General features: G+C 44.0%; 2 protein-coding genes and 1 pseudogene across 12 annotated transcripts; 2 read left to right on the plus strand and 1 right to left on the minus strand.

Annotated features, from left to right (window-relative positions):
• Positions 1-1,292, plus strand: part of LOC130858475 (serine/threonine-protein phosphatase 1 regulatory subunit 10-like) — a 3,329-nt pseudogene extending 2,037 nt beyond the window's left edge.
• A 22,068-nt stretch (positions 1,293-23,360) lies between these two features.
• On the plus strand, positions 23,361-55,752 carry RNF11 (ring finger protein 11). Its single transcript, XM_057710562.1, has 3 exons — positions 23,361-23,997; positions 54,171-54,340; positions 55,581-55,752. Exons 1-3 carry the CDS (start codon positions 23,875-23,877, stop codon positions 55,750-55,752), a joined length of 465 nt encoding a protein of 154 aa, XP_057566545.1. The 5' UTR covers positions 23,361-23,874.
• Positions 55,753-58,050: 2,298 nt separating this feature from the next.
• Positions 58,051-116,646, minus strand: TTC39A (tetratricopeptide repeat domain 39A). Of its 11 annotated transcripts, XM_057710554.1 has the most exons (20): positions 104,439-104,574; positions 103,894-104,047; positions 98,403-98,454; positions 97,263-97,367; positions 89,890-90,021; positions 88,924-89,000; positions 87,592-87,659; positions 85,690-85,754; positions 83,574-83,673; positions 82,175-82,240; positions 80,715-80,823; positions 80,225-80,292; positions 80,086-80,145; positions 79,010-79,171; positions 74,245-74,336; positions 72,145-72,265; positions 69,897-70,008; positions 69,363-69,477; positions 68,346-68,462; positions 58,051-67,817 (listed from the first exon to the last, which is right to left on the minus strand). In XM_057710554.1, coding segments are annotated over exons 3-20 (1,695 nt in total). In that variant the 5' UTR covers positions 98,405-98,454; positions 103,894-104,047; positions 104,439-104,574; the 3' UTR covers positions 58,051-67,693. The 11 variants fall into 11 exon arrangements, with proteins under 11 accessions (XP_057566537.1, XP_057566538.1, XP_057566534.1 ...); XM_057710555.1 differs by lacking the exon at positions 98,403-98,454; XM_057710551.1 differs by lacking the exons at positions 98,403-98,454; positions 103,894-104,047; positions 104,439-104,574 and adding an exon at positions 116,522-116,646.
• Between the last annotated feature and the right edge of the window lie 1,059 nt (positions 116,647-117,705).

Here is a 117,705-nt window from a genome sequence, read left to right on the forward strand (position 1 = left end):
AAGAAGAAGAAGAAGCCCAAGTCTCTCTGAACCTTGGCACGCAGTCATGCCACGTTCTGTTCCACTGGACTAGAGCTGGAGACCCCATCTTTGGTGTCTGTGAAGAAGAATGCCAGTGCAGTGGTGGTTTCTGACAAGTATAACCTTAAACCCATTCCCCCTCAAGCATCAGAGTTCCTCAGCTGCCCCAGGAGATGCTGCACCTGCTGTAGAAAAGAAATACAAGCCACTCAATACGACACCCAACATCACCAAAGAGATCAAAGTGAAGATTATCCTACCATAGCCTATGGAGAGCCTGGGCTTTCTAGATGCACTCAATTCAGTCCCTGTTCCAGGCATCAAAATTGAGAAGAAGAAGACGGCACTGTTGTCCACAGCTGCCAAGTCAAGCCTGTTTGAAAAGAAAATGAACACAGAACCAAGCACAGCCAAACCTTCTTCCCCAGAGCCAGCACCTCCTTCTGAGGCTATGGACACAGAACGTCCAGGGTCCCCAGTTCCCCTTGTTGAAGTCCCAGAGCTCATGGATACTGCCTCAAGGACTTTGGCGAGTCAGGTAAGTGAAAGATACTGTCAGACCAACAGGTGTTTGAGATAGCCCGGCATCTGAGCCGTGACAACCTGGAGCAGAAGGTGCCCTGGGTGTGCCCCCAGTTCCTGGTGCTGCTCTCACCTCTCATCACCTCTGGAAGCAACAGCCAGGATTGGTACATCCAGGCTTAGCAGGAGAAGGGGATCCTTCAGGAGCTCTTCTTGAACAAGGAAATTCCTCACGAGCCTCATCCTTCGCCAACAAAATTCATCCCCCTAGATGAGGAATGTTCCATGGATGAGTCCCCATATGTTGAGACCCTGGAGCCTAGGGGGGTCTGTGGTTCACCCAATGGGGCAAGTGGTTTCGAGTTGCCTCCTGTTCTGGCCAATCTTTTGGGAAGCATGGGTGCCAAGAAAAGCCCCCAGGGTCCTGGAGAAGGAGGCATCAATGTGCAGGAGATCCCCTCTCCATCATGGGTAGCCCTAACAGTCATCCCTCAGAGAAACTGCTGAAGCAACCAGACTACTCAGACAAGATCAAGCAGATGCTGATGCCACAGAGACTCTCAGGCCCTGGTCTGATAGCCAATGGTTTTCTACTGGGAGGCCCTGGGGGCCCCAAGGGCATGCAGCACCTCCCCCCTGGACCTAAGGGACCTATGCCAGGTCCTGATGGAGGCCCTGTGGGCCCTGGTGGGCCAGTGGGTCCACGTCTCCTGGGTCCCCCAACCCCTCCCAGGGGTGGGGGGGGGTGATACCTTCTGGGATGGCCCAAGTGACCCCATGCAGGGTGGCCTGATGCAGGGGGGACCAGGACCAAGTCCTGGACCATACCTAGAGGCCATGGTGGCCAAGGAGGAAATGAGCCTCTTTCTCTTCCTCCTCATTCTAAGGGGCCAAAGGAGGTCGCTCTGGAGGAGGACCCTCAAATGGATGAGGAGGCCCTGGTGGGGGCATGGTTGGAGGCGGTGGGTATCGTCTTCTTGAAGGCCCTAGTGGAGGAATGGGTGCTGGTGGTGGACATTGGCCCCATGAAGGCCCTGGATATGGGGTGCCCCATGGCCATGGCCTCATGATGTCCCTGGTCACTGAGGCCACGACCATTAAGGGCCACCCCCTCATGAGCACTGTGGCCATGATGGCCCTGGCCATGGAGGAGGGTGCCATTGAGGGCATGATGAAGGCCACAGCCATGGAGGAGACATGTGAAACCGCCCTGTTTGTTGGCATGTTATGATGAAGGGCAACTGCCACTATGAGAACAACTGTGCCTTCTACCACCCAAGTGTCAATAGGCCCCTCCTGTCCTAGGGACCACCTGCCCACCCCACCCACACACACCCCTGTGGACTGCAGCCTTGCTCCTTCCATTCTTTTATGGCTTCTCTGAGGCCCATTTTCCCCTTTCCCCAGCTGATGAGGAGCCGGCCCCCTCAGTGCCCACCTGCCTGGGATCCTGGGGGTTTTCTGATCACTGGTGCACATTGATGTACATATTTTCCTCCAGTCTGGGGAGGAGAGAGACAAGATGCATTTTGTACCCTGCACTGCTCAAGAGGAGACCCAGTTGGCTTCACTGTTTGAGGAGATTTGCCCTGTATCCCAAGCCCCTTTCTGGTCTTACCTTTTATGCCTGAGAACCTAAAACTGGTTATCCTGGAGAATACCTCTACTTTCCTATTCTGGGTCCTACACATGCACACAGAATTCTTATGCAGGATAAGCTGCACTTATGAAGTCATCTCAGCTAAGTTCATTCTTCCTCATGGGGTGGGGAGATGGTAAAAGGGGTATCGTGTATCCCACTGCACTGAGAGGTCTCAATCCAGCTGGATTTGAGTTCTGGAACACATATCATCCCAACCCCTCCCTTGACACAAGCTTTACATTCTGAGTCCTTTCTCAAGTAAGACTTTGCAATCTTCCATGAGCACCCAAGTTTGCATCATGGGTCTGCTGGGTTCAATGATGGCAAATTCACACCTGCATCCAGTGAAAGTTTTAGCTGGCATAGGTGAGGCCATTGGTGGTGGTCCACCCTTGCCTACAGCTCATTCTGGAAATTGTAAAACACTTCAGTGAGACCAGCTTTCCATCATCTGAAGCCCAGCATGCTGAGCCTGACAGTCACACTACTTGCACTGCCTCTAGGAGTTAGCATGCTCCTGGTCCCAACCAGGAACCTTGTCGGTGTGAGGCCTCCAGCTCTCTTGCCCTGTCAGCCACCTCTGAATCCCCACCAGGTGCTTTGTTGGGTGGATTCAATAAGATGACTCACCCTCCCCCGATCCTCTCCTTCACCTGTCTCAGCATCAGTTATTTTCTAGGAAAACAGTGCATTGGTTGGGTTTTGTGCAGGGTTTTGGGTTAGAGCCACGATGGATTTAAGGATGAGTATTTTCTTTTTCTTTTGATTTTGTATATTTTGTACATTAATAATAAACAGTGGAAAGAGAAACACCTTATTAAAAAAATAATAGGCTTTACAACAATAGTTGAAGACTTCAATAACCCACTCACAATAATGCATAGAACAACCAGGGAGAAGTAAGGAGATAAAGGACTTAACACAATAAGCCAACTAAATCTAACAGATATATAGAGAACACTCTACCCAACAACAACAGCATATACATTCTTCCTAAGTGCATGTTGGACATTTTTTCTAGGATAGACCATATGTTAAGCCACAAATTAAGTCTCAATAGATTTAAAAAAGACAAATATCATGCCAAGTATCTTCTCTGACCACAACAGGATGAAGTTAGAAAACAAAAAGAGAATGAAAACTGGGAAATTCACAAAATTGTGCATATTAAACAACACACTTTTAAATAATCAATAAATTAAATAAATCACAAGTGAAATTAGGAAATAGAGATGAATGGAAAAAACACAACATACCAAAACATATAGGGCTCAGTGAAATCAGTTTTAAGGGGAAAGTTTATAGCTATAAACACATTAAAAAACAATAAAGATCTCAAATCAACTGTACAACTTAAGGAACTAGAAAAAGAAGAACAAATTAAACCCAAAGCTAGTAGAAAAAAAGGAAATAATAATGATAGAGCAGAGATAAATGAAACAGAGAATATACAAACAATGGGGGAAAAAATCAATGAAACAAAAAGTTGCTTCTTCAGAAAAATCAACAAAATTGACAAACCTCTAGCTAGAGGAACCAAAAAAGAAGGGCAAAGACTCAAATTACTACAATCAGAAATGAAAGTGGGGACATAACTACAGATCTTATAGAAATAACAAGAATTATAAGAGATTACTATCAACAAGTATATAACAACAAATTGGATTACCAAGATGAAATGGGCAAATTACTAGCAAAATAATCCAAGACCAAATCACAAAGAAACAGAAAATCTGAATAGGCCTATAAATAGTAAAGAGATTGAATTCACAACCAGAAATCTCCTCGCAAGGAAAAGCCCCCTTCCTGATGACCTCACTGGTGAATTCTACCAAACATTTAAAAAAGAACAAATACCAATCCTTCCCAAACTTTTGCAAAAAACTGAAGTGGAGGCAACACTTCCTAATTCATTCTGTGAGGCCAGCATTATCCTGATACCAGACCCAGATAAAGACACTATTAGAAAACTAAAGATCAAGATCCCTTATGAACATTAATGATAAAATCGTCACTAGCAAAGCAAATTCAGCATCATATTAAAAGGATTATACACCATGACCAGGTGCAATTTATTCCCAGAATGTAAGGATGTTTCATTATATTAAAATCAATCAGTATAATACAACACATTAACAGAAAGAAGTGGGAGAAACCCACATAATCATCTCAACTGGCACAGAAAAAGCATTTGATAAATTCAACACTACTTCATTATAAAAAAAAAAAACACTCAAACATTATGAATATAAGGAAATGACCCCAAGGAAATGACCCCAATATAACAAAAGCTGTAAGGATGGAGGCCCACTTTCACTGCTTCTATTCAACACAGTGCTGGAAGTCACAGCCAGAGCAGTTAGGCAAGAAAAAGATACAGAAGCATCCAGATTGGAAAGAAGGAAGTAAAAGTATCTCTATTTGCAGATGGTATCATCTTATACATAGAAAATCCTAAAGATTCCACATAAAAAAGGCTGTTAGAACTAATTAATTAATTCAACAAAAAAGCAGAATACAAAGTCAACACAAAAAATTGCATTTCTATATACTAAAAACGAACAATTTGAAAAGGAAGTTACCAAAAAAACCATCTTACAATAGCATCAAAAGAGTAAAATACTTAGGAATTAACTTAACCAAAGAGGTTAGGTACTATGAAAACTATAAAGCGTTGCTGAAAGAAATTAAATGACATAAATAAATGGAAACACATCTCATAGTTATGGAATGGAAGATTTAATATTGTTAAAGTGTCAATATTGGGACTTCCATGGTGGTCCAGTGGTTAAGAATCCACCCCTAGTTGGGGAACTAAGATCCCATATGCCATGGGGCAACTAAGCTTGTATGCCAAAACTACTGAGTCCCAGCACCTCAACTAGAGAGCCCTTGAGCTGCAAACTACAGAGCCCATGTGCTCTGGTACCTGTGCACCATGACTAGAGGGAGCCCACGCACTGCAACTTCTGAGCCTGTGCGCTCTGGAGCCTGCGTGCTGCAATGAAGAGCCTGCATACCACAATGAAAGATCCTGAATGCTGCGACTAAGACCCAATGGAGCCAAAAATAAAATAAACAAAATAAATAAATAAATATTTTTTAAAAAAGTCAATATTACCCAAGGCAATCTACAGATTCAATGTAATCCCTACCAAAATACCAGCTACATTTTCTTTGCAAAAGTGGAAAAAATGCATACTAAAATTCACATGACATCTCAAGGGACACCAAATAGTCAAAACAACCTTGAAAAAGAAGAACAAAACTGGGGAACTCAAACTTCTTGATTTCAAAAATTACTACAAAGCTACAGTATTTAAAACAGTGTGGTACTGGCATAAATACAGATATATGGACCAATGGAATAGAAGAGAAAGCCCAGAAATAAGCTATCACATATATGGTCAAATTATTTTTGACAAGAGTCCTAGACAATTCAATGGGGAAAGAACAGTCTTTTCAACAAACGATTCTGGGAAAAATGGATATACCCATGCAAAATAATGAAGTTGAACCTTTAGCTAACATCATGTAAAAAAATTTCAGAGAGAAAAAGATGGTGGCGAAGTAGAGGGACGTGGAATGCATCCCTCTCCACAGATGCATTGGGAATGCACCAAAAGATGCAATAATTCCCACAGAGAACCAACTGAACACCAGCAGATGGCCTCAGCCATCAGAAAGGACTACAAGGATCCCGACATAACTGTTAGGGAGGCATCTATGATGGCACAAAGAGGGTGAAACTGTGGAGCTGTGGCAGACGGGAGGGAGTGAGAAACATATGGAGGGTCCGCACCACAGCTCAGCGCTCCCAGACTGAGATGTCGATTCACAGCTGAACATAGGGTCCGGGAGCGGGAGCATGGGAACCATAGAGCTGGTTCAAGGTGAGAAAAATTGTTGCCAGAAAGGTGACTGCCGAGACCAGCTCGGCGACTCGAGGTGAGTGACGGGTGCCGCAAGCTTGAAGAAGACAAAGACACAGACTGAAGAGAAAAGTGGGACCGGGGGGCTCAAGACCTCTCGGATCAAGAGCCCTTCTGACTCATCCCACGTTGCTTTTATTGAGTTCTTCGGCTAACATTCTCAGGTTACACCCATAAACAATCAAAGGCCTCACATGACTGGGGCAATTATCTTTGTTTGCTTCCTGGGTCTGAGTTGAGCAGGTGTGGATTTGAGCTGGGCGTGGAGAGCAAAACAGCCCTGGGGGCAGGAGACCTCTCTCAGATATTAGGGGTCTGTGCCCCACCCCTGTTGGCCCCTCTGCAACTGTGCCTGTCTTAGGTTGTTCCTCCCTTGAGGAATCTTACCCGTCTCTGGCTAACCAGTCATCCTCCAGGGCCAAACAGGGTGATATAAGGAAGGCTCTATGCACCACTCCTGTTGGCCCCTTTGTGGCTGTGCCTGTCTTAGGTTGTTCCTCCTCTGAGGACTCTTACCCGTCTTTGGCTAACCAGCCATCCTTCAGGGCCAAACAGGGTGATATTAGTCTCCACGCCCCGCACCCTCAGCTCCTCCACTGCTCAAGCAGGACATTCTGAATCCCATCGCTCGGCCCACATACTTTAACATTTTCAAGGTTTCAGAAAGGCTCCTGAATGTCTTCCCACAGGTGATGGACCAAGAGGACAGGAGGGAAGAGGTCCACGGTGAGGAGTGCCTGCCCCTGAGAGCTGCCCGGCCATGATGGTGGCTGGATGCTACAGGCTCACGGGCCAGGAGGAGGAGCCACAGGCATAGCCTCTCTCTCCCTTTCAGTGCCTACAGTGGGCAGTGGAGCCACCTAAGTCGCTCAGGGATAATAGGGACCCTCAGGCCCTCGGGCGGGGCTAGATTAAAACACCTTGGAACTCCAGCAGCAGGGAGGCTGCTGAGAAAAAAAAAAAAAAAACCCCGAGAGAGGCCCAATTCTGAGACTTTCTGTTTACACCTGAGCCACCAGTGTCCCTCTGCAACAGGCACCTCCAAGCCTGACTGAAACAACAGTGTGCCACTGCTCACTCACTCCCAGGGGAAGGAGTCACTATTGTACCCTCTTCCTCCCCACACACTAGAGCTTACAGACAAACAATAAAGGAAGCTCTGCTGGTCACAGAATAATACAAAAAACCCAAGGCGAGTAGAAGGACACTTACAGCTGAGACTCTAAGGAAACAGAAACATTAGTATCAATTCTATTGAACTGGTCCATTCAGGGATCAGTTCTGGATTTTTTTTTTTTTCCTCTATCAAATACTATCATAGTCCTAAGGGATCTACAAGTTTTATAACATATTTTTTAATTCTATTTTTTATTCTATTTTTATTTTTTTGGCTTTTTATATACTTCTATATCTAGCTAAGTTTTTGGTAGTACAGACAATATATCTCTCATACCTTCCTTTCATCCCTATCTTTTATACATTTCTATTCCTTTCTTTTTATTTGCATATTTCCAATTACACTATGCTCTTCTGTTCCTCTGTCTTCCAGCCATTTTTAGTCTATTTTATCTTAATATACTTATAAGCAACACTATCGATCTGCTCAGACTCCTTGCTCTATTCTCCAGATGACACACCGCCTTGGTATTTATTATTAGGTTTTTGTCTTTATCTTAGTTCTTAGTACAATTGTCTAATTTCATTCTGAGAATCTCCATTCTGTCTGAGGGTACTCTAGCTCTTTTTTATATTTGATCCTAGCTTACAAAATCTCCCTGGATTAGTATTTGTATGTGTAAGGTGTTATTTGTTTGTTTGTTTTTGCCTTTGTTCCTGTTTTGTTCTGTTTTGGTTGCCCATTTCTGTTGGGTTTCTTTTTGAATATCTGATAGCATAGTTCTTCTGTCAGGTCTTTCCAGAGCCTTATGTCCTAATGGATTCAGTAATTGTGTGTCTTATACATGTATGTGTTTCCTAGACTTAGTATTTGTTTAACCCAACACTCGGACATTAGTCTGAGGCTTGGACAGTCTTCTGTAAACACCTCTATCGCCAGGACAAGCAACCCCAAAAGTTTGGACAACCATGAGGAAACAAAGAAACACCATGCAGGCAAAGGAGCAGGAAAAAAACCCACAAGACCAAATAAATGAAGAGGAAATAGGAAAAATGCCTGAAAAAGAATTCAGAGTAATGATAGTAAAAATGATACAAAATCTCGATAACAAAATAGAGAAAGTACAAGAAACAGTTCCTAAGAACTCAGAAAAACAAACAGCAATGGATAACAAAATAACTGAAATTAAAAATACTCTAGATGGTATAACCAGCAGAATAACTGAGGCAGAAGAATGAATAAGTGAGCTGGAAGATAGAATGGGGGAAATAACTGCCACAGAGCAGGAAAAAGAAAAAAGAATACAAGGCAGTCTCAGAGACCTCAGTGCTAACATTAAGCATACCAACATTCAAATTATAGGCATCCCAGAAGAAGAAGAAAACAAGAAAGGGTCTGAGAAAATATTTGAAGAGGTTCTAGTGGAAAACTTCCCCAACATGGGAAAGGAAATAATTCACCAAGTCCAAGAAGCACAGAGCCCCATACAGAATAAACCCAAGGAGAAATACACCAAGGCACATATTAATCAAACTAACAACAATTAAACACAAAGAAAAAATATTAAAAGCAGCAAGAGAAAAGCAACAAATAACATATAAAGGAAAAGCCATAAGGATAACAGCTGACCTCTCTGCAGAAACTCTGCAGGCCAGAAGGGAATGGCAGGATATACTGAAAGTCCTGAAAGAGAGAAACCTACAGCCAAGAATACTCTACCAGCAAGAATCTCATTCAGATTTGATGGAGAAATCAAAAGCTTTCCAGACAAGCACAAGTTAAGAGAATTCAGCACCATCAAACCAGCCTTACAACAAGTGCTGAAGGAACTTCTCTAAGTAGGAAACACAAGAAAAGGAAAAATCCTACAAATACAAACCCAAAACAATTTAAAAAATGGTAATAGAAACACACATGTCTATAATCACCTTAAATGTAAATGGATTAAATGTTCCAACCAAAAGACACAGACTGGCTGAATGGATACAAAAACAAGACCCTTCTATATGCTGCCTACAAGAAACCCACTTCAGACCAAGGGATACATATAGACTGAAAGTAAAGGGATGGAAAAAGATATTCCATGCAAAAGGAAGTCAAAAGAAAGCTGGAGTAGCAATTCTCATATCAGACAAATTAGACTTTAAAGTAAAGATGATTACAAGAGATAAGGAAGGACACTACATAATGATCAAGGGATCCATCCAAGAAGAACATATCACAATGGTAAATATCTATGCTCCCAACATAGGAGCACCTCAATACATAAGGCAAATGCTAACAGCCATAAAAGGGAACATCGACAGTAACACAGTAATAGTGGGAGACTTGAACACCCCACTTACATCAATGGACAGATCATCCAAACAGAAAATAAATAAAGACACACAAGCTTTAAATGACACATTAGACCATCTCACTTAATTGATATTTATAGGACATTCCATCCAAAAATGACAGAATACACTTTCTTCTCAAGTGCACATGGAACATTTTCCAGGATAGATCACATCCTGGGTCACGAATCAAACCTCGGCAAATTCAAGAAAATTGAAATCATATCAAACATCTTCTCAGACCACAATGCATTGAGACTAGATATCAATTACAGGAAAAAAACTGCAAAAAATACAAACACATGGAAGCTAAACATTTCACTATTAAACTATCAAGAAATCATTAAAGAAATCAAAGAGGAAGTCAAAAAATATCTAGAAACAAATGACAATGAAAACACAATAACCCAAAACCTATGGGATGCAGCAAAAAGCAGTTCTAAGAGGGAAGTTTATAGCAATACAGTCCTACCTTAAGAAACAAGAAAAATATCGAACAAACAACCTAACCTTACACCTAAAACAATTAGAAAAAGAAGAACAAAGAAACCCCAAAGTGAGCAGAAGGAAAGAAATCATAAAGATCAGAGCAGAAATAACTGAAAAAGAAAGGAAGGAAGCAATAGCAAAAATTAATAAAACTAAAAGCTGGTTCTTTGAGAAGATTAACAAAATTGGTAAACCATTAGCCAGACTCATCAAGAAAAAAAGGGAGAAGATGCAAATCAACAGAATTAGAAATGAAAAAGGAGAAGTAACAACGGACACCACAGAAATACAAAAGATCATGAGAGAATAATACAAGCAACTATATGGCAATAAATTGGAAAACCTGGAAGAAATGGATGAATTCTTAGAAAGCTACAATCTTCCAAGACTGAACAAGGAAGAAATAGAAAGTATGAACAGACCAATCACAAGTACGGAAATTGAGGCAGTGATTTAAAATCTCCCAACAAACATAAGCCCAGGGCCAGATGGATTCATGGGCGAATTCTATCAAACACTTCGAGAAGAGCTAACACCTATCCTTCTCAAACTCTTCCAAAATATTGCAGAAGGAGGAACACTCCCAAACTCATTCTACGAGGCCACCATCACCCTGATACCAAAACCAGGCAAAGATGTCACAAAAAAAGAAAATTACAGACCAATATCACTGACGAATATAGATGCAAAAATCCTCAACAAAATACTAGCTAACAGAATCCAACAGCACATTAAAAAGATCATACATCATGATCAAGTGGGGTTTATCCCTGGGATGCAAGGATTCTTCAATATACGCAAATCAATCAATGTGATACATCATATCAACAAATTGAAAGATAAAAACCATGTGATCATCTCAATAGATGCAGAAAAAGCTTTTGACAAAATTCAACATCCATTTATGATAAAAGCTCTCCAGAAAATGGGCACAGAAGGAAATTACCTCAACATAATAAAAGCCATATATGACAAACCAACAGCCAACATCGTTCTCAATGGGGAAAAACTGGAAGAATTCCCTCTAAGAACAGGAACAAGACAAGGGTGTCCACTCTCACCATTATTATTCAACATAGTTTTGGAAGTTTTAGCCACAGCAATCAGAGAAGAAAAAGAAATAAAAGGAATCCAAACTGGAAAAGAAGAAGTAAAATTGTCACTCTTTGCAGGTGACATGATATTATATATAGAAAACCCTAAAGAGTGTACCAGAAAACTGCTAGCACTCATTGATGAGTTTAGTCAAGTAGCAGGATACAAAATTAATGCACAGAAATCTCTTGCATTCCTATACACTAATAATGGAAGAGCAGAAAGAGAAAGTAAGGAAACTCTCCCATTCACCATTGCAACAAAAAGAATAAAATACCTAGGAATAAACCTGCCTAAGGAGGCAAAAGATCTGTATGCAGAAAACTTTAAGACACTGATGAAAGAAATCAAAGACGACACAAACAGATAGAGGGACATACCATGTTCCTGGATTGAAAGAATCAACATCGTGAAAATGACTGTACTACCCAAAGCCATTTACAGATTCAATGTGATCCCGATCAAATTACCAATGGCATTTTTCACAGAACTAGAGCAAGAAATCTTACGATTTGTATGGAAACGCAAAAGACCCCGAATAGCCAAAGCCATCTTGAGAAGGAAAAATGGAGTTGGTGGAATCAGGCTTCCTGACTCCAAACTATACTACAAGGCCATAGCGATCAAGACAGTATGGTACTGGCACAAAAATAGAAAGGAAGATCAATGGAATAGAATAGAGAACTCAGAAGTGAGCCCAAACACATATGGGCACCTTATCTTTGACAAAGGAGGCACAAGTATACAATGGAAAAAAGACAGCCTCTTCAATAAGTGGTGCTGGGAACATTGGACAGCAACATGTAAAAGAATGAAATTAGAACACTTCCTAACACCATACACAAAAATAAACTCCAAATGGATTAAAGACCTACATGTAAGGCCAGACACTATAAAACTCCTAGAGGAAAACATAGGCAGAACACTCTATGACATCCATCAAAGCAAGATCCTTTTGGACCCACCTCCTAGAATCATGGAAATAAAATCAAGAATAAACAAATGGGACCTCATGAAACTTAAAAGCTTTTGCACAGTGAAAGAAACCATAAATAAGACTAAAAGGCAACCCTCAGAATGGGAAAAAATAATTGCCTATGAAACAATGGACAAAGATTTAACCTCCAAAATATACAAGCAGCTCATGCAGTTTAATACCAAAAAAGCAAATAACTCAATCCACAAATGGGCAGAAGACCTAAATAGACAATTCTCCAAAGAAGACATACAGATGGCCAACAAACACATGAAAAGATGCTCAACCTCACTAATCATCAGAGAAATGCAAGTCAAAGCCACAATGAGGTATCACCTCACACTGATCGGAATGGCCATCATCACAAAATCTGGAAAACACAAATGTTGGAGAGGGTGTGGAGAAAAGGGAACTCTCCTGCACTGTTGGTGGGAATGTAAGTTGGTACAGCCACTATGGAAAACAATTTGGAGGTTCCTTAAAAAACTACAAATAGAACTACCATATGATCCAGTAATCCCACTACTGGGCATATACCCAAAGAAAACCATAATCCCAAAAGAAACATGTAGCATAATGTTTATTGCAGCACTATTTACAATAGCCAGGACATGGAAGCAACCGAAATGCCCATCAACAAATGAATGGATAAAGAAGATGTGGCATATATACACAATGGAATATTACTCACCTATAAAAAGGGAGGGTGGGGGGGACTCGAGGCGGGGGGAGTCAAGGAAGGGAGGGAATACGGGGATATGTGTATAAAAACAGATGATTGAACTTGGTGTACCCCCTAAAAAATAATAAATTAAAAAAAAAAAGGCACTATAACAGAGTAAAAAGGAAAACAACAGAATGGGAGAAAATATTTTCAAGTCATTTATCTGATAAGGCATTAATATACAAAATATACAGAGAATTTCTAAAACTCAACAATAAAAAAGCAACCTGATTCAAAAATGGGCAAAGTACTTGAATAGACATTTCTCCAAAGAAGGTATACAAATAGCCAAAAAGTATATGAAAAGATGCTCAGCACCACTGATCGTAGGAAACTGTAAATTAAAACTATAATGTGAGGGCTTCCCTGGTGGCACAGTGGTTAAGAATCCGCCTGCCAATGCAAGGGACATGGGTTCAAGCCCTGGTCTGGGAAGATCCCACATGCCACAGAGCAACTAAGCCCGTGTGCCACAACTACTGAAGCCTGCATGCCTAGAGCCCATGCTTCACAATAAGAGAAGCCACCACACTGAGAAGCCTAGGCACCTCAATGGGGAGTAGTCCCTGCTTGCCACAACTAGAGAAAGCCCATATGCAGCAACGAAGACCCAACACAGCCAATAAAATAAATAAATAAAATTAAAAAAAATACTCTAATGTGATATGACCTCACACTAATTAGGATGGCTTCTATCAGGAAAACAGCAAGTGTTGACCAGGATGTGGAGAAATTAGAACCCTTGTGTACAGTGAACTGGAAAGTTATTTTTTAATAGGTATAGAGTTTCAGTTTTACAGGATGAAAAGAGGTATAGGAATTGATGGTGGTGATGGCTGTACAACAACGTGAAGTTATTTGAAACCACTGAACTGTATTCTTAGGAAATGGTTAAGGTGGTAAATTTTTATGTTACGCGTATTTTAGCAAAATTTTTAAAAATTGAAAAAGAGTGTTATCAAAAGTCTAGATATGTTCTGTTTACAGTTTCACAGTGTGTCATGACATTTCTCTCTACTATGCCTTCACCTAAGCTCTTTTTCCTGCCAGAGTCCTTTGTCTTCAGTCCTCCCCAGCTGCTCCTAGTCATCCTATAAAACTCAAGTGTCAAGATTTTTTAACATCCTAGACCAGTGTTTCTCAAACTTTAATCTGCATGTAAATCATCAAAGGATCATGGAACATTCTTATTTAAGCAGTCTTGTTTGGGGCCTGAGAATTTGCATTTCTTTTTCTTTTCTTTCTTTTTTTTCTTTTTTTGAGTTTGCATTTCTAACAAAGAGAGTGTCCATTTCTAACAAGCTTCCAGGTGATTCAGGTAGTGTGGATCCATGGAACACACTTTGAGTGGGAAAGATTTAGACCAGCAACTCTCAAACATTTTATCTTAGGACCACTACATGCTCTTTAAAATTATTAAGGACCTCATTGAGCTTTCGTTTATGTAAATTATATCTATCGAAATATATCATGTTAGAAAATAAAACTGAGGGGCTTCTCTGGTGGCACAGTGGTTAAGAATCCGCCTGCCAACGCAGGGGACACAGGTTTTCAAGCCCTCGTCCGGGAAGACCCCACATACCACGGAGCAACTAAGCCAGTGCACCACAACTACTGAGCCTGCCCTCTAGAGCCCACAAGCCACAACTACTGAGCAGACGTGCTGCAACTACTGAAGCCTGGGTGCCTAAAGCCTGTGTTCCACAACAAGAGACGTCACCACAATGAGAAGCCTGAGCACCGCAACAAAGAGTAGCTCACTGCAACTAGAGAAAGCCTGCACGCAGCAACAAAGACCCAACTCAGCCAATAAATTAATTAATTAATTAACTAATTAAAAAAAGAAAACTGAGGAATATAAACTATATATTTAATCCCTTTAAATTATAATACTATGTGCATCACATGTTAATATAAATAACATATTTTTATAAAAAATAACTATTTCCAAGAAAAATGTCCTATATTTTTGCAATATCTCTTTAATATTTGGCTCCATTTTGTCAGAAATGAACAAATCTAGCAGGCAGAAAATTTGTAAGCACATAGTTGAACTCAACAACACCATCAATCAGATGGATATATTGAATATCTATAGAATACTTTATCCAACAATAACAGAATTCACATTCTTTTCAAGCTCACATAAAATATTCACTAAGATAAACCACATTCTAAGCTAGAAAACATACTTCAACAAATTTAAAAGAAAGGAAATCATACAATTTCTGCTCTCAGACCAAAATAGAATTAAACTAGAAACCAATAACAGAAAGCTGGAAAATCCCTAAATACTTTTGATTAAACAACACACTCCTAAATAACACATAAGTCAAAGAAGAAATTTCAAGAGAAATTCAACAATATTTTTAACTAAATAAAAATGAAAACGGAACTTATCTAAATTTGTGAGATATAACAAAAGCAGTGTTTCAAGGGAAATTTAGAGCATTGAATGCATATATTAGGGAAGAAGAAAGATCTAAAATCAGTCACCTAAGATTCCACCTTAGGAAACTAGAAAAAAGAAGAGCAAATTAAATCCAAAGTAAATGAAGAAAAGAAATAATAAAAATAAGAGCAGAAATCAATGAAATTGAAAACAGAAAATCAGTAGAGAAAATCAATGAAACCAAAACTGGTTCTTTGAAAAGATCAATAAAATCAATAAACCTTTAAGCCAGGCTAACTAGGAAAAAAAGAGAGAACACAAATTATTGGACATCAGAAATAAAAGAAGGGACATCACTACAGATCTCATTGACATTAACAGTATAATAAAGGAATAATATGAATAATTCTATGCCCACATATTTAATAAACTGGACGAAATGGACCAATTCCTGAAAAAGCAATCTGCCAAAACTTACACAAAAAGAAACAGACAATATGAATAGGTCTATATCTATTAAAGAAATTGAGTCAATAATTAATAACCTTCCAAAACAGAAAGCACCAGGCTCAGATGGGTTTATTGATGAATTCTTCTAAACATTTAAGTAAGAACTATGCCACTCCTCTCAGTCTTTTCAGAAGATAGAGCAGCAGGAATAGTTCCTAACTCATCCTATGAGGCCAACATTACTCTAATTACCAAAACCAGAGAAAGACATTACAAGAAAAGAAAACTGACCAATATGTCTCATGAATGTAGGTGCAAAAATATCCTCAACAAAGTATTAGTAAATAGAATCTAACAATGTATAAAAAGAATTATATACCAAGTGACATTTATCCCAGGTATGAAAGGCTCATTCAACATTTGAAAATCAATTAATGTAATCCAATACATTATAACCTTGACAGTATAAAGAAGAAAAATCACATGATGGTATTAATAGATGCAGGAAAATCATTTGACAAAATCCAACACTCATACGTGATAAATACACCCAGTAAATAGGACTAGAGGGGAACTTCCTCAGTGGGATAAAGAATATCTACAACAAACTTACAGTAGCATTATACTGCATGGTGAGATTCCAACATTAGTGAGAAGATTTTCCACTGAGATAAGGAACAAGGAAAGGATGTATCCTCTCACCACTGCTTTTCAGCATCATTCTGGAAGCCCTGGTTAATGCAAGAAGACAAGAAGAGGAAATCATTGGGGGAGAATGGAATCATGTATATATATGGCTGAGTCCCTTTGTTGTGCACCCTAAACTATCACAACATTGTTAATTGGCTATATTGCAATGTAAAATAAAAAGTTTAAAAAAATAAAGGAAAGGAAATCAAAGTTATACAGATTGAGAAGGAGGAAATCAAACTGACTTTGTTAATAGAAGACATGATCATCTCTATAGAAAATTCAAAAGAATCAACAAAAAAATCCCCCCTGGAAGTAATAAGTGATTATAGTAAGATTGGAAGATACAGTGTTAACATACAAAAGTCAATTGCTTTCCTATATAACCAGCAGCAATGAACAAGTGGAGTTTGAAATTAAAAACACAATATCACTTACATTAGCACCCCCCAAAATGAAATACTTAGATACATACCTAACAAAAATATGTACAAGATCTATATGAGAAAAACTACAAAATTCTGATTAATGAAATCTAAGAACTAAGTAAATGGAGAGATAATCCACATTCATCAATAGGAAGACTCAATATTGTCAAGATGTCAGTTCTTCCCAACTTGATCTATAGATTCAATGCAATCCCAATAAAAATCCCAGCAAGTTATTTTGAGGATATCAGCAAACTGATTCTAACATTTATAGTGAGAGGCAAAATAGCCAACAGATTATTGGAAAAGAAGACCAAAGTTGGAGGACTGATGCTACCCAACTTCAAGACTTACTATAAAGTTGCAGTAATGAAGACAGCATGGTATTGGTGAAAGAATAGACAAATAGATTAATAGAACATAATAAGAGCCCAGATAGCCCAACACACATATAGTCAACTGATCTTTAACAGAGGAACAAAGGCAATACAATGGAGAAAAGATAGTCTTTTCAACAAATAGTAGTAGAATAACAGGATACCCACATATGAAAAAATGGATCTAGATACAGGCCTTATATCCTTTTCAAAAATTAACTCAAAATGGATTACATCTAAATGTAAAATAGAAATATACAAAACTCCTAGAAGATAACATAAGAGAAAATCTAGATTATTTTGGGTTTGGGGGTGAATTTTTTAGGTGCAATCCATGGCACAATCCATGAAAGAAAGAATTGATAAGCCGGACTTCATTAAAATTAAAAATTTCTGCTGGGCAAAAGATGCTCTCAAAAGAATGAAAAGACAAGCTTCCGACTGAGAAGAAATATTTGCAAAAGACATCTGATGATGGACTGTTCTCTAAAATATATAAAGAATTCTTATAAGTCAACAACAAGAAAATAAATAACCATTTTTAGCAGAAATAGAGGCACAGATGTAGAGAACAAACATATGGACACCAAGTGGGGAAATTGGGGAGGGTTGGGGGGGAATAAATTGGGAGATTGGGATTGCCACATATACATTACTGATAAGAAAAAAAATACCAAATTTTATATTCTAAATATATGCAGTTTATTGTCTGTTAACTGTATTTCAATAAAAGTTCTTAAAAAGAAAAAAAGAAAATAAGTAACCCTTTTAAAAAATGGGCCAAAACTTCACCAATTAAAATATACAGATGGCAAATAAGCATATGAAATGAAAATTTCAGGAAAATGGAAATTAAACAACAATGAAATACTACTGCATGCCTATTAGAATGGCCCAAACCCAAACACTGATAATACCAAAAGCTGGTGAGAATATGGAGCAGCAGGAACATTCATTCATTGCTGGTGGGGATGCAAAATGGTACAGCCACTTTGGAAGATAGTTGAGTAATTTCTTACAAAAGTAAACATACTTTTACCATACAGTCCAGCAACTGTGCCCCTTGGTGTTACCCAAATTAGCTGAAAACTTATGTTCACATAAAAACCTGCAAACAAACTGTTTGAGGAAATGTAAAATGGTACAGCTACTGTGGAAAAACAGTATGACTTCCTCAAAAAATTAAACATAGGATTACCACGTAATCCAGCAATTCCACTCATGGTGTATAATCAAAGAATTGAAATTAGGGTCTTGAAGAGATATTTGTATATCCATGTTCATAGCAGCATCATAATAGCTAAAATGTGGAAGCAACCCAAGTGTCCATCAATGAATGAATGGATAAGCAAAATGTGGTATATACATACAATGGAATATTACAGTATTTGGCCTTTAAAAGGGAGAAAATTTTGCAATAGGCTATACCGTGGATGAAACTTGAAGACATTATGCTAAGTGAAATAAGCCAGTCACAAAAAGACAAATACTGTATGATTATACTTATATAAGATAATTTGAGTGGTCACAATCAGAGAGACAGAAAGTAGAATGGTGGTTGCCAGGAACTGAGGGGAGGCGAGAAAAGAGAGTTATTGTTTAAGGGTAGTTTCGGCTTTATAAGATGAAGAGCGTTTTGGAGATGAATGGTGGTGATGGCTGAAAAATATTATGAATGCATTTAATACTGAACTGTACATTTTAAAATGGTTAAGATGGTAAATTTTATGTTAAGTGTATTTTACTACAATAAAAATGTTGGGGAAAAATCCCTATACACAGATGTTTATAGCAGCTTTATTCATAATTGCCAAAACTTGCAAGCAACAAAAATGTTGTTCAGTAGATAAATAAATAAATCAACTGTGGGACATCTAGAGAATGGAATATTATTCAGTGCTAAAAAGAAATCAGTTATCAAGCAATGGATAGAAACAGAGGAATGTTAGTTTTCATTTAAGTGAAAGAAGCCAATATGAAAAGACTACATGCTGTATGATTCTAAATATATGACATTTTGGAAAACGTAAAACTATGGAGACTGTTAAGAAATCAGTGGTTGGACTTCCTAGGTGGCGCAGTGGTAAAGAATCCGCCTGCCAATGCAGGGGACATGGGTTCGAGTCCTGCCCTGGGAAGATTCCACATGCCACGGAGCAACTAAGCCTGTGCGCCACAACTACTGAGCCTGTGCTCTAGAGCCCATGAGCCACAACTACTGAACCCATGTGCCACAACTACTGAAGCCCACGCACCTAGGGCCTGTGCTCCACAACAAGAGAAGCCACTACAATGAGGAACCTGCGCACCACAATGAAGAGTAGCCCCCATTCTCAGCAACTAGAGAAAGCCCATGTGCAGCAACCAAGACCCAGCACAGCCAATAAATATATAAAATAAATAAATAAATTTAGAAAAAAAAAGAAAGAAAGAAATCAGTGGTTGCCAGGGGTTAAGGGTATGGGTGGAATGAATAGGCTGAGCACAGAAGCTTTTAGGGCAGTGAAACTATTCTGTATGATGCTATAATGGTAGATACACATCATTATAAATTTGTCTAAACCCACAGAATGTACAACACCAAGAGTGAACCCTAATATAAGCAAGGATTTTGTGTGATAGCTTATCAATTTAGCAAAAGTACCACTCTGGTGCAGGATGTTGATAATGGGGGAGGCTATGCATGTTCAGGGTCAGGGGTATATGGTAAGTCTCTGTACCTTCTGCTCAATTTTGACATGTACATAAAATTGGTCTAAAAAAATAAAGTCTATTTTAAAAAATCTGGCTCAACAGAAGATACTAGATTTTCATATCTGCTTCTTCTGCATTAGATCTCCTCCTGTCAGAGAAAACCAGAACCAGACAAATTAAAGCAGTGAAGGCAAATTTTATTCAGGACCTATTGCAATAAGGGAAGAGAAAGCTCAGTATAGAACCAGACTTCACTCTGTATTATATAAAAAGGACAAGTAGGGGTTTAGGGGCAAGGAATATTCTGGGAGATAGTGGATGCAAAATTACAAAGAGGAAACATCAACGATAATAGGGAATTCTGACTAAACCCATTGATAGGATTTCTGCTGAAGGCAGGCCAAAGTGATCAGATACTGAGGGAAGGGGATTCTGACTAAATTAATTTAGTTAGATTCTTGCTAAAACTGGAATAAGTGGGCCAAGCACAGAGCCCAAGGTTTGGGCCTTGAGGGCTTAGAGGAGCCTGACTAGAGTTGGGTATAGGAGAGTCTTTGTCACTTCAATAGTCTTGGCTACTTTTTCGATTTAAAATTACATTTTGTGATTAGATCACATTCTCTGGTCTACAGCACACTTCCCAAGGCTTCCTTTCTAAATCTGGATTAGGAAGAAAGATCACTGAATAACTACTTCCTTACAAAGGTACATGTGGATGCTAAAGTCATTCAAGATGTCTTCCCCTATTCCCTTGTTTTTATACATTGAGAAAGGAATATCAAGATGAAAAAAAATTAGTTCCCTCCCACAACCTAATAAAGGCAACTGGTGTATAATTCAAATCCTGGTTTAGCCCTAAGTAGCCATGTGAAGCCATGTTTCTATTCCTATAAAACAGGAACATCAAAATCAACCTTTTGAGGCTCAGGTTAATAAATGGAAGTTATGATTTTATATAGCTAGATATGTATATATATGAATTATGTTAAAATATTCACATATGTTATATAGATATACACAATATAATACAATAATAGATCCTGTTTATTTTATATAGTTACATGTATTCCAACTAAGTGAAATAAAGGACAGCTACGTGAAGAAAGTAGTATTCAATGAGGGTCTTAAAAGATAGTTCGATTTCAACAGAAGGGAACAGCATGGCAAAAGATCAAAAGTGGAAAAGCATAGTGAAAAATGAGGGCATGGTAAGTAGTGTGATGTGGCTGGAATATAGGATGCATGGTTGGAGTCAGAGTCTCATGGGAGATCAAGATGGGATAAAATGGTTCAAGGCCTTAATGCCATGCCAAATTTCTGAACCACAAGTCTGTGAATGCTCTCTGATTACATTTTTTGTGGCAATACTATGGAGAATGGATTGATGGTGCAGAGGCAAGGGCTTCATTAAGAAGTTGTGGCGGGATTTCCCTGGTGGTGCAGTTGTTAAGAATCCGCCTGCCAATGAAGGGGACACAGGTTTGATCCCTGATCAGGGAAGATCCCACGTGCTGTGGAGCAGTTAAACCCATGTGCCACAACTACTGAATCTTCCACGCCTAGAGCCCGTATTCTGCAACAAGAGAAGCCGTCACAATGAGAAGCCCATGCACAACAACAAAGAGTAGCCCCTGCTTGCTACAACTGTAGAAAGCCAGTATGCAGCAACAAAGACCCAAAGAAGCCCAAAATTAAATTAAATAAAAAAAAAAGTTGTTGCAATTGTTCACAGGGGACAAGGAAAATGGCAGTAGGAGAAAAGAGGCAAATGCCTGAAAATTTCCTCCCAAGTGAGCCAATAATTTTATTTGTCCAAGCTAGAGAGTTAAGTAATGATTCTTGGGCATGTGTGAAAGATTCTGATAACAAACATGGCATTAGGGATACACCTATTTGGGTGGGAACCATTAATAGCAAGGAAGGCAAGCCTTGGAGAAGAGGGTAAATAGCAAAATGGTTATAGTTAATATGAGATATGAGTATATTTAAATAAAATGTGTGATATTATCGATTAGGGACTCCAAAGTTAGAGCACTTAGGCCCATGCCAGTTTAACAGAGTTCTGCTACCAAGAATCTTTTCTGATCCTCACCCAATGGTCTAATCACTCCCTCCTGTGCCCTCTAAAAACCTTTGGTGGGGGGGCGGCAGAAAAACTGATCTGTTTACTGGTCTTCCCAGCTGAATTCTGGGCCCCATCAGGAACCCACCAGATTTCCCTAGTGCCTAGCATAGGGTCTAGTGGGAAAAAAAAAAAAATCAGTAAATAATAAATGAAAGGGGGTCAAGACTCACTTTTAGTCTCTTGTGAATGAATGACTATTAGGAACATTCTCATCTTTCTTATTTCCTTCCTTTACATATACTGCTTCTTGAGTTGTTTGTTCATTCAACCACGAAGAAAGCTTACTCTGCCTTAGACAATGTGGCAGGCCTTGCACAGAGGAGGGCCAGATGATTCAGTTTGATCAGGCTGTGACAGAGAAACGCTCAGGGACTGAGAGCACAGAGGAGGCAACTAACCCAGACTGCAGGGTTAGGAGAGGCTTCCCTGTGGCACTAAAGTTGAGACCAGGAAGGACAAGTGGGGATAAAGGTTAGCTTGATGGAAGGTGTAAGGTCAGCAATGGGGAGAAGTGAGTTTCTGTCAGAGAAACAATATGGGTAAAGGCCTCAGCCAGAGGAAACAGTCTTCTAAATAACTGAAACTACTTTATTTAGACATCCTAGAGTTTAGACTATGCAGGGAACAATGCCGCTAATGAGATTGGGGAGGTAGCCAAATTTGTAAACCATTTAAGAATTAATACTTAGTCATAACAGCATTGGGAAGCCATTGAAGGTTTTAAAAGGCTTAAATTCCCCCTAGGGGTTGACATGATCGTATTTACACTTAAAAAAGATAACTCAACTGTACAAACAGTGGATGGAATGGAGGCAATGGTGAATATAGAGGAAAGAGTTCTAAGTATTACAGTAGAGAAATGATGGTAGTTTGTACTATGGTGGTGCAAATGGAAAGAAATAAAACAACTGGTAGAAGAATCTTTCTGGCTGCGATGTAGGAGGATTAGGAAGTGACTGGGGAGGTGGAGAAGGTTCATTCGTGAGTTTGGACTTTATTCTGAAGGGATAAATGGTAAACCTTTTAACATTTTAATCACGGGAGTGATCCATTCAGATATGGGTTTAAATATAGATGACTTGGCAGAAGGTGGTGAGTAGACTGTCAAAACATCGCACAGGTAAGAGCTGACATAAGCGAGGAGGGAGCAGTGGGTGTGTGGAGTCACGGGAGACCTGAGAGAGGTCTCGGAGTCACGTCTCAAGCTAATTGTCAGAGAAGCAGAAACTGACGCAGCCCAAGACAGCCGCTGCGTGCGGGGAAGGGCGATGGGGGCAGAGAAGGCGGGGCGCCGCCGGAGCCGCCCACGCCTCCCAGCGCCGGGGGCGGGACCAGAGCACGTACGGCGGCGTGACGCAGGGCAGCTGGCCTCGTTCTGGCCGCCGCCGCCGCCGCCGCCGCTGCTCTGGGGCGAAGTAGGATGAGGCCCGCGGCTGCGGCTCCGGCGTTGGCGGGGGCAGCAGCAGCTGAGGCAGCAGCTGAGGGAGTCGCGGCGGCCGCGCCCCCCCCTCCTGACCTGGATTAGGCCCAGCAGCTCCGTAGCCGCCGCCGCCCCGCGGGGGGGCGGGGTGGGGAAGTGCTTCGTCTCCCCGCCCCCCCGCCCCCCCCCCCGCCCCACCGCTGGCGCCTTGTAGGAGGCAACCGCCGCGACCCCAGGGAACCCGCGGCCCAGCCTTAAGCCCCCAACCCCGGGGGCTGGCATGAGCGGCCCTTCGGCGGCGCCGGGGGGCGGGGGAGCCGCCGCCGCCTGAGCCCCGGCCCGCCGCCGGACCCCACCTCGCTGACCGAGGCTGACCGCGGAGCGTGCGAACGACCCCGCCACTGCTTTCTTCCTCCCCTAGATCACACACCCCAGCCCCGGAAGATGGGGAACTGCCTCAAGTCCCCCACTTCGGATGACATCTCCTTGCTTCACGAGTCTCAGTCCGACAGGGCTAGCTTTGGCGAGGGGACGGAGCCGGATCAGGAGCCGCCGCCGCCATATCAGGTAGGGGAGGGTGTGTGTTGGGGAAGGGGGGTGCGAGGGGCAGAGGCAACTCCGGCCGAGATTGTGGGGTCTTCGGGGATGTCACTGCCCCTGGGCTCCGCAACACCTGGCCTGAGGGGCACTGACCCCTTTAGGGCTGGATATGAGGGTGATTGCTCCCCATTCTCAGGATAGGGGGAATCCTTCACCTCCCTTCAAGCACAGTGTGGGGATGGTATTCTGCCCTTGAGTTCTGGGATTCGAGTATGTGTTATATCCCGTTGGCCTGTGGCTGGTGGTTAGATTGTGGAGTTTGGAAGTGTTATTTTCCTGCCTTTATGTCTGAACTGTGAGATTCGGAGATGATTTCCTCATCGCATTGCCAGCTGGATTGGTTTTTACCAATGGGTTCTGGATAGGTGAATACCCCCCACCCCATTTATACTTTCAAGTGTGATCATTCTCTCCTCCCATCTGTCTGTATTCATTGGATCTGGTATGCGTTCATTTCTCCCTTTGCTTGGGAGATTTTCAAGAGTGATTTCGGTTCCAGCAACATCGAGTTACTTGTTTATATTAATTTTTTTTAATCCCTCCTCCTTTTGCTCCACCCCTATGACACACCTTTTAAACGCGCTGACTTAAGAGAACTTGATTATCTTGAACTTTGGAAACCTTTAAATCTTACTTGAGAAATACCTTCTGTTACTCATGGTTCTCTCTTTGTATCAAAGACTTGTCTCCTAAATAGCTTCATTGCTTTTTGTATAGCAGTCAGCAGCTCCAGATGTCTTTACACAATTAATAAAGAGCTAAAGACCTCTTTAGAAAATTCAAAATAGTTATCTAGGTGTTATAATCCGTCATATATATAAACCTTTCCTCTACTTTTTCAGTTTTAAATGATGTTGATTAAAAACTTTTTCCCCAGAAGAGATAGTTAACTGGCTTAATTTTTTTCCTGAATGGGGTTTAATTTTCAAACTGGGCAGTCTCCTTTGTTGTTTCATGTGGTGACATCATTATCTAGTGTTATTCTTTTCTCATTCCTATGTAAATCAGTGTCTCACCACACCAGAAAAACCTTGATCACATGTGCTGGCTTTCTGAATAAAACCCTTCAGGGGCCTTTCATATATGCCAGTAAAGTCCAGTCTTTTAACTGTGGCATACAGAAGCCTCCGTGATTCATCTCTCACATTCATATTCCAGGTCTGTCAAGTACAACAGCCTGTTCACACCTCTTCTTTAGCTGCAGTTGCTCCCGCTGTTTGGAGCCCTTCCCCCAAAGTCAGCAGGTGAACACGTAATCCTCTTTGAGGACTCAGCTGTATCTGAAGTCCCTACATTCCCCTCCCTCTCGCCCGGAATCCATCACTACCTTCTTTGTGTCCCCCCTGAAGGAAGTGTCCATACTTCCATAAGCAGCATATATAATACTTGAATGTTACCCTTGTTTAGTTAGATGTGTCTCATTCTTGAGGCATTTCCGTCCTTCTCCAGTGTAAGCTGCAAGCAGGTAGGGACCCTGTGTTTCCTGTTTGTTGTATCTGCAGCATCTGGCTCATAGTAGATGCTCAGTAACTGGAATAAGTGAAGACTATAAGTCCTTGAGAACAGGGACTGTGTTCCCAGTGCTTAGTGCAATTTCTGGCACATAGGCACTTAAATGGTGAGTGAATTAATGAATTTTAAAATCAGTATTGTTTTGTAAGTTTATACACCCATTTCTACCAAAGAATTGTCACGAGGGAAGTCTCTTAAAAAATCCGAGTTAAATCTAGATGTTTTTCCTGAGTGTTTGAAGCAAGTAAATTGTTTATATTTCACTCTTGGTTTCCTTCTTAAATGTTATAGGACAGTGTGCTTATTTCAGTTTCATAAGCAAATTTTTTTTAGAGGTATGAGTTTTTATTTCAGAATCTCCTTCCATGTTCCCTAGCCCCCTTCTAGGCAGGTCAAATATCTTTGACTTAGTACACTTTCTTTTATATCCTTATAATAATAATACAGTGTTAGTAATAACTTCTTTAGAACTTATGGGAATTGTATTTGCCTTTTCTAGGAGGGTAAGATGATAAGAGAGTTTTTAGAGTTTTTTTGGTATCATGGAGGAACTTATTTTTTGAAACATTTTATTTGCAACAGTGGGAGTTTTTTGTGGTTACCGTTTCCTGAAATGAAAGACCCACATACTGATATGCAAATTTGGCATCAATTTGAAGACAGTAATTTCCTTAAAGGTAGAATCATAAAAAGAGGAACTTTTGTAGAAATTTGTCTTAACCTGAAGGAATTGAGGTTTTCAGGAATGTAAATCAGATGGTCTGAGAAACACCACTTCGAAAGTAAATGATTTATATTTTCAATGGACAGAAGTAACTTATTTTTTCTTCAAAAATAATATATAGTTGACAGAGCTACAGAAATATTCGCTTATTTCTTTAAAGAATAGTTTCAGTTACAGTAGGACTTTTAAAAAACTCATAAAGGGAATAAGTGATTATAAAGGAACACATTTGGTATTTTCCTGTAAAAGATGTACAATGTACATATATGCCAAGAGCTCTATATAATAAACGTGTATAAGATCCAGTTACTTCCTATTAGCAGGATCTGAGATTTGTTTTATCTGTTTATGCTTAAAAGTAAGCACTGCACTACTGTGGTCAAAGTTTATGGTAAGTACATATTTATCTCCTGGGTTTCTTTTGTAGCCTCCTAACTGGTCTCCCTGCTTTCACCCTTACCCTGCCTTTAGTCTATACTTAACCCATCATCCAGAGTGATTCTAGTAAAACAGATCATGACACTCTACCCAACTTTCTGTGGATCCTCATTTTGTTCAAAGTAAAAGCCAAATTCCTTAGTGTCCCATAAACCCTGCATAATCTATACCCTCTGCCCCCATACATAGCTCTCTTGACACCTCCTACTACTCTACCCTTTGCTGGCTTACTTTTAGCCTCTCTGGCCTCCTTGTTCCTAGGATACTCCAGGACCTTTGCCCTTGTTGTTTCTGTGCCTTGAGTACTCGTCCCTCAGGTATCATCATAGCTGACTCCACCTTCAAGTTTTTACTCATAACACCTTCTTAAACTCTCTCTGACCACCCTATTTAAAATTGCACTTGCCTTAGCATCCTGGAATTCTCCCTTACTGTGTTCTGTTTTTTTTCCCATAGCATTTATCACTTTAACACATTATCTTTACTTATTATATTTATTGTTTATTATCTGTCTCCGGCTGGGTGGTAAACTCCCTGAGGAAAGGGGATTTTTAAAAAAAAATTGTTTCCCAAGTGCCTAGAATAGTGCCTGGCACACATTAGGTACTCAGTTATTGGTTGAATGACTGGATTTCTGGATTTCTTTTAATTAATATATTTATTTTGAGGCAAGTGCAGTTGAATGCCTTATAAGAATTATGCATATTCCTAGTGCCTTTTTCCTTTATTATGGATCATTTTTAAGGAATCCTAAAAATCAAATCCGAATAATACTAAATATGGGAATTGGTTTAAAATAAATTATTGATAAAATAGGTTTTTTTCACCCTTTTATATTCTATAACAGAATGTTTATTTTATGAGAAAGAACTTGAATCCTTGTCCTTAAAGAAATTGGAGGGAAGAGGTTGGAGCTTTTCTTGAATTAGAAGGTAAAAACAAGAAATTTGGCATGCCCTGTACTCTTTCCTTCCTGAATGTTTAAAAAGAATACAAAGGAAATCTGCCCATCAAGGGTAGTCTTAGAAGAGTTGTGAGAGGGAGGATAACTCATAAAAGGCTGAAGAATGAAAGTTGATAAGAGGAAAGGGCCAGGTAGGTAGCCCAGTCTTGAAAGGTGTAAGTGAACAGATTGAGAAACCACTAGTCACTCTAAGACCCTCATTTCTCATAGGCTAAATCAAGAGTGGCACTGTGTTAAAAAGTTAATATTCATTGACAACAAAAAAGCACTTTACAGCATTTTAATCTGAATATATATATATATAAAGTGGCATCTCAGTTTTGTAGTAGTTAACAGTTTGAGATTTACTAATCTCTTCCTTCTGCCCTGCACTTTGTGATTAGTACATTTGAAATTTTAAAATCAGAAGAAAAATTATTGGTGATACAGCACTGAGTGCAAATGTAGCTCTGGTTTTGAAGGCAGATGGGTCTGAGTTCATATCCTGGTTGTCACTTAAATGTAAAATACGGATGGTTTATTAGATTATGTTGTATCTTGAGGAACTTCTTTCACAAATAACAAAACAACATTTTGGATATTTCAAACTGAAAGTTGTTTTTTAAGGCTTGGTTTCTCATATAGAACTCATTAAAAGTAACCCCTCTCCTTTAAAAATCTAGAGTGTAAGAAAATACTTACTTTTAAGCATTCAAAGCTGTAATAATACCTTGTTTTTCTGATATCTTTGTGAAGTTAAGTTCAGGTAATTGATTTTTTTTATGTATTAGTGTTTTTTTTACCATTTGGTTGGAAATTACCTCAATGTATCTCACATATCTTGCTCTTATTAAAAAAACTCCCTTAGTGTGAAATTTTATCCCTCACCTCTTGAAATTCTACCTTTTCATTGAGGTGCAGATCAACTCCAACCTCTTTAATAAAGCCTCCACAGACCATTTTTTCCCCCTCTCCTGATTTCTTCAAGTACAGTACTTTGTAATATTTATCTGGAAATCATATATTACCTTATTAATTAGCTCTTGGTGCTTTAACAGTTATTATTTTTCCAGATTATAGTTTCCTTAAAAGTAGGAATGATGTGTTAAGATTTTAAGTTTCTCAGTGGAGTGGAATAGTACCTTACACATGTATACAGCTGATGTCTTAGAACTCTGCCTTCTCTCTCTTATGCTATCACTACTGTAATTGAGGTCTTCATGACCTCTCACAATTACCTATTTGATGTCTCCTTTTCTCCATTCATTTTATCCCTATTGTTCAATAAATTCTATCCAAATCAGATTCCCTTGCCTCTTAATCCTTAATGATTCTTCATGACTTATCCTTGAAGATCTCTCTTAGCATTCAGAGTTATGATCTGGCTTCTTTTATACTTTTCCAGCTTTTTGTAGTCTTGTAGAAAACCTATACTATGCCTTCTGCTTTCCAGCCTCTGCCTTTGCTCATTCTATTTCCATTTCCCAAAATACTCTTAATTGTTCCCACTGTAAGTTTTAGCTTTCAGTGTCCAGCTCAAATGAGTCCTTTTCTGTCTCCCCCAACATGAATAACTTCTTAATCTGAACTCATTTAGCACTTTGTTTACAATTCTTAGGACTCTTTACCCTTCCTATTTAATTTTAATTATTTATAACACTTATATCTACCCTACTAGAATCCAAGTCTGATGGTTCATGGTTGCATTGCTACAGCTATGCTTTTCTAGTAGCAGGCACTCAAATACTTGACTGAATGTGAAAATCAGTTGTGTTTTTCTGTGAATGTGAAGTTTTTTGGTTGTTTACTTCTATATAAATTGTTTCCAGAATCCTGTGCTTTAGTGTTTGGCTTTTGTACTTTAAAGGATCCTGCTATTTTTCTCTCCCACATTAACTACGTTCTGTGACTATATTCAGTTTTGTCCTATCACTTCCAGTTTATAAAGTGCTTAAGCTTCTGGAAAGTTAATCTCTTTACGTCATTTTCATTTTAGTTTGGTCTGTGTTCTGTGTAGTTCAGCTTGCCTCATTTTTTTTTTAAAGAAATAAGCAAATATCTTTGCTTATTTGTAACCATTGTTTCAGGGGTTTTGTTTGTTTATGCGTGGTCTCCCACTCTGGGTGTCCTTTAATTAAGGCTGATTCTTTGCCATTAAGAATGTATGAGCACCTTTCAGAGTAGGGCAGTCTGTGTGTCAGTTTAATTCTGGGGCTAATTATAGGGTAACTTGAGAAGATGGAGTAATGAGTACTTGGTACATAAGATCTGAGAACTTGACTTTCTTAAAATATTTTGTAGTTAGCACTTTCTAGTATATATTTTTATAAAATTTAGATCTTTTAAAAATCTTAATATAATACTTTAGGTAGAATGGGATTCTTTTTTTAAAAATATTAATTTTATTTGGTTCCTTCTACATAGAAAGATTGTCACAGAACGGCTAGTATAGGTTTTCCCTGACTTTTTTTCTTCAACTTGTACAACTTCTTCGTGTCTTTACTGTCTCAGCCAAGTTCAACATTTCTAGAAATGAGGGAGTGAAAAGAGGATGATGTAAATACAGTTGGAATTAGATGTTATATTTCTTTGTCATCTTGCCTCAAGCCATTTCTGAATATAATTATCTTTTATGTATTACCTTTCTTCAAGCAAAGAGTTAGGGATGATGTATTTCTGTCCTGTATCAATAGATTATTTTAAAATAGGCTGTAACAAATTTCCAGAAGTTGATTCCTTGTCAGTAACTTTAAATATTGAATTTAACAAATATTTATGATATTGTTAACCTGCTCAGTATTCAGGATTTTTGCAATTGTCATATAAATGAAATTTAGAGTGAGGTGGTAAAGATACTAAAGACTCAAGAGTGGAAATGTGAGTGAAAGATGTGAGGAAAAGCTAGTATGTAGATAGCCAAAGTGTGTGTGTTTTTAATGGCAGGAGAGATTGCTGCATGCAGTTGAAAAGTAAAGTGATAAGGGAGAACTAAATATATTTTCTACTGTTGGGGAATCTGCCTGACCTTTTGGTTTTGATATTCAATTTGACTTTATGGTGTGTTGTATTTCAAGTCTTAGAAGAGTTCCTTATTGTAACCAATTAAAAATACTTTTGAGTTCATTTTAATATGAATGCACATATACCTATCTTTTAATTAAATAGCCAACATGGAGTGTGCTCCCAGGGGCAGTTGAGTAATTATCTTGTTACTTAATCCAGAGAGCATACAGCAAGGTAAGTAAGGGATCAGAAAGTGTGGGAATGAAGAAAGCAATCCTCCAGATATATTAGTTCCTAAATTTATTAAAACTTTTTGAATTCTTATGAAGCTGAATGGCTTTAAGAAGAATGAGACTTTTGGGCTTCTTAGGTGGTGCAGTGGTTAAGAATCTGCCTGCCAATGGAGGGGACACAGGTTCGGTCCTTGCTCCAAGAAGATCCCGCATGCCACGGAGCAACTAAGCCGGTGAGCCACAACTATTAAGACTGCGCTTTAGAGCCCGTGAGCCACAACTATTGATCCTGAATGCCACAGCTGCTGAAGCCCATGCACCTAGAGCCTGTGCTCCACAACAAGAGAAGCCACAGCAATGAGGAGCCCATGCACCACAACGAGGAGTAGCAACTAAAGGAAGCCCGCGCACAGCAAAAAAGACCCAGCACAGCCAATTAAATAAATAAATAAATACATTTATTAAAAAAAAGAATGGGACTTTTATAATTGACCCAATTAGTTAAAATTACATGTAATTTTTTATATAACAATTTAATTCTTATATTTGTGGGGGGAAAAAGCATAAACTGAGTAGCAAGGCTTTAAGGATTAAAAACCAGGACACTTGATACCTCATTTCTTCTGTCAGTCAGTAGGTATGTGTTGGGCACCAAGGGGAAAGGAGAAGTGAAAGCTCCTTAAGGAGCTACCACTTTGAGACAAGATTAATGTATATACATGAAGCATTTATTCAGTGTGAAACAGTATAATCAAGTATTAAATTGTTTGAGACTTTTTAAGTTGGAGGATCAATTTATGATAGGGCAGTGAATCACAAAATAACTCTTCCACTTCTGAAGACATCAGGTGATTAACATCAATGTAAAAAATAAATAAAAGCAAAAGAACTGCCCTGATTAAACTATGAGTTGGGGAGCTTGGAGCCAGAAGAATAATCAGTGGGTGGTGAGCATGAATTTAGAGGGAGTTGTATAATCTTGTACAGTTAAAGTATAATGTGTGTGTGTGTAAAACCTTCTTATTGTTTATATACAATAAAGAGTATATCTTTAATAGTATAAATAAGTCTTAACTATATAACCCAGTGACCTTTTACATATCATAACCACCGTCATGATATAGCCAATATCCAACCCCCAAAAGGCTCTCTCATATCCCCTCTAACAGTACCCCTTCCCCAAAGGTAACCACTATTCTGACCTCTTATCACCTTATATTTGTTTTGCCCAGTTTTGAACTTATAATTTGTTCAGCATTGTTTGTGAAATACAGTTATGTTGTTCCATATTTGTGGCAGTAGCTCATATTATTTTTCATTGCTATGCAGGATTCAGTTGCATAAATATACTTTTAAAACCCATTTTACTGTTGATAAATATTTGGGTTGTATTAGTTTTTGGCTTTATGAATGTGCTATGAACATTTTTTTAAATATACATAAAATACTTAGTGGAAATGCTGGGTAATGGAACAGGCATATATTTAGTTTTTCCCACAATATTTTATTATGAAAATTTCAAAATCAAAGAGAAGTTGACAAAATTGTTTGAACACCCATATTCCTACCACTTAGACTGTAGTTAACATTTTACTGTATTTGTTTTAACACATCCAATTGCTTTATCAATCCATCCTGTTTTTGGATGCATTTTAAAATGTTACCAAAGTGGTTTCACCAATTTACACTCCTGTAAGCTATATATGAGAGTTCTATTTGCTCTGTATCCTTACCAGCACCTGATATTGTCAGTCTTTTATTTGAGACACTCTGATAAGTGTGTAGAAGTGTTTCATTGTGGTTTTAATTTGCACTTCCCCAAGGAGAAGTGCATGCCAATATGCATACTAATGTGTGGTCTTTTGTTACTGGTCTCTTAGTGTTTTCAAGATTCATCTATGTTGTAGGATGTATCAGAACTTCATTCCTTTTTATTGTAAAGTGTTTCATTGTATGAATCAACCACATTTTGTTTAGGCATTCATCATTTTTTGAAAATTTATTTGTTTTTTGGCTGCATTGGGTCTTCATTGCTGTGCATGGGCTTTCTCTAGTTGCAGCAAGTGGGGGCTATTCTTCCTGGTGGTGCACAGGCTTCTCATTGTGGTGGCTTCTCTTGTTGCAGAGCATGGGCTCTAGGCGTCAGTCTTCAATAGTTGTGGCACGCGGGCTCAGTAGTTGTGGTGCACGGGCTTAGTTGCTGTGAGGCATGTGGAATCTTCCCAGACCAGGGATTGAACCCGTGTCCCCTGCATTGGCAGGCAGATTTTTAACCACTGCATCACCAGAGAAGTCCCTAGCCATTCATCATTGATGAACATTTGGGCTTCCATTTTTTGGCTCTTATGAATGCTTTTATAAACATTTGTGTACAAGTTTTTATATAGATACATTTTCATATCTTTTGGTTATATACTTTAGTAGAATTGCTATGTCATGTAATTCCATTTAACCTTTTGAGGGACTGCCAAACTTTTTTCCAAAACACTTATAGTACGGTTTTACATTCCCACCAGCATTGCACAAGCGGTCATATTTCTGCACATCATCACCAAAACTTATCTGTTTGTTCTAAATTATAGCCATTCTAGTGGCTATGAGGTGGTATCTCTCTGTGGTTTTCTTTGCATTTCCATAAAGGCTAATGTTGAGTATCTTTTCATGTTCTTCTTGGCCATTTGTATATCTTTGGAGAAATGTCTATTCAGATCCTTTGCCCATTTATAATCAGGTTGTCTATTCCTTGTATATTCTGACCCCTTGTTGGATATGAGATGTGCAGGTTTTCTCCTGTTTTGTGGATTGTCTTTTCACTTTTTAAAAATAAGTTATGTATTTTATATATAGTATTGTGTATATGTCAATCCCAATCTGCTAATTTATCCCTCCCCCTCCTTCCTCCTTGGTAACCATGAGTTTACCTTCCTTTAAATCTCTATATCTCTGCCTCTTAGTTAATTACAGATAGTGAATTTATATGACATGCATAATCCTTCCATTGAAAGTGCTCAGTGAAAGGGTATGAAGTGGCATTTTTCAAATGAACATAATGTTACTGGCAGCAGACTGACAACAGTTTTGGTGATGAGAATTTCAGAATTTTGGATGAATAAGGACAGTGGTGATCATCTACTCAGAGACTGTTTTTAAGACTGTTAGAATCTTTGGAAGCAAATCCAAGCAAAAAGCCAGTAGATTTTGTAATTATAACTTATAAAGCTGTTTTCTACTTCTAGAGACCCTAATAAGCACACCCTGTTTAATTTCATGTTTTATTTGTACTTTTCCATCACATCTGCAAAAAACCTTCATATATCATTATTAGATCTTTGTGAGTGAGCTCTCCTGCCTGTTCCTACAGATAGACCATTTTTTGGAGGGGAGGGGGCTAAATTTTTTTTTTTAAGATTTATTTTCTTATTTATTTATTTATTTTTGGCTGCATTGGGTCTTCCATGCTGCACACGGGCTTCCTCTAGTTCAGGTGAGCAGGGGCTACTCTTCGTTGCGGTATGCAGATTTCTCATTGTGGCGACTTCGCTTGTTGAGGAGCGCAGGCTCTAGGCACGTGGGCTTCAGTAATTGCGGTGTGTGGGCTCAACAGTTGTGGCTCACGGGCTCTAGAGTGCAGATTCAGTAGTTGTGGCGCACGGTTTATGTGGGATCTTCCCAGCCCAGGGATCGAATCCATGTTCCCTGCATTGCAGGCAGATTCTTAACCACTGTGGCACCAGGGAAGCCCCTGGCGGGGGGCGGGGGGGGGGCGTTATAGTTGATTTACAATGTTGTGTTAGTTTTTGCTGTACAGCAAAGTGAATCAGTTCTACATATACTTGTATCCGCTCTTGTTGTAATTTTCTTCCCATATATGTCATTAGAGTATTCAGTAGAGTTCCCTGTGCTATACAGTAGGTCCTTATTAGTTATCTATTTTATATATATGTGTATATGTCAGTCCCAAATTATCCCTCCCCCTCTTCCCCCTGGTAACTATAAGTTTGATTTTTATGTCCGTGTCTCTATTTGTTTTGGGGTTTTGTTGTTGTTGTTTTGTTACTTTATTTTTTATTTTTATTTTTTAACATACAACAAACTGCATATATTTAGAGTGTACAATTTGGTATCCCAATCTCCCAATTTTGTAATCTCCCAGTTTTGTAAATAAGTTCATTTGTACCATTTTTTTTCTTTTAGATTCTACATATAAGCAATATCATATGATAGTTGTCTTTCTCTGTGTGACTTCATTCAGTATGACAATCGCTAGGTCCATCCACATTGCTGCAAATGGTATTATTTAATTCTTTTTTATGGCTGAGTAATACTCTGTTGTATATGTGTACCACATCTTCTCTATTCATTCCTCTGTCCATGGACATTTAGGTTGCTTCCATGTTCTGGCTGTTGTAAATAGTGCTGCAGTGAACATTAGGGTGCATGTATGTTTTTGAATTATGGTTTTCTCCAGATATATGCCCAGTAGTGGGATTGCTGGGTCATATGGTAACTCTATTTTTAGTTTTGCAAGGAAAGTCCATACTGTTCTCCATAGTGGCTGTATCAATTTACATTCCCACCAACAGTGCAAGAGCATTCCCTTTTCTTCACACCCTCTCCAGCATTTACTGTTTGTAGATTTCCTGATGATGCCCATTCTAACCAGTGTGAGGTGATACCTCATTGTAGTTTTGATTTGCATTTCTCTAATAATTAGTGATGTTGAACATCTTTTCATGTGCTTTTTTGCCATCTGTATGTCATCTTTGGAGAAATGTCTATTTAAATCTTCCACCCATTTTTTGATTGGGTTGTTCGTTTTTTTGATATTGAGCTGCATGAGCTGTTTGTATATTTTGGAGATTAATCCCTTGTCAGTTGCTTCGTTTTCAGATATTTTCTCTCCCATTCTGTGGGTTGTCTTTTCATTTTGTTTATAGTTTCCTTTGCTATGGGCTTTTTCTTAATGGTACTAGTTGAGCACAAAAATGGCTAATTCTGAAGTCCAGTTTATTTTTTCTTTTGTCACTTGAGCTTTTGGTGTTGTGTCTAAGTTTTGCCTAACCCAAGTTCACAAAGATTTACTCTTGTGTTTTCTACTAGAAGTTAATTTTTGTGTATAGTGTAAGGAAGGCCCAAATTTATTTTGCATGTGACTATCCTGTTAGAGCACCATTTGTTCAATAGAGTACTCTTTCCCCATTGTTGTTCCCCAAATCAGTTGTCCATAAATGTTAAGGGTTTATTTTTGGACTCTTCAGTTATGTTCCATTGACCTACATGTCTGTTCTTAATGCTAGTCCTACGAGTTTTGAAATAAGTTTTGAAGTCAGAAAGTATGAATCTTCAAACTTTGTTCTTATTACTCAACATTATTTTGGCTGTTCTTAATCCCTTATAATTCCACATGAATTTTAGGATCAATTGTCAGTTTCTTTCTTTCTCTCTCTCTCTCTCTCTCCCCCCTTCCTTCCTTCTTTCATTGGCTATGCCGGGTCTTCATTGCTGTGCACGGGCTTTGTGTAGTTGCAGAGAGCAGAGGCTTCTCTTTAGTGCACTGGGCAGGCTTCTTATTGCGGTGGCTTCTCTTGCTACAGAGCATGGGCTCTAGGTGCTTGGGCTTCAGTAGTTGTGGTACATGGGGTCAGTAGTTGTGGCTCACGGGCTGTAGAGTGCAGGTTCAGTAGTTGTGGCATGTGGGCTTAGTTACTCTGCAGCATGTGGGATCTTCCTGGACCAGGGCTCGAACCCATGTCGTCCCCTGCAATTGCAGATGGATTCTTAACCACTGCACAACCAGGGAAGCCCTCAATTGTCAATTTCTGAAAATAAACCAGCCGGGATTTTGATAGGGCCACATTTAATTTTTTTTATTGAATCTACACTAAAACATTATTATCCAAAATCTATAGTTTACATTAAGGTTCACTCTTGGTGTTGTACATTCTGTGAGTTTGGACAAGTGTACAATGACATGGATCCTCCATTATAGTATCACACAGAATATTTTGCCTACCAAAAAAAACCCTCTGTGCCTCCACCTATCATCCCTTCCTCCTAACCCCTGGAAACCACTGATCTTTTACTGTCTCCATAGTTTTTCTTTTCCAGGATGTCATATATTTAGAATCCAGCAGCATGTAGCCTTTTCACATTGGCTTCTTTCACTTAGTAATGTGCAGTTAAGGTTCTTCCATGTCTATCCATGGCTTGATAGCTCATCTCTTTTTAACATTGAATAGTATTTCATTGTCTTGATGTACTACAGTTTATCCATTTACCTACTAAAGCATATCTTGGTTGCTTTTATGATATGGCAATTATGATGGAAGTTGCTATTAAATACATCTATGTGCAAGTTTTTGGGTGGATGTAAGTTTTCAACTCCTTTAGGTAAATAGCAAGGAACACAATTACTGGATCATATATGGTAAGAGTATGTTTGGTTTTGTCAGAAACCACCAAGCTGTCTTTCAAAGTGGCTGTGCCATTTGCATTCCCACCAGCAATAAGGGAGAGTTCTGTCGTTGCTCCATCCATATCCTCACCAGCATTTGATATTGTCAAGTGTTTTGGATTTTCACCATTCTAATAGGTGTACAGTGGTTTTTGTTTGCTTGTTTTAATTTGCAATTAAAGTGCTTCTCAGTGTGCTGACCTCTACCCCCTTAGGTGAAGAATAGAATGCCCTGGCATATATCAGAATGGTTCCTTTCTGCCTCCTTCTCTTGGGAGCATGAGGGGATTTTTCTTTAATACTCACTATGAGGACCTGGTAAAAGCTCATGGAAATAAAACTTACAATTTTATTATTTATTTAAAAGTAAATGATTTTATTTATTTATTTGTGGCTGTGCTTGGTCTTCATTGCTGCACATGGGCTTTCTCTAGTTGTGGTGAGCAGGGGCTACTCTTCATTGTAGTGCGTAGGCTCCTCACTGTAGTGGCTTCTCTTGTTGTGGAGCATGGGCTCTAGGCTTGCGAGCTTCAGTAATTGCAGCACACAGGCTCAATAGTTGTGGCTCATGGGCTTAGTTGCTCTGCGGCATGTGGGATCTTCCTGGAGCAGGGATTGAACCCATGTCCCCTGCATTGGCAAGTGGATTCTTAACCACCACTGCACCACCTAGGAAGTCTAAAACTTACACATTTAGTGTGGTGGTCCCCCTGAAGTTTTTAACTCAGACTTGTTCACACTGAACCCCTAGCAATCATACAGTCCCCAGCAGAATTACAATTCAGGTTTTCCTACCCTAGCACTGGTTCTGCTCACACATTTCTGCTCTGGTAAGTTGTGATTTTCTTTATCCATCTGTCTGTCTCTCAAGTGTTTGCGTTAGCAGTTTGCTCTGTGACCTCACATCTGTGACAGTTCTAAGAAGAATTGTTGATTTTTTTGTTAGGGTAGTGTGGCGATTTCTAAGCTTACATGCTAGATTATAAACTGGAAGTTCTTAATTTTCATAATAATTATATGAAAGTGAATGTTATTCCCATCTTATAGATGAAGAAGCAGGCTTAGCAGTAGAACTAGTCAGCTATGAGAATTGAGTTTTAGATGGTAGAAGTCGGTAATTGCACAGTATGGCAGAGGAATAGAAGAGGAATCAAAATAGATATGATACGCTAGATTTGGCTCAAAGGCCGTCATGGGAACCTGGGAGTCCTTTTCCGGTAGAGTGAATCTGTCAGAAGAATGGGGTATTGGAACCAAGTGATTTTTATGGTGATAATTGAGGTAGTGAGACTCCTTTATAATGAAGGTGGGTCTTCTAAAAATATGTCATAAATCATACAAAAGTAGGTTTCATATCGCACAACATTGTTCTGCTGAATTGACAAAAACATCCCTATGTGTAATATCTATTTTGTCATTTGAAAATAAACAGCACTGCCACTCAGCAAAATGCTAAAGTTAGCAAAGCATGTTTTTGGTGTTCCGGTGTCCTCTTTTCTATCCTCAGTTGGTGATTCCCCTGTCACCTTTCTTTTCTCTCTTGGATGGTCAGGGCACCCTGTCTAACCTTTCTCTCCCAAATCAAAATAAGACATCTCTTATTTTGCCATTAATTGATATTAAGGCACCAATTCCTGATTAAGGCTAATTATAGTATAGCGTGAATGTGTTTTATTTAGCATTGTCTTCACTAGTCATTTGTATCCTAGTTTCTTGCCTTTTACTGTGATATATATATATATATATATATTTTGTGTGTGTGTGTGTATGGTGTAGAAGTAATAGAAGTAGATTTGAAGCTTAAGTGGGCCCTGAAGCCATAGGTACTGATAGGAGCAAAGAGACTTAAAAAACAGGACTAATAAAGATAGAGGATTGAAATCACAGGAGAATTGAATGGATCCAATTGTAGAAAGTACAACTGCAGTTAGATTTAAGTGAAATTTTCCAACTCAACAATTTATTTTGGGTAGATAAGTTTTGGATAGAAGTCTTCTAAAATATGTTTTACATTTTTAACATTTTTATTCCAATACACTGTCTTTGGTAATATTGTCTTACTAAGACTGATTCAAGTCACATTCCTCAGTGACTGGCCTCTCTTGGAATGGGGTAACAGCTGAAGCAGAGCAGAAAATGAGGATCAGAATCAGAGGGAAGAAATTATGTTTACTATTAGATATCATAAGTTTACCAAGGATAGGAACTGGAACAAATTTATCCTGCCACTTAGAATACTGCCACTTAGAATATCAAATGTTAAACTGAAGAGGTGATTGATTTCTTTTTTAAGAACTTTTATTGAGATACAGTTGAGATAATAAACAGCATATATTTAGAATGTACAATTTGGTATCCCAATCTCCGAATTCATTTCCCCCCAACCTTCCCCGCTTTCCCCCCATGGTGTCCATATGTTTGTTCTCTACATCTGTGTCTCTATTTCTGCCTTGCAAACTGGTGGATTTGTACCATTTTTCTATAGTCCGCATATATGTGTTAATATACGATATTTGCTTTTCTCTTTCTGACTCACTTCACTCTGAGAGTCTCTGGGTCCATCCATGTCTCTACAAATGTCTCAGTTTCATTGCTTTTTACAGCTGAGTAATATTCCACTGTATATATGTACCACATCTTTTTTATCCATTCATCTGTTGATGGGCATTTAGGTTGCTTCCATGTCCTGGCTATTGTAAATAGTGCTGCAATGAGCATTGGAGTGTATGTGTCTTTTTGAATTATGGTGTTCTCTGGGTATATGCCCAGCAGTGGGATTGCTGGGTCATATGGTAACTCTATTTTTAGTTTTGCAAGGAAAGTCCATACTGTTCTCCATAGTGGCTGTATCAATTTACATTCCCACCAACAGTGCAAGAGCGTTCCCTTTTCTTCACACCCTCTCTGGCATTTACTGTTTGTAGATTTCCTGATGATTCCCATTCTAACTGTGTGAGGTGATACCTCATTGTCGTTTTGATGTGCATTTCTCTAATAATTAGTGATGTTGAGCAGCTTTTCATGTGCCTCTTGGCCATCTGTATGTCTTCTTTGGAGAAATGTCTATTTAGGTCTTCTGCCCATTTTTTGATTGGCTTGTTTGTTTTTTTAATATTGAGCTGGATGAACTGTTTATATATTTTGGAGCTTAATCCTTTATTTCATTTGCAGATATTTTCTCCCATTCTGAGGGTTGTCTTTTCATCTTGCTTATCATTTCCTTTGCTGTGCAGAAGCTTTGAAGTTTCATTAGGTCCCACTTATTTATTTTTGTTTTTATTTCCATTATTCTAGGGGGTGGATCAAAAAAGATCTTGCTGTTATTTATGTCGAAGAGTGTTCTTCCTATGTTTTCCTCTAGGAGTTTTATAGTGACTGGCCTTACATTTAGGTCTTTAATCCATTTGGAGTTTATTTTTGTGTATGGTGTTGAGTGTTTTAATTTCATTCTTTTCCATGTAGCTGTCCAATTTTTCCAGCACCACTTATTGAAGAGGCTCCCTTTTCTCCATTGTATATCCTTGGCTCTTTTGTCATAGATTAGTTGACCATAGTTTATCTCTGGGCTTTCTATCCTGTTCCATTGGTCTATATTTCTGTTTGTGTGCCACTACCATACTGTCTTGATCACTGTAGCCTTGTAGTATAGCCTGAAGTCAGGAAGCCTGATTCCACCAACTCTGTCTTTCCTTCTCAAGATTGCTTTGGCTATTTGGGGTCTTTTGCATTTCCATACAAATCGTAAAATTTCTTGTTCTAGCTCTGTGAAAAATGCCTTTGGTAATTTGATGGGGATTGCATTGAATCTGTAAATTGCTTTGGGTAGTATAGTTATTTTCACAATGTTGATTCTTCCAATCCAGAAACATGCTATGTCCCTCCATCTGTTTGTGTTGTCTTTGATTTCCTTCATTAGTGTCTTATAGTTTTCTGAGTATAGGTCTTTTACCTCTTTGGTTAGGTTTTTTCCTAGGTATTTTATTCGTTTTGTTGCAGTGGTGAATGGGATTGTTTCCTTAATTTCTCTTTCTGATCTTTCATTGTTAGTGTATAGAAATGCAAGAGATTTCTGTGTGTTAGTTTTGTATCCTGCAGCTTTACCAAATTCATTGATTAGCTCAAGTAGTTTTCTGGTGGCATCTTTAGGATTTTCTATGTATAATATCATGTCATCTGTGAACAGGGACAGTTTTACTTCTTCTTTTCCAATTTGGATTGCTTTGATTTCTTTTTCTTCTCTGATTGCTGTGGCAAGGACTTCCAAAACTATGTTGAATAGTAGTGGCGAGAGTGGACATCCTTGTCTTGTTCCTGATCTTAGAGGGAATGCTTTCAGTTTTTCACCATTGAGAATGCTGTTTGCTGTGGGTTTGTTGTATATGGCCTTTATTATGTTGGTAGGTTCCCTCTGTGCCCACCTTCTGGAGAGTTTTTATCATAAATGGGTGTTGAATTTTGTCAACAGCTTTTTCTGCATCTATTGAGATGATCATGTGGTTTTTATCCTTCAATTTATTATTATGGTGTATCACATTGATTGATTTGCATATATTGAAGAATCCTTGCATTCCAGGGATAAACCCCACTTGCTCATGGTGTATGATCCTTTTAATGTGTTGTTAGATAAGATGTGATTTTTAAAAGATCAGGGACTTTCCTGGTGGAGCAGTGGTTAAGACTCCGAGCTCCCAATGCAGGGGGCCCAGGTTCGATCACTGGTCAAAGAACTAGATCCCACATGTGGTGAGTTCACATGCCACGACTAAGGAGTCCATGTGCCGCAGCTAAGACCGGGCACAGCCAGATTAATTAATTTAGAAAAAAAAAAAAAGGACTGATTTTCAGCTGGGTCTTTTCAAACTTCACAACCCTCCCTTTTCATTCTCACTCCTTCCCCTGTAAATCATTGAAATACTGACTTCTGAGCAGGTTTTCCTCTCATTTTACTGATCCAAAATTATTAGAAAGATTAGTTTATTATTCTCTGTAGGTAATAGAATCATGTCCCACAGTGTTGAATTATGTAGGAATATTTATGTTACTGAGTGAAATTTATTCTGTTTTTAGTTTTTGTACCTGCATTTTATAATTTCTTTTTCTCATCATCTTCCCAACAGTCTGATGATTCTTCATCTGCTGTTAATTCAACTCCCCTTGTAGTACCTCCTCTTCTAATATTCTGCATATTGGAAAATCAGATAATCAAGTTTGTCAAAATACTTCCTAGAAGCTGCCAATAGAAGAGAGCCCAAAGGTAGTAACTATGAGTAGAGCAGCATTTTTATTTGTGAATAAACTGTTTGGGGATTTGGATACATGGGCACCTTGTACTTTTTTTTTAGGTTCAAAAAGTTAGTTTTAGAGTTTCCTTTGCACAAATTTGCTTAAGTAAATTAAGTTGATTTTAGCAGTAAGTCCACATACACATAAGGGTAGAGAAACAAAAAGGAAAGAAACCTTCCTTAATATTGAGGTAAGCTTATCAGTATTTCATTTTTCACGTACACCTCCCATCACCCGCTGTGTTTCATTATCTGCAATTTTGTCCGTAGATATTGTTTCTCAAAATGTGCTTTAGTTACCTAGGACTCCTTATGTATAAATTCTTAAACTCAGTGTAATCTTTAGATTGATGAATACTTACCCTTAGGTCCACAGATCCCTATAGGGTCAAGCATAGAACTGCATTTCCGTGTAACTAATTTCCTTGGTAATCTTATGTAACCATTCAGAAGCACTGTCTGAGAAGGGACCCATGACTTTTCATCAGATTGGTAAAGGTTTTCATGCCACAGAGAAGGTTAAGAATCCCTGAGAGGCAGTCTCTGAGTTGCAGGTAATGAGCTCATATCTCTGCTGCTAGAAACCACAAAGCCTTTGGGGTTTGAGCCACAGAGTTCTGATAGGTGTGTGGTATAGGTATTTAGTTAACTTTTGCTGTTGCAACACTGTTAGGTAAATTGTCAGACTTCATTTAAGATTAGGTAGTGTGAAATAGAGCCATTTTAAAATGGCTGAGATTCTGAAATCTATTGAAAACTAACTTGAAGCACAACTTCTTAGTCATAAATGAAAAAAAATGTATCATAGGAAAACAGTAGCATCATAATTTCAAATTGCTTAGACTATGGAGTTCAGATTTTTTTGGCAACTCACAATAGAAAAAATATATTTTATACTATATTTTAGTTTATAAAAACAGAAACAAGTTTCATAAAACAGTATTGACCCTTACTATTGAATATTCTGTTTCACTTTCTAAAAAGTCCTAGCTTTGATCCTCTAAAACTGATTTCACAACCCACAGTGGTCATTACCTGCAGTCCAGAAAAAGACTCCAAGATATCACACCAAAAAGATAAGATTAGACATACATTTAAAATATTTTTTATATCTGGCATTTCAAGACAAAATCTCTTAAGGAATTCAAACTTGCCTCTCTAAAAAAGAGCATTTTAGAGAAGTGGGTACAGGGAAATACATTGTTTTGTAATAAGGTTAAATGGAGTATAATCTATAAAAATATTGAATGATTATGCTGTACACCTGAACCTAATATAATGTAAATCAACTATACTTCAACAACAGCAAAAACCTGTTAGAATACAAGAAATATACCTCCTACGTAAAGAGTTTTGCAAAATTCTTACAACTGAAGTTCACCAATTTTCACATAGAATTATTTTTGGGGGGTGATGTTAGCCCTGGTCCTTCAAAAAATAACTTTTGAAAAAGAGGGGGGGGAGGTATCCATTAGAGAACTTAGTGCAGTAAATGCAGTAACAGGCTTCCTGAGCTCCAAAGCCAACCCTTGGCTGCTACAAACATTCTTTTTGAAATTAACACTTTTTAAAGCTTTCATCTTTTAACTCTTTAAAGGCTGTGTATATTCTGACTCTGGTTTTGCAAAGAATTCTTGGCTTATTACTGTTAGCTTTCAGGTAGTTATATATTTGCATCTTCCATTTAAGGATGAAAGGTAATTATTGAAATGTATATTCTTATTCTTTGAACTGGTAATATTCAAAGATAGGATGTTTAAATGAGAAAAATTCCAGTATTTTTTGGCTGTAGCAAAAAACAGTAACTCATGCACTAAGTCACGGGAATAATCTGTTGGCCTACAACTACCCTGGAGATCTGCCCCACTGATAAGCAATTCTTTATAAGTGGGTACCATTTCCCCTATGGAAACCAGTTTGCTTGATGAGAAGGAAAAGGTGGTCTAATTTAGGTCTCATTTAGCAAAGAAAATAGTGGTGGTGCTTAGGAGACTCTTATCTAGACAAAGTTAACTCAGAGGAAAAGTGCTTTATTTTAGTGATATACACGTGGATTAGAATCAGAAAGCTGTCAAGGAACCAAGGCAGCCACTTTTTCCCATTTCTCTTACCCAGGGGCTTCAGAGTTTTTCATTTGTGGGCTTTCCTGTCTGTTCAGCATTTCTGTTCTGTCTTTAATACTATCAGTTTCCTCAAAACCTCAGTTTACACGTCTTTTATTTGCTGCCCAGTGACCTTTCAGGTCAGTTAATTCAGTTTTCCAATTCTAATTCTAAGAGAAGAAAGTCTTTTGATTCATCCTCTCTTCATCAGTCAGGAGGTTGCAAGTCATCAAATGTTAACTAGCCTGTGGATCCACTGGAATGTATGCCTGTCCCAGGAATTGCCAGGTCTTGGCAATTTAGGGATAGTAGAAGCCATGGGTAAGGTAATCATCTCTTGTTTGCTATCTCTGTATCCCCCTACTATGGGGGATTTAGGCTTTGTAAGGTCACCTTTGTAGGGTGACCTCATCTATCTTGGTCACCACTATATCTTCTTTGCCTAAAACAGTATCTGAAATGTGGTTGAATAATTCAAGAAATATTGTAATTTGTGCCTAGGCTCAAAATGTGACCTCGATTTCAGTTGTCTTGACCTTTAGATGGATTTATCTAATGACTTGCTAATGCTGAGTGCCTGTGGTGATAATGCCTACCAGCCCTCCACCAATTAGGATACTGTATATAACCCTGTATAACAAGTTCTCAGTGAACATTTATGTAATGAATGAAAAAAGGCAGCGTTTTCATTTCTTTAAAAAAATAAGCAAACGAATAAATGCCAAACTGCCTCCCTGGAAGCAGTGCTCTTTTTCCATGCAGATCACTTTGATTTGTGTACTTTCTCGTTAAATAAAACATATCGTTTGTCAGTATCATTGATGGGATGCTGGCATTTTTCCCCCTCTGTATATAATTGTGTTCCTTTTTGGTTCAGGAATTGCATTAATGCTAGTCTTTGGGGTTTTGTTTGGTTGGTTGGTTTGGGTTGTTTTGGTCAAGGTTCATTGAACATCATATATGCATTGATATCATTTATTCCAAATTCTCCATTTTATGGCCTTAAGTTTCTGTCTGGCAAAATGTAGAAACAGCATTCCCAGTAGGAGACTGCAGCTGGGGAGGGGGTGGTGCCAGCAGCAGCTTATAAGGCTGTAAGGAGAAAATCAGAAGAGCTGACTCTTCTGGAGGAAAGCATACAGCTTTTGGTGACAAGCTGCATTCTTTAGCAGTGACTTTATTTTTCCTTCATCACAAACCAGACTTGTACTGTTTCCAGCCTCAGCACATTATTTAGGCACTTCTCCACTGCATTGTTTTATTTAGTTTCTGAAATTATATCATATTCCCTAAGCTGGGTCCAGCTTTTAATGCAGTGCCTTTCAGATATACATGTTTATTTTACTCTTTGATCTGTTTCTGTCTTTCTTGACTTGTAAATTCCCTGAGATTGGGGCCCATTTTATTTTTCACAGCATCCATCATTTTACAGATGCTTCGTTATTTATTAACAAACAATTGGAACACTTCAGAGATTTTCCTCATCAGAAGGTCAGACCTTGCATTTTTGTATGACTGACCCTGTCTTTTCCCTTTACTCTGCCTTAGCACATTTTGTAATCCTTTGTTCCTTTTCTATTCTGTCCCTTTCCGTGATACTGCCTTTCTTTTTCTAATACATTTTAATTTAAATTATGCCCTTTCTTTAAGGCAAGTGCTTTGGCTTGGATTCTCTTGGGGTGTTGTTGTTGTTATTATGTGGGGTTTGTTTTTTGTGTGAGAAGACATGGAGAAGTAAAGCATTAAGGAAGAAAAAAATGTTTGTTTATTTGAAATATATTTGCTTCTCTTTGAATTCCCTCTTTCTCAAAATTTAAACTCACAGGGCAAGTACATGTATGTCTCCTATCAACACTGAGGAAATGGTAGTTAGATAAGATTAGAAGACATTTAAGTAGATGATGGGGGATAAAGGGAAGGGGGGAAGAAAGGTCTACCTTGGATGACTAATGATGTCATTATCGGAAGGCCCAGATATTTGAGCCCCTATAGTGGTTGGTACATTTTCTTAATTATTCCTTATAACACTCTTTTAAGATAATATTCTATTCATTTTTCTGATGGGGAACCTTAGGCTTAGAGGTATTAAGTAACTTGCCTATGATCACATCTGATAAGTGCCAGAGGCTGAAATTCTTTGATATGTCTGTGCTCCTTCCACTATACTTCTCTATTATTAGCCTAGATAGTGGGCATAGGAATTCTAAGTTTGAGAAGTTACTGTGGGATAGAAAAGTAGGTAGAAATTTCAAAGAAGCAACAAACCAGGTTATCATTTGGAGAAGGAATGTTGGTTGTAATTTATATCAGGTTTTCCTTTTTGGTTTTATTGTGTCATAATCCAAATCCTTAGCAAAATTTCCATACCATGTTTACAAAATCCTGATATGAATATATGACAGATTATGGGAGCATGAGTGTTTTGATTTAAATCATTCAGTTATCCAGTAATGTTTGAATCCCTACTATGTGAAAGATACTGTGCAAGGTAAATAGTATATATTGGTAAGCAGAGCAGATATAATCCCTGCCTTTATCAAGTTTATAGTTTAGTGGCAAAGGAATGCATTAATCAAATAATCATGCAGACAGTCACCCTTTTAGCCCAGGCACAAAATACTTCATGAATCATATTCATAGCCATAGAGGTGAGGGCAGCCAGTTGAATCACCCTTGAAGGTTGCCAGCATTTATATTAATTAGCAGTTTACTACATTGGTGATTTAGATTTTCATAAACCCATTCATTTTGTACTAAGTACCCTTGTACATTGTAATGATTAATTTGTAAACATTTTCCACAGGTTTTCAAAATCATATTTAGGGATCACTTTTTGTGGGGAGTAGTGGAGGTACTATTATTATTATCAGTCATTCTTCAAGAATATACTTAGCAAAGCAAAAACAACTTTGTAATCCCAGTGTTATAGCATGTATACTAACTTTAATAAGTATTTGACAGTTGGCTAGGGGTTGCTGGAAATGTAAAGAAACACTGAAATGAGAAGGAACACTGGAATAAGTTCATGGGTGAGTATTTTTAGCTATTAGTAGATAACATTTTTAGTAGGTCATTTATTCATCTATCTGTTCAATGAGGAGCAAAAACAAACACAGTTCTTATCATGGATCTTACATTCTGGTGGGAAAGACAACATTTAAATTACTATAAATATAAAATTACAAGTATGACAAGTGCTATGAAGACAAGTTACTTGGTGTATAAGAGCCTATAATAGAGGAGAATGGTTAGTTAGGAAAGATTTCCTAGGACTTCACATAAGAGAGATCATGCTTCTTTAAAGGATCTTAAAGAAGGCCACTGGGGCTAAAAAGCAGTGAGTGAGTTATTACATGAGGAAGGAGAGGGTGGGTGGTAGGTAGGTAGGTAACCAGACTATGCAGAGCTTTGGAGGTCTTATTAAGGACTTTGGACTCCATCCTAAGAACAATGGGGAGCTATTGAAGGAGTTTTCAGGTATGTTGAGGAGGGCATAGGGTTAGATTTGTTTTGGAAAGATTGCTCTAACTTCTGGATAGAGAACAAATTGAGATTTTCCTAGCTAATATTATACAGTAAGGAAGAAATGAGAATGTAGACTGGAGTATTGGCAGTTGACATGGAAAGAAATGAACAGATTCCATCAGCATTTTAATAGAAAATAAATTCGCTAGACCTTAGTGATGTATTAAATTTGGGAAGATAAGGAGGAGGGGCCAAGGATGTTTCTGTCATCCAGAACTAGAAAGGTGGTCATGTTACTTACTGAGATACGGAAGAGGACCAGGTTTTGGAGGGGAGTTCATTTTTGGACATCGAATTAGAACTGTCAGAGTAGAGCCTGGAGTTCAAAAGTGAGATCTAAACTGGAATATAAATTTGTGAAACATTTATGTCTAGGTGGTAGTTTTAGCTGTCAATATGGACATACTTGTTGGTGAAGAGTATAGGGCAGCAGAAGAGACCAGGACAAAAACAGTCACATTTGTGACTGCAGATACAGTCACATCATGAGGTTCTTGGGATTAGGATTTCAACATAAGGATTTTGGGGGATGCAGTTCAGCATGTAACACATCTGCGTCAAATGTGTTTTCTCTGTGCTAAATAATAAATGTTCAAAATAATAGTTCCTTCAGACTTGCTTTGAAAAAAGGAATAAAACACAAGTACTGTGTGGTTGCCATCGTCAAAACACACATTTTTCACAGAGGAGCAAAGGGTACGCGTGTCATGCAGAATCTTAGTTCCCCGACCAGGGATGGAGCCCATGCTTCCTGCAGTGGAAGCACAGAGTCTTAACCACTGGACCACCAGGGAAGTCCACAAAGGAACATTTCTAATAAACATCACCGGATAAACTACTTGAAAACAAAGGCGTCAATGCAGGCACTATCCATCACTGTTTTGGGGGTGGGTGGGGGGGGAGCTCCAGACTTGTGCCCCCTGCAGTGGAAGTGTGGAGCCCTAACCACTGGACTGCCAGGGAATTCCCTCCATCACTCTTAACATTATCTAGAATGATCTTCAATTCCATTGGAGGACTCGTAGTTCTTGGCATATAATTGTAATCACAGCTATGGTTTTTATTACTGCAAAAGAACACAAGTCACAGTTGGTAAAGGGAAAAGGTGCATAGGTCCATATGAAAGGCACAGGCTTCTAAGAGTTCTCCCTTAGTGGAGTCACACAGAATGTGTGCCAACGTGTGTGAGTTGTCACCTATCAGGGAAGCCCAAAGTACTGAGTAGGCAGCCTGCCTAGCATATACTAAAATTCTTGACTCCCAGAGGAAAAGCAGGTTTTCAGCATATATCATATTGTTCACACAAAGAGTTTAGGCTGAGTGAGCCATCAATTAGGGAATGTTGAGAACTGTCCCAGAATCCAGATCTTTTAAAAATTGCTGTTTTTATGTCCCTGGCCAGTCTTCCATCCAGTGTCTTATAGCTGACATGAGAAACAAGATTACATTTTGTCACCTAGAAAATACCATTGGATCTCTAGTTACTAAAACACTAACTCATACTTAAGGTCATTTTTAATAAATATGATGGGAATTAAACTAGGTGTGTGTGGTAAGAAAGGTGAGGCCATCTTTAAAATATCAGTTCTTAGTCATTTCCTTCCCTGTAGAGGGTTTCTGAAAAGTTGCATGTAAACTGAAATCAGAATGGTGAATCATTTAAAGTATCTAGAGGGTTTCTTTGACTTAACAAAAATACCAAAGAAGAAAATACATCCATAATGTAAGAGGGGTTTTGTTTTTGTATCTATTAATATGCTTCTTCATAAAATAGAGCTTTCCTTTTCTGTTCTGCTGTGTTCTCTATATCCATATGTGAACCACAAGACCAGAGAAATCTAGCCTCTTAAAAAGCACATGCTTAGAGACAGTTAAGGTGTTTTTGTTTGTAGTATAGGTCTTTTTGTTTGTAATAGGTATGTTCGAGGATTAAGGAGTCCCTTATTACCCACAGTCTTTACTAAATTGTTTCACTGACTTCCATATGAGTCATATCATGATGTAGATGGCAGCTCATCAAGAGTGGTCAGTTGGTCTGGGACTGAGAATAAGAAAGGTAGTCTAGACTGGAAATCATAATTCAAGAGTTGAAAATCTGAATTGGCAGGGGTTACAATAGAGACCAAAGAGTTTCTTGTATTTAGAGACAAGCCAGAAAGCTAGGACCAAAGCCAGGGGCAATAGCAGTTAGCTTGAAGTCTACAAACCAGAGTCATTTGATGCTGGAGAGAAAGCAAAGGGTTAGAATAACGTACTTGCTACAGGAATTATCAGAGACCTTTTAATTTTTCAGACTGAAAATCCCATATTCATAAATAGCAGTTTTAAAAATGGTGTTGATTCGTAGGATTCTGCAAAGGTACCCCAGGTAGGAGTGGGGGTGTGGGATTCTATTTTTCTATCAGCAATAGAATCTATTTTACGGGACAGTTTCAAAATGGAATTGATGTTCTTTGAAATTCTTAAATTCTGGAAGTTGTTGAAGTTATAAAACCTTTATTGCAGATGAAAAAATCTTTATAACTTTATTAGATATTCCTTACTTTGATGGCTTTCTTAAAATGTCATTTCAATGTAATATAAATGGACAAACTCCAAATCATTTAACTGGGAGAATCTCCTTGCTATCCAGCAACCAACCATGATATAGTGCAAATTACCAGCTTAAAAGGGAGACCAGAATGCTAATTCCAGCATTTTCAGTAACTATGTAACTGTAGATAAGCTTGGGCCTATAAAATGAGAGAGTTGTTCTTAAGTGAATTTCTAAGATTCTTTTTTGAAAAGTTTTACTTACCTCTGTCATAGTCTAGTCCATTTCTTCTTTTTTTAAAAAATTGTTCTATTTCATTTCCAGCTTTATTGAGGTATAACTGACATACAAAATTGAAAATTCAGTCCATTTCTTAAACATTGGAATGCTGTTCTATAGTCACATAATAGTAGAGACGCAATAATAGTAGCTAATATCTATTTAATGAGCTTTTGTGTACAGCAGTTGCAAGTCTCATTTAATTTTTACAGTAATCCTAGTACTTTACACATAGAGAAACTGAGGCTAATAGAGGTTTTAAGTAACTTGGTCAAGGTCTTATGACTAATAAGTAGCAGAGCAGGGAAAGTCTTTTTGCCTCCGAACTGTGAAACTTTTCTGCATCGAAAGGTAGCCTGCTAGGTATAAAACCTTAAAGAGGCGAGTATCTAAACCAGAGGTACAACAGCCATTTTTATGATCTTTAATAGCAGAAGGGTTGTGCAACTTTTATATACACTATAAAGCCTGATCAACAAAGTTATTTTTCTAGTGCATAAAAGATTCTCTGAGTTTGACCTACAAACTGAAAATTTTTGTATATATACAAATTTGTTTAAAAGGAAATATTTGTTTAAAAAAATAACTTTTTATAAAGCAGAAAATTTCCTGTAGTCACAGTGCTGTAGATACATAGGACTGAAAGAAAGCTTTCATGCTGCTCCAAAGAAATGCAGTCAGTTTTGTACTTCACTTTCTCTTTGAAAGCTAGAAGAATTGACAGTCTCTTCTCACCTGATGACTGCAGTTGTTAACTGAAATTTCACTGTATTCTGTATAAAATTCTCTTATAGGTCGACACCTATGCAATTAAGCTCAGGCTACAGGCAGAGTCTGTCAATATTAGGTGACGGAAAGGAGAATTGGGGAAAGCTTTATGTCAACAACCTGCTAGTCAAGGTAGAATTTGAACCAGTAGCCCTGCAGGGGAAAGTAGAGGGAACAGCAAGCACAAAGGCAGTAGAATGTACACGCATGAAACTTACAGGAAACAGCTAATTGGGCTGCAGTAATAGACACAGCTCTTCGAATGCAATATTAATAGTTTGAATAGCTACTATTTATTGAGTTCCTGCCATTCCAAGGTTCACCATCGTTCTCATTTAAGTCTTATAGCAACTGTATAAGGTAGGGTAACCCAGATAGATTAAGTCACTTCAACATGGTCGCTCTGTTAAGTGGCAGAGAAGTAACTTAAACCCAGGGTTATCTGGATCCAAGAATCATACTTAATAATAATACATCTTCTTTGCATGTAATATGAACTAAATAAATATTTGGGTGAAGAATATAGTTCTGATAAGCATTCACTTGCTTGGTTATTATTTCCTAAATGGTGAGCTTAGAAGTATGAAAGTAACCATTAATGATTTTATGTGGAAATTCATAAAACATGAAACTTTGAACTACTGGCATTTTACTGGAGATTGTAATCTTAATTATTTGATAAAGGATTTATTGTGTTCTGAGAACTTTAATTACAGATTTGTTCTGAATCTCAGAGAAAAGAAGTATTTAAAGTCTTAAGTTGAAGTGCCTTTGACAAGAAACTCAGTAATAACTACTGTCAGAAAAGGTGTTTATAAGAATAAGGCTAATTTAAAGGGACATAATGGTATCTTTAAGAGACATTGTGGTGAAGTGTCTTTTCCTTTAATTAAATATTTCAGTATTTGAGCCTACTTTATGTGTGTCTGTGACTTTCTCCTAGAATTTCTCTTTTGAGAAGGATATTTATATTTGAGCCCTTATAAAGTCTGTAATTATGGGTGCTCTTATTTTATTTTGAACCTCAGAAGCCATTGGCTCAAATCAGCCTCAATTGATGCTAGTTCTGAGTGCTTATGGAGGTTATTTCACAGATTTTCTTTAAAGTTTAACACAAATTTAGCAATTATTCCTGAAGGCATAATCTCATACTTGCAAATGTTGGCTGTCATTGTAAACGAGTGCTTAAATTGTAGAAATCAGGAGTGATCCTCAAGATGAATGAAAATAACATCTTCTAATGTAATTTGAATAGGTAGTTGTGATTTAATGTAGATTTTCTCATGAAAACATCATACATGGATTGAAAGTGTTATGTCTCAGTTTATTCAGTAGAGATGTCTGAAACACCACATTAGGTGGCTCAAAAATGGTTTTAGCCACAATGAAATTAGGTCAGAGATGCATTATTTTCCTCGTATTCATTGAGGTTTCTTCTCAAATGTCTCATCAGAGAGATTTTTTTTTTCTGAGTATCTTATCTAAAGTAGCATTCTCCATCAATCAAGGAACTTTATTTTGTTTACTCTTCACTCCCCATTACCTAGCACATAATAGATACTCAGGTATCTGTTGAAAGAATGTATAGAGTGTGAATAAAATTTTCTCATAATTGTGAGCAAAAAAAAAGCAGTACAGTTGACCCTTGAACAACACAGGTTTGAATTACATGGGGCCACTTATATATACACAGATTTTTTCAGCAGATAACGAATTACAGTAGTACATGATCCATGCAGTACTTGGGTGTGTGTTCCATTTGGAAGGAAGGCGGTCTCATTTGGCTCACTGGATTATCATATCCAAATATGTATCTAAAAGCCTGAAAGGAATTTTACAGAAGTTATTGCAATAATGTCCAGTCTTCCCAAGTAAATAATAAATTAATCTTAAGATTGTTGTCTGTATGGAATGAAATAAGTTTGCAAGTAAGAAGAATCTATAATGGCCAGTTCTAATGTAAATAATGATATACTGAGGCTACAAAACTCAATTGTGGCCTACGGAATATTGAATATAGTCTGGTTAATTAGTTACATTGGTTTATCTTTTTGTGTCAGGAATGAATATGTCTGTATTATATCGTTTTCCTGTAGAAATACTTCAGGTAACATTCCATGCCATTTTTTTTGGTAAAGCTTGTGTTTATATCCTTTAAAAGTAGGTCAGATATGCTAAAGTTAAGGCAGGGTTAAACAAAATCTCATGCTACTGCATGCTTGTCCAGTCTCCTACCCAAGGACCTCTCCCGCAGCCAAATAAAAAGGAAGAAACAAAAGGAAAACATCACCCCAGAAAACAAAGTTTTAAAAAATAATTCTTTTCTCCATTTTTAAAAATTTAGGAACAAGTTCCAGTTCCGGTCTATCATCCAACACCTAGCCAGACTCGCCTGGCAACTCAGCTGACTGAAGAGGAACAAATTAGGATAGCTCAAAGAATAGGCCTTATACAGCATCTGCCTAAAGGAGTTTATGACCCTGGAAGAGATGGATCAGAAAAAAAGATCCGGGAGTAAGTTTTAATTTATACATGTTTCAAAGGCCTATCTTCAGAGATTTGTTTTTTAAAAATACTCTCCTGCATTTTGGAAGTCAGGTATTTAATCAGTTCTTACAAGAAAATGTTTAGATATAGCAATTAAGAAGAATTTTCATATAAAAATATCTAAGAAAGATGCAAATTCTGACCATTTTATATGTTGCTTTTGTCCATTTGGATGACAGTTAAGGTCACTTAAAAATGATTTACCTGTGTAATAAGTGTGAACTAACACTAGCTTTGCTAGTGGCCTAATCAGTTGGGAAAGCCATTTGGCAGTATGCCAAGGACCTTTAGATCTAAACTTTTTGAGACAGTTGATTCTAGAGATCTATCCTAAAATAGGTATCGCACTTCAACCCCTAGAGTTTTATTCATAAAGATAGTCACCATATTTTTATTTAGTGAAAAACAACAGTAGAGGAATACTTTGGTAGGTTATATAGCCATTAAAATTGTTTGCTAAGGGTTTTAGTGATATGAGGGAAATGTTATCCATTTCTTAACTTGTAGAGTAATTATACTAAGCCTGATGAGTTAAATATAAAATTTTACTTCTAGGGAGATTTTGTCCTCAGAGCTCATTATTGTCTGAAAATCCCTAATGAGGACAGCCATTCTCCTTTTAGATTGAGAATGGTCTTTACCAACACAGACATCAAATAATTTACTGTGTTGTGTCTGGCTCTTTGAGCCATAGCAGTGAGCCTGAAACTGGGGTTATTGAAGAGACCTTTAGCCTATACTAGCCCAGTAAGTAGGCTGAAATTAGTGGTTCTGTATTTACATATAGTTATTAAAGTGAAAACTATCTGGGCTTACAGTAAAAGCTCAGTTCAAGTAAACAAAATTAATCTAACATGGTTTCCTACCTACTAAAGCTTCGTATTCTCCTTAAGGTGTCTTTTGTAATATGTAGCTATTACAAGTATAGTTCTAGCAATGGACTTGATCCCTGTGTGATACCTTTCTCTTTGCCCTGTTGATTGCTCTCAAACTCTTTAAATTCCCAGGTGACTGAAATAAGAGATTGTGGCTGGATAACACTTACTAGAAAAAAATTCAATCTGTATGCTTAGGTGGTAGGATGACAGGCAAGCCATTTTCATCTGTTCATATTAACATTGTCTTCTTCATGGGGATTTTAAAGAGTGTTCTAGATAGATCACTTCTCTAAAAATGCTTTCTTATTTCTCTCCCTCACCCTCAACAGGTGTGTGATCTGTATGATGGACTTTGTTTATGGGGACCCAATTCGATTTCTGCCGTGCATGCACATCTATCACCTGGACTGTATAGATGACTGGTTGATGAGATCCTTCACGTGCCCCTCCTGCATGGAGCCAGTTGATGCAGCACTGCTTTCGTCCTACGAGACTAATTGAGCCAGGGTCTCTCATCTGACTTCAAGTGAACCATCATTTTTGGTGGTTTTGATCTTTTGTCACTGAGCCCAAAGAGCCAGGGATTAGGAATTAAGATCATGCACAAAAGTTTCCTAAAAATTCCTGAATGGCTGCAGATGTTGGGGAAAAGTACGTGATATTTTAGAAACTTAGGGGGAAAAGTAGGATGGTATTTTTATGTAAAGCCTTGACCCAGTGTTCAAAAATATAATTGTATTTAGATCTTGTTATTGCTCCAGTACATAGGAATTGTGTAAAGTGTTACAGCAGCTTATATGTTTAAATTGTGTATGTCGAAGATTAGGAAAAAGATAGTGGTTGTTTTTCCTAAATGAAATAACTTCTTCCCCCCACCCAAATTCTTTTCTGAAGTTGCTGGCATTTGGGTCAAGGTTTTATTAAAAGCTACATTTTATAACACTGGCACAAAAAAAGTAGTTTTAAGCTTGTTTGCACAGTTCTTTTTTTCCATTGGAAATGGAATTCATTGCCTTAGGTCTTTTTAAATAGTGTATTATTATTGTTGGGGCTGGCTCTATGCTTGAAAACCAGTTTATTTATAACCTGTTATAAGTGCTATATCTGTTTGCAGTTAGGAAGTGCAGAATTCAAAGTGATCTCCTAGCTTGTAAGCAAACTGAGATGCACTATCCCTTTTCTATTAAAAAATGAGTTAATGTGTCAAGAAACCAACTCTAGTAAAGTGGGGTTTAATATTACCCTTTCTTATGTATTCTAATTATTTTGGTTGTTCATATGGTGATAATTAAAAAGTCAAGGTAAATTTTAAATATTGAGTTCTGATTTATTGAGCTTGAATTATGCCACCATGCTTATGTAAAAATGAAAGTGGCACCATGGTTAAACTGAGAAAAGTTTCTCAGTTGTAACAATTCTGATTTATTCTTTCCTGTGCCCTCCTTCCCTGTTGTCTTGAACCATAGCAAAAGGATACTGCATCTCTTCTTGTTGTAGTGCTGAGGTTATTGAAGTTATATAAAACACATCTCAGTCTGTTTCTTGGAAGGAAAGTCCTGCTAGTTGACTGACAGTTCTAAGCAGGAAGAATTAAGATAAATGTGTTTCATGTTTTGCACACAGATGCAGAATTTGTATAACCACATGACTTCATAGTTGTTATCTCAAAAAAGAAGGAATTTCTCCTTTATCTTTTTCTTGCAGTTAATGTAAGAACACTCTGCATCTCTAAGCTTCTGAAGTGTTAGAGGTAGAGATGGTCTGGTAAAGATGTAGTTGTAATGTTTTATCCATTTAGCATGTGTTTATTTTTCCTTATGTACTCGAAGGTGACATATTTGTTCAGCTCAGTGATATTACAGCTAAAAAATCATTCATTAGCAAAAGGAGAAGCAATCTCAACCTTAACAAATCAGAAATGTTTCTTATTATTTTATATTGAGTTGAATATTTGACTTTAACACTTTCTACATACAAGACACAAGTCTCTTGAAGGGTTCTTCATAATTGCATTATAGAAGAATTTAGTATGTTGTAAGCACTTAAAGATTTGACATTCAACTATAGGAGTATCCATGTTGGTTAATTTTTTTATTAGCCCCATGATGACTCTGAGAAAAATTGAAGGAAATTAGATGATCAGGTTCTGTTAAATTGTTACATGTACCTTGCTTAAATTTTTGTTCATTAATTTATATCCAATTACATAAAGCAAATTTGGAGGAAACACCTGAAGTTGTGCAATATTTTCAGTGATATTACTTTTCTCTTTGTGTTTTCTACTTAAACGTGATGTCTGTCATCAAGTATTATAGTCAGACTTTCTTTTTTTCTAGATTGTTAAAATTGGTAAATGAACTTTTTTTTTTAAATCATCTTCTGTGTTGTTGTTAGTCTTTATTACAAGGCTTCTTTCACAAAAGTTTGGCAGTAATTTTGAAGGAACCAGGATTGAGCTGAATGCTTTTTTTTTTTTTTTTAAATAAGGTACTATGTGTTCTTTAATTTTGATCTCCACATACCATGTTAAAAACCATCAGTTTTGGCTTTTACCAAGTTAAAATAAAGTTGTAATACAGTTAAAGGGCTAAAGTTAGAATTGATTACATAAGAATATTCTAATCCTTTCTTTAAAACATACATGCATAAATTTAATTAATTACTTTAAAATTTCTAGGTATATATACTTTTGGGGAAGTATTTTTTATGACTTGGCGCTTAATACCATCTAATCATCAAGCTATCAAGCTTCTAAATTTTCTAAGGCCAAATATTAGGCACAATATATTTGGATTGGGGCAAGACATGTTCAGGCTTGGCTGTAGGATTTGAAATGTCTGGAAAGCCTGACCAGGAAAAAATAAAACAATCTTATTCTTCTAAATGTAAACTGAACAATTTGAAATACTTTCAGATACTTGTAGTTTGGTTCACACAAACTTTTTAAGTGCTATGAGTGTTGTTTATAAGACATCTCAGGTATTAGAAGACTCTCCAACTACTTTCAGTGTGTGATATAAAACAGAATATAGTGAGCACTGAGGTAACAAATTCTCTGTGAACAAAGCTCCTTAGGGAAGCATGTGTTCTTTAAAAAGGAAAAACTATAAAAGAGTCCAAAGCAGGGCTCCCTGTGGTCCTTAGACTGAAAATGGCAAACAGTAAAGAAGGTAAGTTTCTTTGGCATAATCCAGAAGTGTAGGCAGTTGGTGACCATGTTTACTTACAAAGGCATTGGCCAGCAATCCGTTTCTCAGAGTCAGCTGATGACACTTGCATCATAGCTAACCAGCTAATTTTTTAATTTTGAAATTGGTAGACACGTGAAAAGGTGGATTTGGGGTTTAGTATCTCCTGAAGTAATACTAAATTTACTCATCTCAATTTAAAGATCATCTGTTTTTTAATGGGTAGGGGAAAAGTTAGCAAAGATAGTTTGTAACCCCTCCTTCTGTACCCTATGTAGCTCCCCCGTTCTAGTCTTACACTCGACTAGACTTCCCTAAGACACAGGCCTGGTTCAGGATATCCCCATCATGTGAGGCATGGGCATGAGAGCCATCAGCGCCCTATGCAGTCTTATTCTGACTGTATTATGTCATCCCTTTTGAGGACATAGCTGAATTCCTTCTAATTTCTTCCCCCTTGGTCCCACTTTGTAAGTATTTTGTCATCATTAAATTTAAAAGTGTGGAGTAAAAATGTCCAACTACAGAATTAACATCTTTGCACTGAATGTCATTACTGATCTGACCCACTGTTAGCTGATTTATTTGAGAGCTATCAAGAAATGGTCTCTGAAGTTTTTCTCAGTTCTGTATTGTCAGAATAGGTATTTTCTTATGTCCAGGCAGTGCTTTAATGCTCATAATTCAGATTTAGACAAGACCTTAGTTTGTAGTAACTCAAGTGAAACATAAGCGTTTAATGGGAGTAACTGTAAATGCTTGATTACATTATATAAAACACCTTAAAAACAATACTTTTTCTGAGTGGTTTGAAAGATGTATTGGGTTGGTCAAAAAGTTTGTTCGGGTTTTTCTTACAGAAAGTTCTTCTCATAGAAAAGAAAAACCTGAGTGAACTTTTTGGCCTACCCAATAAATAGTAAGTTCATTTTCTGTATTTAGGAAAATGTTAACTGGACTGCTTGTTAGTTCTCTCTTCACATAAAGTATTATTTATAACTAGAGAAGAATAACCTACATCTTTTATAAGCTCCTAAGAGTTACATTATGACACATTAATGTTTATATTTAAATGACATAGAGAAGTTAGTAAATGGATGAGGCACGTGTATCTGGGGAATATTAATTTAAATATGTTTTGTAATTCCTTTTCGGAGAGCCTCTGGGTCTAAAAACAGCAGTCCTGGGTGATTGTTTATTCAAATATTGATTGTCCTGATACAAAGTATCCAGGCTTTGTTTTCCCATTTATCCTTTCTTTGGCTGTTTCTTTGCTCTTCAGCCCGGAAACAAAATCCAGATGAATCCCATTACAGCCCATTTCCTGATCCGTGAAATTTTTGTTAGACTTCAAGAAAACGTCACAAAAAGAGTTTGGATTTACCTGCACATTTTAATTGTCCACATTGTTCTTGTTTGCTTTATCACCCTGAGCAGTGGGCGTGAGCTCAGGACAATAATAACTGGACCCATGTAATTAATGTTACTGATAGGCTGAAACCATCTACCATTTCGTAAATTTTTTACAGAAATGGTAGGTGGTTTTTTTACTTTAAGGGATACTAACTTTCCTTTACATTTTTGTTTTTTGAGAAGAATTACTGTCCACTGGAAGATTTAGTCATCTTTGGATGCTTTCCAAAGGAAATTTTTCTCTGCGTATGAATGAAGCAACATTATCAATAAGGTACAGACTTCAGGCATCTAAAACTGTGATCAAACAGTGAGCAGTGCATGTTTGCTTTGAACACATTCTGTAACAGCAGTGCTTATCGACTGGATTTCTTGGTGCTGAGAAAAGGAAGTTGAAAAAGGTAACTGAGGGTTTACCGCAGGTGTATGGTCATAGTGGTGAACTCTGAAAGCTTATGAGATTTGGTTGTCTAAGCAAGTGATGGGCCCAGCTTTTCTCTGTGGGCCGTATAGTAGTTAATCTAGTCATTCAGGATCCAAAAGCGTGTCTTAGGCATTGTGTGAATTGGGAGGCCTGGACTATGCTATCACATTGACTTCCAGCACTGTCCATACCAGAGGTATTGGGAATAAGTTGCATTCTGCTGATTCCAGAGTCAGAGGCAGTCCTTCATCTTTGAAATAGTGCAGAATAATGATCCTCTTTCCATGAGGGTAGCTGAACTCAAGCAGACAGATAAGTTAATGGCTACTGTCTATAATGTTATTTTGATAAGAGGAATAATAACCATTCTTTTCAGTAGTGAGATGGGTGCTAGCAGGGCATTTTCAGATTGGTCATTATTGCAACTCTTGTTTTCAGGATTTATTTCTAAAACTTTGCGTTAATGGCATTGAAGATATCTTTGAAGTAAGAAATCATGTTTATGGGTTTGGATTTTTGATAAACTGGGTTGCTGATTTCTCATGAAGAGTAAACAACAAGAGATGCCAACTCACACTGACTCATAGAGCTTGAATTATCACTTAGCAACATATTGAAAGTGTGGTAGCTGGTGAAGGGAGGAGGAGGTATTTTAATGACAGTTCTCACGAAGCAGAAGCAATTGGTGCTTGTTGGCCTTTGACATGGCACTGGCCTCCCAATTTCCATGTTTAACCCTGTATGGTACATTCTTCCCACAGCAGTTAAAAATAATTTTGAGTAAATTGGATGATGTCATTCATCTGCTTAGAAATTTTAATTGCTTCCCATTGTGTGGAGATTAAAATCCAAGCTCCTTAATGGAGATAGTAGACTTTCTGCCTTTCTCCTTTCATAGTACTCTATTTTGTAGACTTTTTTATACTTTCTAAAATGCCATGCACTTTCCTGTCTCAGGTCTTTTGTAGTTTCTGTCCTGTAGTTCACTTTCCCAGATTGTTTGATGGCTGGTTTCTTTTTTTTTTTTAAGGAAGTTTTTTTTGTTTTTTTGTTTTGTCTATTTGGCTGCGTCGGGTCTTTGTTGCAGCACATGGGCTCTTTGTAGCTCACGGGCTTCTCTCTAGTTGTGGTGTGCGGGCTCAGTAGTTGCCACGCATGGGCTTAGTTGCCCCATGGCATGTGGGATCTTAGTTTCCTGACCAGAGATTGAACCCACATCCCCTGCACTGGAAGGCAGATTCTCAACCACTGGACCACCGGGGAAGTCCCTGATGGCTTGTTTCTTATCCTCTGGACCAATAGCCTCCGTTTATTTACTCCATGGCTCTAATTTGTTTACTTTCATTTGTCTCCATGACAGCAGGACATTTAGGTGCTCCACAGGTATTTATTAAGTGATGGGAAGGAGAAAGCAAGGAAGAAGAGAAGCCCTAAGGAATCTGAGCATTTCTGATGGAGTGGGAGCCACCATCATGGAAGTTCCCATTGGAAAATAGGGACCGTATAAAGATTTTTGAGGGCTGCAAGGAGGACAAAGGCAAAGCTCTTCCTGAGTGGGCAGCTTTTTGATAAGCCTTGTCTCTAACCAGTACTGCCCTCATCCTCCCCTTCACCTGGGAACGTTGGCAGGTCATAGTTCCTGTATATCAACTTTTGAAAGAAAGGACATATAGTGGATACATGTTGTTTTTGTCTGCCCAGTACCCCATCTTTTTTTAGTACTAACTCCCAACTGAGCATGTAACCCAAGATAGACCAGTTTTAGTACCTCTCTTTCCCTTTCTAAGGCAGTGGTTCTCAAACTTCAGTGTCTATCAGATCCACCTGGAGGACTTGCTCAGATTGTTCCCTATATGGGGTGTGGGAGGGGGGAGAGCTGATAATTTACATTTCTAACAAATTCCCTAGTATCTAATGCTGATTTGGGGAACCACTGGCCTAAGGATGGACATTCAAGCTGTCAGACTAATCAAGAGTCCTTATCTGGGGATTTTTCACATTGGAGATAGGAAAAGGAACTCTTTTCTTCTGGTCACAAAGCTGTAAGGTGGTAAGGTCTGAACTCTCATGCAGTGAAGTCAGTTCAAGAGACTAAATCTAACACAAGAGCAAAGCCAAGAGGTGGAGAAGACCTAATGGATGCCTGGAGCCATTTATTTATTTATTGGCTGTGTTGGGTCTTTGTTGCTGTGCACAGGCTTTCTCTAGTTGTGGAGAGCGGTGGCTACTCTTAGTTGTGGTGCGTGGGCTTCTCGTGGTGGCTTCTCTTGTTGTGGAGCATGGGCTCTAGGTGTGCAGGCTTCAATAGTTGTAATGCACAGGCTTTAGAGCACAGGCTCAGTAGTTGTGGCACACGGGCTTAGTTGCTCCACAGCATGTGGGATCTTCCAGGATGAGGGCTCAAACCCATGTCCCCTGCATTGGCAGGCAGATTCTTAGCCACTGAGCCACCAGGGAAGTCCCTGTTTAGTTGATCTCTTTTTTAATCTCAGCAGCCCTGTGAAGCAGTTGGCATTAGCCTCATTTTATTTTATTTTTTTTTTCCCTGGCACACGGGCTTAGTTGCTCCGCGGCATGTGGGATCTTCCTGGAGCTGGGATCGAACCCGTGACCTCTGCATTGGCAGGCGGATTCTTAACCACTGCACCACCTAGGAAGCCCAGCCTCATTTTATGAAAGAGTAAACTGATTCTCAAAAGCAGTAAAATAATATGAATTCAGTCTGTACTTTTATCCACCATTATCCTGTGTAATTAATAAAATTTAAAGTCACTGTTTTTAGTAGGTCAAGCTTTTCACTTATGAATTTGCTCACCACCTCTTTTCCATAGATAGTTGTCTGAAAGTCACCTCTAGCCCAAGGGTGACAGAATTCTGGCCCACGGACCACTCTGACCCACAGATGTAATATGTTTGGGCAGCTACCACTCTTAAGTGCTTAAACTTAAAATTCTGAGAGTGTCTTCAGCATCATATGCTTCCCAGTTTGCCAATGTTCCTATCTCTTATTGTCTTACCACCATACCTCTTCCAGCATATGGTTTGGACTCAAGCCTCAGTCCAGGCCTCAGCCTCTACATCTGTTCACTTCCCATGTCTGGAGTAGCTGATTGGAACTCTACCTATCCAACTGGGGATTAAATCATGCCTTTTCCTTCAACATCCTAATGATTTTATGAGCAATATAGTTGCTTAAGGATTGCCTTTGTCCAAGTTAGACCCTGTCCCTACCTCATGATGCAAAGCGCCACAGGGGAACCATGCCACACAAACATATGCTCCATGTGCTCCAACCAAGGAGTTCTAGTGTTTATTAGCCAGTACCTTTTCCATACTTAACAGTGGCCCAAGAGACAGTGCAAGTCAGAGCCAACTTTAAGCTGATAATTTGAAAGCTTGACCAGCAGTTTAGGAAAGCATGAGCTTTAGTGTTCAACTGCCTGGCTTCATATATTTCTGATGCATAATAGCTGTGTGGTCTTAGGCAAGTTATTTAACCTATGTCTCAGTTTTCTCATTGTAAAATGGCAATAATAGCCCTACTTCATAGGGTGGTTTTGAGGATTAGATACATGTAAAGTATTTAGAATCACAACTGGTAAATAACAACATTAGCTAGTATTATCTGACCCAGAGCATATATAGTACCTGGTGTTGCGAAATGTTTGTTTGTGATGTCAAGAAAAACAAAACCATCTTAACCAGTTATTTGTGAGGTGTTAGCTGTAATGTGTCTGATTAAACTTGAATGTCAGCTTTCAGAAGTCCATATCGATCTTCTGTAATTGCATGTCTTTCCAAAGTAACAGCTCTATTATATTTTGTCACTTAAGAGCTAAGTAGAAGCAACTCATAGATTGCTCACTTCGAAATGGATTTTTCAAGCCCCTAAATGAGGCTCCTTGTTTGTGGACTGACTTACCCTGTTGGGCAGTGATGAACTTTGTACGAGATTTCCACAGAGCTGTGCTAACCCAAGCAGAAAGGCACTTTCCAACCTTGGAAAGCTGCATCTGAGGGCAAGGGTGAGAAGTTCCCATTTGCTGTTTGGTTTTCAGAATCCAGGCACTTCTCATTTATTACTGAATTAGTGTGATGGTGCTAAGGACATGAAAACTTTTGAAAACCACACTGTTGGGCTTTAAATTTGAAGCAAAGAAGAAGACTGTTGTCCACTCCCTATCATCTTAGAAGAAATAAGCTTGGGAGTAACTCCACAGAAAAGTATCTGTGGATTTTATTCCCTTGTTGAATGACTCAAGCACTCAGCAGGCTGGGGCTAAAATCTTCTTGATGCTCCCTTCAGTTGCTGGGAATCTCCCACCTGGAGCTCAGCCAAGTGTTTGGTTGACGTTGGCCTTTTAGGGTCCTGGCTTTGCTGTCAGGTCATGGCTTTCTGCTGTGAATGATGATAGCTGTCTTGGAAACACTCCCATTCTGACTTGAGAGATAAGGAATAGGGAATCCTGCCAACATATGGGAGAGCTGATAGGGACCAGCACACTGCTGGAAGCTACCCTATCAGTCCAAGGCCTGGGACCAGTGAGGGGCAGAGGTAGACTTTCTGTTGCCAAGAGCCTGTTCAGAACATGTTGCACAGTTGCTGTTTCCTAACAACTGAGTTCCTCTGTGTGGCACAGGACTCAGACTTTCCCCAAATGAGGATTATTTGCTCTTGGGTGTCCTGGGAGGAAGCCTAATATCACCTCTGGTAAGCTGCCTGGTGACACCAGGCTTTGAGAAAAGGTAGGGAGGTATATATCTGCTGCCTCTTTTTAGAAATGAAAGCCCAGAAACAGACTTGACCAGAATTAGAATCAGAACTTTTAACAGCAGGAAAGAGCCTTAATCTAGTCCAAATTACTATTTTTAGAGGCTCTATGACTTTACCAAGGTCACTCTGAAAAGCAGTAGCAAAGCAGGGATTAGAATTCAGGTCTCCATATTTCTAAGCCAAAACCCTCCCCACCTGGTCAGCTGCCTTTCCAGGACAGATATGCTGGAAAGGTCTGCAGTGTTTAGAGAAGCAGTGACCAGAAATGGCTCAAGACACAATGAGAAGCCCATGACAGAACTGTTACCTTCAAAGACATCTGCACATGGATATGGTGGTGTCAGATACTCAGCATTTTCACCTTCCTTCATATACACATTTGTTTGTTTTCAGCCATGCCACTCAGCTTGCGGGATCTTAGTTCCCTGACCAGGGCTGGAACCCGGGCCATGGCAGTAAAAGCACGGAATCCTAACCATTGGACCACCAGGGACCTCCCTCACATACATGTTTTTGATGGACTAGCTCAAGCTGCAGGTAGGATAAAGTAGACAAAACTCATAGCCAGACTGCAAGCCAGGGCAGCAGACAGAGGTAAAGGTGACAGAGGCTAATTAATGAAGCCCAGCAGGAAATAGCAACAACTAGAAAACCATCCTGGCATAAAAATTTAAAAATAAAAGCACCTAAAATGAACATTGAAAGTTTTTTGTATACGGCAATTTCGCAAATTGTATGTTTGGTATCCTGTGACCAGTGTTGCTTTTATACTGAAATAGGTAGCATTCTAATATGTGAGGGAAGACAGCAGGCCACCTTCATTCAGCAGAACCTGGCTCTAGTTCACCCCTTTCATCTACCCTGCCCAACAACCAGGAAATAGGCTGGCTCCCAGAATCCAGGCTGTGGTGGAGAGTGAGCTTTCAAGGGACTTGTCCTCTGTGGAAAGCATTCTTTTGTCTAGTTCTAACAAAATAAGGAATCTTTCCTTTCGTAGCATTTCTGCTCTGACAGTACACTAAATGCAAAAGAGGATCTTGGATGAGGGTTTTCAGCTTTGTTTTCCTAATGAGAATATGCTTTACCTAAACCCCATAACTTCATTCAACATCAGTCACAGGAAGCTTGGTTGTATATTAATAGAGTAAACCACCCAGCTCCTGGCAAATGCTCAAAAGTGTTTGGTAAATACAGCAGGCTGGAAGATTGGAAAAGTTGTCTGTGGTTCTTCCCTTACAGAAACTGCATTCATGTGTTTGAGGAATCACATTTTCATAGATGATTATTTTTACCAGGGAAATGGTTAAGGTGAAGTATGCCATTGTTAGATTGTGAATGGTAAAACTTGGTGTTGGTCATTGAACTTGAGTCCTCACTTTAACAGTCCCACAGGTTGCCAATTCAGATGCTTTCAGGCGCCAGAAAGATATATAAGTGTTGAAAAGAGCCTCTACTCAGCTCCAACTGATTGTTGCATTGTGGGAATGAGGCCCGATATTGCCAGATTTTTAAAATAAGAAGCCAGAAACCAGATTTATTTGTGAAATCTCCCCATTTTTAAATGTTAGTAGCTTATTCTAAAAATTTTAAAACATTATATTGTCTAAATAAAAGATGCCTGGGCCATATAGCTTCTGATTCAAACTTTCTGCCCTTCCTAAGAATTCAAGCAACAACATATTTTACTGAAATAGATGTTGCATGATCTCTTTTAAGTGTATAAGTTTTATTACTTAAATATATCTTTTCTCTTAACTGAAAAATCTAAAACATACACAAACAGGCCAAGAATAACCATTCTGTTTCTAAGAAAAAGGCTATCAGTAAATAAATGTACCTCGAAGTGAAGTACAGAAGATTTTTATGTTTCATAAATCATTCCCAGTGGCTTCAGTTTGGCATGTAGCAGTCTGGTGTCTGAGAAACTTTTACGTGCCAAACTTCTTGGCTTTGGCACAGAAAGGGCCCCTTCCCTCAGGCCTCGGTGTCACCATTCCTTAGTGGTAGAGATTGACTTTTTTCTACAGATGGACTGAAAATTATCTCACTAAAAATTCATGTTTGATTTTCTTTAAATTGGAAAGTTACAAAGGGAGTGTAAGTGTAAGAAGTAAGGTAGTGGGAGTATGTGAAACCTCTGTGTCCAACCCCCAGAAACCTCGAAGCCTGAGGTGCAGATTCTCCTTTGGGTCCTTCCAGCCCTGGAAGCTGAGACCTTGCTGAAGTCTGAAAAGCACTTTGGCCCTTGGCATCATAGATTTACCTCCACATCAGTATGGGTTAAAACAATGATTTACAGGTGGTTGGTTGGTGGTTTTTTCCAAAGCCAACTTTGATCCCATCAATGTATTTCTAAGGAAAATGTAAACTGTTCATACATTCTCTTAAACATCACAGTGAAAAATAAGTACCCGTATATGTGACAGGGCAGGCAGAAGGCTCTGCCTACTCTGTCCTTGGCAAAGGCCCTTGGCCACACTGGTGAAATGCCAGCTTTGCTTCTGCACAGGTACCTATGTCGTGCCATCCCACTGGAGCACTGGTGGACCCCAAAGGCAGGATGGGGGAGGGGATCTTTTTGAAATGTTTGCAGGAGCTCTGTCCAGCTGACTCTGTCTTCCAGCCTGGGAATGCTGCACAAAACTACATGGACATGGATGAGACCATGGATCTGTTGCCATTCTCTAGGGAAGACTTGGCTTGGAGTGTGGCTGCCTGGATTCGAAAATGTGTCCTTGATTCCATGGAATAATTCTTATAATTTTGCCTGGAAGAGACCAGAGAATCAGACACATGAGGCTGCTCCAGGAAGTGCTTTTCCTTTAGGATGAACTGTGGGAGCCCACTAGCCAAGGAATATTTTTAGAGGCTTAAATCCCTATCTCTGCCTGAAGAAAGGGTTGGGCTACTTTATAAGCATTACCCTATTAGTCATGCTCTCTGGTACCACTCTTGGTCCGATTACGTCCCTGTGCTTGAAGGAGTGGTTTCAAGAGGTAGATCCGTGGGTTGGAAGGCAGGAGACCTGCATCTTCACACCAGCCCTGCAGCTGGCTTGTGAGGTGATCCTGGGTAACTCAGTCCCTGATTCTGGGATTCCAATTCCTCACTGGTAAATTGAGGAAGAAGTCTCCCTACACCAGGTGAGAGCTGGGTTCCCCAGGGACGTGGGCCCAGCCTCTGGGTTGCCTATACTGCCTTTACCAGCACCCTCCCTCACTGCTGCCTGGCCTCCTCTGCCCCCTCCCTGAGCTCATGGGGAACAAAGGACAGACCAAGGCCAATCAAGCCTTACTTGGCAGTTTCCAAGAGTTTGACAGCCTCTTCATTTCTGTCTTGCTCCATAAACAGCAGGGCCAGCTCCAGCAAGGCATTTGGAATCAAGTAGTGGTCATATTTAATCCTCTTTTCACTGCAGGACAGAGGAAAGCATGGCTTACAGGCTCTGCTCTTGAGACATCCTTCAGGCACGTCCTTCAGACTCCTCCTGAGCCTCTCCCAAATGGCAGGATCCAGCTGATGGTCTCATGGGGTTTTCTGATCTGAATTCCAATTTGGGAAGGTTCCCACTACCTAGCCCTAGAAAGGCTTAAGATCCACAGCAGAGCCTTCCAATCCTCTGCACCTGAGGCCCCAAGTCCCTGAGCACCTATGGCTCATGTCATGTCTTTAGCCCACCCCCACCTCAGTCCCCAACCCCCCCTTCATTTCATCTGCAACCCCTTCCCTCTACAACTTCACCCAGGCAGGAAAGGACCTGACCACTGTCACCCAACCTCAGGTGTCTTTCCTGTGTCCAGGCATTTGCACATGCTCTACCTACTCCACTTAACTCCTTCCTTGCTTTCTCTGCCTGATAAACTTCCCAATTTAAGTGGCATCCCTGGAAAGCCTTTCCTGGTATCTAGCATTAGGTTTAGCTCCCTCCTCCTGGCACCCTCTGTCCTCTCTGCTTTCCTCTAGCACAGCCCTCACCATACCAGACTGAGTTGCCTGTAACTCTCTCTGACATCTGCACTCTCCAAGGGCAGAGTTGCTAAATTACAAACTCCAGGGGGCACCATTCACACAAAACTCATTGTCGGTGGGCTCCTGTAGTTGGGCAGTCTGGCGGCCCTGGAGGACAAGGTCTGAATGCTCTGTGCCCAGCAAGGGTCCTGGCACAGAATAGACACTAGTACCTGTGGAGTGAGTAGGGGTAGTCCAGAGTCAGCACTGTGGGTGAGGAAAGAGAAACCCAGAAAACGCCGCCCTGGAGCCTCGGGCCCAGCCGTAGGCCATCTGGAGCTGGAGCAGCCACTGAGGCACTTACTTGGCAGAGATGCTCCTGAAATTCTCCTCAGCCTCCTGGACACGACCCAGATACTTCAGACACAGGCCTTTCAGCAGCTTCACCAAACACTCATCATCCACCGAGTACTCATTCTCTGAGAATAGGGGAGTGAGGGAAGATGACAAGTTTGTTCATCTTTTTCAACAGTTACTCATGGTGCCCCTACTCTGTGCTGGACCCTGGGGACACAGAGGTGGCTCACACAGGTCCTCGTCCTCAGGGAGCTCCCATCCGGGGAGGGAAGACAGATACTGAGACGATGACAATACAGTGAAATCGGGACTGACTGAAGGAAGCCTGGGGGTTGTGGGAACTCAGAAGAGACCTGACCCTACCTGGGGGACAAGGGACAGCTTCTTGGAGGAGCTGCCACTGAAGCTCAGTCTGGAAAGGCAAAGGACAATTACTAGGGTAGAGAAGTGAGGAAGGACATTATTGGTAGAGGGAAACTTCAACTGTAAAGACCTATGGTCTGACCCAGCCTGGCAGGTTTGTGGGCCTGGGGGTAGTCACCTGGGCCCTTTTCCAGCATCTCTTCAGCCTTGGTGATAATCTTAAGTATCCCGTCTGTGAGTTCCGGCTGCTTCCCAATCACAGCGTAGCCATTCCAAATGTACATCATTTCCTGGGGGCAGGGGAGCAAGTCAGTCCTAGGTTTCCTCCCCAGTGGGGCCTTGTTTCCCCATTGTAAAATGGGAAGCTTAGATAAGAGGATCACTAAAGGCCCTTCTAACTCTAATCTTCCATGACAAATCTCAGTCCAGCCTTTGAAGCTGTGGGCTTGAGGGAATTATGGGGAGTCTTATCTCTTACTTATTATCGAGATCTCTCCTTACCCCACTGAGAATTTAAGATGGACCCATACTCTCACTCTTCTCCTCATAGCTGCAAACAGTTTTCAGTTACTTCTGCTCATGGCTTCCCAGGGCACTAGTCTGCTCTCTCCCAAGCTCTCTGTGTCCAAACTCTTCCCATCCTTTGAGAACCAGGTCATGCCCCACACTCTCCAGGGAGTCCTCCTCCTTGCTGTAGCTAACAGGGCCTCCTATATTGGAGGAACCATAATTTACTTAAGGACTTCAGGAGCTTAAGACCATGTTACTTTCTGTCCTATTTCGCCAAGGCACTGAGCTTGAGTTTCCACCTATGAAACGTATCTGATTCTTTCCTTTGCCTTAACTGCCAGGAAGCTCAGAATACTAAATTAAATTTTCATCCTAGTAATTCTGTTAGCTTAGATTAGCATTTCCTAAACTATCAAACCAGGCAATGGATGTGAAAGCTATATGTATACATAAAGTTATAGAAAGACTTTTGTTATGGTTTTTGTTATGTTCTAGGGAGGGATTTTAAGTTTAGACAAGTATTTATCAAATGATTATATGGTCTCAAGTTAGCTAATGTTCTGTTAAAAGAGTTCTGTGGCCAAATAAGTTAGGGAAAAACCGCATCTTTAAGCTTCTTAGAGACCTACCATACAGATTACCATATAAAGGCTCTAAGAAGGTCTACAGTGTATAAACTTTGTTTAGGCCAGTCTTTCCCAAATGTATTTAATCACAGAAATAATTTATGCACAAATAGCATTTTGCAGATTATAGTTTTGGAAAGTCTCCCCTAAATTTCTGGTATAGTTGCTTCCCCTGCCCTTCCTTACAACACATGCCCCCAAGTGATAATAGCTTTATTGTATATGTAAACTATAAAATAGCTCAGATTTTCTTTAAAGATAATCAGGATACAAGCTCTAAATAAATTCTACAAAATATTGAACTTTTTGATTTCTAAAGTGCTAAATGTTTTATCAGCTGATTCTCATAACTGCTCTATGAAATGGGCAAGGTATATATTATTGTTTACATTAAGGGAAAGGGGACCCTACGCAGGGTCCCACAATGAGTGAATAGCAGAGCCAGGTTTCTGAAGCAGCACCCTTTCTACCTTTCTGACTGCCTTATTAATTGAATAACAAGGACTCTTAACAAACTAGAACCTTCTCTGATGCCTGCTTAAGTCATGTATGGAATTAGTATCATAGCCATGGTTCAGAATATGGGCTCTGGAACCAGACTACCTAGGTTCAAATTCTGACTAACTCACTAGCTATGGGACTTGGACAAGTTATTTCATCTTTCTACTTATTATCTTATCTACGTATTAGATATCTTATCTTCCTAGTTATCTCTTAGGCCTTATTATCCCCTTTGGTAAAATGGAGATGCCACCAGCACCTACTAAGAGGGTTGTCTTGAAGATCAAATGAGGCAATGGGTATAAGGAGCCTTGAACACAGCAAGTGCCCAATATCAATGCCAGCAATTACTGTTATTTCAGAGTTGAGTATAACACGGTCCCAGCCTCAGAAAAGCTTGGCCCAGGGTGGGGGAGTGGGGGTGGGGGGCAGGATGAGGACAACAGTGTAAACAATTATAATCATGTGACAAGACAGAAACAGGGTGGGAACACAAACAGATGAGTGATGCTTTTAGGAGGACTGCTCTTTCTGCCTTGAGGTATCTGCAGCCTATTCACCTGTCTCCCCACCCCCATCCCTAGTAAACTGGTACTTTTCTCAGAGGTTGAGGCAGGCTCAAACTCATTGTGCCAGGTGAGTTGTGAAATCCTCTCCAGGCCCCCTGAGGCATGAAGGTCTTTCTCCCTCATCCACTGCCTGAGGGATCAGTGGCTATATCCCTGGCTCTCAGCTAATCGCCACAATCCCAAACTGAAATTCAGGGCCAGTCGAGACCATCCTACCCACCAGAGCAGGGACGGGCAATGAAATAGGTTTGGGGGAGAGGTAGCGTCTAGACTTCCGGATGGCAAACTTCTCTGTGGGTAGAGATTTCCCAGCAATCTTGAGTTTCAGCCCTGGCACAGCCCTGTAGAAGAGATGAGGAGGGTGGGGAGAGGGTGAGAAAACGCTGGAAAGGACAGAGTCCCCAGCCTGCCCAGCCTCTGCTTGGTCCCTCTCTGGGCCTCAGTTTCCCCATCTATATGATGAGAGTGTTGGACTCCTCGCCTGTAGCTACGGCCTTTTTTCACAGGCCCTGCCCCAAGACCTGACCACTTCCTATGGTTAGGCAAGGGGCTCCTCCACACCAGCAGGCAGAGGTGAGAATATACACAGAACCCCGAGGCCTGCTCTGCCTTCTAGTTGTCCCTCTCTACTCCCAGCCCCCACCTCCTGAGGGCCCAGCGGAAGTCTGACCCTAGTTTCGCAGAGATTAAAACTCAGAAAGGGAAGGATCTGCCCAAGACCGCACAGCACAAACCTTTCATTAACTCTGGCCACGTGAGCTGTGGCCTCCTCAGCTGTTTCCAAGGGTAGCGTAAAATGTGGAATGCAGCGGGGCAAGCCTCCACATCTGGGGCCTCACCCACCCAGCTCCGCCTTACCCTCGATCTCTGCCACAGTCATGGGGGTGTGGCTGTGACCGTCAGACCTGAGCTGTTCAGGCCCAGGAAACAGCTGGACCTAGTTGTGAGGTCCCTCACCAAACACCTCCCCTGCTTATTCACTGTGGAACCTCTCTAGGCCTGCTTTCTCATCCCTAAAAATGGAGACAAAGGGAGACGTTGTCACCCCTAAATATGCTTCTTTGGCATAAGGATTATTTTAGGCTGATTATTTTTAAGAAACAGCAGACACACAAAAAGCTCTGAAAACCTAACAGAAGTTACCTTTTTGTAAAAGACATTTACATTTATAAGGGTAATCTCCATTTGTAAGGTTGTCTCTCTCTGTATCCGGAAGAAGAGGATAATTAAATCTCTAGAAACTTATCAATGGAGAAAGCAGAGACTTAAATCTGCGTAACAACCATATACCCTCTTTTTACCTGAAAATCTCCCATAACTGGCTCCCCATCCCCCCAGATCTTTTGTCCTTTAGCTGGAGATGGCATTTAAGGTAATGGCTTGAGCCATTCCAAAGAGTGAACTCAGTTTTCCTGGGTCTCTCCCATGTATACGGGAGTTATTTATTAAACTTCTGTTTGCTTTTCTCCTGTTAATCTTATTATGAGGGTTCTCAGCCAAGAACCTAGAAGGATGGAGAAAAAAATTACTCTTTCTCCCCCACAGATTCTTACCCTCACGGATCTTCTGGAAGAGTTATATAAGAGAGAGAAACGAAGTCACTCAGTAAATGATAAACACCCCGTGACTGGGACAACCCAGGAAGGTAGGGTAACCCCCACTTCTGTGTCTGCATGTTGTAACAACACTCACCATGACTGCAGGAAAGCCCTAGGCTCCATCCTCAGCCTGCCATGGCTGAGCCCGGCTCTAGGCCCTCCCCAGAAGGCAAACACAGCAGTGCAGAAAAGAATAAAAACAGCCACCATGTATTGGCTCCAGGCCCTACCCCAGGCTCTTTGAATCTATTCTCTATTTGATTTGCAAAACAATCCTGCAAGGCAGAGGTTGTTATTCCCATTTTACAGATGCTGAAACTGTCCAAGGTGACACAGCTAACACATGACAGAGGGTAGATTTAATCCTGTTTTTATGATTCCAACTCTGTGCTTTTCTGAGTGGATCAGGTTAACTCAGCAGAATGAACCTCTCGACCTCAGTGTCCACATCTGTCCTACACTCCATATGAAAGTTCAGTGGAAAGAATGCTGACAAAACCACTTTTGTGGAAGAAAACCTCTGAACAGATTCAAAGGGCTCTATCAAGCAGCAGCAGGAGGAGGTGGCGATGGGAGGGAACGACCGGCATGTGGGGTGACTGTGGGGGAGGGGCAGGGGCTCAGGGCCGGGGAGGTGACAACCCCACCCCCTCCCTCTGCTCAGGGCGGCTGTGGGCAGGGCCTGGCTGGGGCCTGCAATGGGGTGCCGCGGTCGGACCCACCTAAACAACTCCACTTCGTCATCCCCGAACGGCTTGTAGTCCTCCTTCCCAAACATGCTGAGGTAGGCGGCCTTCATGTAGATGTAGGTGGCCTGTGTGAGGCAGAGAAACAGTCAGGTGTGAGCAACCTGCCCTCCAATCACAGTCTCCAACTGGCACCAGGACTTTACTGGAACCTCACTATGGGCCAGCATCGTAGCTAACATTATATGATCCCCAAGCCCCAGGGGGGAAGCCGGGTGAGGAAGCTGAAGCAACTTGAGGACTTGAGTTAAATCCATGATGGGCCCTGTTTAAGCAGCTGCCCTCTCCACTCCAAAGCAGCTGGGCAGACTCAAGCAACAGGGCAGTGCTGAGGGTAGGATGGAGACACAAAGACAGGGCAGCAGGGGCTTCAGGGCAGCAGCTACTTCAGACTGGGCTCTTGAAGGCCAATGGGAAGATTCACAGAGATAGAAAAAGGACCTCCAGGCAAGAGGAACAGACGGACCAAAGCCAGGGAGGGCAGATATATGTGTAAGTAGGATACAAATCAGTAGCATAAAGCATGTAATGTGTATAAGAAGAGGTGTGAGGCCAGAAGAATGAGCAGAGTCCTGGGTCAGGGTCCTTTGGTGAAACCACCTTGCTGTGTGCCAGGCACTTGACATACATCACCTCACTTGATCCCAAAGACAATGCCTGAAAGGGATCCATACCCCACCTCTGCTTCCTGGGACTGCAGAGCTGCTAGGGGCAGAGCTAGGAGTGACCCCAGGTTTGTGTGGCTTCAACGGTCTGCCCACTGAATCCACAGCTGCCACTGACAAGGAAGCGATGGCTGACCCACCCCCACCCCAGAGATCCATCCCTGAAAGCCGCTCCCCTTTGCCTGAAGTCCAGTGCTGCCCTCCAGTGGCCAAGTCTTGAACCACAGCTTCTGCCACCTGGGGCTGCTACCCAGCAAAGAAGTGCAGGGGGTGGAGGAGGAAAGGGAGCAGGACATCCTGGAGTCTAGTCTTAGGAGATGGCAGAAAGCAGCCTCCACCTGGGAGCCCCACCCATTCTGAAGCCCAGGGTGACTCCCAGTTCCAGTCTGCCCTCAGCACACAACATGAGGAAAAGCTGGTGTTTGTGGGGTGTGCTGAGAAGAAGCTCCCCTCAGTGAAATCTGTTCCCCATCCCATCTGTAACCTCTCAGTGTCATCTGGGCCTTTTCCCTCTCACTGGCACTAGTAGTGAGCCACGAAGCGCTCATGATTTTACTTCCTATATAGCTCTTAAATCCCACTGGCCTTGCCCTATCCCTCACCTGAATTATTGCACCAGCCTCCACACCATCTCTCTGCTCCAGGCCACCAGGGGTGTCTTTCTACTGTCCTAGAAATGTGGTCTCCTAACTGATCTCCTGCTCCCACTCTTGCCCCTGCAAGCCATTTTCCACACCCCTCACCACTCTGACCTTTTAAAATCAGATCACATCAGTCCCTTCTTGACATCTTCTCATGATACCCCATCACTTAGGAGAACATCCAAATTCCCTGTCATGGCCTGCCAGACCCTATGCAGTCTCCTCCCAGTTTCCTCTCCAACTTCATCTCCACTGTTGCCCCCTCACTCACATCACTCTGGCCACACTGGTCTCTGGGCTGTTTCCAGAATACATAAACTCGCAGCTTCAGCTTCCTCCTCCACTCGCCCTAATATCTACCATGCCCTCTGCCTGGAACATTCTTCACGGAGAGGTCCACGTGGCTTGCGCCTTCATTCTGTTCTGGGTGTGTTCTCAGACAGGCCTCCCTGACCACGCTGTTCATCACGGCCTGCACCCGTACCTCACCCAATTTTTCTTTATCGCACTTACTGGAACCTGACATTATCTTACACTGAAAATCATCTATTTGTGTGTTTCTTGTCTCTCAAAGAGCCCTGAGGGGGTCTTTACTTTGTTCACGTGTGTATTTCCTGCCCTCGAACAGGACCTGGCGTGTGAGGGTGCCTAGCGACTGTAGGAGGGATTTCTTAAAGCACAAATCTAAGCCACAAGCATCAAGGGCCCCCCCACTGTCAGACTAAAGCGCAAACAGCCACTCAGGACCCTCGTGACCTGCTTTTCTGGCTCCTCCTCTTCTGCACTCTTCCCCATCACTACTTGAACTCACCTCAGGCCTTTGCCTGTGCTGCCCCTCTGCCTGGGATGCCATTATCCTTTCTCTGCCAGGCTCATCTGCTGGCTTCCTCTTAAGAGCCTTTTCCTACTCCCCATGGACAGCACACCCCCACTGAGTCAACAGGAATTAGGACGGATGCAGTGACCTAGAGTTATGAGACCCATGGACATCCAAGTTACCCAGGAATGCTACAGGGCCACACGGATGGAAAACTGCAGCCACCTGCCCTGATGGGAGTCCTGTCTCCAGAGTTATCTGTTTGCCTATGGATTCCACATATTTATTTTGCTGGATTATTCCACCAGGCTCTGTGATATCAGATAGTCCTTGTCCTCGAGAAGCTTACAGCGAGTGGCTTAGGGGGGAAGGTCCCTCCACAGTCCCTCTGCACTCCCACCCAGAAACCCTTCCCCTGGCAACACAGAACCTTTGGGCAGCACCCTAGCTTCCAAGCCTCTGTTCTTGCAGTTCTCTCAGTTTGGGGTGTCCTTCCACTTCCTCCACTCTGCCACTAATTCCTCCTCACCCAAGATTCAGTTCAGACATCTCCTTTTCCAGAAACCTTCCTTGTCCTCTTGGCTGGGCTGCCCAGGGCGGCCTCTGAGCTCCCCTCAGACTCCCCCATTACAGCGCTGAGCACACAGCTGTCACCACCTGGCTTCTGGTCACCCAAGCTGCAAGCACTGGGGGAAACGTGAAGGGCCCAAAGGGACGACTCGGCACAGTACAGGCAGAGTAGATGCTAAGCAGACGGACCGGCACCTATGGCAGTGGCCACAGGCCAACTCCCTAGAGCTAGAAGTTGGTGGGCTCTGGTGGCCAAGTGCTGGAGATTAGGGATGAATGTGACCCCAGAACTCGGGGTGCCACAACCCCTACTTTCACAGGAAACCCTTCTGAGGAAAGCATGCAGAGAGAGAGGGGCTGACCACCCCAAAGTCACAGAGCTGGAGACTGAGCCAACTCACAACCCTAGATTTCCCGACACCTGAGAGGCCTGGTCCTCCCTCTGCTCCTCTCAGCAGCTGTGTGGCCACCCCAGGCCTCTTTGTCCCCAGGCAGGTGGGCCCAGCTGCCTGCCCCACTTCACAAGAAGGCTTCTAGGTCACTTTAATTTAAAAAGGTTCCCTGAGGCTGTGTTGGGAGTGGGAGGTGATGAGGAACGAATGCTGCGCCCACAGGGTGTGGAAGTGCCGAAGGAAGTGCCTTCAATAGGAGGGTGGTTTCAGGGCAAGCTGGGCCTCCTTGGGAGGACTTGAGGAGCAAGGGAAAAGCAGAGGCCTTTGAGTCACACAGAACTGTTTTCAAATCCAGTGTCTGTCACCAACAGCTGTGTGACCCAGGAAAGTCACACACCCTCTCTAAGCCTCAGTGCCGGATGGAGATAACGTCTGGGCACACAGTCAGAGCTCAGGGAAAGCCCACCCCTCCTCCCAGCCCTGCCTGCCCTGACCCAGAGAGTTCCCTTTCAGCTTGGGCCCCAGGCAGGGGGACTTAAAAGGGACTTTCAAGCAGAGGTGAGGGAGAGATGAGAAATAGGGATTTCAGGTTATTGAGACACATATGCTATGCATTTGACACTACCAGATGCTCTCTGATGATCTAGATGATTCTAAGACTCTTGGTTCAGAATTCTGTGCTCTCATTACTACGATGATAATGACACACTTATTTCACCATTTACCATGATGTTTTACGCTTTCATCTATGCTGAGCATCTGTTTTGCTTTGTTTTGCCTACATGGCATCTCTTTAATGCTCACCCCCAGCCACACTTATTCTGGGACACCACCTCATTTTTCTTCTGAGGAACCACCCCTCTCCTACTCCCAATCCATGAGGGGTCTTCCCACCCCTGTTTCCAGGCACTGACTTGTGATCTCTGCCAGACCAACGAGGCTCTATAGTAGGGCTTTGGTTGAAACCAAAGGGAAGATGTGAGTTGGGGCAGGCAGCCCATAGCCACTCTGCTGGCACATGGAGAGAACCTGCCTGTACAATAAAGATATCATATCATAGAGGAGAGCACAGTCCCAGATGGAAAAAACAAGCCCAGATGACATAATTTGAATTCCTGGATTCAGCCCTACCTGAAGTCAGATGTGCCTAGAATTTACAGTTATATGAACCAATGAGCCTTTTGTGTTTGCACCCGCATAGTCAGGTACTATGTCCACTAGCTCCATGTGACTTTTTACATTTAAATTAATTAAAATGGAATAAAATTGGAAACATCCAGTTTCCCAATTGCAGCAGGCACATTTCAAGTGTTCGGTGTGCACATATGGCTAGGGGCTACCACACTGGACAGTGCAGAAAAACAGCATTTCCACCGTCACAGAAAGTTCTGTTGGGCAACACTCACGTAGACCATGTGAGCCACACGTCTGTCCCTTGTGACTAAAAACCTTGACACATTGTAGTTCTAAAGGTCATCTGCTCCTCATGGTCTTTATTTCCTTCCAACCCTGAGGCCTAGTAGAATTTGTGGTTTTGCTTAAATTCCAGCCGAGACATCTGTGTTCAGTTAGGGGTTTTGCCCTTGGTCTGGGGGCTCATGGCCAGTTGGGGTTGGCCTGGTCCCCCTGTGCCCTCAACACATGGTGTCAGCCCACCTTAGACCAGGAGTTCTCCTTGCTGAGCAGGTCTGCGTAGAAGTAGGCCATCTTCCACTGGCCCTTGTAGGTGAAGCACCACATCAGCTCCCAGTAGCACATGTGATGGAACTGCTTCCAGTGTTGCTGGGCCTCACAGCACTCCTCGAACCACCGGATGGCCTGTGGGCACCTGCCGATCAGCCTTGCAGGCGTCCCGTGGCCCGCATCCACCCCGCTCTCCATGCCCTCTGTCCCCACCCAACTCCGCCGCAGTGTCCTGCCGCACACAGTGGCCCAGCCCTGTGCCAGGCTCAGGGAGGGGGAGAAGGGTAGCACTGGGGAGACAGGAGTTGTGGCCTCCAGTCTTGGTCCTAGCCCCTAAGCCTTACATGACCTTGGGCCCAGTTACTGCCCCTCCTGGGGACTCTATAGTCTGTCAGCACAAAATGGAAGGGTGAGACAGAGCTATAATGGAGGGATAACAGGCACTGGAAAGTAATATAATAACTCTGTGCCTCATAGCAAACTCCAAAGTTTCCAGCAGCTCCCAAGAAGTGACCTGGACCTGGGGCATCTGTCCTGCTGCCTAAGGAATCACAGCCAGGACCAGCGGGATATGCCAGAACTCCAAGTCATCGAGTCCATCCTGGGCCTTGTGCTGGGCTTAGTGCTGGGGATTCTGCCAGGACCGGGACCCTCCCTTCTCTCACCCCTTCGATGGCTCCCTCCCACCTACAGAGCCCAGACTCCTTAGCCAGGCCATCAAGGTGCCCGCTTCAACTCCTGACAGCAGGTTCCAGCCTGTCACCCTGCCCTGGACAGCGGGTCTTCCCACCTCTCTGCTTTACTCAAGGATGCTGTAGCCCTCCATCTCCCTGTCAAACTCCACTCACAACAAATGCCACCTCCTCCCTCGTCTTCCCGGACTGTCTCGGTCAGAAGTGCCTCTCCTGCCCCCACTCTCTCTCTCGTAAGTCCTCTCTCGGGGCCCTCCTGCCAGTCTGCCCTGTGCCCGAGTCTGTGCGTGTCTGTTCTCCTACTGGCCTGGAAAACCTGAGGGGCCTCCAGCACTGGCTCAGACCCCCATCACTTACCATGTCAACATTGCCTTTAATGGCTTCAATCCGCCCCGCAAAGAACAGGAAGATGGCGCCCTGCAACGACACACACACGGGTCTCTGTGGTCTGCAGGGCAGGCGTGGGCTGGGGTATCTGCCAGGAGGTGGGGCTCACCTTAGGGTATCGCTTCAGGTAGGGTCTCAAGAGCTTCTCTGCCTCCTCGATGTTGACGTTCCCGGTGCCTGCAGGAGGTTGGGGGACAACAGGACACATCACCGTCCTCCCAGCAACCTAGCAGGGGCTTCTCAGGGTCTCCGTTTCCCCCCTGTGACATGGGGATGATAACTCTTCTATCTCCAGGGTGATGTGAGGACTGAATAAGACAGTACAGCTACAGCATCCTCACACCCTCTACAAGGTGGGCATGACCACCCCCATCTCACAGATGAGAAAACTGATGCTGGAACCCAGTCACACCGTGAGGGAGTGGTCAGGAGGCCAGGCCCCAGGACAGCGGACGCGGCTCTGTCGTTTCTGGTTTCAGTGCCCCGTCCACAGTCCTGGGGGCCTGAGCAGGGACTGCAGCCCCTCGGCCTCTCACCCCCTGCCCTCAGAGCCAACCAAAGCCCAGAAGCCCCAGCACTCGCCCTGAGGGCGCTCCTACCGAGCACAAAGGTGAGGAAGGTGTGGTAACACAGCAGCAGCATGACACAGAGCACAGCGCGGAAGCTGTGCCCCGATGCCCCCTCCTCCAGCTGCAGCAGCCCGTAGTCCTGGGGGAGAGATGGGGACTGGCTGAGGCCAGCAAGGCCCGAGCTTCCCAGGGTCCGCCCCAGGACCCGGGGAGGGGGAGGGGCCTGGGAGGTCACCAGACAGCTATGAGGGTGACGCTGCCACAGAAGGGACCAGAGAGCTCTAGACTCCAAGTCCGGAGCCCTGGAGGCTGGGTCCGCCACTCCCAGGCTGTGCAACCTCGAACAAGGAGCTGCCCCTCTCGGTGCATTGCCACCTTCCTGGGGGCAGGGGACACTGCTGCCACAGCCAGGGCAAAGGCTTGGGTGTCCCCTCCCTCCTCAACAGCCCCTTCCCCGTTCCCGCTTCAGTCGCCCGCTCATTCCCCATGGTGGGCACCAAGGCCCTGAGCAGCCCCGTGTCTGGCTGGGGAGCAGGAATGACAAAAGAGGCAGATAATCCTGGCCCCAGGCTCAGGGCGCAAACAGGGCTCCGTAAGATTGCTCGCTCCTGGGAGTGTTAATTGTTATGATTATGTTCTTATCGTGCCACATAACACAGGTTTTCTGTGTAGTGTTTCCTTTAAATAAATTTAAGTAAAAAGTATGAACCACATTTGAGAAAAACAATACTTAAGTAATAATATAGAGGTCTGTGGACACGGCAAAAATTAGGAAGGGCTGGAGAAAGTCCAAGTTGGAGAAACATTGACCTGATGTAAAAAAAAAAAAAAAAGCCCCTTGTTTTACAAAGAAAAAAAAGGCCCAGAGGAGGGTGGGCCTTGCTCAGAATCACAGGGAGAAGGGGATGAGGCTGGACTGACCCTCCACCAGGGGGTCAGGGCTCCTGACTTCCAGGTTAAGGCTCCTTGTGCCATACCAGGCCTCCTCTACCAGGGAACCCTCCCTGATCTGCTACCTGGCACTCAGGTTCCTGCCCTCAGTAAAACCTCTGGGTGCTTGAGTCGTCTGGTTTCTATCTCAAGGCCCAATGCACAGTAGGGCTTCCCTTGGGCTTCTCACAGACCTGAAAATCGTCCGAAGGGAAGGGACTTGCTCAAGGTCTTCTGAGGAGAGAGGGACCCACTTCCTGACACCTGCCAGGCTCAGAGAATATGGCCCCAGGCCCCTGAAGGACCCCACGAGCTGCTCTTCATACCCACCCTTACCCTAGAGCCTCTCTACCCTGGAAGGGCCTGGCAGGGATCACTGGCTCCATTTGTAGGAGAGGAGACTCAGGTCCAGAGAGGTCTGGGCCTTGCCCAGGGCCACACACTGAGGCGGCTGAGCCAGGACTGGCACTCAGGCCCCACAGCCCCTCAGCCACACCCTGTTCCGTTTCGCTCCAGCCCTGGGGCTGAGCAGCCTGGGAGCCCCAGAGGAGGGTGGTTACCTTGTTTCCTGAAAACCCCACAAACTCCAGCAGCCTCAGGATCCTGGTAGGAAGCATAGACAGCGTCTGCAGGAAGAGGCAGGTGGACACGTGAAGGGGCAGTGGCGGCCCCTCCCCATCTCCCACCCTCCAGCGTCCCGGGGGGAATCCCGGAGGCGCAGGCCCTGTCTCCGGAATGCCCACGAGGCTGCCCCAGGTTTCTAAAGGCCAGCTTCCTCAGATAGAGAGGCACTGCAGAGTGACGATGAGGAGCAGACTGCATTTAAATCCTAGTCTCACCACTCCCATCGTGGGCAGTTACATTTCATCTCTCTGTCTCAGTTTCCTCATCTGTAAAATGGAAATAATAATAGCCCCTACCAGATGGATCAAATGAATACATGTGAAGCACATAATGGAGGCTGCACCTAGCGTTAGCTGTTGTTATTACACTGAATCCCGACTTTGTACCAGGAGTTCTGTCATTGCATTTGATCCTCAGAACAGTCCTGCAAGGAAGGGATCACTGCCCTTTTCGACAGATGCAGAAAAAGAGGCACAGATACATGACAGGATATGTGTGAGGCTCCACAGCTCATCAGAGGTGGAGCCAGTTCTTGAACCCAAGGGAGTCCAGCTGTAACCTGCTAAAGTATCTGATGCGCTTTGCAGCTTGTATGTCTCAGCACTTGGGCCAGGATCACTGTTCCCATTTTATACATGAGGAATTTGGAACCCAGAGAGGGGCAGCGACCCCCCCCACCTGAACAGGTTTTGCCTAGAGGGGAAAAAGCCACCCCCCACCACACACACACTTTTGGGTAAGTCCCTGGCCATCAGAGCCAGGAGCCTCCCAGGAGCAGGCGCAGTTCTTCTGAGCTTCCTTGCGTCAGCTCGCACTGTTCCCTCGACCTAGAATGCCTTTCCTGCCTGGAAAACTTCCCCCACTTACGGATCCTTCAAGATCCAGCTCAGATACTATCCCCTCCTTGAAACCTTCCCCAGCTCCCCCAGGAAGGAGTCCTGGCTCTCTGTTCCCTGTGGGTTATTAGCCATTTCCAGGCCTGTCTCTCTCCCTGCCACTGGTCGATGTTTAGCCACCAGCTCTCCAAGGAGGAAAAGGCCCTGATGTATTGTTTGTCAATTTCTGGTGCTATAAATACTTCCGCCATAGTGGATTTCAAGCTTTCAATTTGGAAGAAATGCACAGAAGGAACTCGGAAGCCACGGCCAGCCCCCACCTCCACCTCAGCTGTGAGCCCCCCGAGGCTGGCAATGTGTCTGCTTCATCACTGGAGCCCGGGACAGTAGCCCAGCAGAGACCATGTATAGGGCAGGGATGTGCAGGGGTGATTAATCTTGCACCCAGACTGTGGACCCAGGGAGGACATATGGACATGGGGAGGGCATGCCCACTCACCAGGTTGAAAGCTCCCACACCAAGCTTCACTCCTCCTTCAAAGTGCCTGTGGTTCTCTCCCTTGCAGTACTGTGAGGACTGCACGAGGCTGTCCAGCTCCCTGCGGGGGGATGCAAAGCCTGTTTCAACCACACTTGGGGACCTGGGTCCCCTTCTAGCTGGGCCCAAGTTGCCCCTACTCCTCACTGATCTCAGAACTCCCTGGTGGTAGATGTATAACCGTCCAGTCTGGCTATCCAGAGAGCTGATATTCGAGGAATTTCTAGCCCCATCTTCTACTGTAATGACACACCCCTTGCTCTTCAGCCCTAGCACACAAGCCTCGTCCAATGTCTAGGCAATTGCTTAGTTCTGCATTCTGCCTAAAACAGTTTCTCAACCTTGGCATTACTAATATTTTAGGCTGGATAACTGGATAATTCTTTGTTCAGGTCGGGGCGGGAAGCTGTCCTGTGCATCCTAGGATATTCAGCAGCATCCCTGGCCTCTACTCACTAGATGCCAGGAGCAACCTCCCCCAGTATGACAAACAAAATGTCTCATGGTGGGGAAAACTGACCCCAGCTGAGAACCACTGGACTAACTCCAACACCACCTCCTTGCGGAAGTCATCCTGGAGTCTCTTGGTTGGAATCCAACCCTCTTTCTTCTGGTCACCAATAGCTCAGAGCCCATATCCCAGCCTACCAGGGCAAGACATGGGCTTTAAAGATGTACCTGCCTCCTTCCCAGGCCACAAGCATCTTGAGGGCATTCACTTAGCAAACAATGACTAAGGTTTCTCTGTGCCAAGCACTGGAGGACGGCAGGAAGCAAAGCCACCAAGCTGCTGTCCTCACAACTCTCCCACTCTTAGGGACAGACCCCTATTGAGTCACTGTGAGGATGAGGAGGAACTCTGGATCCTGACCTAGTTTGGGGTTCTGGAAAGGTTTCCTCAAGGAGCTGACATTTGAGCCGAAACCTGAGGGATGAGGAGTTAGCCTGGCACAAAGTGTTCCTGGCAGAGAGAACAGCGTGTCCAAAGGCCCTGAGGTAGGAATGAGCTGGCATGTTTGAAACAACGGAAGGCCCAAATGTCTGAAGCAGAGTGGGACAGGAGATATGGCTAGGAGGACAGGGAGAGCTCCCAGGAATGCCTCAGCATGACCTAGGACTTTATTCTAAGAGCAAGAGGGATCTCAGGAATTGTCAGGGACTGACTTGACAAGATTTGTGCTTTGAAAACATCACTGGCAGCTGATAGGGAGACAAGAGGGGCCAGAACACATCTGGTTTCCTTGAATAATTCCAGCAGAGACCCACAAAGCAATGTGGTGTCCGTATACTGCATGGTGTATTATATTCTAGTAATACCTTGAAATCAAACTCACAATATCTCTGCAAGGAAACAGTCACATTAAGTGTGGAAAATAAAGATGATAGTCTCAAGTCAATTCAAGTCAACTATTAATGGAAAACGAGTTTCAATGCCAAGCTTAGGTTGGGGGGATGGTTAATTACTTTCAGAGCTTTTCTGATTTTGGAAATGTAGATAAGGATTGCAGGACCATGTTGGGTAGAAGTGCTCTGAATTGAGTCCTCATTCTTTGCTCCATAAACATGGTCGGCCTATGTGTGGCCAAGTGCTAAGACGGCATGTTAATAATCTGGCCCTCAAGGAGCTCCCAGTTTGGGGAGGTGGTGTGTGTTATGTAAGCACCATCCCTGTGTACTGGAGGGTTCAAGGAAGGCTTCATGGGGAAAGTGGCACTTGGATGGGGCCTTAATGTATGTGTAGGAGTTCTCCCACTATTCTCAAAATGATTGCTCCTGTGTCTTTCTCCTACCCCCACCAGACCAAGCTGTTTGTATAGAATATGTGTCTTATTTTTCCCTAGTTCAGGGTCAGGCACAGAGTCAGCACTCAGGGGGACCAAATGAACAGATATACCCAGAAAACCAGGGGAATAATACTCCCAGAAAACTGAGGTCCCGTGGGTGCAGAAATCTGAGGTCGCACAGCATCCTAGGTTTCCTGCCTCCAGCCAGCGCCCTCTACCTCCCACAAAGCAGCCTGCGGGGTACAGGGTAGTAGACGCTGTGGCCTCAGGCCCCCCAGGCCAGCCCTACTCACTTGTAGGTCTGGTAGCTGTTTCGAACTTTGATGCCGCCTTTGATGAAGCTCACCATGTTCTCGTCCTGCAGGAGGGAGAGATGTTAAGAGCTGGGCCTTGGTGCGTAGCCACAGGCTTGAGAGGGATCATACAAGGCTCTGGATCCTTCCAGGCCCTCCTTGGGCCCAGCTTTATGAGAGGTGCTGTGTGGGTGAGGTCAGAGGTCAGCTAAACCAGGCCTCCCTACTCTATATCCCTGGGACTTGAGATGAAGGTCTTGCTTGCCAAACATGACCTCCAAAATGCCCAGGGCTCGACCACCACCTCCTTTACCAGGCTCACATGTACCTATCCTGTGTGCTTGGAAAAAGGCCTGGAGGAGATGCTCCCACTGGTTCACAGTGCCTCCTGCAGGTGGAGGAACTATGGGGAAGGAAGAGAGATGTTCATTTTTGGATTGTTTGGGTTTTAAAGCATCAATAGCTGGGGACCTCCCTGGCAGTCCAGTGATTAAGACACTGCGCTTCCACTGCAGGGGGCACGGGTTTGATCCCTGGTTGGGGAACTACCACCCCGCATGCTGCGCGATGCAGCCAAGAAAGCACCAATACCTACAGCCCACCTGGCAGTCCCACTCCCAGGTGTACACCCAAGAGAAGTGGATGAACACCTTCAAGAATGCTCATAGCACCACTGTTCATAGTAGCCAAGAAACGGAACAACCCCGATGTCCTTCAGCAGGAGAACAGATAGATGAACTGGTATACTGATGGAGGGGAGTATTACACAGCCACGTACGGCTGGGTGAAGAAGGCAAGTCCCACACAGCTTGAGGCTTTAAGAAGCTCAAAGGCAACTAAAACATAACAATATGCTGTTCAGACATGAATAGGAAGCTGAGAAAACCATTTTCAAAACACAGGGTGGGGGGATGATAAATGCAAAACTCTAGGTAGTGGTTTTCCCTCGGCGGGGAAGGGAGGCAGAGCGTGAGGAGACTTGCCAGCAGGGCCCTGTTCTCCGCTTAGGTGGGGGGTTCATGGGTGTTTATTTATTATGTGTAATAATAAACAAAGGAAATAAAAGACCATTCATGGTGCAATTATTACAGTGATCCTAATGAAGAATTAAGATGACTCCAGTTCTAATCATCTGAGGTCCAAAAAGTTAGACAAGTAGCTAACAAAAATAAATAGCACCCCAACAATAAAATTTATATGTGCCTCTCCCACCCCAATATACCTATTGATATTTACATGATGATTATATGTTATAAATATAATCCAGGCTTTTGGTAAAATCATGAGGTGATGGTTCTCATAATTTCCACTGTGGTGTGGAGCATAGGCTTTGAGTCGGCCAGACCTGATGCAAATCCCAGCTGTGCCATTTGCTGACCATGTGACCCTGGGAAGGCGGTTCCACCCCTTCTAATCCTCCCCTTCACAGGCCCGTGAGGGGATGAGTAAATAACATATGTAAGTGTAGGTAAAAACAAACATACAGTGTGTAGAAGGTATGTAAAAACGACACACCTGTAACATACAAAGCCTGGTATGTTGTAGGTGCTACAAGTCAAGTTCTTAAATGAATCAAGTTGGATTCATTCAGACTTGTTTGCTGAATGAATTAAATGTAAAGCAGGCTTTGTGACAACATCTGTCACCCTCGTGACACAAAAACAGCAGGGAAACAGCAGTCACGAGGGGGCAGCGCCTCCTGATAGTGGATGGCAACACGTGTGCTCCGCGCGGAGAGGGTAAAGCCCATCAACTGCCACCGAGCCTGCCCAGGGCCACGAGTGTTGGGACGACGGAGCCTCAGTCCTTGCCTCAGCCACAGGTCATGGCTAGACCCTTCAGACTAAGACGTGGTGACCATCTGAAGCCCCCAGGCTGCTTGTACAAGAAGATGGTTCATACCTGCAGGAAGGTCAGGGCTGCTCTCTGCAGCAGGCACTCTGCATAGCAGACCTCAGCGTGGATTTCCTCTGCAGGGAGAAAATCAAGCCCTGTGGCCTCCTGGGACTCTTGGCAGGAGACGTGGGCCAAATCTTCCTCATCCCACTTCCCAAAAGGCAAAGGGAGCCTAAGTCAGCAGCTGCCCACCCTCTCCCGAATCCCCATCACCAGGTTCCTTCATGGTACTTACCATTGCCCTGAATTAGTTTATACCCACCACCCCACCCTGAGAATGTCGGCACAGGGCCCTGGGCCTTGTTCTCTTGTCCTCCGGGCAACACTGTAGGTGCTATGCACCAACACCCCTACAGCACTGGGATAAATGGATAAACCCAGGGAGGCCGAAGGCTGTGGGAATAAGGAAGGAGAACTAACACAGCCCGAGGAATCAGGAAAGACTTCCAGAAGGACATCTGAGTTGGGCCATTTGAATTGAAAACGTGATGAAAGGATGAGGCAGGAAGAGCCTTCCTGGCAGAGGCCCAGGAGAGCCAAACAACTCAGATGCTTAGGGACAGCTGAGCCACGGAAGGTTGAAATGAGGTGAAGCGGGGAGAGATTTAGGAGACAGGGAAAGATGGGGGACAGAAGTCTGGCTGTAAAGGGCCTTAAACACCCATGGAGGCTTGCAGATTTGGGCCTGTGAGCAGCAGGGAGCCATGGAAAGTATGAAGGAGAGAGTGACACTGTCAAACGCACTGCTTTGTGCTGGAAACTTCGAGGGCTCTCGAGGTGGGGAGGGCCATTTGCCCCTGCACTAAAGGGCCCCAAATTGCTCACGGCTGGCTGGCTGCTGCAGGACTGCCACATGTGGTCACGGCACAAAGATGCCTCATGGCTCTGGGAGCCCAGACCTTCTCTTCTACTGCCCCCAGCTGTTTCATCTCAGTGTGTCAGCCGCTAGAACCACATTCCCCTCTGGGGCACAGGAGATCACTACGTTAATTAAACCACTAAACCTAACAGCACACACAGTCCTAACCCACCCTGGCCTGAGGAACAAAGTACATGGGACACTGTGACAGCATCTTCTTTCTTCAATTTCCAGGCCCTCAGCAGGTAATGACATCAGGTAAGTGAGTCTCACCTACTCCCAATCTCCCCCCATCCCCCTACCTGAGACCAGGCCTCAAAAGGCGCCAGGTCTTACCCATCTATGTTCCAGTGTTTGGGCCAGGCCCCGGCCCCCTGGGTGACAACTGGGAGGATAACTGCCCCTTCCCACCCCTTCCTGGGCCTGGAACCAGGCTGTCTGGTGTCAGTGGGGTTGAGAAGACATCCCAGAGGCCACACCTTCCGTGAATTGGTCCATAGTGGGGCGGTGCACCAAGCTGCTGAAGGAATCTGTTACAGAGGACTTCTTGCGGTGCCTGAAGAGGAAAATGGGGCCTCAAGTCATTCAGGGAGGGTGAGCGAGAGGCCCAGGTGTCTCCAACAGCATCTCCTGCCCCTCCTATAGGACTCCACACACTGAACTCCTGGCAACTCCCCCAAGTCCAGGCTTTCTCACACCCTTGCCCCCGCTGTTGCCTCTGCATGGAGCCCCTCCCCTGCCCTCTCTACCCTTGCCAGTTCCTAGTCACCCTACAGGACCCAACTCTGGCATCACCTCCTCCAGGAAGCCTCTCCTGCTCCTCTGGCTGGACCCCCACAACCAAAATGAGCCTCCCTTCATCATGCTGGGATGTCACTGTCTGTGCCTGTCTCCCCAGTTAGGCAATTTAGGTGTCAGAGGGGCCGGGGTCTGATGAGCCTCTGAGTGGCCAGTGTCTAGCACAGGGACCGATCTAGGACAGGCAGGAGTGTGTCCCAGTGAATGATGACTCCACATTTGAGTGAACACTGAGGGTCTATTCGTTCACGCATTCAATCAGTTAATGTGTATTGAACACCAACCATGCACAGGTCCTATAACTGATGTCTTCATTCAGTCCCCACAACAACCCTGTCACCACACCCATTTTACAGATGAGGAAAGTTGAGTCCAGAGAGGGACTTGCTAGAGAGGGTCATAAAGTTATTATGTGACAGAGCCAGGATTTGTCTCCTCCCAATCCAGCCTGTCCCCTGGAAGCCCTCAGTGACTGGCTCAGACAACATGGGACAGCGCTAACAGGGACAGCTTTTACCATTTGGGGACACATATTTTTAGCCAAAAGGAGTAAGACTAATAGTGGTATTTTAGGCACTGGGATAGGCCAAGGTGACAGAAGGACAGGCCTCACAACCCCTCATCCCTGCCTGCCCCATGGCCCCGACCTCTGACAGAGTGACTGAGCCTCCTTCATCATGTTGCCAGCAAGTAGGATGTCCTGGGGGTCAAAGGTCATCATGGCCTGCATCTCCAGGATGGTGGCATATGTCAGCGAGTGGTACATGCTCTCCTTGGTTCTGCCAGAGAGAAGGGACACAAGAGCATAAACCCCTAGAACTCCAAGGTAGCGGACCCTGTGTCATCATCCACCACCCCTCCCCCACCCCGTATGGGAGGAAACGCCACAGGTCCAGGGAGGGAAAGGGACTCGCCCAAGGGCTGACCCTTCCATTGCTGCTCAGAAGGCCTCGGATCCCAGCTCCTCTTCTTCCCGCTGAGGGGCTCTAAGTGACTCCCCACATCTGAGCCTCAGTTTCTCATCCATTCCATATGGATGGCAGCAGCGAGGCTGCCGTAAGGACTGAAAAAGGGCTTAGCAATGTATTGGCCTGAGGCGGTGCCAGGAACTGCCTCTGGCCTTCTGCCCCACCTCCCACAAGCGAGCGCACGTCCTGTCTATGGGGTCTCTTCTATCCTTAAGCTCCACCCTGCGGTGCCAATGCTTGTTTCCTGGGCCTCACTGGCCTCTCCACATGTCACTCTCTGGTTGAGCCCGCCTGAGGCATCCACATCCCACGAGATAACGAGATAACGTTGGGGCCTGAGGCTCCACTCGTAGCAGGTCCTGCCCACCTCTCCAGCCCAGCCCTCTTATCCCTTCTACTTCTGCCCCACCATCTGGTCACATTCAAGACTGTACCACACTGAACCACATGCACTTGCCCTCCAGTAGGCCTTTGTCTTTGCTGTTCCCTCAGCTTGAAATGTGCGCCCCCTACCCCCACATGCCCTGACTCATCTGTCAAGGACCTCAAATGCTTCCAAGGCCACTGGGAATCCAGGGCTCCCTCCCCAGGGAGCATGTATCTGTAGCTGAGGCTCAGCAGATATTCTATCAGCAGAGGCTCAGCTCTCTCCCAGACTGTGGGCACCTCAAGGACAGAGTTTGTGTGGGATTTATCTGTGTCTCAGCACCAACATGACAGGACTGAGCAAGCCGGTCTCAAGAAGCCTCCCCCTCCTGTCACCCTGCTCCTCTACAGCCCCAGACCTCTCATCTAAAGGGTGTTGGCGGGAGAGGGGTGGCATTTAGTCTAACATGTGGAGAGAAGCAGGCAAGGAAAGATGGGACTGATGTCAGTCCCTCTCTGTACCTGGGGAAGTCACAATGTGTCTGGGCCTTGATTTACGCTTCTGCAAAATGGGGACAATAATGCTGGCCCACCCAAGTCCACGTGGGACTGGCTGGGGACTACGCTTGCCTGGCACACAGCAGATGCTGCCGTGGTTTTCGCTGCCTTCCCTACACCCCCCTATTATTTCCCAAACTCCTCAGTGCCAGGCTTATGCTAGGAAACTCAGGGGAGAGAGAGATGACTAAGGTTTACAGACTCTTCTACTGTAAGACTTAAACCTTTTCTCATTCATAAAACACCTCTGTAAATCAAGTTTTTTTTTTTACTTCTGGGTGATTCTCAGGTGATACCATCCTGGGAAGTCAAAGGTGCGTGAAGAAGACCCGTCCTGGTAGCTGTCAGTGCACCGCCCAGGTCTTTGCTAGAACTGCTTATCTAAGAGCAGTGGCTTGTGGAAAGGAGGCCACAGCCTGCAGTGGGGACAGAACTCAGGCTTCAGAGTCTCTCAGACACAGGTTGGAATCTCGGCCTCGCTAGCTACCAGCTGTGTGATCCCAGTGAGTCCTGTAGCCTCTCTGAGCCTCAGGTTTCTCCGCTGTAAAATGGAGACGATAACCCTTCTCTCCCAGGACTTCGGGTGGCTTAAGGGCCATAACGCTCAGGCTCAATAAATCTGAGTCTGAGTCCCTCTGTGTCCTGCCAGGGTGAAGGGTTACTGCCCTGCATAAAAACTTTCTCCTTGAGGAAGGGTTTCCTTGGCAGCACACAGACCCACCTCCCAGATAATCCCCTCCTCCCAGGCCTCTCCAGCTCTCACCCTCCTCATTTCCAGGTCCCAGGCCTGGGACTCAGCCCCACCTGCCCAGCCCAATAGGAGGAACAGCCCCACCCGGGCAGCTGGCAGGCAAAGTGGAATTTCTAGTCTGAGGCCCAAGGCACTGACATGCACCTGCAGCTGGGAATCCTAGCCCCTCTCCAGCGCACCATGTGGAAGCCCCCCAACGGTGGCCTGGACTGGGATTCAGGGCACAGAGGTCTAACAAGCCCCCAGACCTCAGGCACTCCAAGTTTAGTCTGCACTCCACAAAGTTCTTGTTTGTACATATCGTGACCAGATCCCTGGAAGCAATGATCCCCTCACCTCTGAGCTACACTCAACTCTAGGCCACGATGCCCACTGCAGTCTCACCTGCCAGGCCTAGACCAGGTATGTAGATGGGGAGACTTCCCTGGTGGTCCAGTGGCTAAGACTCTCGATCCCTGGTTGGGGAACTAGATCTCACATGCCACAACTAAAAAAAAGATCCCACATCCCACAACTAAGACCCAGCGCAGCCAAATAGATAAATGCATACTTTTAAATTACTAGGGAAAAAAAAAAAGATCGGGAGGGCATTGGGAGAGCCATTGGAAAAGCAGGGTGTTGGGGCCGGGGATTCCTTGGCCACCTGGAGTCCCAGGGGCCTCCAGCCCTTCCCGCCTCTGCCGGTAGCCAGGGCTCAGGCCCTTGTCAGCTACCCATCAGCCATCCTGTCCTCACCATCAGGCCGAATGACTCTGACCCAACACCCACTGCTCTTTCCTGGGGACCCCCTGCAGTCCCAGCCTAAGGCCTTACTTTCTGAGGACCTCTCTGGGTTAGGCTGCTCTAGGCTGGAAGGCAGAGACAGACCACCTGCCTCCAAGCCACTTTCCTTCACCCTCATGAAAGCCCCCAACACCTCTCAGACCCACCTCGTTGCCCTCCTCCCCAGTCCACCTTCCATCATCCTGGCCCTCTCCCTTCTGGGACCTGCCCCAATACCCCCACCCCAGCCAGGCTGGCTATCTCTGTTCCTCAAATACACCAGACCCTCGTTCATTGCTTGGCCTTTGCACAGGCTGTTCCTCTGCTTGGAAATGCCGTCTCCATCTGGCTGACTCCTCATCCAGACTATCTCAGCTTAAATGTCACTTCCTCTAGGAAGACTTCCAGGGCTGGCTCCACAGGTGTGCCATCTGTACAGTTACACAGGGCTCCGCACTTGGTTTAATGCTCTGCTGTCACCGTTTTGAAATCCTTAATAATTTTTGAATAACGAATTCCACGTTTTCATGTGGCAATGCACCCCAGAAGTTATGTGGCTGGTCCCAAAGCCATTATTACTTGTTTCGCTGGTTCCCTGAGGCACCCTGAGAACAGCCCACGTCTTGCTCAGTACTGCAGCCCCAGCACCCCCATACGCTGCAGGGCACACGAGGGCACTCATGAGGTGCTGCCAAGTGAACCAGCCACAGGTACCCAACCACCGCGTCCCATAGGTCACACCTTGACCTCATCACCAACAGCAGAGCACCACAGAACAGCTCTGGTTCTGCAGTCCTGCGTGATACCACCCACCCTCCCAACCACAAACGCCCCACCTTCTGTGCTCTCTCTCTCATCACTCCCGCTGCCCTGGTCAGGAGCAGCAACCGCCTACTTTCTCCAGGGTGCTGCCACTGAGCAACGTGGGCGCACGCTGCCAGCCACACAGACGGGCACACTGAGCGGGGCCACCAACCTCAGGCCATCACGTGGCTCATAAACGTCTCCCCAGTCCCTGTCCCTTCCCTATCCCAGCACCAGCCTGGCCCCTTACTCTCAGCAGGGGACTCTGCGTCCTCCCTCAGAGGAATCCCAGGAAAGCGCAGGGACACCGCCTGAACTTCCTGCACACCATCCCTCCCCACCCCCCCCACACCGACTCTACCTCCTTCCCTCCTTCCCTCCCTCCTGGAAGAGGGGGAGGTGTGAGGCCTCTGTCCCAGGTAAACTCCTCCACCTGCTCAAGATCCAAGATGGCCCAGGAGGCAGAGTGTGGGTTGTGGAGCTGAGTTCTGGTACTTACCAACCATGACCATTTTTTTCATCAAATGAGGAGAGTTGCTACCATGTTCCAGAGACAGTGCTCAGGGAGAAACAGAGCGTGAAGTAAAATAAACTAAAGCTACTCAAAGACGTGAAAAAGGGAAAGCAAAAGCTGGGGTGGGGATGGAGAGCTTGGTGAGCCCAGGTACTCCCCAAGGGCAAAGTGTGGATGACAGTTAAGTGAGACACCGAGCGTACAGTGAGGAACAGTGAATGAAACTGACCCCCGCCACCTTTCCCAGCTTCAGTGGCTATGAATGGGGAGGGGAGATCATTTTTTTAGCAAGAATTATTTTATCTAGACCAGGGATTCTTAACAGAGATGGGGAGATATTTTTACTGTACCACCCCGCCCCTCCCCTGACATTCGGCAATTTCTGGAGACATTATTTGGTTGTGACAAGAAGGGGTGGGGAGTGTGCTGAAAACATCCACTGATTGGTGGGGAAGCACTTAAACTCAAAAGAAAGGAAAGACCTTTTTTTGGAACGGGGCAGGAGTTCAGAGAAAGAGAGGCTACAGGGCCTTACGCACGAGGTAAAAGGTGGCCTCACAGGAAGACGGTCCCCTCTGCGGTGCCTCCTTCAGGGCAGGTGTTGCCTCTCAGGGGTCTGAGCTGCAGGGCCCCTCGTAGAGTCCCCTCCGGAGGTGAGGCAGGGTGAGGCAGCCCCTCACGGAGGAGGGGGCTGGGGGAGGGAGGAGGGCTTTGAGGGGGTGGTGGCAGAGAGAAGCCACTTAGGGACAGGTAGCGACCAGGAGGGAAGGGAGCTGGGGAGCCTTCCAGAAGCACTGGGGGGCGGGGAACTGGATGTTCCGTGAAGGGGCAAGACGGGGCTCGGTCTGCCTCAGACAGCAGCCATACTCTTGAGCAGACCCGGCCCTGCTGCCCCTCACGCCCCATTCCCTCAGAGGGTGGGATGAGGTGTGGGGACTGTTACCAGAGGCGCTGTTGTAAGACTCATGACCACCAAGCCCTGGAACCTCCCCGCTCAGAAGCTGGGCCGCTGACCCCAGGCAGGAGAACGGCGGGTCAGGCAGGTCTAGAGACGTTGAACAGGTCTGGCTTGGGGCTTGGGGAAAGCAGACCCCCAGCCCCAGCACTTGCTTTCGCTGGGGACCTGGGGAACCCGTCGTGGCAGAGGACAACCTCGAGCGGCAAAGCGGGGACCGGGCAAGCAGGCGGCAGACGTGATTAGACCCCTGACCCCTGACCCCTACCCCAATCCCAGGACGGAGGCGGCCAGGGGCTCTCTGTCCAGACGGAGCAATGGAGGATTCTTCTCTGGAAAAGCGAACATCTGGGGCCCGCTCTCTGCCAGATCATCCGAAAGCCGATCCCACCAACTACAAGGCTGCTTGGCCCAGACTTTGCAGTTGGCCTTTGAGTGAATTTGCTCTTAAATGTGACCAGACAGACAGCGAGGGACCGCTGGGCATTTCAAGATAGGCTCCCCACCCGCCCCCGCCATGAGGAGAGGATTCCCTCCATTAAATGGAAAAAGGAAACCTGGAGAAAGCCAAGATTATGCAGGAAAAGAATAAGATACTTTTAAAAGAGATAATATTCTGTGATAATAGTAACAACAACAGTGAACTCTCATTAGAGTGCTTGCTACGTGGCAGGCCCCATCCTCAGGACACTCACATTTTAAACACAGATACAAAGGACACAGGGCACTCATACACAAGGAATAAGATGTCTTAGGAAAAAAAGGAACATTCAGAGAACACTGAAGAGTACTAGGGAATGAATCACATGATTACACACAAAAAAGAAAAGCCAATGGATTTAATGATAAGGTGGAGGAACTCTCCCAAAAATCAGAGAAAAAAAAGATACAGAAATGAGAGGGGAGGTGGTGTGCAGATAAATATCTTAGAAGAGGACTGATCCAGGAAGTCCAATAACTGACTTAAAGAAAACCCAGGAAAGGGAAACAGAACATGGAAGGATCATACGAGAGAATTTCCTAGAACTGAGTTTCCAAATAAAAAAAAGATACCAAGTAAAAAGACCTATATTCTGGCACATCATTGTAAAGTTTCAGATTTGCAGGAGTAAAAGAGAAGATCCTAAACATCTCTGCAGAAGGGAAAAAAGACCCCATGCCAAGTAAGAAGAATTAGGATTCTCCCGGCTACAGTACATGCCAGAAAACAGGGCAGAAAACAACACCTTCAAAATTCTGAGGGGGAAAGACTATATTCAAGCAACTCTCTCTTAGGAAATTTCTAGAGGACATGCTCTAGTAAAATGAGGGAGGATACGGATATCACAGAGAAAAAGCTAAGCAAACAGGAGAGAACCAAAGGGGATTCCAGGAACCAGCTGGAAGGTGGCCAGTTAACAGGCCAGTCCTCCAAGGGACAGGTTTCCAGGAAAAGGAGGGACTGAGGGCTTACCTGATGTCTGAGTATTTAGGGAAAACCTCAGGACAAAGAGCTCAGGATAAACATATAGCAAAATTAGGCAAATGAAAAAAACAAGACAATTATTAACTCCAGAAAGAAAAATGTAATATTATAATGTAAGACATGTCTCTGCAATGAGCATAATTACATAGTTATAATAATGAAAATACTGATTTAGCCAGATATTGTAATATAATGACAGGAGCAGGAGGAGGGACGCGTGGTGGAGCAGGAGGAGGGAAGCGGGGTGGGGCAGGGGTATAAGAAAGCTAAATGCTTGTCAACCATCAGGTGATGTGTAAAAGCAAAAAGGAACAAGAGTGAATTTATGGTATATCTCAACTTAATTTCAGTTTTTAAAAAATAGAAAAAAGTGGTAAGTAAAGCAAGAGCAGTCTAAGAGCATTATTTATATATAAGGCAGTCAACTCTAGAAGAAATGACGAAACTACTAATTGTCATCATTGCCCTAAAGGCTTGAGTAAAAGCAACTCAAGTCTTTAGCGCTTTGGAGGAAAATAATGAAAAGGGGCTGTTTTAGAGCTAGAGTCAGTGGGAGCAAGGATTCGAAGTGGAATAAGCTGCAAGAACCTGACGGGAAGGAAGTCACAGGGACCTTGGGGAGGGCCTGGCTACTCATGGCTGTGGACGAGGGATCCTGCGCCATTTTTATGGGGTTCTCAGGGGTCACAGTGACCCAGAAGGCCGAAGGTATTCAATTACACAAGGTTCCTCTCACATAAAACCTCTGGTTCTCCATCTGACATGCCAATCTCTACACACACACACACACACACACACACACACACACACACACCCACCCACCCACCCACCCTCCCTCCCTCCCTCCCTCCATTCCCAACCTGGGCTTAAGCCTCACCTGGGCTTGAGGTAGCTGAGTGCTTCTGAGAACTGGTTGGTGAGGAAGAGGTCCAGGGCGGTCATGCACTGATCCAGGGCCTCATGGAGACTGCTCACAGCAGTCCTGATGGGAGAGACACGGGCATGACCTGGGAGCTCTCAACAGAGCCTCAGTTGAGAGGCTCAACTGTCCTGGCTGGAACAGAGCCTCCCAGGGCCCACTCAATGAGCTCCTCCAAGCTGCCCACTCTGTACTAAGACACAGGACAATGTGGACCTACCCCTATGTGTTCCTAAAGGTGGGAGGGGGAGCAGAAAGGGGGTGTCACCTGAGATCTAGCGGAGGGGACTGGAGAGGGGCTGAGGATGGGGTGTGGAGGGTTTGTGCAAGGACGCCTCAGGAATAAATTTATCTTACCTCTCACAAGGGGAAAAGGAGTCTTTGTGGCCCTTCTGATCCATTGGATTTTTCTGCCCCCACTGGGGGTCACAGCCCACCCACTAAATCCCACTTCAGTCTTCTTCTTCCTCCTCCTCCTCTAGGCCTTCTCCTGGCCTCCTCAGGCCTGCACTCTAGAACCCCACAGGCACTGTCACAATGGGTCACAGTGGGCAGCCACCCTGTAAGAGCTGCCCAGGGCCTTTTATGTCCAAGGGCCACCTTCCCAAAGGCACCTCCAATATACCTGACCTCCTTCCAGTCCTTACACGTCTTTATAGCTCCTATCACCCTCTGATATGTTTTTTAATCTTATTTTTCTGTTTATTGTCTGTCTCCCTCCACTAAAATATTAGCTTTCTGAGGGCAGGAATCTTTTTGTTCACTGCTTTATCACCAGCATCTAGTATCTGGTAAAAAATGGGCTTTTGATAAATATAGGTTAAGTCCGTGCATGAATGAATGAACAAATAAATAAACAAAGAGTCCTGGGCTAGGAGAGCAAATCCCAGACCTTTCTGAGCCTCAGCTATCCATCTGAAAGATGAGAGATGATCCCAAAAGTCCTGTCTGATGGTCTTATGAATATCTCTTCTCAAGGGGTCTCTTTTAAGTAGAGAAGGTTCCAAAAAAGGGTCTCAATGATCTTACTGAAAGGAGATCCTTTACCCCAAAAGTTAATTAAAATTCCTTCTCTGCCAGGTAAACTCCTACACCTACATTAAGGCCCAGCTCTAATGCCTCCTCCTCTGTGACGCATCAGCAGAACTTCCTAGGCAAAACGAAACACATTTTGGTCAAAACTGAACTCTTGTTTGTTCTCCCAAATCTGTTCTCCAGATTTGCCACCTCAATAAATAATACCCCTCTACCAAGTTTCTCACGTCAGAAACAGTCATCCTTGACACATCCTCCCCCAGCCACCATCTTCTACCTCATCAGTAAGCCCTTATCAGTTCTACCTCCTGAACATCTCTTAATCCACTTCCTTCTACACCCAGTGCCCTCCAGTCCAGGCCACTACCATCTGTACCCAGGTCTCATGTACCTTCTACTCCTGTCTGTTCCTAACGCTTCTCTCTCTCTCTGTTACCCCATTTTATTCTATATTTCATGTGTCTTCACTCTCTTTTTTGCCATCTCTTTCACTCTCTCTGTTAGATTCTGAGTAATTTCTTTAGATCTTCATTTCACTAATTCTCTTTAAGTGTGTCTCATCTGCTACTTACCCTGTCTACTGAGTTTTTAATTTCAATGATTTTATTTTTCATCTCCAGAAATTCCACTTGGTTCTTTTTCAAATCTGCTTGGTCTTTTTTGGCAGTATTTTGTTCCCTGCTTATTGTTGCAAGTCCATCTTTGACTTCTTTACACATTTTAAACAAAATTAGTTATAAGCAATATCTCATCACTCTAGGATTTTAGACTCTTAAGTCTGCTATTTTTTGCTTCTGGTATCTATTGCTCACAGTGACTTGTTTCCCTGTGTGTTTTGTAATTTTACCATGAGCTTCTATTTGACTGATCCCGAAGGGATCCTGAGATGAGAATCGATTCCTCCAGAGAGGATTTTCATTTACTTCAGCCAGGTTCCCTGGGGTGGTACCACCCCAAGACCATTTATGCTACTTTTTTTAGTTTAGCATTTCCAGGACCACAGAGGTAGTGTATATTCAAATCTGAAACTTGTGTGAGGGCAGACCAGTATATATAACTTTCTAGGGAGCCTCTTTGTCCCTACCAGAACTGTTGTCTCCCTTTGTGGTGGGTGGGTATTTTTTTCTAGTCAATGCCCCTATTTGCTGAGGACACCCTTTGAAGGTGGTAGATTCATGTGGTGTTGGTAGGGAGGCTAAGTTCCAACTCTTCACACTGTCATTGGATAGCCCCAACTCCTTATTTCCCCTTCCTTAAGTGCCATTAAAACTCAAGGTTCTAGGTTTCTGGAATTTGTAAATAAGCCCAGGTTGCTCTGGCTCCATCTTATTTACCAGCCTGATTTCAGCTCTTTCTTAATTCTTGGCTTGATGGGATTTGTTACTTCTATGGGTGCTCAGGAATGTACTTTAAAGGATGTATGTTGTAACTCATCCAGCCTAGAGGTAATTTTTTTTAAGGAAAATGTAGGATGCATTATTCCCTTTTCTCTGTCCCTCTCATTATAGCCAGTTACCTTTTTAAAACCCAAATCTGACCACGTCACTTCTGGACTTGAAATCCTTCACTGTATTCCCATTACTCTTAAGATAAAGATCAAGTTCCTTTCCAAGGCCAAAAAGGCCCCACTGGAAGCAGTCGCTGTCCTCTTCATGAGGCAGGGACAGTCTTCCTTTGCACCCAGGGCTTAGCTTAGCGACTGGTGTTCAGTCCATTCATCTCTGTTGGATGAATTGATGAAAAGGCAGTGAGTATCTACTGCCCTGGGCACTTAACTGGTGTTTTCTCCTGAGCCCTCACAAAGCCTTGTGAAGTGGGGTTATTATCTCCACTGCAGATGAGGAGACTGAGGCACAGAAGAGAGATGACTTGGCCAAGGTCACATGCCTAAGTGTGGGTTCTAACCCAAGTTTCTGCCTGAGCCAGTGCCCACCAGCTCAGCCTGGGAAGTCAAGTCCATTGCCCTGGCTTCTGTCCATCTCTAAACAATTCCAGAGTCAAGAGCCTACCTCCTATCTCTGTGCACACCCACTACCACCCCCACCTCCACCCCCCATCAAGAAAGAGGTTCTGTCTCCTCGGTCTACCTGGAGAGAAAGATGCACAGACAGACGGACAGACAGCACAGAGGTGCTTATGCCCTCCCCTGGCAGCCCCAGTACCTCATCCCGTTAACTGTTGTGAGGTGGGTCTACGGTGATCTCTCCAGACAGTGAGCTGCTTTGGGGCAGCCCTGCCTGGAGCTGATTCCCTCCCTTCTTCTCTCCCACAAATATCCACTAATCTCTGACTCTGGGCCAGGCCTGGAACTGGACTCTAGGGAAAAGAAACTGGACCCAGACCTGGGCCTGCCCCTGAGGGCTACAGGAGGCAGAGGCAGTGACAGCCAGAGGCATCAGGGCTGTGATCATGGGAATCACTGGGGGCTGAGGAGGCTCCCAAGTGAGGGTGGGACCATCAAGGAAGCTTTCTGGACAAGATGGCCCTGAATTAGGACAAGATGCAGAAAAAATTCCCAGAAGGGGAAAAGAGTGTGAGAAAAGGGCTGGAGGCATGATACCATAGTGAGGAGGGGCACAAGCCTTCATGGGGCAGGTGGGGCAGGCCTGTAAGGCGGGGGGGGGGGGGGGGGGGGGGCGCCCCAGCTGACTGGGGAGTTCCGGCAGGCTGGAGACACTGGCCTCATTTGACTTAATAGCATTAACAAACACCCATCACCATGAGGAGAATATCACTTAAAGTTATCTAAATTGATGACTTCATTACTTCACTCAATCCTCCCATCAGCCCCAAGAGCCAGATGTTCTTATCTGCATTTGACAGATAAGGAAGTGAAGACAGTGGAAACAGGAAGCTGATTTCCTTCTCCCAGAAACCTGGGAGAGGACAGAAATACTTTCTGCAAAAGCAACCTGCCAAACCTTTCCCCTCCCTGGGGCTGTGACTGAGGTCCCCACTTCTCTGCAGGCTGTTCTCCTGTCATTAAGGCCTTTCTGCTCCAAGCCACCCTGATGGGGCCCAGGCCAAAATATTCCTGGGCTCCCAAGTGGTGATGGTGGCCTCTTCTCTGTGCCAGGTGGAAACTCTGGCATGGGTGTGGGGCAGGGATGCTAAGTTAGGTGGAGTGTGGAGCATGGCTTGCGACAACTAACACCAGGAACTGCAGCGAAGTGGGGGAGGGGGCTTGAAGCCAAAGTGAGAAGAGAGCTGAAGGGTGGGACGGCATGTCAGGCCTGGAGCCACCCCACTCTCCCCTTCCCTCCCACCTCCCCACTATAGTCTGCCTGGAAACTGCTATCTTAATGCCTGATGGGCAGAGCTAGGGGACCCTCATCTCCACTGAAGACAGAAAACTCTCCTACCCTGACCCCCATAGGGTAAGGTGGGGTAGGGCAGTGCAAGCAGGGTAAGGCAGTCACTCAGAGCGCAGACTGGAGTCAGAGCTGGCTTTTACCTCCTGCTCCAGCACTCAGGGCGAACTTTTGGCTCAGGGGGTGAGGCAACATGTCCATGGGGACCTGTTGCTTCCACAGTGACCTTTCTGTGGTTCTGCTTCCAGAGTCACCCTTAGCTGTGCATAAAACAAATACCATGTGGCAGGGAGTGATGTGGTGAGGCCTAGGTAGCATGGAGTTTTGAAAGCAGACAACCCTGGACTCAAGCTGCGGTTCTTTAACCTCTCAGAGCCTCAGTATCCTCATCAATGAAATGGGAATGACAGTACCTACCTCCCAGGGTTGCTGGGAAGAATGACTGAGACAGTGTAAAGCACAGTAAGAAGTACTCAGGAAACATTAGCAACTTTTTCCCCTAGGATTATGTATTTCCATCATTTCTTTTACCAAGCAGCGCCACTTTTATAATGAAACTAAGTAACTTTAAAAGATTGAGTGCACATATCCTATAAAATCCCAGCCATTCCACTCCTACCTGGCAACCGGGAAGAACATTCATATATGTGCAAAGGATAATCATTCGAGAATATTCATTGTTTGAATAGCAAGACACTGGGAACCACCTCAATGTTCATCAAGAAGCCTCGATAAATAAATAAATGATGGTCTCTACATCGGGTGGCATATCATACTTCAAGGCAAGTGGAGCCCAGGGCTTCAAGGATCAAGAGAGCTAAGTCTCAGATACCTGAAGCTGAGTGAGAAAAAGCAAGTTGCAGAATGATTTATGCTGTATGACTCCATTTACAGGAAAACTTTAAAGAACCACATTTTTTTAGGCTTACACATACTCAGCAAAAGAATAAAAACAGACAGAAATGATAAAACCAAAATTCAGGATGGTGACTATCTCTGTAGAGGGAATGGGGTGGGGGGGGAGCTGTCCACAGGGGCTTTGACAGTCTTTGCCATGGTTTATTTCTTAAAAAGAATATGAAACAAATGGGGTACAATGTTAACATCTGAAAAAGCTTGGAGGCTGGCAAGGGCATGGAGTTCATTTTATTATTTGCTCTATTTTTCTGAAGGATGAAAATATTTCATAATTTTTGAAGTGTTGAAAATTTAAATGTTGGTTTGCTCACCACTGAGCCTCACACATGGGGCCGGGCCGAGAGCAGGCCTGGGAGTGTTTGTTGAGTGACTGAATGAGTGTCTATGGTGAATGTGGAACTGCTTTGCCCCTGCTCTGCTTAGGCCCCACCAGAATGGCACTGACCAGGGCCAGGGACAGGTGGACCTGGAGGGCATGCAGGTGGGCAGGTATGGTTTAGTATGAGGATGACCTGTCAGTGCTAGAAGGGCAAGCTCATTGCTCTGGAGGCCCAAGGAGGGGCCAGAGGAGCCCAGGGTTGTAGAGGGGACTCTAACAGGGATGTGAGTGTGCAAGGAAGCAACACGAATGAGGGTTCTAGCCTGGGAGTTTAGGATTCTTTGATAGGTGCCCTGCTCAATGCCTGCCTTCTCTCCTGGAAACCATTTTTCTGGGTCCAATGGGGCGGTGCTGGGCACAGGGGATTTAACCAGCTTCCACATTTGCAAAGACCAGCCCAGAGAAGGAAGGGAGCAGCCAGCCATCCTCCCTGTACTTGCCAAAGGAGGGACCAGAAGTCTTGGGAGGATAAAGGACTTGGTCAAAGTCATACAAAATATTGCCTGACTCACCAAGCAACCCTCCCCCAGACCAGGGTGTTGCCCAGCCACTCAACTTCCAAGCCCTCAGCCTGGGACACACACAGGCCCTGTGGAGGCCTCCAGCTGTCAGCTGGCACCAGCCTAGTCACCTCCCTGCTCATGTGTTAGCCTTGAGGCCCTAGGCAAATATTTTCCCTGGTGGTGAGGCTCCAGGCAGAACAGCACCCCTCCCAGCTCACCCCAGGTTGGATCTCCACCCAGTAACTTCCTAGTAGACGGTGCTCCCAGCAGCAGAGTTCCCAGCCCCTACCCATTGGGGCCCAGGAATGGCAAAGAGTTGCTCCAGGTCTCCCAGCAGTTAGCAGCTGTCACTGCTACAGGGGCGGTGTAGGGGTCCTATACGTTCCTCAACAGGGTGGGGTGGGGATGAAAATAAGTGCCACGTAGAAAGTGACAATACCCACCTTTACTACCCCTGTTCCTGTTGGGCCCCGTGGGCCGGGCCGGTTCCTATCTCAGCCTTTTAACTTCTCCAAATATCCCTGAAGATGAAATACTGTCTGGCATCAGACAATGCTGGGTTCAAATCCCAGGCCCACTTCTCACCTCCTGAGAGACCTAAGACAAGTCATTTAAGAGCTAGCGCTCAGTTTCCTCACCTGTAATGGAAGTGATAATAGGAGCCCACCCACAGGTGTAAACGCCACGAGCGGAGGAAGGCGGCTCTGACGTGGCTGTGGCCACAGCTTCCTAACAAAGTTGGGCCCCAGAGGGGAGTGACGGACCCCAGCGGGGAACGACCGACCCAGGGTCCCCAGGGCCTCCACAGTCCCGGTGCAGCCCCTCCCCGCTCCCCGGGCGCGGCAGCCAGCGGCCGGGTGGGGTGGGGGTCGCAGTGCCGCCCGGCAGGGGCTGGCAGCCGCAGTGCGGGCCGCCGGGGAGGCCCGGCCCCGCCCCCCGCCCCGGGCCCAGCCCGGCCCCCCCGGGGGCCGCCCCGCCGCGCACTTACCCCGCGGGCACGGCGCCCGCGGCGCCGGCCGTGGTCATCGCCGAGGGGGGCGGGCGGCTGCCCCCGCGGACGCCAGCCGCGGCCCAGGTGCTGCCGCCGGAACCCCGAGCCGGCGCTGTGCGGCCGAGCCGCGGACGCGGCGGCCGGGGAGGGGCGCGCCGGGGGCGGGGAAGGCGGCGGGGCCGGGCCCGGCCTCGGTCTGCCCACCTGCGCAGTGGGGCCAGGCCGCCGCCCGCCCGCCCGCCCGCCCGCGGCCGACCGCAGACGCGGGTCCCGCGGCGGGTGGGGGCTGCCTGAGGCCGGCCCGCCGGCGGAAGGCGCCCCGCCCCACCCCCGCTCTGACAGGTGAGAGCCCGGGGCGCCCAGGGTCTGCCCGGCCCATGCCCAGTAGCCCTCGGCGCTCAGCCCCCGGGAGCGCGGCTCGCTTCTTCCTCACGGAGCCCCACCAATCTGGGTCCAGAAAGTTCTTCTAGACCTGAAGTCCTCCTCCCTGCCATTGTCCCCTCCCCACAGCGCCCGCCCCTCAGCGCCCCCGACCTGAGCCCTTCTTCATCCGACTGCATTGGTGGAGGGCATTCATGCAGAGAAAGACTTGGCCTTCAGAGTCAGGCTTGGATTTTAATCCCACCCACTTGTCCACAGCTTGACTGTGTTTGCAGGAGACTAGAAGGCAGGAAATAACGCGGTTTAGCACTTGCTGCTAGCCAGCAGTTCACACTTGCCTGCTCAAATAATCCCCATAACTGTCATTTTACAGATGGGGAAACTGAGGCACAGGGTTCCTGCGACTTGCTCAAGGCCACTCACCTAAAAAATGGCAAGTCGTGATTGGAACTCAACCCTCCTGACTCCAAAGTGCACACTCTTGCCCTCTTGGTCCCCTCTCCCCCGAATCCCCAGGGCCTATGTGGGGTCACCCATAACACTCCTCAGATGCCTACTGTGTGCCCAGCCCTAAGGTATATGTCTAGGACCAGGGTTCAAGCTGACCTGGTCTCCTGGCAGAAGAGCCGCTGGCCCATGAAGAGTTAACCAGCTACCACATCCAGGCCCCAGATGCTCTTAATCATGACTCATCAGAGCACGTGGCTGCCATTAGAGCTGTCCCTTCACAAAGGCAGGGGACAGAAGGAGGAGGGACTCCAGCGCCCCTGGATCAGCCCTGAGCTCCAGGATGTCAGAAAAGGAAACAGGAGGAGCCTATAGAAGCAGCCATGATAGAAAGACAGCTTGGACTCGGTCCTGGGAGCGCCAGGCAGATTGGGCCTGGTGGCAGAGGGGAGAGGTTTAGGGAATTATTGTTTAAATTTAAACAGGTTACCTGGAAAGGTAGTGAGTTCTTATTCTGTCCATATGTGAGCAGAGGCCAGATGCTCACTAGCAAGTGTCATCCCACCTCTGGGAATCTGACATAGGCATGGAAAAGATAATTAACTGCAAGGAGCAGGCTATGATAACATCCACCATCATCTATGCAAGTCCAGATAAAGGAGAGTGCTATACAGGCTGGAGGAGTCTGGGGGCTTCCTGGAGAAGGTGGACACAGAGTTGAGCCTTGAAGTTTGTATTATTTATACACAATGAAGTTGTAGGTAGGATGTACCAGATGGGTATATGGATGAAAAAGCATGGAAGTGGGCAAAGGTACACTGATGACAGCTGAAGTTTGTGAAGCTGGTGAGAAGGCCAGCACTGTGTGTAAAGAAGAGCCTGGGTGAGGAGGCTGGTGGAGGGGGAGTGAGGGGGTGTCTTGTCACATGCCATGCACTTTCAGGTCTCTAGGCATTTGTACATGCTATTCCCTCTGCCTGGAACACACCTTCTTCCTTGTCACGTGTTATTCATTCATTTAACCACGGGATGATCCAAAAGCTTACAATTGAAAGACTTCTTTTTTTAAAAGAAATACAAATAAGAAAAAAATACCAAATTGTACACTCTAAATATATGCAGTTTATTGTCTGTTAAAAAAAAAAAATACAAATTTATCAATATAAAATTGTCAGGGTCCTCCCAGAGCTTGGGAGGGGCCAGGTGAATGAGTTCTGAAGCTTTATGCTACATTAGCTTCAAGGTACATCTTTACTGTATTTGACCAACACTCATTAAAAAACCTGCCATGTGCGAAAACTTCTACCCACCCTGCAGCTTTCAGTTCAGATGCCTCCTCTTCCAGAAAGCCCTTCCTCCCTAGATGGGTCAAGAGCTTCCTGGGCACACACTGCTCTAACCCACTTTGACCTCCCCTATCAGCCTGGGCTAACACCGTCTGTGTGCGGTGGGGGTGGAGTGAGGTTCATATGTGACTGTCTCTGCCATCAGACTGGGAGCTTCTGGAGGGTAGGGCCTGGTTGGACATCTCTGTGTCAGTGCCTGACTAATCACCAAAAACTTTAACACTGGGCCTAGCACTTTACTATTTTATTCTGAGGTAATGATTATAATAATAACTGATACTCATTGAAGGCTTATTATGTGACACACATGTTAAGTATAAGACATGGATTATCTTATTTAATGCACACTATGAACCACCTCTCTGAGCTTCAGTTTCCTCATCAGTAAAATGGAAGTATTTCCTGCTTCAAAGGGTCATTGTGAGGATTAAGAATTCATATGTGTAAAAGGCCCAGAATAGTGCCTGGCATGTACTTAGAGTGCTATGTAAGTGCTCTGTTGATAGTGGTGGTGGTGTCAAGATAGATGCTATTATTGTCCCCCTTCTACAGACGGAAACTGAGGCTCAGCTTTGCCTTCAGAGCTGGAACTCTGCCCATGCCACAACAGTGGCAGTGATGCTGGGGCCACTCACCTGGTGAGTCAGAGCATCAGAGTGGCCCACCCCTCAAGGAGGGTTCCACCTGGGCAGTTCCCAGCCCCCAAGAGCTCCTGCCCAGCCCCAACCCTGGGGAGCCTGTGAGTCACCATTATTTCTGCTTCCCAACCCACGTGACCCTGCTCAGGTCACCTGCTCATTCCCGGGGGACCAGAAGAGCATCCTGAGTCCTGGGATCCTTCCTCCCCCACCAGGGGACCTTTTTTCTGGTGCTTTATGCCTGGGAGATGCTAGGCAGGTTTTCCTCTCTCATTTTCTCCCCAGCCTGCAAGAACAAACCTCTGGACTCACTGCACTTCTCGGTGGCCCTGAGAAGTCGCATATAGACTGTTTTCACTGACAATATCTCTCAGAATTTTCCATCTGTAAACCTGGGATAATCGTGCCAACCTCTTAGGGATGCTGGCAGGCTTACCGAGCATTATTCGGGTGACCGCTTGTCCCCTTCCCTATTCTCAGCCACCTTCTCAGTGCCCTTCTCCAGGCCCCTCCCTTGTATAAAGTACCCCCCCATCCCCACCCCCACTGTCTCTAAAGCCCATAACTACCCCCCTCAGATCCTAGAGCCCTCCCAACCCAGCTGAGCTGGTGACTGTAAAGCAGGTTTTCTTAAAGTGAATGAGCCCCACCCAGCAGGTTACAGGCTTGGGTGTGTTAATAATTCACAAGTAAACAGGCTCATCCACTGAGGGCCCTGGAAGAGGGCTGAACCAGTCACAGTTCTTCAATATTCCCTGGAGAGGGTCCCTTAGGGAGCACTAGGCCTGCTCCTTGGGCCACCTCCCTCCCTCCCCATGGACTCTGGCCCCTACAAGCTGTGTAACCTTGGACAAGTTGCCACCTCAATCTGGCCCTTAGTTTCTCTCTCCCCATCAAATATAAAAAGAAGAGAAGATTGGACCAGAGGGTCAAGGGCCCTCCCTGCTCTTTTGTTCTAAGTTCTGGGATCTGAGTTCTTTTATGAAAGTCTGGTCTCCAGGAACTGCCAAGGCTGGGACTAAAACAGGAGCCTCCTTGTCCCCTTCCCTACTCTCACCTTGGACCAGGGACTTCATCTCTGAAATGGGGATGTTGATGACGCCAACCTCACTGGGTTGTTGTAAGGATTAAATGAGATAATATACATAAAGCTCTTGGAATGGGGCCTTATTATTATTCTTTGAGCTTTAGTTTCCTCACCCATAAAGCAGGGATAACAAGATTGTCATGAGCATTAAATAAGCAAATGGACCCGAAAGAGGTTTGGAACCATGCAAGGCTGTCCAGAGAAGAGGGATTGATGTGCACCCAGACCTGGCCAGGACCACAAGGACAGAGCAGCATCCACTGGACACCTACTACATGCCCTCAGGGCAAATGTGGAATTATGGGCTGAAAGCCTTAGAAAGATGACCAGTAACACCAGGGCAGCAAACATGTCTTAAGAAATAATCACAGGGGCTTCTCAGGTGGCACAGTGGTTAAGAATCCACCTGCCAATGCAGGGGACACGGGTTTGATCCCTGCTCCAGGAAGATCCCACATGCTGTGGAGCAACTAAGCCCGTGCACCACAACTATTGAGCCCATGTGCTGCAACTACTGAAGCCCATGTGCCTAAAGCCTGTGCTCTGCAACAAGAGAAGCTACCGGAATGAGAAGCCCATGCACCACAACAAAGAGTAGCCCGCACTTGCTGCAACTAGAGGAAGCCCATGGATAGCAACAAAGACTGAACACAGCCAATAAATAAATAAATAAATTTATTAAAAAAAAAAAAAAGAAAGAATCACAGACACAAAGATTTATGGTGCATGGGTGTTCATCGTGGTGTTTCCTATAATAAAGATACAGCTGGAAATAACCTAAATGCCCATCAATAAAGAATTAGTTCAGTGATTTATAGTAAACTTGTAGGGTGAACTATTCTGCAGATATCAGATTTATAGAGAATTGATTTGCCTGGACCACTGCATTGTCTCCTAATTGGTTTCTCTGCTCTTACCCTTGTCCCCTTATCGTTTACTTGCCATGCAGCACCAGACCCACCTGATCAGATCATGTCATGCTTCTGTTCGCATCTCTGCACGGGCTCCCCATGGTGCTCAGTGCAAAAGTTAACGTCTTCACATGGCCACCAGGCCCTAGATGCCCCACACCCTCATCTCTCTCTCAGATATCATCTCCCTTTAATCTCTTATTCAGCCACACTGGCCTCCTTGCTCTTCTCCAAATATGTCAGGCACGGTCCCACCTCAGGTCCTTTGTACTTGCTGTAACGTATGCCTGGAATGCTCTTCCTGCAGATATTCACATGATTACTCCCTCACCTCCTCCAGGTCTTAGCTCAGATGTTACCTTCTCTGTGAGGCCTTCCCTGACCATTCTATTTAAAATGGAACCCTTGCCCTCATTCTCCCAATTCCTTTGCCCTGCATTATTTTTTCCATAGCACTTGTTATCTAACATCCTCGCATTGTCCTTATTCATTTAGCTTCTGTCTCTCCCTATTAAATTCTGTACTCCACAAGAGAAGGGCGTATTTTTTATTTTTCAGCCTTGTTCTCTAACATATTTTCAGTGCCCAGAACAGTGCCTGGCACAGAGTAGGTGCTCAATAAATGTTTATTGCATGAATGAGTTTTTGAAGAGGTGGAAACATGTGAAAAAAGCAGAATACAAAATTATACATCCAGTCCTGAAAAGAAAACCCCAGTGTCTATGCATTTGAGGAAGTATGAGGAGGTTTCCATTTCCTCATCTATTAGATTTGGAGACAATAAGGCCCCCAGTCAGAGTTGTGGTGCATTGAAGGTGACGATGCATGTCAAGGCAGGGCACAGCCGAGGGCAGATCTCTCTATTATTACAGATCACTAAGGCAGCGGAGTGGCAGGGCGCTGGGCCTAGTTCAGAGGGTGTTGCAGGGTAGAGAAGCTGGGGCTGGACAGGTCAGGGGCAAGAGAAGGAGGAGAAGGGTGATGATTTAAGTATGGTGCTGTGCGCCGATCCTGGGGAGCTGCCATGCCCTTTCGACTGGCCTGGCCTGCGCTCAGGGACAGTGCTTGGGTGCACCCTTCAGTGATTGAGGTATAAAGGAAGTACCCACACACCCATTTTCTTGGAAAGGTAGCAGAGTTACTTCAATCTAACACTTGGTTGCTCTATCTAGGGGATGCTGTTTCTTAGCTGGAGATGAATTTTTGCAGGGGGTGGATATTTGCTAGTGCTGACTCTGCAAGGGGGTAAGGGGAACAACTGAGGCTGTGGGAGGGAACACACAGGGACAAACTTCATCTGGTAAAAGGGGGTCAAAAGGAATAGACCTGGCCCAGGTCTACCTGGAGGGGTGCCTGATGTCCCATGCACTGTCATAAGTCCTAATATAATTGTCTGCATTGTAATATAACCAGCCAGTTAGTAGGCTGGGCAAAGGATTTTACCTGAAAGCAGTAGATTTCTGCACTGCTGTTCACCTGGGAAAGGGCTGATTTTGGGAAAGGAAAGGAAGGCCTGCTTGTCTTGGTTAAGGGAAAAATTTCCTCCTGTCTCTTGGGAGGGAAGATGCTGGAAGACATACATTGGGCCCTCTCAGAAGTGGAAGTTCTGCAGGAAGGCTCTTTCCAGGATGGTTGAGGGGCCTGGAGAGGAGCCATAGAATCATAAAACTCTGTTGCCCTTTCCTTGCTTCCTAAGCTGCCCTTAAAAGTTACAGCCTGGTCCTAGTCAAGTGGTGGGGAATTAGGGGAAGGGTCTGTCCTGTCCTTGGGATGGGGTGATAAAGTGGAGAGCTTATATCCTTTCCAGGCTTGGGAGGTGGTGGTGGTAGTCACAGAGAGAACGGGGTTGGCAAAGCCACAATCACAGGGGGTGGGGAGTGGCACAGGCCCCCAGAGGGGTTCACAATGGACTAGTTCCCAACTCCCAGGGTGTCAACAACAGCTGGAAGGCTGAAACAGATGGGCAGGGCTGCTCCAAGGAAAAATAATTGGGTACTTCATGAAACTATGGCTTTATCTTAAGGCCTGCTGTGTGGCTACATATATGCTACAATCCTCCCCACCTCCAACCACTCACCCCCACTTGTTTTTAGACAACTGTTTCTCCTTCTCTCTTCTCCAGCCCCATTGGCTGAATGGGAGGTGCATTCTCTTCCTTGACTCCACCTCTCTGGACACAGTGATTGGTTAAAGAAAAGCCAATCGGAATATTCCCTGAGCTTCTTCAAACTAGAGCTGGTGGAGAGGCCCCTTCGCCTCCTGGCCTGGGGAAACTTATAATAATCAGTAACACTCCTGGGTATAGCACAGACTATGTGTCAAGGACAGTTCTCTGAGCTTTACATAAACTAATTCATGCAATCCTCACAACAACCCTATGAGACAAGTCCTGCCATTACCCTCACTTTACGGATGAGGAAGCTGAGGCACAGAGACGTTAAACAACCTGTCCAAGGTTACAATGCTAGAAAGGCCTGGAGTCAGGATTCAAAATCAACCTGTGTGGCTCCAGAGTACTTTTCGCTTCTTTGTCTTACTGTCCCAGGATGTGAGCTTGGAAGCTGCTAGCAGCCATCATGTCTTGCATTCAGTAGAGAAGTAGCTGAGCATTAGGAGAGAATGGAGCTGACCACAGACAGAAACTGAGCTGAGAGGCAGAAATTTTCAGGGGAAAGACAAAGCAGCTCAGGCAACTAGAGCCACAGATTTGAAGATATTTCAGGAAATGTGGCATGCTGGCAGAACTGAAATTGCAACCTAAATAATCTATTTTCTCTTGACCTCAAGAAAGGACCAAAAATATCCCAAGTCAGAATCCCTTCATAACTGAAAAAGGGGAACAAATGTTACTTGGAGGTTTTCCATGGTATCCTCATCAGGGATTGAGGATCTGAGGGGCCACATTGTGCCTCCCACACCAGAGCCCTCTCCTACCCCATGCAGCTGCCCTCAGCAACAGGGGGTAAATCAGAATCCCAGGGTCAGTAGTTTCAACACTGTAGAAACTTGGAATTTTAAATCATGAGTCTGGTGATCACAGGTGCTTCAACTGGCAGGATCTGAGAATCACAGAGGTGAAAACTCAGCACTGGCCTTGAGTCCAGATCCAGTCCAAAGGAAGGGACCCCATAGCAGCCCAAATTCAAATCTTCCTACCTGGAGGCATGTTAGAGCTCCCTGAGGAGCAGGAGCCAAACCAAGAGCAGGAAATTTGTCAACAGCAACCTCAGTAGGCCCCAGGCCTCTTCATCAGGGCCCCTCCATTCTTGGGGCAGCCCCTCCCTTCCACAGCAGCTCTGCCACTGAATTACTCTCTCAAAAGCATTCTGCCTGGACTTCCTAGGTGGTGCAGTGGTTAAGAATCCACCTGCCAATGCAGGAGACACGGATACGATCCCTGGGCTGGGAGAATCCCACATGCTGCAGAGCAGCTAAGCCTGTGCACCACAACTACTGAGCCTCTGCTCTAGAGCCCTCCAGCCGCAACTATTGAGCCCATGTGCCACAATTACTGAAGCCTGCACGCCTAGAGCCCGTGCTCTGTGACAAGAGAGGAGGCAGCAATGAGGAGCCAGCGCACCACAATGAAGAGTAGCCCCCGCTCACTGCAACTAGAGAAAGCCCATGTGCAGCAACGAAGACCCAACACAGCCAATAAAATTAATTAATTAATTTTAAAAAAAAGCCTTCTACCTGCCTGCACTTCCCCCTCTGTTCCTGGCACTGTCTCCTACAGGAGCAGCCATGAGGGGGGCTACTGGTATGGCTGGGAAGGGACCCTGTTTGTAGGCCAAGTAGGTGGCCGTCCTCATCTTAAGATGCACGGGCATATTTCCCTCTCCTAACAGTCCCTGGGTACCCAGTCCTGGTGCCTGGAATCCCATCATTGGCTCCCAAACCTTTCTGAATCCCCTCTGTTCAATGCAAATACCTTAGAAAGAAGATTCCCTCGTACCAGTGAACTCATATTTACTAATCACTGTATATGCCCCGGTAGCCGTCTGTTAGGTCCTTTACCAATGTGGCTTCACCAGGTCTTCCCACCACTCAGTGAGTAGCTACTATTTTACAGCTGAGTAGAATAAGGCTCACATGGGTCAGGTAATTGAATCAGGGTCATAGAACCAGTAAGTAAGTGGCAGAGCAGGGGCTGAGCACCCTCCCAAGCCCTTCACCCTTTGACCAGGGTGTGGGAGACAAGGCAGCGTGGTGGGTGAGAGCTGAGGGTGAAGTCACAGGTCCTGAGCTGAGAGAATAGTCATGGTTTGTTGCCTCAGGTGTGAGACATTGTGAAGGCAACTGGGAGTCAAAATTCTCTGGGTATTTGTGTCCAGCAAGTTCCAGCTGACATAGAAAGGCACATGTGTTCAGGCCCTCACCTATACTCCAACACACAGGTTACCTACAGGACAGAGCACAACTGGACTCTTACAGGAGGGCGGGCAGGCAAGAAATCCATGTAGACCCAGCCACTAATCATCCCAGCCAAGAGATCTCACCCTCCTCAGAAATCATTCCCCCAGGTTCTCATCAAAACTGAAGCATTCTGTGCTGGGCTTCAGGGCCACGGGGGCAGATGAACACTGTCCCCTCTCCATAGGCAGTGGGGAGACAGAAGTGGCCATGATCCAGTGTTAAAATGGTCTGTCATCAGTAAATCCTTTCTCCATTGGGTAGCAGGCTCATCTTTAAATATGTAAACCCCCTCCATAATGCCCTCTAGCGGCTCCTCAACCCCCAGTGAAATTCAAATTCTACCCTCTTCTGGGCAGCCTGCCTCCTGGATCCACAATGACACACACAACTTTGAGCTCCTCAGACACATCTCAGGATTTGACAGGAGGTCTCCTCACTGCAGGGAATGCTCTGGGCATGATGGATTTTACTGTCCATCATATCACTCTATTTTAAGCCTTACACAGCATCTGTTTCTGGTGTTTTCTTGTTTATTTGCCTACTTGTTTAGTCTGTCTTTCCCACTAGAACGTGGTCTCCTGAGAGCAAGGGCTTGTATGTCTAAAGTATTACCACATTCACAGCACCTAGTATAAAGACTGGAACGTGGTACATGCTCAACAGTGTTTGTTGAAAGACTAAATCAGAGCCATAAGAGGGAAGCAAAAATGCTGGAGCCCTGAAAGCCCCTGAGCCTGACTCAAGGGTGGGGTCAGAAAGGTTCTCTAAAAGAGGTCACCTAAAGTAAGTCAGACAGAAAGACAAATAGCATATAATATCACTTATATGTGGAATCTAAAATATGATACAGATGACCTTATTTGTGAAACAGAAACAGGCTCACAGACATAGAAAACAAACTTATGGTTACCAAAGAGGAAAGGGGCCGGGGAAGGCATAAATTAGGAGTTTGGGATTAGCAGATACAAACCACTATATTTAAAATAAACAACAAGGTCCTATTGTATAGTACAGGGAACTGTATTCAATATCTTATAATAACCTATGATGGAAAAAAATCTGAAAAAGTATATACATATAACTGAATCACTTTGCTGTACACCAGAAACTAATATAACATTGTAAATCAACTATACTTCAATTAGAACAAACACACAAACAAAAAAAAAAAAAACCCAGACAAATCAAACCTATGGTATTAGAAGTCAGGATAGTATCAATAGTTACCTTTGGTGTTTGCGGCTGGGAGGGGTACAAGGAAGACTCTGGGGGCTGGTTAACAGTCTTGTGTCTTAAATTGGGTACTGGCGACATGGGTGCTGGTTACTTTATGAAGAGCCATTGAGCTGTACACTTACAATGTGTGCACTTTTCTGTATATCTGCTACCCTTGAATTATATGTTTATTTAAAAAGTAAAAGAAAAAAATTTTTAAATAAAAAAATTAACTTCACCTAAAGTTGAATCTCATGGGGTGAAAGTCAGGAGTGGAGGAAGGCATTCCAGGCAGAAGCAGCCCTGAGGAGCCCAGTACAGTTGTGAGAGTCCTACAAAGCCAGTTATTGTTGTTGGACCACAGTGAGGGTCAGGGAGTGATGGTAAGTGGGCCTGGGCAGGTCACAGCCTCTCCCCTGGAGAGCCTTGACCTTTCACCTCTAGGTGATACAAAGCCATGGACGAGTTTTAAAGCAGAAAAATGACATGGTCTGGTTTGTGCTTTAGAAAAGACCAGCCTAAAAGATGCGTGGAAAGGGGGAGACTGGAGGAAATGGAAAATTTAGGGGCTTCTGCAATAGTCCAAGGGGAATGAACAGCTTTGAGAGATATCAAAAAGATAAAATCAGCAGAACTTGGAGACCAGGGTGGAGGTGAGGGAGGGAGGTGAGAGGGATGACTCTCAGGTTCCAGACTTGGGCAACTGGGTGGATGACTATGCCATTCATTGAGATGGGGACACAGGAAGAGGAACAGCTTTTGGGGTGAAGATGTGAAGTTTGATTTGGGGCTTGCTGAGTTTGATGTGCCCATAGGACAGTCAGATGGAGATGTTGGGAGGGCAGTTAGATTGCCCTTCTCCAGGGAGTAGCAGGGTGAACTTTAAATATACAAAGGAAAGGAATTGGGATTCACAGCTCAGAAGAGAGGTCAGAGCTGTCCTCTCTCCTGTTTCTCATGAGAATATATCTGGAGACACCAACTCACCCAGGAGGTGGGGACAGCTAGGTGTGAGAGGTGACACACAGAAGGCAATGACACATCCCTGAAGGGTTGACCTTGGAGGAGCTGTGGTGTACACAGTTCCACCATGGACAGGCACTGGTACCCAGGATTTCCCTTCACACTGCTGCTCCCAGATGTGGGCAACCCCTGGTGGGGATAACGTGTCTGCTCTCACCTGTCCTGGCAGACGGGGGTGCCAACGTCTCTGCTCATGCAGCGCTGGGGAGGATCAGATGCGTGAGCATCACTTCTGAGGGGAAACGTAGCTGCCCAAACCTAGCTCCCAGCCCGCCCGAGGTGCAGCTCACCTGAGTTGCCCTCACAGGTGGCCCACAGGTTGCGGTACCGGAAGCGGAGCGCGGATGGAATCGGGGTGGTGGGGCCGTATCTCTTCAGCCCCAGGCCCAGCCCTGGTGGGAGCCATAACACGCGAGCCGCGGACGCGTGGGCTGGGGGGCGGTGAGAGGCGCTGGGCTGCCCCTCCCGAGGCCCTTCGGCCGTTACCCCGCGCCCAGCAGCCCGCACACTGCGGCCTCCAGCTGTGTCCTGTCAGCTGTCCCTCCCGCCGGCTGTTCCCCAGCCGCCCCTCAGTCCCATCCGCGCCTCCCGCCGAGTCCCCGCGCCCTCCTGGTACCTGCGGTCGCTTTTCCCGGAGGCCGCCCCCTTCCAGGCGGTCAGAAAGGCCATGGACGCAGGCCGGACTCAGATTGGGGCGCGGGCGGCCCCTCGTGGCAGCGGTGGCGGTAGCGGCAGCTCCGGAGGCCGCGCCTGGAAAGGGTGGGCGGGGCGGGACCCGTGGCTCCTCCCCGCCGCGGCCGGGCGCCTCCCTGCCTGGCCAGGACGTCGGTGTCCCGACAGCGGACCTGGGGTCCCAGGGCAAGGCCACTCCCGTCCAGAGCCGTCGAGACTCATCAGTATTCCCAAGGAAAAACTGAGGCCGGCCCAGGACGGCCAGGGATTTGTCCAAGGTGACACAGAGAGCCAGTGGCACCACCGGGACCTACCCTGGGCCCCTCCACTCCCAGTATAGAGCCCGTCCTCCGTACAGATGGGTGATGGTGTCACTAATGCCTTTCCCACCTAAGTGCAGAACCTGCCTTGCCAGGGCTGTACCTGAGTGGGGTTGGGGGCTTGGGACTGACCCCAAGTGCAGGGCATAGAGCAGGAGGGGCAAGTAAGGGGGCAGACAGATAGGAAGAAGCTGCTTGGGCCTGGGAGTGGAGCCTGCTGTCCAGGCAAGGCACTGGGACATGGCCCTGTTCACAGACTTCTGATTCCCAGCGCCTTGTGGGAGACAGGGAACAGAGGAGAGTGAGCCTATCTCCAGTACAAACTTTCTTCAGAACCCCATATATTGTCTTAGGTCATGTACATTTTTAATTTTTATTTTAAACTAACAAGTAGAAGAATCAGCTCTGGAGCAAGGTGAGCGCCTGGCAATGCAGTCCAGCAATGCAGTCCAGCAGGCTCTCTTGGGAGGCTCAGCTAAGGGCAAGGAGCAAGGGAGCACCTTGAGGAGATATTTGAGAAGGATCACTCTGAGGTCCATCATGTAGGATGGATTTAGGGGTCCCTGGAGACTTCTGTGAGGGAGTATGGGTGTTGAACACAGGTTAGGGGCTGGGTAGCAATGGGACTATTTCTGTCTCCTTTTGGGTTGGGTCTGTATCCTAAGTCTTGTGCAACACAAATCATGTGTCTAATAAATGGTGACTAATTGTAATATGCCAAACCCCAAGCCAGGTGTTTTACACACATTCTCATTTAATTTCATCTTATTAAATACCCCCATTTCACAGTTGATGAAACTGAGGTTCA

The sequence above is a fragment of the Hippopotamus amphibius genome, chromosome 1 (assembly GCF_030028045.1).
Source record: "Hippopotamus amphibius kiboko isolate mHipAmp2 chromosome 1, mHipAmp2.hap2, whole genome shotgun sequence".
Classification (NCBI taxonomy): Eukaryota; Metazoa; Chordata; class Mammalia; order Artiodactyla; family Hippopotamidae; genus Hippopotamus; species Hippopotamus amphibius.

Excerpts from the sequence above, each read along its gene's own strand:
- RNF11 (XM_057710562.1), top strand. The coding sequence starts at position 23,875 with ATGGGGAACTGCCTCAAGTCCCCCACTTCGGATGACATCTCCTTGCTT. Across the intron at positions 23,998-54,170 it reads AGCCGCCGCCGCCATATCAG|GAACAAGTTCCAGTTCCGGT; the intron begins GTAGGGGAGGGT and ends TTAAAAATTTAG. Across the intron at positions 54,341-55,580 it reads TCAGAAAAAAAGATCCGGGA|GTGTGTGATCTGTATGATGG; the intron begins GTAAGTTTTAAT and ends CACCCTCAACAG.
- TTC39A (XM_057710551.1), bottom strand. The coding sequence starts at position 116,574 with ATGGCCTTTCTGACCGCCTGGAAGGGGGCGGCCTCCGGGAAAAGCGAC. Across the intron at positions 85,755-87,591 it reads CAGCCCTGACCTTCCTGCAG|GACGAGAACATGGTGAGCTT; the intron begins GTATGAACCATC and ends TCCCTCCTGCAG. Across the intron at positions 67,818-68,345 it reads AAACTCTTGGAAACTGCCAA|GCAAAATTATAAGAATTATT; the intron begins GTAAGGCTTGAT and ends GGTCTCTTCCAG.